General features: G+C 33.4%; 9 protein-coding genes, 1 non-coding gene and 3 pseudogenes across 13 annotated transcripts; 7 read left to right on the top strand and 6 right to left on the bottom strand.

The window, feature by feature from the left end:
- The first annotated feature begins 8,688 nt into the window (after nt 1-8,688).
- Nucleotides 8,689-12,605, top strand: LOC145634283 (desmethyl-deoxy-podophyllotoxin synthase-like). Its single transcript, XM_081685706.1, has 3 exons — nt 8,689-9,482; nt 11,343-11,673; nt 11,886-12,605. Exons 1-3 carry the CDS (start codon nt 8,917-8,919, stop codon nt 12,510-12,512), a joined length of 1,524 nt encoding a protein of 507 aa, XP_081541832.1. The 5' UTR covers nt 8,689-8,916; the 3' UTR covers nt 12,513-12,605.
- Nucleotides 12,606-26,844: 14,239 nt separating this feature from the next.
- Nucleotides 26,845-30,805, bottom strand: LOC145636518 (uncharacterized). Its single transcript, XM_081688104.1, has 3 exons — nt 30,230-30,805; nt 28,124-28,195; nt 26,845-27,069 (listed from the first exon to the last, which is right to left on the bottom strand). The coding sequence occupies exons 1-3, from the start codon at nt 30,803-30,805 to the stop codon at nt 27,067-27,069; spliced, it is 651 nt and encodes a 216-aa protein (XP_081544230.1). The 3' UTR covers nt 26,845-27,066.
- A 1,383-nt stretch (nt 30,806-32,188) lies between these two features.
- LOC145634282 (putative aspartic proteinase GIP2 pseudogene) lies at nt 32,189-33,911 on the top strand (annotated as a pseudogene).
- Nucleotides 33,912-35,815: 1,904 nt separating this feature from the next.
- On the top strand, nt 35,816-37,326 carry LOC145635581 (putative aspartic proteinase GIP2 pseudogene; annotated as a pseudogene).
- Nucleotides 37,327-46,434: 9,108 nt separating this feature from the next.
- On the top strand, nt 46,435-48,933 carry LOC145634281 (ras-related protein Rab5-like). Of its 3 annotated transcripts, none has more exons than XM_081685704.1 (8): nt 46,435-46,675; nt 47,095-47,172; nt 47,256-47,423; nt 47,575-47,623; nt 47,791-47,864; nt 48,219-48,312; nt 48,472-48,591; nt 48,786-48,933. In XM_081685704.1, the coding sequence occupies exons 1-7, from the start codon at nt 46,646-46,648 to the stop codon at nt 48,561-48,563; spliced, it is 585 nt and encodes a 194-aa protein (XP_081541830.1). In that variant the 5' UTR covers nt 46,435-46,645; the 3' UTR covers nt 48,564-48,591; nt 48,786-48,933. The 3 variants fall into 3 exon arrangements, with proteins under 3 accessions (XP_081541830.1, XP_081541829.1, XP_081541831.1); XM_081685703.1 differs by having other exon boundaries at nt 48,469-48,591; XM_081685705.1 differs by having other exon boundaries at nt 46,435-46,679; nt 48,469-48,591.
- Nucleotides 48,934-51,451: 2,518 nt separating this feature from the next.
- LOC145635580 (uncharacterized) lies at nt 51,452-56,017 on the bottom strand. The gene is made up of 6 exons (XM_081686888.1): nt 55,686-56,017; nt 55,425-55,557; nt 54,416-54,519; nt 53,645-53,789; nt 53,414-53,554; nt 51,452-53,238 (listed from the first exon to the last, which is right to left on the bottom strand). The coding sequence occupies exons 1-6, from the start codon at nt 55,727-55,729 to the stop codon at nt 51,880-51,882; spliced, it is 1,926 nt and encodes a 641-aa protein (XP_081543014.1). The 5' UTR covers nt 55,730-56,017; the 3' UTR covers nt 51,452-51,879.
- Nucleotides 56,018-58,285: 2,268 nt separating this feature from the next.
- LOC145634280 (uncharacterized) lies at nt 58,286-64,247 on the bottom strand. The gene is made up of 11 exons (XM_081685702.1): nt 63,917-64,247; nt 62,437-62,631; nt 62,240-62,324; nt 62,076-62,151; nt 61,711-61,887; nt 61,422-61,524; nt 60,933-61,042; nt 60,419-60,508; nt 60,210-60,290; nt 59,085-59,918; nt 58,286-58,898 (listed from the first exon to the last, which is right to left on the bottom strand). The coding sequence occupies exons 1-11, from the start codon at nt 64,170-64,172 to the stop codon at nt 58,806-58,808; spliced, it is 2,100 nt and encodes a 699-aa protein (XP_081541828.1). The 5' UTR covers nt 64,173-64,247; the 3' UTR covers nt 58,286-58,805.
- A 5,845-nt stretch (nt 64,248-70,092) lies between these two features.
- On the bottom strand, nt 70,093-74,030 carry LOC145634279 (uncharacterized). The gene is made up of 3 exons (XM_081685701.1): nt 73,537-74,030; nt 71,175-71,304; nt 70,093-70,677 (listed from the first exon to the last, which is right to left on the bottom strand). Exons 1-3 carry the CDS (start codon nt 73,966-73,968, stop codon nt 70,454-70,456), a joined length of 786 nt encoding a protein of 261 aa, XP_081541827.1. The 5' UTR covers nt 73,969-74,030; the 3' UTR covers nt 70,093-70,453.
- An 862-nt stretch (nt 74,031-74,892) lies between these two features.
- LOC145636427 (uncharacterized) lies at nt 74,893-76,985 on the bottom strand (annotated as a pseudogene). The gene is made up of 5 exons (XR_014114128.1): nt 76,951-76,985; nt 76,581-76,681; nt 75,902-75,966; nt 75,207-75,766; nt 74,893-75,125 (listed from the first exon to the last, which is right to left on the bottom strand). The product of XR_014114128.1 is annotated as an uncharacterized LOC145636427 (transcript).
- A 5,568-nt stretch (nt 76,986-82,553) lies between these two features.
- Nucleotides 82,554-82,634, bottom strand: TRNAL-AAG (transfer RNA leucine (anticodon AAG)). Its single transcript has one exon. It is a non-coding gene; the product is annotated as a tRNA-Leu (tRNA).
- A 1,661-nt stretch (nt 82,635-84,295) lies between these two features.
- On the top strand, nt 84,296-91,762 carry LOC145635579 (kinesin-like protein KIN-13B). Its single transcript, XM_081686887.1, has 12 exons — nt 84,296-84,628; nt 84,751-84,966; nt 85,779-85,916; nt 86,240-86,347; nt 87,714-87,791; nt 88,113-88,194; nt 88,867-89,026; nt 89,108-89,410; nt 89,907-90,125; nt 90,214-90,688; nt 90,771-90,836; nt 91,105-91,762. Exons 1-12 carry the CDS (start codon nt 84,503-84,505, stop codon nt 91,282-91,284), a joined length of 2,151 nt encoding a protein of 716 aa, XP_081543013.1. The 5' UTR covers nt 84,296-84,502; the 3' UTR covers nt 91,285-91,762.
- An 11,756-nt stretch (nt 91,763-103,518) lies between these two features.
- LOC145634278 (heat stress transcription factor C-1-like) lies at nt 103,519-105,933 on the top strand. The gene is made up of 2 exons (XM_081685700.1): nt 103,519-103,831; nt 105,047-105,933. The coding sequence occupies exons 1-2, from the start codon at nt 103,616-103,618 to the stop codon at nt 105,776-105,778; spliced, it is 948 nt and encodes a 315-aa protein (XP_081541826.1). The 5' UTR covers nt 103,519-103,615; the 3' UTR covers nt 105,779-105,933.
- Nucleotides 105,934-117,371: 11,438 nt separating this feature from the next.
- On the top strand, nt 117,372-121,877 carry LOC145634277 (indole-3-pyruvate monooxygenase YUCCA2-like). Its single transcript, XM_081685699.1, has 4 exons — nt 117,372-118,377; nt 120,210-120,458; nt 121,126-121,248; nt 121,471-121,877. The coding sequence occupies exons 1-4, from the start codon at nt 117,697-117,699 to the stop codon at nt 121,678-121,680; spliced, it is 1,263 nt and encodes a 420-aa protein (XP_081541825.1). The 5' UTR covers nt 117,372-117,696; the 3' UTR covers nt 121,681-121,877.
- Nucleotides 121,878-130,036: the final 8,159 nt, after the last annotated feature.

Genomic DNA, 130,036 nt, shown 5'->3' with positions numbered 1-130,036 from the left:
TCAATTATGTAAAAACAGTACAATCGACCATTAGCAAACTAATCAACATACTCCATTTAATTTTATTTTTTTTAAATATATAATTATGCAATGAGTTTTTGTTACATTCATCTTGATCTGCAATTTAGCAAATAATATTTAAATTGTTAATATTATGTAATGTAATTTCTAGGAAATGGGAAATTCCTTTATATTTAAGGGAGAAGTAAAATTCTATTGTACATAGTATTAAAAATTTAAAATGCAACAACTGATATTTCATTTTTCTATATGTACAAACTATGTATCAACTTTCTACTTCTACAATGTAAAGGATCGAGTTTGGAGTATTTTATGACTCCTGTTCATGATTGTCATTCTCCTGTTTTGTATTGTCAAGCAGACCATGAATAATGTATCCCTGATCCCTAGTTTAGGACTTGTGTTTGTACATATAGCTAAGAGAGCTAAACCCTCTACTTGTTCTATTTATAGTGTCGAGTTAGTTGGGAGCTAGCCTTCTTTTTAAAAGCTATTCGCTTAAAGAATGAGTTTGAGAGATTGAGAGCCTGTGGGCTGTGGCCCTCACTTGTCGCTTCCATAGCTGGAATCAAACACTAATATACAAGTCAAATTGCTTTATTTAAGTTGTGTTTTGTGGGCTTACATAGGAGAATAGGACGGGAGCTTGTATGATTGCTTGTAATTTGCAACTCATCTTGGAAAACATTATCCACTATTCAGCAGACTTGAGAAAGAGTGACAACCATAAAAGCACTACCATGATCCTATCTATGACACACATTTATGAATATATTTGTTTAAATAACACTACTTGAATATGAATTTAATCATTATACATGCCTTTTAAAAAATTCGATAATATTTAATTGGAAAATGATATGCATAGCACTTAAGGATACATATAAGCATTAAATTTACATTTGAAAATCATAAAAAGTTAGGAAATCATGAAAATATAAACACTAATTACACTGATTTACACGTGCTTTTGTCATGAATTCCTAATTTTATACAATTTTCAAGAGTATATTTAATGCTTATATAGCCCTTAGGGCTACATATAGCATTACCCTATTTTATTAACCATGAAGAAAAGAGTGGAGTACGTATTATCTATACATTTTATGATTGCTTAAATTTCAAATTTTGCGATTTTAAGATGATTAATTAAGGGCATGTTTACATTTACTGAACTGAGCTGAATTGAATTGAAATGAACTGATTGAAGCTGAACTAAACTGAATTGAATAGAACTAAAATGAATATTTTATGAGAGAAAGAAATTAGGAGTTAAATTGAACTGATTGGAGCTTAACTGAATTGAACTGAACTAGTTGGAGCTGAACTGAACTGAAATTAAGCTGAAATGAACGGGCCTAAAACATTAACTAGCTTACCCTATTTTATGGTTCGAATTAGATTATTATGGTTTGAGTGTGCATATGTATTAGCCTATGTAGATTTATACTTACTCTTAAAATTACATGAAGAAACGACTATACAACCTTAACTGGATCATTACTATATCAATAAAGTAATTATAGTACTTATTTAATACATTATTTTATCCGGATTCATATCTTCTTATTATCTTATATGATAGAAAATCAAAAAATAAAATAGTGTATATTTCCTCTGTTTTTTTTTTTTATATTTGCAATAATTTGCAACACTTCTCTTTTCATGTTGGATAATGCATTTATATATTTTTATCACCAATACATAAAAATCATGAACATATGATATTAATATAGTATACATCGAGACAAAACTAACGAATTCTCACACGACTATATTATTGCTTAGCTATAAGTCAACAAAGATAGTTAAAATACGGGGTATTTACATAGAATAGTGTAAAGGTAAAAAAAAAATACATCACGATCCTAAATTTCCAACTTTAGGATATCAATCAACGATTGGCTTGCTATGACGAGACAAAAAAAGGCAGTGCAACTATTCAAACATTACTAGGCCAAATATAAGACCTACATAAAATTATTCCCTTGTTGTCAATAAAAGGACAAAAAAATGGCATTACCATACTCCATAGTCCATACCATACCACACCCCCTTAAGAATTGGAAGCAAGCCCAGAACTTCCCAACCAACAACCAAACACTCAAACAGACATACTGTAAATATTTGGTTAGAGAATTATAACGTGGGGTTGTCATGGATTTGTTCGAACAAACGTCATTTTCCCTTTCTGCTCCAATCTTACCAGATTATTACCTTCGTCAATGCCTTTTTTTTTTTTTTTTTTTTTTTTTTTTTTTAATATCACATCCCTTATTTACTTTAAACAATTTTATTTACATATACTCCGTAAATCTTCTTTGTTTAAAAACTACTCCGTAATCAATAAAATGGATATCATAATCAAGCTATTATTTATTACTTCTAAATCTATGAATTTGTACTCCATATAACAGATAAATAGGTCAATATCGCATTAAAAATTACTCTTTCCAATTAACCTAAAATATAATTTACGAAGTAGTATTACTTTGACTTTGTTATTATTTATGTAGTAACTTACTTGATTTCATAATACCGAGTATCAACTTCATGGAATTTATACAAATAGAGCTATAACAATTTACATTTTACATTGATAAACGCGTTAATTAAATTGATTTGCAGATTTGAAAACAAAATAAAGAAGTGTGAAATGAACTTACAACTATTATGAATTGTGAGAGATTCTTCAACAAAGAAATTCCTTCTAGTTGAGAAAGAAAGTTAAGTACTCCAACTCATCCCATCCATAATAAAATAATATTCACAAGTAAAATATTTTTAGTTTATACGAGTCAATATATAATACTCACAAGACATCACAAATAGAATAAAATTCATCAACTATATGTCATATAAGAAATCTTGTTTTCTTTAACGTATTCAAATAGAATAATATTTAATTTAATAATTTAAATTCAAATAATTTACCTACTTTCCGATGAGCCTTTATTATTTTGTCACTCTACAATGGAGTACCTTCCTTACAGGTTATGTGTAACGATTTGACATAACCTGTAACGGAGGTAGTAAATACACCTTTTTTTTTATTTTTTAAGGGGGTCTAATATAGAAATGCAACAGTATGAACAAATTCAAAGAATTAAGAAAAGCATGAAAAATCACAAATTGAGGCTTAATGAAATTGTAAAAGTGTATATTATTATTGGAAATAGTTGGTTCAAAAAACACAAATTACAAGATCACGATGATCATGGGCCACACGAGTAACGCTCCTCCTAACAACAACACTAGTATTACTTTTACCATTACTATTACTTTTACTACCAGAAGATGAAGAAGACGAGGAGGAGTTACTACTACGATGAGTAATTAATTTGGTGGGAGCAGCAAAACGCATTGAGAAAGTTCGAGACAAGTTATCAGGTTCATCATTCCACATCAACCCTTGATCAAAATTCTGTGCATACGTGTCAGGATCATACCCGGGGAGGTGTACGTCAGAAGAGTACACCTTACAACAGTCGATTTTTGTCATCTTCCTTTTCTCTCTCATTAGCTTCCTCCATAGTGTTCTCCACGACGTTGATCTGTTGTTGTTGCTGCTGCGCCTTGTTAATGGACGGTCTAGATTTGTTGTGCGACCCAGTTGTATGACTTCTACGCTGCTTGTGGAACAGCAGATGTTTCTTATTTCCATTGATTGAATTGATGTAATTTACAAATTAATGGGGGAAATTAGAGGAGAGAGAATGTAGTGTAAATTTGGAAATGGAAGAAGGTGGAGAAGGAAAAGGGGGAATTAGAAGGCGACTATAATAGTGAGACTTGACTTATATAGGAAAATGGAGAGGCGTATATGTCAATATTCCGTAAATGATTTTATATAATTTTTTTAAAAAAATTACAATACATGTCAATTAATGACTTGAGTGAATAAATGCTTACATGAACTATAGAAAATTTCAATAATATGGAGTATTTCTCTAATTAAATAATGCTATATGTAGCCATAAGGGCTATATATAAGCATTAAATACACTCTTAAAAATTGTATAAAATTAGAAATTCATGACAAAAACACGCGTAAATCAGTGTAATTAGTGTTTATATTTTGATGATTTCTTAACTTTTTACGAGTTTCAATATTCAAATTCAAGCATAACATAATGTATAGCATTTTCCAATATTCAAATGCCAACCATTATGTTATGCTTGAATTTGAATATTATATTTGGAATCGGATCAAGCTGTATTGACTTATAATAATTCGATTGTTTGTCTATGTAAGAAAAAGGGAGTATATCTCTAATTAAATGCGAACCATTATGTTCTACTCGTACTAGAGTCTTATATTTGGACTCTAATCAATCTGTTTGTAATTTGATTGCTTGTCTAAATCCTTGTAAGAAAAAAAAGGAAGTATGTAATCAACGTAAAATAAATATGATGAATGATCAGATATGTTACCTAATGGATGGATATTGCATTGAATTAGGTTGGATACAAAATTAGTAAGTTTATTTTTAATTTGAATGGAGTATAATTATATATACATCTTGTCTTTAATGGATCGTTTGTATATAAACATTTATACTCCCTCCGTCCCAAAAAGAACGACTCATTTGGGTTGATTACGCGGGTATTAAGGAAGTTAAGTAAAAAGAAGTAAAAGTATATTGGAAAGATAAATTTACATGGGGTTTGTAAAAAAATAGAGAGAGAAAGTAATAAATTAACATGGAAAATGAAATTTTTATATGGGGAAGCTAATTTTGCACAAATATTGTTGTAAATTGGTGGTGTTTTAATGCAAATGGGTCATTCTTTTTGGGACAAAATTTTGGCCAAATGGGTCGTTCTTTTTGGGACGGAGGGAGTAGGAGATTATACATACCTAGGGGCATAAAGGGAATTTCAGGATGTCAATTGTTAAATAATGTATTCATCTTCTAATTTTTGTGATAAATTGTTTGTATACAAGTGTTTGATAAAGTAACTGACGGAGTAATTTTTTTTGAAAGTTAACAAAACCAATTTTTTAAGGTAATTTATAACAAAAGTAGATAATTTAGCTCAAAGCAAGCATCATTTTATGTTTATCCTAATGCTTATGCAATTAATATGTGTTGAATACTTAAATTCAACAACCACTTTGTTAATTGCCAACCATCTCTATTCTTTAACATGTACTCATAATCAACAACTAACAACTTTCTTAAGGGCCACATCTAATAATTACTAACGTACATCAACTATTTTTTTAGCATAAAAGTACTTTGACATGCATGGAAGATATGGTTATAGAATTCCAACTCGATTATTGCTAACTAACATCCAATGATCCAATCAAACATGACATTAAGCTATACATAATAAATGTTTTCTCCCTTTTTTATTTGTTTTATTCATAATTTGAAAATATATGCTACAAAGAAAAATAAGAGTAAATTAAACAATCTTAAATTAAATGATGTTAATTCACTTATGTACAAAGTATCTATTTTGATACAATAAACAAGGTTAAGTTCACAATTGAATATTCTATACAATATATTATGAGAAAAATAACCCATAAAATTATTCAAAGAATAGAGGATGTCAATTCTTAAAAGTGATATAAACTTGGATACATTCCTATAACTTTATTATTAAAATGGTTGATTCTCTTCTATCTTTCTATCTTGTAGGAAAGGCATGTCACCATCATATCATAAGAGACTCAACTACTAGACAATGTTTTCTAACCCCCCACTAGAGCACTTGACTCATGGGATGACTTGGAGTGTTGCTCCATCCATGTTACTGACATAATCAAATTATAACAGCATAAAATCAATTAAGATTCAGTTTTTATTAAATAATTAGACAGTTACTATACTAAATTAATTAACATAACCACTAACTCATTAATTAGAAGAAATTGGAACAATTTAGGTACTAGACTAGACTGCAACTAACCAATATAATGATTAAGAATATTGCGACCTTATAAATATATTCAAGCAACAACTAATATCACAAAAAATAAAACTTTAATTTAACTAAAGTGGTAGAGACAAAACTATTAAGGTGCATGAAATATTAGTTGACAATTTGTTAAAGAAGAATTTGCTATGTCATGTATCTATATCTCATAATTACGAGTATATTTGTATGGATTAATTTGCAATCCCTTTATATTTCATGACCATAATATCGATACTACTGGGTCCTTGAAATCCCGGCTCACCAAACAATAAGTCCACTGAATCAGGTTAAAACATTAAAGTATATATATGATTAAGTAATACTAATGTGAATAAAAATGGCAACCACAGACCACCATTATTAGGGCCAAAAGAATAAAAGATACAGGTATGGTCAGACGAAATGGCGCAATTTTTGGATCCTAAGCTAATACTAGTACGTATATTAAATCATAATCCACATGATTATTCACGTGACTTAGGGAATTGGGCACGTCAGATTAGGCAGAATTAGGATGTTTTTCAAAGGATTAGAGTTTGACAAAAGATATTAAGAAATGAAGATTAAAGTTGACAATAACTAACTTTTCTTGAGCTTGCTTTCTTTCCACACAAGCAGATTCCTTTGGCTAAACTCTAGGATTTTATTTTGGGTTAAAAAATCTTAGTGAATTGTGTCTCGAGAAAAAGGTTAGGAATAGCCGAATAGGGTATGAATGATTTTCAAGTTAGGACCTTTTTTTAGAATTGAGGATAAGAGAATCCAATGAACTTTTGCTACATTTGTTGAAGTTAAATACGATTCAGATTCTTATTTAAGTAAAATTCTTTTGACGAATTAAACTAATATGTACTATAGAGTACAAAGTATTATATATTCATAATATAATAATGCAAGTAAAATCAAATTATGGGATGAGATTTTCAATTTTTTAATCTCTAATTTGTATTATTGTTTTGGCAAAGTATTAATTTGTATTTTTGGACAAAAAAAAAAACATTAAATATGTATTACAATATACTTTTTAACAAAGTAATAATAAATACTTTTAAAAAGTAGAATATAAGACCGATTCGATCAGGGTGTTTGGACTGGTTTTACTAGCCCGGTCTCTTGCCCTTGAATTATAAATTTTTGTTCTTGAGCTGATTTCAAATTGAATCAGTGAGCAACACTAAATATGGGTAGAGTTTATATGTAGTGAGTTTCGGACCTGTAGGACCCTTAGTCTCTTTGAGTACCTACTGAAAAAAGAAAATATCCATCAAATCTAAGAACTTGGGATTATACTCATGTGCTAGCTAGATTAAAGGCACTGTAAGCAATATCTCTTTTTTCATGGATATTATGATTAATGATTAAATACTCCAATACTCCATAATCATTCACTGCTGAATGCTGATACCATATAGTACCACACAATAAATACATTTAAAAAAAATGATAAAGTGAAAAGAAAAGGTTGGTATCAGGCAGTCAGGCACAAATAAAGTGGTTGTTACTTGGGCTCAACAAGTGAAATTTGGGCTTCTTCTTTATAGATCGAACTACAACTTATAATGGGCTCCTCATAGAGATTGTAGACTACCTGTGCTACCAATTACCAACTTCTTCAATTATGAGTCGGTTATGAGCTATGACGCATATGAGTTTATGACACCCTTGGCATGTTAGCAATTTGGCACTATTATTCTCTTCTACGAAGTATAATTCTTAAGAAACTCGTGTCTCTTTCTCCCTTTTTTTCTACAGACAGAGACAGAAACATAGAACTGAATGACATCTTCACATGTACTCCTTCCGTTTTTAAATACTTGCTTCATTTTCATGCGTGGAGTTTTAGAAAAAATTGGAGAAAGTAATAAAACATGAAAGTAGTGGGGTAGTTAAGAAAATAAAAAATTGTAAAAAACAAAAGTAGTGGAAGAATAGGAGTAGAGAAAGTTTTATGTTAGGTCCACCAAATGTGAAAAATGAATTAAATATTATAAAGCTTTCCAAAAAGGGGAATGGAGCAAGTATTTAAAAACGGTCGGAAAAGAAAAGTGGAGCAAATATTTAAAAACGGAGGGAGTAGGAAGTAATATACTACTACCTTGTTTTTAAATATTTGCTTCATTTCTCCATTCACGGATTTTTAGAAGAAATTGGAGAAAGTAATAAAATATAGAGGTAGTGGGGTAGGTGGAAGAATAAAAAATTATAAAAAAAAACAAAAGTACGGTAGAGAATTGGAGAAGAGAAAATTTAAAATTAATAAAATATAATTTATGCTGGATCCACTAAATAAGAGAAATGAATTAAATATTGTGAAAACATTCCAAATAAGGAAATGGAGCAAATACTTAAAAATGGCCGATAAAGGAAAGTGGAGCAAGTATTTTAAAACGGAGGGAGTAATACATATATAGTAATTTATGCTAGATTTTTTAGTCGGTGAACATTTGGATCATTACGTAAGACAATGTAACAACTAATTTAAAATGAATACATTTCTTTATTAATTGGATTAAAAGTTAGGACAATGAAACAACTAATTTAAAGTTCTTAATTTTCTTCTCTAATAAAATATTCAGTTTAGTTCAGTTCAGTTTCAAATCCTCCAATAAGTTCAGTTAGCTTAGTTTAGCTCAGTTCAGTTACCTTAACTTTTATTGACTTAGCCTTATTTTGCATAGGAACCACATATACTGACATACTGTACAAACTTTGTATTATTGGAATTTGGAAAATGGAGGTGACTAGGTGAGCATTATTTAAATGTAGGTACTACTGTAGTTGTTTGACTTTGCTTGAAAAATGCAATGATAAGGATAATGATGTATTTATTTGACCACTAACCACTTTAGCATTTTTTTTTTTTTAGGGGAAACCACTTTAGCATCTAAACGTGCGATTTAATCCCAAACTACAAAAATTGAGATCAAATACATTTTTTCATTCGGTAGAACTACTAAAACTATGGAGATTTCATGGCTAATTTCACTCATATTTTTCCTTTCAATCCCCATTTTTCTCATCCTAAAATCATTAAAACCCTTAAATAATAAACCAAAATTACCACCAGGACCTCCAAAGCTACCCATCATAGGAAACATACACCAACTCGCATCATATAAAACCCCACCACACCACCTTCTACAAGACCTAGCTAGGGTGCACGGTCCTATCATGCACCTTCGACTAGGGGAAGTTTCCACCGTGATCATCTCCTCCGCTGACGTGGCAAAAGTGGTGATGCGAGCCCATGACGCCAACTTCGCTAACCGGCCTAAGCTTATTGTGGCTAAGGACGTGTACTATGATTACTCTGATATTGGACTTGCCCCGTACGATGAGTATTGGAGGCAAGTTCGTAAGCTTGCAACCCTCGAACTGTTTACGGTTCGAAGGGTGCAGTCGTTTCGAGCCATTAGAGAAGAGGAGGCTACCATGTTTGTGGAGTCTATTGCCGAGAGGGCAGCTCAAGGGTGCTCGGTTAATCTTAGTGAAAGGGTTTTTGGCCTTATTTTTGATATTACATCTAGGTATGTTGCTCACCTTTACCGTGTTAATAATTGTTCTTTTAGTTTTGTTCTTGGTTTGTACAAATAAAATGTGCATAATACAAATGATTATATTTTGATACATACATCTTGTAAAGTTTAGGTCCTAACAATAAAAAGTCAAAATTGATTCAATTATATGTGCACCATCTTGCTAAAGTAGTGTCATTGTTTGGTGTTGAACAAGCGTGGATCAATCATTGTCCTATGGAGTTTCTCTTTATGTACTCTTGAACTCTTTGTTCTTTAATTAATATTATGCCTTGGTGGCTTTTCTAAAAAAAAAAATAAAAATAATGAACTCTTTTAGATAATTAATGTTTTAAATAACTTTTTGATTGATTTTTGACCTGTCATGTGATAGTTATTCAAGTAGTTATTCTTAAATGAAAAAGCGGAGTAGTTCTACTACTCCGTAATTTTGGTAACATTACTTTACCCTTGTCCCTAAATAATCAATAATTACTTAATTAATTACCAACTTCTAAGAGCAACTCCAACGACAGCTAATTGTTGCCATGCCACATAAGCTTGTAAGTTAATTGTCATTTTAGCTCCAATGATTAGCTAATAGCTTACTATTTAAATAATGGACCACACCTCCTTAATTTAAGTTGATAAATTTCTTTTGGGAAATTCTCTTTGGTAGACCTCTAATAATAAACATTTTCAGTGGTAAAATGCAAAAAAAATTAATATCCTTGGTAAACTATATTTTAAAAAGTTAAGTCAATGGTAACCTTAATCAATGTAATTAGGTATTTCTTAACCATGGTTAACCATTCTAAGTAAAAAAAAGTTGTGATGCCTAAAATACCCCCATTCTAAAATTAATTAAAAAAATAAAAAATAAAAATCACCACCCTGCCACCACCTTCCCCACCATCCTGCCACCATTCCCTCTCCCCCTCCCCCTCCTCTGGTCGCAGCTCCCCTCCCCCAGCCCCTATTCCCTAACTTTCCCATTCCCGTCGGCAACCTTTATCCCCTACCCTGACACCCCAAGTACCCAACCCCGACACCCAACCTCGATTACCCAACCCCCACCCCGACACCCCAAGTACCCAACCCCTTCGACCACCCTTCCCCATCTTCTCTCCTTTCTCGCACCTCACCACCATTGAAAACGATGAAAAAAATCGAACTAAATTTGTGAGTTTCTGGTAATCGAAACCCTAATTTCTCACAATTGAATAAGAAATTATGTGAATTACGGGTAATTGAAATTAATTTGATGTTTGTTGAAGCAAAAGGTGTCGCCAGTGGGGATTTAGGGTTTCGAGAAAGGGTTTGGGTGGGGGCTGGTGGTGTCGAGGGTAGGGGAAAGGGGACGGGGGATGAAGTCGGCGGTAGGGGAGGAGGCTGTGCGCCGGTTGGTTAGGGGGAAAGGGACGCCGGCGGTTTTCAGGCGGTGGGGGAGGGGGGCTGCGTGCAGGGGAGGGATAGAGGTGGTGGTGGCGGGGTGGTGGGGAGGTGGTTCTTAACCATGGTTAACCATAGTTATGCTTAAAATGCTAATTATGTTGCTAAATGTTACCATTGACTTAACTTTTTAAAACATAGTTTACCAAGGATATTAACTTTTTTTGCATTTTACCACTGAGATTGTTTATTATTAGAGGTTTACCAAAGAGAATTTCCCATTTCTTTTTATTTATTCTAATTTGTTTTATTTTAGAAAGTTTTTTTTTCAAGCAAATTAGCTTTACTTGGCCAATTAAACTGTTTACATTTTCTAGTTTCAATGGTTAAGGTAGTAGGTAGGAATTATTTAATATTGCAAGCAAGTCCTAAGTTACAACTATGGGAGTTGCTCTTAGCTACTTAAAATTTGTTTGACAGGACGGCTTTCAACAAGAAAGGGAAAGATCAAGAAGCATTTAGAGCATTAATAACACTATTGTCAAAGCTTTTATCTGGTTTCTCAATTGCTGACCTTTACCCGTCCATCAAGTTGCTGCATTCAATTGGTGGGCTGAAGAAATCAGTGAAAAAGATAGTTGATGAATCAAATAGAATACTCGATCCCATAATTCAAGAACACAAGTCTAACATGATACAAGGCAAAGTTGATCAAGAGGATTTAGTAGATGTTCTTTTGAAGTTTCATAAAGAGGATCCTAACAATAACGATTTCTCCTTGACCAACAACAACATCAAAGGAATAATCTTGGTAAGTCATGTTAGAAATCTCAAGAATTACTTTTATGTAGCATGATTAATCACTTTTAAAAAATGTGACTAAAATAGTTATTTTACGTGTTCTAAATTGAACTTTGACTCTTAATTTTTGTTACACTATAGTTTTTCCGCAAGTCCTTTATTACTACCTTCTTGAAAAAAGTGATTATAATTATTTATGAAATAATGAATATTTTTGTTTAGGAAATTTTTGGTGCTGGCACTGAAACATCTTCAACAACAATAGAATGGATCATGTCCGAGTTGATAAAGAACCCAAAGGCAATGGAAAAAGCACAAAATGAAGTTAGGGAAGTTTACCAAGGGAAAGAAACAATTGATGAGACAAGCCTAGATGAACTGAAGTTTTTGAAGTCGGTAATAAAAGAAACATTAAGACTGCACCCTCCTGCACCTCTCTTAATCCCAAGAGAATCTATTGAGCATTGCCAAATTTGTAGCTATGATATACCTCCTAAAACTCGAGTCATGGTGAATGCACGAGCCATAGGGAGAGATCCGAAGTATTGGCAAGATGCCGATACATTTAAACCTGAAAGATTTGAGACGTCTCACATAGATTATAAAGGTAACAATTTTGAATTCATCCCATTTGGTGCAGGAAGGAGGATGTGCCCTGGTGTGACACTAGGTATCGCGAATATTGAGCTTCCTCTAGCTATGTTGCTCTACCATTTTGATTGGAAGTTACCTAATGGAATTAAGTCTGAAAATTTAGACATGAATGAATTGTTTGGAATTACTGTGAGAAGGAAAAATGATCTCCATGTAATTCCTATCCCTTATAAATATTCAGGTTTTAGACAGTAGTGTAGTTCCTATCTTTATTGGTGAATTAATTATGTGATATATTTTGTTGCTTATAAATAAAAATATACTAATGTGTTACTGATTTTTATGGCATTTGATGTGTACTGGTTTCATATTTTTTAGTATTTACCGACTAATCTTTGACTACATTCGGTTATGTATTTATGTATACGTACAGAAAGCATGAATATGTGACATCTTCAGTTAAATTAGTGGCAATATATTATATATATCCATGTTTATGATTTTAATTTAGCAAACATAGTTACAAAGAATTGGTCCGATTTAATTGTGATGTTCTAAGTTGGAACTGAGCAGTCTGAGCTAACTTTAGAACATTAAAAGGAGAAAGTTTAGCCCAGCCCACGAGAACATTTGAGGCCCAATTTCTTCACTACAAGAAATTACCTTTGCAGCTTTGCAATACTTCACCAGTTCACCTTGTATGGCCTCATTAAATAAACGCTGCATTCTTTTTTTTTTTTAGTGAAATGTAGGCAATATTTTCATATCTTATACTTCGTACATCATTAAACTAGACTTGTAAAAAAGTAAAAAACCAATTTGATATAATCTAACCCATAAACAACCCAATAGGATTTGAAGTGACCTAAACCCAAAACATTACACGGGCCAAATCCGTTACAATACAACATACCTAAAACAAACTCAATGTCTTTTAAAAAAAAAAAACAAACTCAACCCACACTCAATTTGATAGCTCAAGGTCTTTAAGTAAAACTAATGCAAATTTTTATGTCAAATTGATTTATAATGACATTATTAATGCACATTTACAACCTTTAAACCCCAATTTTTTCCCCCCTAAATTCTATCATATTCCCAAATAAATCGATATAATTACACAAGATTTGATACTATTCGCTAATAGCATATCAGCTGTCAGTCCTGGTTGGATGACACCAATATAACGTTCGCTAATTCGCTTACTAGTCGTTGGAAAAACGTGGGCTTTCCAATTGACAGTTACTTCCTAGCGACTACTCTTCCAATTTGCAAAGTTATAACTATAATCCAATCAATTTTGGAATTGAACATACTGTATTCTAGAAATGCTGATCATATACCAACTACGACGAGTGTGATGTGTGAAAGCGAATATAATCACTATGAAATTGTCGATTTTACTATTAACTAGCATTTTGGCCCGCGTAACACACAAGTTGTAAATAGTAAATTTGGTTAAAATTAAAAAAAAAAAAAAAAAAAAAAAAAAGGTATGGTATGTTCTACTACCACTTATAACAAATGCCAAATGGAATTCATGAAAAAACAGAAACTGTAATTTTATTTATTTACTAGTACTCCGTACCATAATAAAGAATACAAAAAACACTACAATTTTTTCTTCACCCTTGGATATCCTGGGAGAAAAATAAAAAAGTAGCTAAAGAATTGATCAAACTATATATATATATATATATATATATATATATATATATATATATATATATATCAAATTAATTAATCAAAATTCTAATATTATCACCTATAATTCCTCATAATAAAGTCCTAAATCACCCTTAATAAATTAGTGAAAGAGGTAAGTAACAGCCAGCGCAACCGCCAATAGAACATATGCAATCCCTTGATCAATAGTAGCACCTGCACAAAAAGATATATCCCCCAATAAATAAAAATAACACCAACAAACTCGAAAACTTAATTCCAATAATAGGGCCGGCTACATAAACCAAAATTTTATCTTTAGCACTCGTCATCTAAAATTAATTAAAATAAAATAAAATAAAGCACCACCCAATTAGACCGGGTTGAGTTCGGATTCGAGTCGAATTGAAAAGAGAGAGAAGGGACTTACTGTCGTTGGCAGGAGGAGGAGCGGTAGCAGGGGAAGGAGCCATCATCTGGCCTTGAGTAACCTTAAAAAAGGCCATCATCAAAAACCCAAAAATAGGCAATGCGTAAAACTTCATTGATGATCCGTTAGAATACATATTGATATATTCCAAAGTTTTAATTTTTGTATGAAAATGTAATAGTATGATTTGGGAAGAATAAAATTCTTTGTTTGGTGCAAAAGAATGAATGAAAATAAATTATGAAGCGTTTATGATGGTAAGGTGTATATATATAAGTTTTTTAGGGAGCAGTAAATTGAATCTGGAATTTCCTTTTTATGAGAGGAGAGTAGGGTAGAAGGAACGCGTTGAATATTTTTGTGTTTATAAATTTTTTAGACGATCTATTTATTTATATTTATAGTTTTTATTATATTTACCTCTTTTTATTTTAATTATTTAATTAAGGTTATTTATTTATGTTTTCTAGTAGTGTAAGATATTTGACTGGTGGCTCGAAGGAATTGTATTAGTAGGCGGCTAGTTGACTTGGACCGGAATGTCTTGTATATGTGGCAGCTCTGAATTATTTGGGTTTACAGTTTACTATTGAACCTACGTTATTAATTTCTTGTTTCACATTTTATACTCGTTTTTTTAATTTGGGTGTACAATGTTTTTCTAGAAGCTTTTTTTTTTTTTTTTATTTGGATTAGGATTTAGGAGTGTTAAAGTAAGTATTACCTCCGTTACATCTTATGTGTAACGATTGGACATTTTTCCTCTCTATTTTATGTCAAATCGTTGTAAATAATAATATGTAAAGGAGGTAGTACTTTGAACTTTTGAAGGAAGTTAGGGGAAAATTGTTGCTTTTCATAAATTGTACGAAATATTTAATTAATGATGGTGTTAATTTTTACTAGAAAAAATTAAAGAAGAAAAGAAAGAGATGACGGGACAACTACAACATGATTGCGTTTTCTTCACCATCACTATTCACTATGTAAATCCTTAATCATGAGTTCTTCATTGAACATACAATACAGTGATTCTAATGAATAATGATGTTAAGACTTTTAATCAAATTTGATTTCTAATAGTATTTTAGTTGAGCTTCTTTTTTTTTTAAATCTTCCGTGTAGAGGGTTATATTATAATTAGGACTTTACCAAATAAGTTAGTTGACATCTATACTACGGCGTACACATCTAACAAGTAATGTATGGAGTATAATTCAATGCAACTTTATCAAATTCTTTTTCATATGTATATGAGTTTTTGTGAATGAAATAAATTAAGGCAATTATGCAAGATTTATAAGTTCAATTTATTACCAATTGACTGTTGACGTAGTGGTGATTGGGACTACACTTGATAGGGGGGGACCGTGTTTGATCCTCCACAACAATAATTAGGAGGGAACTGGAACAATGAAACCTAACCACTCAAAACTGATCCCTGAATCTGGATTACTTCAATTTATTGACCCATTTGTTTTGCTTCCCTATGCTATTGACAGAAAGTATATAAAATATCATATTTTATTTCAATTTTAATTTCTAGTCCATATGTTACTATACAATACAAGTATTTATTTATAAGCCATAAAAGCATATATAAAAATGAATTTTAGCACCTAGCTTGATTTTTTCATATATAGATAATAGGACTTGAGCACTTGACCACAAAAAGACTTGAAAACAAGAGGGAATTTTTTTAAAATATAAAATGAAAGGGGACCAAAGTTATCCTGCACCATGTGTAGATTGCTGTTTTGTACATAATCAACTACTGTATACAAGCAGGAAATCTTGGAATACAATCCCAAGTTTATCTTTTATTATTACGAGAGGAGAGGAGTCTTACACTGTTACATTTATCTGAACTGATTGGAGCTGAAATGAACTGAAATAAACCGATTGGAGTTGAACTGAACTGAAATTAAGTAAATGCAAATAAGCCCTTAGTTGATCTGATCTAATGTAAATATTTATGTTTTTTTTTTCTATAAAAAAAACTATATAAATTACACCAAATAAGCTTCAATAATCACGTAATCTTATTTAATTCGTCTTAATATATATATATATATATATATATATATATATATATATATATATATATATATATATGTATATATTTGGGTGACATTATATATGAGCCTTCCTACGTTATTACTCATAACAAACCATTATATGTCAACGGACGTTGGTCGTTACATTATTAGATTATCATGTGCGTAAGCAACCATTCATTTGCTAAGCTTAATTACGTTAGAAGATGTGACTTATACCAATTGAAGAACATATACAAGTATTATATAAACATGGATGGATTACAACCAAAAAAAAATTGTGGTCAAGAATTGAATAATTGTAGATCAATCAACCAAAGCAATTTAGTACTTTAATATAGGATTTAAAATTCTTGCACATGACGAGTTGATGGTTACCAAATATTAGTACTAATTTATGTAATTATTGTCAATTGTTAATGATGAGACTTCCTTGCTGTAGTTGCTTTAGGGTTTAGGCTAATGTATGTACTTTGTAATATTGTATGGGATATAACATTCAAAACGAATTATCATCGTATTATTTTTAATAAATATATTTGCCTAATTGCCATTTCTAATAGAAATACTTTGTTGTCTAACTGTCTAAGGAATGGTTCTAAATTAGTTAGCAAAGGTGTAATGATCATTATATACCAACTTTATCAAATACGGAGTACTAACTATTTTTTTTTTTTTCTAAGTTATAAAACTTTTAAAATTTGCCAATGTAAAAAATAAAATATAATGATATATACCAAAGATTTATAATGATATGAATATAATAATAAAACCCCGCATGATTGAATACTATGAGAAAATTAAAATTTTTTAATTTTTTTGTCATACATCAAAAAAATTTGTGTCATAGTGCCAAATGTTTAAGTTAAAATTTTTGAGAAACAGAGACAACAATTATAAATTTATAATAAGATGTACAGAGTAAATTTATTTATATCGACTTTATAAAGTTTGATAAAAAAAAAAAAAAAAAAAAAAAAAAAAAAAAAAAAAAAAAAAAAAAAAAACTATTCTAACTCTTTTTGTATGTTCAACCTTTATGTGTTCTAATGTTCTATTCATTGACTCAAAGTTAAAAAATCCTTGACCGAGGATATTAATTTATAGTTTATACATAGTACATAGTAGTATAGTACATAGTTACATACGATAAGCACATTAATTATCACATGAAATTTTTTAGATTAGTTTTGAATATTTTTCCTTTTTTTTTTTTTTTTTTGAAAAACTTAGAGAAACAGAGAGAGTAGCCGAGAACCAGAACAATTTTTTAGCACAAGATTATAACCTAATTTATGAGCAATCAATATACGTAAATAAGATCAAAGCCAACTTGTCTCTCCTCTATCTTTTTTATGTGCATGCCATCGCAATTACTCTGGCAAAGACAACTAAGATCCTAACTAGAAATATATTCTGCTGTTCCATTTATTTTAATCAAACAAAACAACCATTATTCTCTGTTGTATTATTGATGCAATCATACAATTTAGATTTCCTAAGCCAGCCATTTGGCCTGGATATTTGTATAATCATATGATTATATTGTTGTATTATTAAGCAATGATCGTCTAGCTATGATTCTACATTATTGCCGTATATTACTCCCTTCATCTACGCATCAAATATAATAAAAATGAATTTAATACTTTTGATTTGAGTAATAATTTTTTTTTTCATTAAGGTCGTGTCATATTTAAATGTTCATTCCAACTGAATTTTCGACTTTTTGTGTTTATTTATACACTAAAATACTGAATTAAAAATAATTTCAATAGTAGTTGGCATGAAGTATGTAATTCATTAGTAATGGTTGTAAATAGAGATTCTAGAATTTGTTTAATACACCCGGCTTGGTGGTCCTTTGCCTCAAGAATTTTACTCAGATTGGACATTACAATTTCACATTAGCACACGTACTGCACACTCTTAGAAAATGCAAGACGACCAATTTACTCGCTTAACCAAACATCCATCACTTTACTTTCTAGGTGTACGCGGTAACCTACTTTTATCAACAAGTTCAAAGATGCAAAACTTTAGAACATATTCTTGATTTATTTACTTTCTAGGTGTACTTGATATGTAAACTTTAATACCAATTTACATATCAAGTACATACATTATTCTAGCTTAGCGAGTGAGGAGTTGTAGCTCAATGGTGGACTAGTAGAACACTTCATCAACACTAGATCGATCATGTGGTCATCATAGCCTCATATGAGTCATATAAGTTCAAAACTCAGGGGGGGACTGAAGAGTTTGTTAATGAGTTCCACTAGTTTGCATATATATGCTTGGTGCATGTAAGGGTGTGTTCTATTCTATTAGTAAATGTATGAGTAATTTTAAGTTCATTGTTCGCATTGTGTCAAAAAAAAAAAAATAAAAAAAAAAAATAAAAAAAATAAAAAAATTGTTTGCTACATATAACTAGAGCTGTCAATGCGGGTAAACGGAGCGGATTGTGTTTGGGTCGAGTAAGAGTGGATCAAATCAAAACGGATCGGGTCAATTTAGATTAATTCCATAACCTATGCGGGTCGGGTTTGGGTTGGGTCATGCTTGAGTCGAGTCACGTCGGGTCATACTTCTTATCGGGTTTGGGTCGGGTTTAGGTCGGTTTAATAACAGGTCGGGTGAGCAATAGGTCGGGTTTAATTCGGATTTTTACGGGTTAAAACGGGTTAGGATAATTCTCGGGTTCGAGTCGGGTTTTTTTCAAGTCAATAATTTGCGGGTTAGAATCAGGTCGGTTCATTCTCGGGTTTGAGTCGGGTTCGGTTCAAGTCAATATTTTGCGGATTATAATCAGGTCGGGTCATTTTCAAGTTGGGTCATTCTCGGGTTCAAGTCGGGTTCGGTTCAAGACAATAATTTGCGGGTTATAATCAGGTTGAGTAATTTCCAAGTCGGGTCATTCTCGGATTCAAGCCGGGTTATGTTCAAGTCAATAATTTGCAGGTTACAATCAGGTCGGGTCATGTCCAAGTCAAGTCATATTCGGGTTCAACTAACTATAAATAGATAATTATCATTTTTATCAAACTAATTATTTCCTTTGACTATAATATATATGGCAATATACTAGGGAACTATAGTATATATTTTAGGAAGATAATTATCTCCTTTGACCATACAACAAATATATACTATATTTAACTCTTAAATTCAAGGATGATGCACCTTTCTTTTGCTGGCCTGGGCCGACTTGGTCTCCCAAGACAAAATGCTTTGACCAATAAAAATAAGGTGGTCTAAATTGCATTTAAGGTGATTTAAATCGGGTCAGGAACAATTTAGGCTGAATTTAGGTCGAGTCAATAACAAGTCGTGTTAATTTCGAGTCGGGTTAATTAGTAACATATCGGGTTGAATTTTTGGGTTGGGTATGTAATAGGTATGATAAAATTAGGGTCGGGTCAATAACAAGTCGGGTTGAATTCAGGTCAGATCAATAACAAGTAGGGTTTGTAACAGGTTAGGTTAAATACGGGTCGGGTTAGGAACAGGTCAGGTTGAATTCAGGTAAGGTTAGTAACAAGTCGGGTTAAATTCGGGTTTTGACGGGTTAAAACGGGTTTGAGTCCATTTCGGTTCCAGTCGGGTTCGGTGCAAGTTAATTAAATTAGTCGTTGTAAACTGGTAAATTGGTCGTTTAAAAGAAAATTGAATGGTTCCACACACCCAATTGGACTCCTAGAGGGTATTAGGGACCATGGTAAACATTTCGGCAATTTTTAATTTTGGGCGAAAAAAAGTAAAAAAATTCCAAAATTGAAGGCTAATATCCACGCTTTTTGAGAAATTTTAAAGGTTTCAGGGCCCGGTGTTGAAAAGTCTTGAAATTCTATGGGATACATCTCGGAGTCATATAATGACGTTTGGATCCATATATGATCATAATTTGTTGTCACAAATGTTCGTGGTAGGCTTGACTTAATCGGTGCAAGTTGTAAACCGGTAAATTGGTCGTTTAAAGGTAAATTGGATGGTTCCACTTACCCAAATGGACTCCCGGAGAGAATTAGGGACCATGGTAAACATTTCGGAAATTTTATATTTCCGGGCGAAAATAAGTAAAAAAATTCCAAAATTGAAGGCTAATATCCACACTTTTTGAGTAATTTTGGAGGTTTCGGGGCCCGGTGTCGAAAAGCCTTAAGAATTAGGGGATACATCTCGGGATCATATAATGCCATTTGGAACCGTATATGATCATTATATGTTGTCATAAATATTCATGGTAGGCTTGAGTTAATGATCTGTGCAAGTTGTAAACCGGTAAATTGGTCGTTTGAGGGCAAATTGGATGGTTTCACCCATCCAATTGGCCTCCCGAAAGGTATTAGGGACCATGGTAAACATTTCGCCAATTTTTATTTCACGGCAAAAAAAAGGTCAAAAAATTCCAAAATTAAAGTCTAAGATCCATGCTTGTTGACAAATTTCGGAGATCTTAAGGCCCAGTGTCGAAAAGCCTTGAAATTTTAGGATTACATCTCGGGGTCATATAATGCCGTTTGGAACCGTATATGATCATTATACGTTGTCATAAATGTTCGGGGGGTAAGCTTGAGTTAATGAAATCGGTGCAAGTTGTAAACCAGTAAATAGGTCGTTTAAAGGAAAATTGGATGGTTCCACCCACATAATTGGACTCCCGGAGGGTATTAGGGACCATGGTAAACATTTTGACAATTTTTGTTTACGGGCTAAAAAAAGTCAAAAAAATTAAAAAATTGAAGGCTTATCCACGCTTTTTGAGAAATTTTGGAGTCTTCGGGTTTTGGTGTCTAAAAGTCTCGAAATTTTAGGGAATACATCTAGGGGTCATATAATGTCGTTTGGAACCATATATGATCGTTATTTGTTGTCATAATGTTCGTTGTAGGCTTGAGTTAATGAAATCGGTGCAAGTTGTAAACCGGTAAATTGGTCCTTTAAAGGCAAATTGGATGGTTCCACCCACCCAATTATACCCCTAGAGGGTATTAGGGACCATAGTAAACATTTTGGCAATTTTTATTTCCGGGAAAAAAAGTCAAAAAATTCCTAAATTGAAGGCTAATATCCACGCTTTTTGAGAAATTTCGAAAGTTTCGGGCCAGGTGTCGGAAAGAAATAAGATTTTATTAGATACATCTCGGGGTCATATAATGACGTTTAAAACCATAAATGACCATTATATGTAGTCATAAATGTTCGTGGTAGGCTTGAATTAATGAAATAAGTGCAAGTTGTAAACCGGTAAATTGGCCGTTTAAACGCAAATTGGATGGTTCCACTCACCAAATTTGACTACTAGAGGGTATTAGGAACCATGTTAAATATTTCGGCAATTTTTATTTTCGGGTGAAAAAAGTCAAAAAATTCCAAAATTGAAGGCTAATATCCACGCTTTTTGAGAAATTTTTGAGGTTTCAGGGTCCGGTGTCGAAAAACTTTGAGATTTTAGGGGATACATTTTAGGGTCATATAATACTGTTTTAAACCATTAATGATCATTATATGATGTCATAAATGTTCGTGGTAGGCTTGAGTTGATGAAATTGGTGCAAGTTGTAAACCTGTAAATTCACCATTTAAAGGCATATTGGATGGTTCAACCTACCTAATTAGACTCCCAGAGGGTATTAGGGACCATGGTAAACATTTCGGAAATTTTTATTTACAGGCGAAAAAAAAGTAAAGAAATTCCAAAATTTAAGGCTAATATCCACGCTTTTTGAGAAATTTAGAGGTTTCATTTGAGGCCTAGTGTCGAAAATCCTTGAGATTATAGGGGATGCATCGTCTATGGGTCATATAATGCCATTTGGAACCATATATGATCATTATATGTTGTCATAAATGTTCGTGGTAGGCTTAAATCGGTGCAATTTGTAAACTGGTAAATTGGCCGTTTAAAGACAAATTGAATGGTTCCACCCATCCAATTTGACTCCTGAAGGATATTAGGGACCATGGTAAACATTTCGACAATTTTTATTTACGCGCGAAAAAAAAAAGTCAAAAAATTCCAAAATTGAAGGCTAATATCCACGTTTTTTGAGAAATTTTGGAGGTTTTGGGACTCGGTGTCAAAAAGACTTGAGATTTTAGGGGATAAATCTTTGGGTCATATAATGCCGTTTGGAAACATATGATCATTATATATTGTCATAAATGTTCGTGGTTGGCTTGAGTTAATGAAATCTGTGCAAGTTGTAAACCGGTAAATTGGTCGTTTAAGAGCAAATTGGATGGTTCCACCCATCCAATTGGCCTCCCGAAGGGAATTAGGGACCATGGTAAACATTTCGGAAATTTTTATTTATTTACAGGCGAAAAAAAAGTAAAAAAATTCCAAAATTTAAGGCTAATATCCACGCTTTTTGAGAAATTTGGAGGTTTCATTTGAGGCCTAGTGTCGAAAATCCTTGAGATTATAGGGGATGCATCGATCTCTGGGTCATATAATGCCATTTGGAACCATATATGATCATTATATGTTGTCATAAATGTTCGTGGTAGGCTTGAATTAATGAAATCGGTGCAATTTGTAAACTGGTAAATTGGTCGTTTAAAGATAAATTGAATGGTTCCACCCATCGAATTGGACTCCCGGAGGATATTAGGGACCATGGTAATAAACATTTCGGCAATTTTTATTTACGGCGAAAAAAAGTTAAAAAATTCCAAAATTGAAGGCTAATATCCAGGTTTTTTAGGAAGTTTTTGAGGTTTCGTAACCCGATATCGAAAATCCTTGAGATTTTAGGGGATATATCTCGGGGTCATATAATGCCCTTTGGAACCATATATGATCATTATATGTTGTCATAAATGTTCGTGGTAGGCTTGAGTTAATGAAATCGGTGCAACTTGTAAACCGGTAAATTGGTCGTTTAAAGGCAAATTGGATGGTTTCACGGATATAACTTTTATAATTCTGAATAAAAAAATGGACAGCTAATAGTGATCTCAAATGACTAAATGAGCCTTTACAATACTAACTTTTAGCTAGTTTAGAATTGAAAATGAGAATTATGTAAATTAGTTCATATCTCTAACAGTTTTTAATTTATATTCCTGCAATTTGTATCTAATAGTGCAGGTGATTGAGAGTGAGGGATAGCTTAAGTGGTTAGAGCTCTCCTTCTGGTTCCAATAGATCTAGGGATAGATCGATTGTCATGACTTCTTGTGGCTATCTAAACACCAAAAAAAATAATGCGGGTGATTGTACTTTTTTGCTAGGCAAGGTATCCTTGCTTATATAAACACATGTAATTACATCTTGAAAAGTTCAACAATATTCTCTCTAACACACACACGGCATAGACTAAATAGTTAAGATATTTGATTTGATTAGGAACGTGGAAATCATAATTTAAAAAAGGAAAATTTGTTAGAAACAACCTTTTAAAGTGTTCACTTTATTTAAAACAACCTTTTAAATATTTTTTTACAAATTCAGACCACATTATAATTTTTTTTTATCAAAGACAACCTAATGCTAATTTTCGGCGTTGACTCTATTTTTCCGATGTTGACAACGAGTGTATGAGACATGTGACCTCATATATTGCTAATTACACCCCTTTCCCTCCAATTCACTCGTACTAAATCCCCTCCTCTCTCAAAGTAATTTGTCACTTTGAAGGGTTTTAATAGGAGTTAATTGGAGGGGAAAGGGGTATAATTAGAAATATATGAAGTCACGTGCCTCACACACTCGTGGTCAACATCGGAAAAATAGAGTCAACGCCGAAAACTAGCATTAGGTTGTCTTTGGTAAAAAAATTTTATAATGTGGTCTGAAGTTGCAAAAAAAAATTTAAAAGGTTGTTTTTAATAAAATAGACACTTTAAAAGGTTGTTTTTGACAAATTTTCCTTTAAAAAATTTGAGAAAAATATTCTAATTTTCATGTCTTAATTAAGGTCACTTAGTGTTTAAGGAAAGAAAATAAATTTAAAGGATACAACTTTGACATAGGGCGTGTTCGGCGTTAGCTTTTGAGTAGCTTTTAGGTAGCTTTTAGTAAGAACCTGATAAATGCTATGCCCACTACTTCTGAAACAGTTTTAATTTATTGTGAGTTGCGAGTAAAGAGATTCTAGCACTCTAAAAGTTAAGGAAATTTAGCTAAAATTCTAATGAAAAGTAAACCTTTTAGTCATAATAATATTTATCGTCTGAAAAGCTTTCAAAAAGATGAAACAATTATCTGCATGGAAGGTTATATATTATAGAAATCGTCTAACTTTTTTAGCTAAATCTTATTTGAAATATAAAGTTTGATCTTATTTGAAAGTATAATACTTAACGCTGGAATCAAACTATTACATGTGTTTGGGAGTATTATAGCTTGTGATGTCTTTTAAATAGTTAACACGTGTTGCAATCACTTGAAATGAAACTTGATTTTAACCAACAATCTAAGATCTTATTGGTTACGTTCAAGGACTACATGTTGTATAATGTAGCACAAACATTTAACAAATTTTCACTATCATTCACAACCTATTTAAAGGCGGTACTTTGAAGTAATGAAATTTTATGAGCAAAATCACATATGAAATTATTAGGGAAGAGTTTTATTGACAAAATTATCAAAATTATTTACAGATTCATTACCATTCTCATAATTTATAACCGCTTATCAAATGTGTCAAAAGAGAACCAACTCCATAACGATACCTATAATTGCCGTTATAGATCCCTCGAGAGAGTCAAGAGTAAAGCCCAAACCAAAAGTTCGGATAAAATTTAACAAACGATTGAGGGGGCTTGTTTTATCTTTACTAGGCGCTCTAATAAGTGTAGTGAATGACAAGATTCTCAGTCATCCTCTCAAATGTACGCACGAGAACAATCAAGAGAAAATGTACACATCATGGAAGCATAAAGTAACCCGGCCCCTATTATAAAGCAATCCTTTTCTTCCTAGAATCAATTTTAAGCCCCACTTTCTTCCTTTTTATACCCAACTTTTCCTTAACCCACTCTACTTTCTTACCTTAGGAGTTAGGAGTGCGTTATATACATACCAAACACCAAAGAGAACATATTCCCTTGCAAATAAAGAAATTCTACAACTCACAAAACATACAAAGTAGAAGATCAAGAACAAGAAGTTTTATCATGTGCCAAAAAGCAGGGTTCCCTTTCCACAGCCTTGAGGGGCTGGCGACGATGAGGATTACTCGAAGGTACCTCTTCCGTGCACCGCCCCTGGTGGAGGAACCTGCTGTAAATGATCCACAGCAAGGAGAGGGAGCTGCTGCGGCGGGTGGTGGAGGTGGGGAAAGAAAGGTTTGTCTGTGCTCACCAACAAGCCACCCAGGTTCTTTTCGTTGTCGGTATCATCATGCAGATTATGTGTGGTGTAGCATGAAGCTTAGTCCTAGATTTCAGTATTAAGGAAGCTAAAGCTTAGTCCTAAGATGACTTGTGCAATTGTATGTACTGTTCTTTGTGATCAGAATAAAGTGTGTTTATTTTGATTGCAACAAAAGCTTTGAAATCACACTTCTGTTACAAACTTGGTTCTTATAAGAGCTAATCTAGGCTTTAATTGATCCAAGCTGCCGCCAACAGCGGTCCATTCTGACCAGAAAGTGGCGGCACAATCTCGGCTCGAATTGGGCAAGCCAAGGCCATACGCCATACTTAATCAGCTCTATGATTGTATGTGCATGAAGATAGCAACTATCAAAGAATGTACAACGTCACAAGGAAACAAAATAAATTAGTCATAGTATAGTATTATGTAGTCATTCTAATTTGCATGCTTGTAAATTGTAATTAATAATTGGTAAAGAAACACATGTACACAACTACCTAGTTTCTGCAAACATTTCAGTGTGGATAACTATAACCTGGCCGACATTAATAGACCTGCTAAAATATCCATTTGCTTGAGTTCGGCAGAATTGTAAAGAAATGGCTGTTAGGTAAAAGAAAAATTTGATCTCAGCCTCTAACAGAGTGCCCTTTTAATTGAAGATTTTGGCATAAGAAGAAAGTAATACTTCCCGTCCCTAAATTAAAAGCCTCATTCTCTTTTTCTTTATATTATGTGAATAATAAATGCTAGAAAGAGGCTTTGTATTAAGGGAGAGAGGGAATAATTTAGTAGAGTGAGTTTAAATGCCTACGGCAGCGGTTAAGTGACCGATTATTGGATACAATCGGAAAATGTGTAAAGTAAAAAGGGATGGAAGGAGTAATTGAATGACCCCCTTTTATCCCTCTTTTGCTCTCTCCCACTTCTTCAAACAAGCATTGACGTTGTGATTAAAAGAGAACAAAAAGGAGTTTATTGATTATGACATTCCAAATCCAAGCATTGCAGTCAAGCAAACAGAGGTGCATACTGCTGAGAACTGTGGTGATACAATCAAGCGTCGTATACTCATAAACAGAACATGTAGATTTCTCAATGTGATTGATAGTGTAAGATGATATTAGAATAATATTGACTTTGAAATAATGTACATAACCCCTGTACAATAATAATTATTATAATGTACATAAATTTCCACACGATATGCAGATCCTGCGAAACTCACATAGATACCTTTTGAAATTTACACCTCAAGACTATCGAGCGAGAAGCATCTCCACTACTGATTGAATAATAGCAGCTTCTTGTATAACACCTAAGTCACTGAAAATGTAATAAACCGTTAAGGGAGGAACATTTTTTGTGTGTTGTGTAAATTAAGAGCACATAAAGAACACAACAGTAGAAACACTTCTGTGGCTCTGTTGTCTGTCTCTATCTTCTAGATCTAATTTCAAAACTACTGAAAGTCTGAAACTCAACCCCAAAAGAACCACAGCTTGGAGAGAGGATAAAAGAGCAATGTTATAGTACTTCTATCAGTCTATGTATCCAAATTCCTATAGAAATTTCACCAGATTTTAACAACTGAAAGATGTTCATAAAAAACTTACATGACTACAATTATAATATGTTATATACAATATTACACTTTACAATTACAAAGGCAAAACCAGCCTTAGTAAGCAACTAACAGAACCACAAATATCAATAATTACACTTTTCAAAGTAGAACTCCATTTTTTTTACATATACTTCGTGTGAGCCAGCTCAATTACTTAATGAACATAATAACCAAAGTCTACATTCTTCTAATAGAGATTAACAACAAATCAGCAAATCCTACAGAAGCTAGGAGAAGGAAGAAAGAATAAAATATGATGTACAGGTAGAGCAATCATGTAACCATAACCCCCAATTCAAGAAGACTTCTCAAGTTCTTATATCAACTATATCAAGAGGCTCTGGGCCTTCCTAACTTTGGAGAATATACCTTCTACCATACCATTCCATCAACCGAACCGGTAAATTCACTACTCAATGATTCCAATATCAGCAGATTACCTTAATGGTAATTAGAAAAGATTACACCTCAAATCATACCATCATAGAATATAAAAACCAAAAAGATCATCATCTACACAAAACAGAAATGTATAACTCATATGTACTGCTAAAGACTGATACACCTCATGGAAGATTATACACCAGTCCACACTCATATCCACTGATAACTAGGCATCTACTGAGCTAAGTCACACCAATAACAAAAAGCGGAATTGAATTAAGAAAAAAGTGACAAAGTTTCAAAAATAGCTCACAAAAGACGTCGTGCACTGAAACAATAACTATAAACACAAGTGGCTCAGTAACTTACCTCAGGATAGCAATTTTGATGAACGATTGTCTGGTCTTTTGGATTTACATCTACCTCACATGAAACTTTAGTCTGAAATGAAATTACCAAATATCACAGCATAATCACAGCCAAAGGAAAAATGAAACTGAATACAGCACAACAATGACAAAACTAAAAAAGATAAAGGAGAATCAACTCAGGAAACACCATTATCTTAAGATGGGTTGTAGAAGTCTTGGTATGGTAACTTCCGTGGCTCATATCAAATAAAAAATTGCAATGGCTCTATGCAATTTTGTGAAATATATAAGACAAAAGGCTTAAAAAAGGTAACCCCTACTACTTTGCTAATCTAGTGGGGTTCTTGCCTATTAAAATGTGCCTTGGAGTTAGATTAGTTTTGAAACAGAGAGCACTCATGTATTATTTGATGGCTTTATGGTTAACCTCAAAAGTACCTAAATGCAACATGCTATATCTCAAGTACCTAGACTCCTAGAGACATGATTCAATGACTGAGAGCCTAAGAGACAAAACCCCTAATCCATCATTTTTGCTTCTATGGGGAGCCAATGGGTGAACAAATTGCAAACTAAACTATTCCCATGCACGCTTTCACTTACAAGAGTAATTCAATTCCACGTGAAATGTATCATAGTATATTTGACGGTTAGGATGACTAGGAAAACTTGAAAAGCATATGTTTTTCGTGTGTCCACAGGCTTAAGGATCCTGATCCTCTGTCAAATTAGGGGGTAGCAACAGTCACTGCTTAGAAGACCAAATCATGACAATTAATAGCTTCAAGTAATGGTCTCTAGACCCTCTATTCTATAGGTGCCGATGTGGGTTATACATTTCTACCTAGCATAATTAGGGATGAATCTTTTCCCAGCTCCCAATCTTCCTATTCTAGGAAAAATCGCATGATGTAAAAAATTCAAGGATAGCTAATAAACAATTGTATAGATAAACAGGAGCAACAGCTGAAACAACATAGAAGTGAACTTTACAGTACTCATTTATACAATGACAATCCGTGAAGGTGCACCATGCATGATGACTTGTGAGTTGTGAGAGAAACAACAATACAGCCTGCAGTCCTGCACTACTCATGCAACTCTAAATGAAATCTAATACTCAGAACCCACACTTGTGATCCAAAAATTGAAGATAAACTAAACCTAGAAAAAAGCGAACAACCACCCTTGGATCAATACGTATCTTTTCCACGATTTCTATCAGGTTCGGCAGGAAAATCAACAACTTTTATAGGATTTTCCGCTTCCTAAAAGGCAATGGCACCAGTTTATTATGGATCCAGAGCATTTGTATCTCCACTCAGTAATGTCTTACTCTCCCCACAGCCCACAGCACAAGCTTAAAAACCATATAAGTGGTACAAAAAATGCATCAAACATGACCAGGTATGCAAACAACAATAGAAACAGAAGCAAAAGTCACAAATGGTCATTGGTCTTCTCCAAAAATCGCACCGGCAACCATAAGTCGTAAATTTAGCCTCCACATAAATGATTTTCTATCTTGCAAAAATGCTCAACATTTAGCAAAGCAAACGAGTAATTAGCATAACACTCTAATCTAAGTACTCACAATCCACAAATCTACCACAATTCCACACTCCCTTAACTCAAAATCATAATTGGGAAATATCCATCCCTCTAAATTTCTAATGATCAACACTGAAAACAATAATCACCAGAGCCCTATATAAAAATATCACTAAGTGGAAATTTGCAATTGCAACTTTTGTCACATTGTTAAAAGCTCAGTTCAAATTCATCATTAAGCATTACACGACATGAACAACACCAATCCAACGCGTAATTTTGTCCTGAATTCCGATATCCACCAAATTTCACTATCATTCTAGACAGAAATTGAATGTTCAGAAAAACAACCACCACCACTAACTCCAAAATTCCAATTTTTTTCAGTCAATATAAACAAAAATCAACTATTGCAATCACAATTTTGTCTGATTAAAAGAAAATCCAGCTCAATTCGACAAAAACATAACATCAAATTAGCTTCAATTCATCAAATTCCACTTACATATAAACACTAACCTCAACCAATCAAATGCAAAAAATAAAAAATTACCTGGATTGGAATCTTGAGAAAAAAGAGCCCAAATCTCCCATTGATCGTAGAAACAGTATCAAATGGAACTTTACCAGCAGCAACATCTTCAATCAAATAAAACAAATCATGAAAAACCTCAAAACCATCAACCAAAAGCGTGGCATCAACATACGACGATCCTCTTGCTTTAATCCTCCCACCATGAGAATTCACAAACCCTAATTCCCTCCCACGATACGAAATCGACACATTCAAAGCGTCGTAATTGACAGAGAAGAAATCGGGGTTGCGAACTTTGAGAGTAAGAGAGAGAGAAAGGTCGAGAGAGAGGTGGTGATCGGAGTTGACTCGGATGTGGTTGAGTTTGAGACGGACGAGTCGGAGTTCGGGGTCGGAAGGGAAGAGGAGGAAGACGGCGAGGATGAGGAGGAGGAGGAGAGAGAAAGAGAGGAGGTTGCGCCGGAGGTGGCGGAGGAAACGGTGGCGCGTGGGATAGTAGATGGGTAAAACGACGTAGTTTTGGACGGTAGTTGGTTGGGAATTTGGGTTGGATGGTAGAGAAGAGTAGAGGATGGGTTCGGGTTTGGAGGTCATGGTTTGTTTATTGGTGGGTGGGGTTTGTTGTTTCGTATTTTAACTGCTGGTGTTTACTGCCGCGCACGGCCGTGTTGATTATTATTTTGGGTGTGAACGACCGTGTTCATTTGCTTCAATACCACGTCGGATTTTAACCCAAACTAAGGGCCAACCAAATAAGTGTCATTTTGGCCCATATGTTATATGTACCTCTTTATTAGTCCAACTTAATCACAATCCAATTATCCTTGAATATTGAACCCAGCCCAACTATCCATATTTTCAAGGGATACCTTATTTTTTTAACACAAATTTTTATATGTGGCTGGTCAAATCATGTGGCCGGGGTTACTTGTTCAAATGCTAATTGATCGGTCATGAGTTATCAGTTATCCTGTCAGGGGTTACTCGGCCAGTCATGAGTTAATCTCACACAGAAAATGCACTAACCGACTGAATAACCCCAAAATAAGTAACCTTCGAGTGAGTAACCCATGAATAAGTAAACTCGGCGAAAACGCATTAACTGACTGAGTAAATTAAACCTAGAATAAGTAATCCTTGACTGACTGAGTAACCACATAATAAGTAACCTCGACGAAAACGTGTTAACCAACCGAGTAACCCTAGAATAAGTAACACGTACTTATTGAGTTACCTCAGAATAAGTAACCTCGACGAAATTGCGATAGCTGACTGAGTGACTCTAGTATAAGTAACACTTGGCTGATTGAGTAACCCCTAAATAAATAACCCCTGAAAAAGTAACCCAACCCACACGGTGTGACCAGTCACACAGAAAACATCATTTTTTAAACTTTTTTTTTTTTCTAATTACTCGTCCTTTCTTTTCAAGTCCTTATTGGCGATCTTCACCACCTTTAGCAGTCTCGCAACTTTGTTAAATTTTGCTCTCAAGAGTCCATGACTTTGTTATCATGTGGTTTATTATTTTCTTAAAGAAAAATTAAATTAATAATTATTAGCTTGTATTTTGTATAGCTGATCAGTGATCACACTGTATAACTGTTTATAAAAAAAAAAAAAAAATTAATCTTATAACATTTACAAAGTAATCCTATTATACCCGTAAATAACAAAATAACCTTTATAAGACTAACATCATAACCCCTATATTACTATGTAACCCCATATTCCTAACAAAATATCTTCTATAAAACTAACCCAATGGTCCATGGTGAATGGCCACACATATAAAAATTAGTGATCAAATAATTAGAATCTCAAAATTAAGTATTGTAAGTATTTCATACTATTTATATTCTATCAACCGGATAGGAATAGTGATGATAATAGTCCATATAATCAATGACCTCAGTAGATCAATTGATCTACAAACTACAAATTCTTTTTTTTTTTTTTTTTTTTTGACGGGCTCACAGCTCTTGCTTGCACGCAAGTGCCTAGTTACTTCGGTTTGCATGCATGTTTGATGTTTATGTTTCCTAGAATACAATTAATAAAGTCAACTTGGATTAGATGCCTCTGAAGTCTGAACTAGCAGTAGTAATATGTATTCTATAATAGATTTTTGATCCACTATTCAAGTATTTATCTTAAACAAAAACGTACACTTTAAATTGTGACACTTTCGTTTTCAATAGTATGTAATATACACCCTTTCTAACTAACATGGCTTCCTTGCTCAATAATTACCATTTCTGTACTTCTTTGTATCTTCTTCTCATATACTTTATCACCACCACCATAACAACCACCTCGGCCTCGGCCTCCGCCTCATTCCGCCCCAAAGCTCTACTCCTAAGAGTCTCAAAAGACAACTCCACTAACCAATACACCACCAAACTCATCCAAAGAACCCCCTCAATATCACTAACTTTAACACTAGACCTCGGCACTCAATTCTTATGGCTCAACTGTGGCAAACGCTACGTCTCCTCCACGTACCGCCCCGTCTACTGCGGCTCCCCTCAATGCACCCTAGCCAACACCAAAACCAAAACATGTAGAACATGTCCTGCTGCCCCTAAGCCAGGGTGCAACAAAAACACGTGTAGAACCCTCTCAATCCACAACCCCATCACAAACAAATCACCACCCTTGGGCAGTGAGCTCGCTACCGATGTTATCCGTGTCAACTCCACTAACGGGGCAACACCCGGCCAGCTCATGACCATCCCAAATTTCCTCTTTGTTTGCGCGCCCAAGTCCTTGTTACATGGCCTCGCGAAAGGAGTGTCCGGTGTTGCTGGTTTTGGGAGGACTAGTAAAGTTTCACTCCCTACACAATTCTCTTCATCTTTCCATTTTCCTAACATATTCGCGCTTTGTTTACCTCCAAATCCGTTGTATTACGGAGATGGTGTTATTTTTCTTGGGGACGGACCTTACATTTTTGCCCCAGGAGGTACCGGTACTACGGTAGACCTAAGAAGCAAACTTTCCTACACTCCTCTAATAGTCAACCCTTTTCGAACATCTGAATACTTCATAGGAGTAAAAGGAATCAAGATTAGCGGAAAAGACGTACCAATAAACAAGTCATTACTTTCTATAGATAACAAAGGATATGGTGGTACGACTATAAGTCTGTTACACCCTTACACTATAATGGAAACATCTATATTTAAGGCGGTCACTACTGCCTTCGATAATCAACTAAGGGACGGAAGTTTTCCTACTAAAAGAGTTGCTCCTGTTGCACCATTCGAGGTGTGTTACGAAGCTGGTTCGATCCCCTCTACAAGGATCGGGCCAGTAGTGCCACACATTGGTCTAGTTTTACAAAGTGAGGACGTGTTATGGACGTTAGCCGCGCCAAACTTGGTGGTTCGGACGAATATGAATAAGGCGGATTGTCTTGGTATTGTGGATGGTGGAAAGAAGCCAAAGTCGTCGATTATTATAGGAGGGTTTCAAATTGAGGATAATTTACTGCAATTTGATCTAGTTAAGTCTAGGCTTGGGTTTAGTTCTGCCTTGATTTATGATCGAATAGGGTGCTCTTACTTTAACGTTCCTTGAATTAGCTTCTAAATGAATGTGCTAATTAATAAAGTCAAAATGCATCTAATGTTACTACATGTTTACGTACTAGTCACATGATGTGTCAGAATGTTTGATTATTCTATGCAAGATCGAGTACGACAAAAGATAGGATTGAATTCCACGAAATACTTAAGGCCTGTTCTGATTTAATAGACCTAAGAAGCAAACTCAGCCACTTATTCTTTGGCTTATGTTTCGGAATCAGCAAATGCATTCAATGCATGAAATTATTGATTGTACACAATCAATCTAACAAATAATTTGAATTTTTTAGACCTAATTGATACTACCTACAAAATATAAAACATAGTTGGATCTGATCTAAATATATAATATTAATAAAATTAATTTGTTTTAGCCTAATAGCCTTTACCTAAGAGAGAAAATATTGTCATTTATAATTTATTTATTTATTATTTCTATGACTAAGAAGATCGAGAATACTAAAACTGGCCATACAATATAGTTATATACGGAGTAGACAAAGTAAGAAATTTTTAAACAAGACAACTTTACAAGTACATATATCCATTATATAAGTTGAATGATCTCTCTCTATTTAGCATTTATGATCTGATTACGAGTCGTTGAAAACTATAGGTGCTTCTAGGACATACGTTTTTTTTTTGTTGGCAAGTGAAAAATTTTACTCTGACCCACTTCATCAAGCTAAGGTCTTCAATCAATCCACCTCGTTTTCTTAGCTTGCTCTTCCCTTTCTTATACAAGTACAAGTTTTTTAATAAACTTTGTTCACCAAGAAACGGAGGGTGAATAGTTTGGGAAAAGTGTTAAAGGATATTTGTGGAGCCTCTTAATAAGGTATAAAACTAAAAATTACAGAGTAACATCCAGCATTAAAAAAAATGCATGAAGCAACTTAAAGATTATACAGAGTAGTTTTTTGGAAAAAGCTATATGCAACTCAAAGGGATTTTTTAGACAGTTAAAAAATAATTTTGGTGTAAAATATGAGACGGATTTTTTGAACAACATTGAAATCATTAAAAAAGGAAAATGGAAACAGTTATTGTTTGGCCTGGTCGTAAATGGAGGCCACGAGTAGAACTTAATTTACTTGAGCATTTCAGAAGTTTTACATCCATGAAAAGTTAGTGAAACCTTGCTTCTTAGCTAACATATCTTAGCATTTCTTACAAATTTAACATCTTTATATTGGGATTATTAATTTATCAAAAGTATGTTTTATTTTTTATTTTTTTCTTTTCGATACAAGCATACGATTAATTTAATTAACTAAGTTGGTTTCCTCTTTTTCTAATGGTTGTGTATATTAATACGAAATATTTATGATTCAAATAGAAGTTTCAATTCACATTGACGTTTTCACTATTCATCAAGCTTAATTCCATCATTTTTTCATAATATATAAATTATTTAGTTTTTATTGATTGTCGTTATAATGTACTGTAATTATTGTCAAAGATATGCCTTCACTGAAAATATAGGCCACCCATTTGAAATCAGATCTAGAAAGTATGACATATACAGTGTTAAATTATTAAAAATTACTCCTAGCAGTTTCTATATAATTATAATTTTGGTTATAGGGAAGGAATAATTGATTAATTGCTTGAAATATAAACAATGTCCTTGAATTCAATGATCTACAATGTCCAAAGTCCAAACAATAGAAACTAATCTTAAGTGTCGGTGCTTCTCATCAGTCATCACATTGCTTGTTTGCAAGTGCCAACTTACTTCCATTTTCACAAGTTTCTGTTTCCTAGAAATATAATATAATGAGCTGGAGGTCCCTCTTATATAGTTACGTAAATATCTTTAATCATGCCTCTAAAATTGCAATTATAAATGTACAAATGAATAATAAAAAAAAAAAATCACAGCACCAATGAATTGACTTTCAACCACCATCAAACCAATAATCCATCTTATCTTTAATCTCCTTTAAAAGTCAGACTTTGCCTTTTTACGACTCATACTAAATCTTATATCCATCCACCTTCTCTAGCTAACATGGCTTCTTTCTTTAATCACTATCTCATTCCTTTGTATCTCCTCTTCACATACTTCGCCACCACCACCATCTCCACGGCTTCGGCCATCGTCTCGCCTCGCCCCAAATCTCTACTCCTGACCATCTCAAAGGACACCTCCACCTCCCAATACACAACCAAAATCCTCCAAAGAACTCCCCCAGTATTTGTCCCTTTAACACTAGACCTCGGTACACAATACCTATGGCTCAACTGCGGTCGACGCTATGTATCCTCAACATACAAACCCGTCCCATGCGGTTCCCCACTTTGTGCTCTTGCAAATGCCAAGATATGTAGGTCATGTCCTTCAGGCCCTAAGCCGGGGTGTAACAACAACACATGTAGAGCCATCATCAGCAACCCCATCACTAACACATCCACGAAAAAAGGAAGCGAGCTCGCAACCGATGTAATAAAACTCAACTCCTCTAATGGTGCCACTACTGGCGACCTCGTTAGCATCCCCAACTTCCTCTTTGTTTGCGCGCCCACCTCCTTGTTAGGTGGCCTCGCGAAAGGGGTGTCCGGAGTTGCTGGCTTCGGTAGGACTAAAGTTTCATTCCCTACACAAGCGTCCTCAGCTTTCCGCTTGGCTCAAACATTTGCTTTGTGTTTGCCTCCATTTTCGGAAAATGGTTTCGCTTTCCTTGGTGATGGACCTTACAACATCACCCCAGGAGGCACCGGTCTTAACGTAGACCTAAGAAGCATGCTTACTTACACTCCTCTGGTCACTAACCCGGTTCGCACATCCGAGTATTTCATAGGCGTACAAGGTATTAGAGTCGGAGGAGAAGACGTATCGATCAACAAGTCCTTACTTTCTATAGATAGCAAGGGATATGGTGGAACAACCATAAGTTTGATACAACCTTACACTAGTATGGAATCTTCTATATACAAGGCTGTCACTACTGCTTTCGACAGACAAATACTAAACACTTCCTTCCCGACTAAGAGAGTTGCTCCGGTTGCACCATTCAAGTATTGCTACGATACTCTCCCGTCCACGAGGGTCGGACCCTCGGTGTCAAACATCGACTTGGTGCTGCAGGGCAAGAATGCAGTATGGACCATAGCCCCGTTGAACTCTTTGGTGAGTACCAATGTTGGGTATTGTATTGCTTTTGTGGATGGTGGAAAAAACCCAAGATCATCAATTGTTATAGGAGGGTATCAGATTGAGGATAATTTGGTTCAATTTGACCGGGCTAAGAACAGGATTGGAATTAGTTCTTCTCTCGTTTATGATCGGATTAGATGTTCTTTCTTTAACTTCACTACTACAGTGTAATAAGTCAAATGATTAACTTACTACTGTGGTTAGTGAACGATTATTAGATATAATCGGAAAATGTGTAAAATAAACAGGGATCGAAGAAATGATCCTCTTTTTCTCTCTTTCGCTCTTTTCTCTCTTTAAAACAAGCATCAACAACGTTGTAATTAATAGAGAATGAAAATGAGTATTGTTTATGATATTCCAAATCCATGCATTGCAGTCGAGCTAGCAGAGGTGCATACTGAGATACTATGGTGATGCAATCAAGTCATATACAGAGCATGTAGATTTCTCATTGTAATGATAGAGTGAAATGTTATAACGAATAATAATGACTTCGAAAAAATGTACATAACCCCTATAGAATAGTTTTAATATAATTTAACGTACATAAAACGCAGCCCTAATATGATTTGCAGATCTTGCAAAACTCACATACACTAACCTTCTTAAAAGTACACCTCCAGACTATTGAGCAAGAAGCATCTCCATTACTGATTGAATAATTGCAGCTTCTTGTATACCCACCTAAGTCACTGAAAATGTAATAAAATGTTAGTGGAGGAATATTTCTTGTATGTATGTAAAATTGAGAGCATTTAACAAACAACGCAACAGAAAAACAATTATATGTGGCTCAAATGTCTCTCTATTTTGTAGTTCTAAACTACTGAAAGATGTTCATAAACTCGGAAAGAATCACAGCTTAGTGATCAGATGGGAAATGACTGAAAGAGCTATTTGCATCCAAATTCCTAGAGAAATTTTGGTAAATTTCAAACTATTGAAATATGTTCATCAGCAATTACTACTGGATCTCAATGATTTCTACTACTTGTATATGTTGGTGTACTCTATTATTCCGTACATTTACAAAGGTAGACCATCCCTTAGTATGCAGCTAACAGAATCACAAATTTTTAATTCAAAAGAGCCAGCTAAGTTACTTAAAATGAACATAATAACCAGTGTATATTCCTATAATATCGTATACCAGCAAATCAGCATATCCTTAACAAGTTAGAAGAAGAAAGAGTACAATATTATTTACAAATTAATCATGTAACAGGTCCTAACCTTTCAATTCAGTAAGCTAAGACTTCTTAAGTTATTATATCCACTGTAAAGAGGCTCTGGATCTTCCCAGTTTTGAAGAATATAAATTCAACCATATCATGCTATAAACTGATGGGAAAACTCGCTAGTTAATGATTCCAATCTCAACAAGTTGCCTTGATGAGTTGATGATAAGCATATATTTTGAAGAGGTCCACGAGTTTAAGGTTCCTCCACCACATTAGGATTAGCAAAAGTCACTGCTTAGATAGATGACCTACTCATGGCCCTCAATTGATAGCTTCAAGTAATGGTATCTACTGCATAAGTGCTGTCTGTGGATTAAACACTTGTACGTCTTACAAATTTAGGGATGAATCTTATTCAAAGAGCTCCCTATCTTGCTATGCTTGAAAATTTAAATAACGAAATAGCTAATAAACACATGTATAAAACTGATAGAAGTAGAAACAGGAACAATAGCACTAATCAATGACAATCCATGAAGGTGCGCCAGGCATGACAATTTGAGGGAGAAAATCATCAGTACAACCTAGCATTACTCATGCAACTGTAACCAAATCCAATACTCAAAACCTAAACCCCAATGATCCAGAACTCGAAGATAAACCTAAAATAGAAAACAGCAGCAGTTGTATATACTTGGACCAACATCTTTATTTTGTATTTCTTACAATAAGCTTAGGCAGCAAAAATTGCATCTTTTACAATTAACGCAGCAACACCAGTTTATCAGGGATCCAGAACATTAAAACTTCACTTCCCCACAGCCCACAGCATAAGCTTAAAACCGTATACGAACTACGAAGTACATAGTATAAATTATGCATCAAACAGGGCCAAGTACACAAAAACAATGGATACAGATGATATGGTTGCAAATTGTCACTGATCTTATCCTAGAATCACCAGCCAAATACAAATCGCCTTAGCCTTCTATGAGTAGCAATGCTAGAATATAAGTAGCATATCACTTTAATCAAAGTATTCAATTTACTCACCACAACTTCAAAGACCCCTTAACTCATAAACATAATTGAGAAATACTGATTCCTAATTCTAGTTACTTACTTCGTATTATTTTCAACAACAATTCTTGCTTCTATGATATAGAGTAAATTTAGGAAATTTCTGATGATCAACGCCAAAAAAATCAGAATATTCAGTGTTATAGATTTTTTTTAAAAAAAAAGCTCATTAAATATTTTTGCAACTAAAAAATTCAGCTCAATTTAGCATTACATGAACAAGAACAACATTACAACACCGTAATTTTTCCAGAATTCTGATACCCACCAAATTTCAATAGTCAATTTTAATTCATTCCAGACAGAATTCAGAAAAACAACCACCAAAATTAATTCCAATTTTTTCTAGTCAATATAAACTTTAAAGAAAATAACAATTGCAGTCACAAATTTGTCTCATTGTAAAATTAAAATTAAAAACGAACATACTGAGGAAAAAGTGGGCAAAATTGCCTTTCATAGTAGAAACATGATAGAAAGGAACATTACCAGCAGCAATATCTTCAATCAAATAAATTAAATCATGAAAAACCTCAAATCCATCGACTAAAAGCGTGGCATCAAGATACGACGACCCTCGCGATTTAATCTTCGCACATTTTGAATTGACAAACCCTAATTCCCTACCACAATATGTAATCGACACATTCAAAGCGTCGTAATTGACAGAGAAGAAATCAGCGTTGCGAACCTTGAGAGTAAGAGAGAGAGGAAGGTGTTACGGAATGTTGTGTATTATTAGGGTGTAATCAGCAATATTAGTGTGTCATTAGTTGTTTCTGTAAAGTTTATTTTGGAGTGACCGAGTGATGAGTGTAAATGTGTAATTACGGAATAATAGTACTCGGATGTGATTTTTAAAGTGGGGAGTGTTGGAAGAGCGAGGGTTAGATCAAGTGATTAGAGCTTTTATTCTGACAAGTTAAGAGATACACGCTGCGCGCCTACGCGTGTACAATATAAGAAATTAGATAAAAAAAAAAATAATAAAGTGGTTTTATATTTTATGGGGAGTGAAAACAGTTAATATGTAAATTTATGTGGAAGAAAGGGAGCGGTTATTATTGTGTAGTTATGATAGGATTTTTTTTTTTTTTGGTAATTTTGCAACTTGAGAAGAGTAATTTGGGGATAGTGAAATTTATCATCCAAAAGGCCCTTTCACTTTATATATAGGATTTAGTGATTACAGAGGAACACAATCATGTAATTGACTTAAACTACCAAAACAAGTTCGGTTGGCTCAAAAAATGTTGAGTTTGGACCTATTTAAATAACAATTTGATTCAAAATAGAGAGTTTTGGCCCGAACTTGGGCTCAACCAATATCAACAGCTTAGCTCGACTCATGACCACCTCTATTGTAAGGTGAAAATAATTCATCGAATCATAATATGTTTTAAAAAAAAAAAGAAAAAAAAAACCTCCTACTCTAATGCTTGAGAGTTGAAGGGGTAAGGGATATTCATTAACGTAGATGATACGGTTCGTACTCATAACTTCTGAGGAAAATTGTGCATAAAAAGATTGGAAACTTGGAATAGGCCAATGAGAGTTTAATGCTTGAACTCTTTTCTTATCTGTATTAAGACTTTTGTTACACATAATATAAAACAGTCTGTATTAAGACTTTTGTCTTTTCTTAAAGTCGTAAAAAAATCTTGTCTAATAGCCTATATTAACACTTTTGTTACGCATCATATAAAACGGAGGCATTAGTTTTAAGGAGGCAAGAAAAAGGATTCTTATCATGTTTGTGGGCGGCATCCCATCCCATGCATGGACCCCCACTATTTGGGGTAAAAAGATCGAATAACACATTAACAAAGTCAATGAGCTAAAGCAATAACTCAAACCTCAATTTCCACAACCTCAGTTGTCTCAAAATCAGCTTATGTATAAGAATGAGCTAGATGGAGTTAAGGGTCTATTCTCATTAACTGAAATAAGCTTATTAGAGCTGAATTAAACTGAACTGAGATAAAATAAATATTTTATGAGAGAAGGAAATTAGGAGCTGAACTGAACTGAACTTATTAGAGCTGAACTGAACTAAAAATAATCTGATGAGAACATAGCCTTAGTCCTAATATATGGAGTCAATACTCTATAATATTTGGATATGTAAAATTATACACACTACTATTGCTGATTTACTGTAAGAAATATACAGTACCATACTTAATTAAGCTTACATATACTTTTTGAAATAAAACTCATATAGTAGTGAGTATAAATCATTCAATTATTTCTTATTAATTTGTTGTATATTACATAATGGTACATATACTACGTTAGAAAAAGTGATAGTACAACCAAATATATAACTTCTTACAACATGATACACCAATAAAGGCTACAACATTGCTATGAATTAATTTAAGGTAAGTATTCATTGACGACCAATTCAATCCCTAAGAGTAGACAACATAAATTATTTTTCTTGTAAAATACCTCTTGGATGGAGTGGATCATTTTATCTACTCTTGGAGATTGATTTATGATTACTCTTATGAATCGCGTGGTTGAGAGTCTGTGCACTTAGGAGATAGAGAAGAAATACTCGGATGAATATGATCACTAGTAGTAAAAGTAGTAGTAGTAGTAGTACTATTACTCTTTGCAGACCTAGTTATAGGCATGGAGTTGGACCTCTTCATCATCCAAGTAGATGCTTTTGATCGATGAAATCGACATCGAAACGAGCCTTGATGTGTTGTAGGAGAGCATAAGCATTGACCCCCTTTGTGGTTGATGGTTGTAACACTTTCTCCATCAACGCTCTTAGGAGAAGTTATAGGCATTTTATTTTTGAGAAATAATTGAAGGATATGTTATTTTGGTATGTGATACTCTCTTGTGTTGAACAAAATGGGCTTTTTGAAGTATGAAATATATGGCGTGGTAAAGGAGGTGGGGCTTATAGAAGGGGAGGCTTTATCTACGTGCAGATTCTAAGGTCATTATAGGTATTTCACATTCTAACCCTTAACTTGTATTTGCCACCACCAAATCTTTAGATATTGCCAAATTAATTAAAGCGATTTATTCCACAATAAACATGGAGTATATTTTTTAACAATAATTGGATTTAAAATATTTTCCGTATGTTACTGAATAAATATACATATCAATTGGTTGTTGGTGTAGTGGTGATTGGGATTACACTTGACAAGAAGGATCTGTATTCGATCTCCCACAATAACAATAGGGAGGGGATTGGAATCTAACCACACAGAATAGAACCCCAAATTCGAATTAGCCCAAAAATATAAACCGGATGAAACACCAACAAAAATAAAATAAAATAAATACTATGTATAAATTAATAGTATATTTTCTCCCTTTTCCTAACATTGAAACTTAAAAGTGAATGTAGCATCTAAGCTTAAACTCTAGGTTTTTATTTTTTTTCTTTCTTTTTTTGATAGGATTTAAACTCTTGGTAATATTTTATGTACAATAGTAATTTTTTATAGGGTTTTGGTGCGTGGTAGATGTCTTTTTGAAAATATTTACAATTAGATATTTTGAAGAATGAAATTTGATTGTAAGTATGTAACTGTTGTATGACGTAATTTTAAAAGTAAAAAAAATTCTCTTGTAGGAATTAAAATTAAGTATTTTGATCTTTAATTTCTCAGGGTAACAATACTAGCAACAATGATGTGTGTTATCATTAAAATTTATGTGTCATCACTACTACTCAATTATACCTTATGAGTCTTATAATATTTAAATTGTTACGAGGTCATTGTCGTTAAGACGTTAACCCATAAAGAAGAAATTATAGAGCAAAAAGCATAATTTATTCAATTATTATTCAAGTATAGATCAATAATAGCCTTAGTAAAGCTAACAAATTAAATCTTATTAACAAACATGAATTGGAATTATCCTTCTAATTATTCATGTATGTGCATATGACATGTTCCGACACTATCGTGTGGGTATCAATTAGCATTTTGTTGTTAGATTTGATCGAAGAATATTCTTCTGAACATTAATCAGAGGTCTTAATTTTAATCCTTTTTTATTTTCATTCATTTTAATACATACATTATTACATATTTCACAAATTTAGCTTGTTTTCTTGTACCAAATTTTTGTAACAAGATAATAGAATAAATTTAGAAAGCATATACGTAATTGTATAATTGAGAAAAAAGCCAAAAAGAATATAAGAGAGTGACAAAACGACGTGAGTGGTAAGAAGAAGAGATTAGATGAGGCTTTCATGTGAGAACCATATTATCATGTGTTTTTTTCGTTAATTTGATTCTTCAATTTATGTGAATAATATAATTTAGTAAGTAAATTCCAATATTATTCCAAAAAATAGGAGCCCTTCGATTCCACCATGTTTAATCCACGTTATTATGATTGTAAGTTTCCTTAAGTTTAGTATTTTAGTATCGAAATGACCAAGACATTATGTAAAAGGAATATGAAAAAAAAAAAAAAATGAGCATCTTTGTCATTTTAGATGTCTACATTTTCCACGTGAAGTATCAAGTCAGTCACTGATTCATCTTGTTTGGTGGAGCTACTTTGCCTAATGTTTGATAATAACTTTGTAGGCTATGTTCTCCGCAACTTATTCAAATAAGTCTCATAAATTAAAATGAGTCTCATAAATTAAGATTTATTGATTTAAGGCATAAATAAACTTCTATTTTAAAGTTTAAAAATTACGTTTATTTAGTAAACACAAGTTAAACTCAACAAAAACAACTTGATTAAGATAGTAAAAAATGAGGTTGCATTAAGATCTTATTTTACTCACCTTATTTTTATTTATTTTAGTTCAAATACATAAGATCTTCTAAAGGTTACTCAATCTCAAATTACAACCAAATAATGCTATCCAAGTCAACAGTTGACTATATATGCAAAGCAAGTTTATGCGTATCAGCGTATGTTATACCATTTTATCAGGAGTACAAGTAGCTATTTATTTAGGATCTTAAATTGGAATCCATCATATATGTAAATGATTGATCATTAATCTTCACAAAATTAAATAAATGAAAATTCTAATGTAGCCTTTTGACTTTTGACTACTATAATTTTTTAAAATAGACGGAAAAATTTCGAAAATATTTTAAAAAATAATTTATGAAAGTTAAAAATATATTTAAAATAATTATAAAAAAAAAAAAACTATTTTCCATTAAAATAAAAAACAAATCAAAAAACAGTTGATCTCAATTGTCCATTTTAAAAAATTCTGATAGTCAAAAATCATAAGAATACATTAAAATCAAATCCGGTCCTGCCGTTAGACCCAACTCCCAAGAAATGGTGAGAATTCAAATGCATCATGCATGGCAGGGAAGCATGGGGGCTTACGACTTATCTTCAGTGCAGCAGCCATTCAAGCAACTGCTACTACGGAGTAGTGTACAATTTTATGGCAAACTGCCACTTTAAAGACGTTCACCATCAAATTCTTTTCAGTTAGTCGGTTATTGCATGTTACTAATCGATATGTATCCACCAATCTTATTGCACTCATTTCAAGCCCCTTACTACTCATTACAAGATGGTAAAGCTTGTTTGTTAATTTGGTATGAATGCGGTCCAACAAATATACGGTGTATATTCTTCAATGATTGTTCACATTACTAACAATATTTGCCTACTCTTCTATCTATCAAATTGATGGTTCGATATTTAACTTAAAATATCAATTTAGGGTTCGTTTGACATCGTTGTGGTGGTTTTTTGTGTTTCCAAATTCTATGATATACTTCGTATGTAATATAATGAATCTAAAATTAATCAAATTTATTATGATCATGATAATTTTGAAAACTTGCAACAGAAAAGTGAAAACACTTTGTTCTTATTTTCTGTTTTTGGTTTTAACAAAACTGAAAATTGAAAATAAAAAACGGTGTCAAATTAAACAAGCCCTTAAATAATGGCTATCATATTTTAATTGTGAAATTAAATTAATAATAGAAATACCGCACGCCTAATAGAAACAATTCCATGCAGAAACTGGTTATAAGGGTAATGTTATACGTAGCCCTAAGGGCTATATATAAGCATTAAATATACTCTTGAAAACTGTATAAAATTAGGAATTCATGACAAAAACACGCGTAAATCAGTGTTATTAGTGTCTATATTTTAATGATTTCTTAACTTTTTATGATTTTCAAGTGTAAATTTAATGCTTATATGTAGCCCTAAGGGCTATGTATAACATTTTCCTTTATTTATTTTTCTAGTAAAATGAGAAATAAAATCAAAAATAGGATTTTTTACAACAAAAATTTCTAATGATGCAATAGGAAATTTATTTATTTTTGGTTGTGTTTGAATTGAATTTGATGGCAGAATGTGAGGTATCCTCTTCACTCCATGACTGTAAATTTGTATTGGATTGAGCTATGAAGATAGGGCCCTTTATTTCCTTTTAAATGAGATTATAATAAAAGCCCATGGGCCCAAATGCCCAATCAAAAGTCATATTCATAATCCACACAGAAATTGTGTATTTGAGTAACAACATGAATTATTTCTTGGGATTTTGTTTCAAGTGTTTATATATGGTGTAATTAGGGTCTGTTCTCTTCAACTTATTTTTAGTACAGTTCAGTTGCAATTTTCTTCTCTCATAAAATATTTAGTTTAGTTTAGTTCAGTTCAGTTCAGCTCAGTTTAGTAAATCAAAACAGTTCTTTAGCCAGTTAGCTAGATTCTTATTATTTGTTTAGATAAAATGATTGCTTACTTATTACATACGGAGTATAAAAGAATTAAATATAGTTTTGATCTAATATGGAGTATAATTTTTTTTGAAGTCGTAACTAAGATTTATATTATGTTTATTTTAGATGTCCTCATGTCCACTATACATTCATACGCACCAATGCACCATACATATAACATATATAACCACAATGATTTATCATTCATCTACCTCCGTTAACTATTATTTGCAACAAAGGAGTATTATTTATAAGATATAAATATTTCTTTGTTGCAAATAATAGTTAACGGAGGTAATATTTGTTTCAAATTATTTTAAAAATAAGTGTTGGAAGTATGCCATGTACAATAAGCCGGGTGTACAAGAAAATTGTCATTTTTTGTGAATAATCCAAAAGCAATACTATTGATTTATTGAATAACAACTTTAATCCTTAAGGAAGAAGAATGGGTGGAGTGTCATCAAAGAGAGAAGTATAACACGGGAACCAAATTGCCATTAATACTTGAAAAAGAAATACCAACAAAATTATCTAACAAAAAGTGCTAATACTGACCAAACTACTAGTCAAACCTAAGAGTCTTAATTTCTCCTCTGTTCTTCCTTATTACCTTTTTAATATTATCATTTTAATAATTGTATCTAACAAAGTTTTTTCGTTTCTTCAATTTTCTAAAATATTTGGACTTGATCAACATGGCAACTAAGAACGTTCAAGCCAAGCTGGTAGGTATGTCTTCCCTTATGTTAAATTTAAAAATTCACCATAACACAATAAATTCATATATATTTTTTTTAATTGAGTTCTTTAATTTGCTAAAATAATGATAAGTTTATTATAATCCATCATTTAGAACATAACATAGTCTTGCATTAGTTTTTCTCCCCACTATTATTACAAGATTTCAAGTTTACATTATTCGTTACATTCAGGTCGTCAAGATTAAAATCGATTTTCATTAATCGTATGAAGTTATCGATTATTACAATTATAGTTTTAAACTTGTTGTATTTGTAACAAAATGAACATGGCCTAAGTTACCCATGTTTTGCTATTGTTTGTATATTGTTGCATCTTCTAATAATGTCACATGAAGTTTGTTTCTTAGGAAAATACTCAATTTTGTTGGTTATCTTGTATGTAGGTGCTTCTTGGGGATATGGGAACAGGGAAAACAAGCTTAGTTTTGAGATTTGTAAAGGGCCAATTCTTCGATTGTCAGGTTACCATCTTTTAACAACTTCATACACTAGATATCGAAAAGTAATCTTTTTTGTATTATTTGTCTGATTGCATAACCTGCAGGAATCAACAATTGGAGCAGCATTTTTCACTGAGGTGTTGTCCTTAGATGAGGCAATTGTAAAGCTTGATATATGGGATACTGCAGGACAAGAACGATACCAAAGCTTAGCTCCTATGTACTACCGTGGTGCAGCTGCAGCTGTCGTGCTCTATGACATTACTAGCATGGTAACTGTATGACATAGTAGGAGGATAGTGGATAACTCCATCCTTCACACCTAACACAACCTTAAAGAATGACAATTTCATTTACTTAAACTTTGGTGATTATATCAGTTAAGAACAAATCTGACGGTATGAAACCTGGATGTTGATGCAGGAATCATTTGAGAAAGCGAAAAGATGGATTGAGGAATTGCAGAGACAAGGTAACAGCTATGTCATTATTGCATTCCCCCTTGTTTTAATATAGCATGAATAAGATTACAAAAATTGCATCAAAAGTTCAAACATCATCCCACTCCCTCAGAAGCTTGAAACTGATACTGTATTAGGTTTTTATGCTAACAATCAATTCGCTTTTCCTCTTAACCAGCAAGTCCTCGCATGTTCACTGCATTGGTTGGCAATAAGGCAGACCTTGATGAGAAGAGGGAGGTAGACAACGAGGTATGCTGAAATTAATCATCAGTTGCCTTATCTACTGGATTGATTTATCATCATTACTCAATAATACTCTTATCAAGTTATCATAGAACCAACTCTAGGTCAAATAGCCTCAGTGAAATTAATGCAATTGTTTGGAATAATATGTTCTGTTAATCAGTTGCAACAATGCCTGGATTGCTAGTATTAAATCAGTGGTTCTTTTCTTGAGCCTCGTGCAAGACGAGTCATAGTTATGTATTGCTTACATGTCTCTTAAGAGGACTGTACTGCAGTTGCAGTAAGATTAAGACATCACCAAATACGGAGTACATCTCTATTGCAGGAAAATGTTAATGAGACTGATAAATGTTGCAGGTAGCTGAGGAATATGCAAAACAAAATGGGTTGCATTTCTTTGAAACTTCTGCTAAAACTGCACAGAATGTCAATGAGCTCTTTTATGAAATAGGTTCATTTCTTCTTCCTTTCCTATCCTTTCAAATCATTATTTATAAGACACAAATAGCTATGAGAACAGCGAGTAAAAAAAGAGCACCAAAAGAACGACGATCTAAGAGCTTCATTATCTTATATGTTTATGAAGAGATAAATTCTGGTTTTACAGCAGCGACATTGGCAAGAACTTGTCCCTCACGTTCAAGTGGAATGAAAATACAAATCAGACAAAGTCGACGAGGAATGTATTGTTGCTTCAGTTAATACAATGCTGATGTACCTGATGTTCACTGTATGTACTGAGTCCCCTAATAAATTTTCTGTTTATCATCAAATATTTTGATGTCACAGTCACAGTATGACCTTAAATACACATTATGGCTAGTTGTATATCCTTGATTCCTTGAACATGAAAAAAGAAATTCTTATTACTCCCATTACATATCTGAAAATAGTAACTAATAAAATCTTGATTTTTTTTTTAAGGTTATTATCAAAAGACAGAAGCTGAAACAGGGAAGTCAATGTAGAAACCTGGTGTGAAGAACAGAGCACTACCTTAACAGATATTTGTATTATGTGCATTGTGTGTTCTGAAGTCTTGTTCTCTTGCAAGCTAAATTTGTCTATTAACTTTCCCAAGTTATTCTATGATAGCAACTCCAATCCTAGAGTAACCAAAAATTTAGATCTTTAACTAAATCCATTTCTAAATCACTATTGTTGTCACATTATTCGAAAGTACATATACTAGTATATATATTTGTCATGCCAAAATTGAAATTATCAACAACGGCTAGATAAAAATAAAGCAAGCACGACTTAAAGTTCCCATCAGCTCGGTAATTTTTGTACAAACTAGTGGGGTGTAAACTATTCAACCAAAAAATTACCGTTTGCATTTACTTAACAATTACTCCACAGTCCATACTAGAAGTACTACCTCCGTTAACTATTATTTGCAACAAAGGGGTATTATTTGTGAGATATAAAATATACCTTTGTTGCAAATAATAGTTAACAGCGGTAGTATTATACAATTATCTACACATAATGCTAAATTTTGTGGCTAAGAGAATCTGAAACTTCTTTCTTGGGCTCAATGCATTATGTTTGTCCATGTCCAATATATACAAAAATACAAAATGCATTGTCATGCAGCTCTTATGCTTCCATGCCCTAGGAATCACCATACAATTAGCAACCCCATAAAAAAATCAAAGATAATTTTTTATTTTTGTCATACTCTTTTCTTTAATTTATTTTTTTAATGTGAATTTTCCAAAGAACCACTTGCTCCTCACGTGCAAGCTTCACAATCCCAAAACAAAATAAGCCAAAAATAAATTAAAAATGGAAAAAGAAGAGAACTTGTTTCTTAGTGATAGAATCTTTAAGCAGAGATAAAATTCTCTTTCAAAAAACATAAAGACAAGTAAAAAAGAATGTATACATACAAAAACAAACATACTGTATAGATATAGTATGTTTCTGCTAAGACTTACATAAAATAATTAAATCTATTTAACAAAACTATTTTCCTAAACAACAAAAGACCTTAAGACAGATAAAATAGGGCAAAAGAGCTAAAGTTAGGTGAAAGGGAGGCATGGGTTCACGTGCATTTTACCACGCCTATTGCCATAAAAAGCACAACTTCTACCACAAATTTACTGCCATAAATTTATGGCATTACAGTACTAGTCTAATAGTCTAATACTAACATCAACCAAGAAAAGGTAAATAAAAAGGGGAAGAAAATTCACCCCTAAACTAGAGGAACAATTAGTCAATTACTAGGAAATTTCATTTTTTTTTCACCTTAAAACATGAAATATTCTAATAGAATAATCTTGCAACCTCTAACTTTTACCTAATTTGGGATGAAAACATTAAAATTTACCAAGAAGGTGAAGTGCGAGGTGAATCTGAAGAAGAAGATGAACGACCAATATGACTGTTTGATTCACTAGCAGAAGGACCCAAAGACCTTGCATCCCTTAAAGAAACAGAGGCAGCTTTAGCAGGAAGCTCCTTCATTGGACTCAATGGCAATGAAGATGGACTTGATGAAGTTCCAAGATTTTCATCATCCCTCTCTTCCTCGTCATCCCCGGACGACCCGCTTCGGTCCAACTGAGACGGGGAGCTGTCCGGGGTCTCAAATGGGGTTGCCACTCGGCTCGGCCGGGCAACCTCATTGTCATAGATAGGATTTGAAATGTACATGAAATTCTTTTCCTTCCCATCTTCAGGTACAATTTCAGGGTTTTCATCAGACTGTTGGTGAGGTGTTATAACTGGGATGAAAGAAGGTGAGGGTGAATGTGATAATGTAGAAGCAAGGCCAATTTGTTGAGGGGATTGAACTCTAAGAAACTGATGAAGTTTCCCATGTTTTGGCCTCTCAATATCATCACTTTCAGCTCGGTTTTCTCTCTTACTAGGGAGTTTGGGAAAGAGGAAGCTTCTAGGAGCATCTAGAACTCCTTGAGCATAGAAGCTACTAAGAGGAGAAGGGACTAACTGCTCCTGTGGCTGTTGAGGCTGAGAGGCGGGGTTTTCGGGGTTCGAATCGGGTTTTCCGGCTTTAATCTTTCGTCGCCGGAGAAAAAGAGAGCAATAAAGCTCAGCTAGGAGTATCAACACTAAGAGTAGCACAATGGCAAGGACAATTACAATTGCCATTGTTGCTCCCATTATCACTTTGGAAGACCCTTTCATCTCTCTCACTTTCTAGAGTACCGTTGTAAAAATGACTGAATGATAGAAAAAAGATTAGTAGAAAGAAAGAGTAATAAAAGGAGGGTTTTCATGAGATACCTTGTTTTTTTGGCGGGAAAGAGTACTAAGCATATGGCAGGTAAAAGGACTGTGACTTTGGAAGACGAGTCATATAGAAGGACTCATAGGCCATTATTGTAGGCCTAAATGGCCTAGAGACAATGGAGGGTATAATGGTCATTTACTATCTGCAAGATGCTTCGGTAAACCTTTGTTCTGAAACTAAACAAAACATACCTTAATTTGACCAAACTGAACACAGCTGTAGTATAAGTGTCGCGATGTAACACTGATCTACATGTGAGTATAGAGTAATTAGCAAAGTAAAAACGAACAAGTGCACACTAATACAAACTAAAACTGCAAAGTACAGAGTAATTAGCTACTTTATTAAACTAAATTACATACAGTATAATGATGTGAACTAATGTAATTGGATAGTATAATCTTAATCTGGGTAATTAGAGTTTTTTTTTTTTTTTTTTTCAATATAATTGCGTGCAAAATTGCAAATGATAATATCAATTTTACAGGCTAAATAGTATAGTGATCGTGTAGTCAACAATGTCTTACTCTTGAATGCTCTCTATCATACAATGAATCAATGATACCGCAAATCTCAGGAAACCAAATGCACCATGATTCTCCATCCAATTTCTTTGCACAGTTCTTGACCTCGATTATTCAACATAGACATCCTAAAATCTCTCGTAGCAGGAATGCTTAGTGAATGCAAGAAGCAGGTAGTATAGTAGTCAAGAGATGATTTGAGACTGTTACCAAAATCTTTAAGCTGTCAGCCTTTACATGCTCTCAAGGCAGCAAATCTTGCAGCTAAGTCATCGTAATCAGGAAGGTTTGGGTGCACATGCTTTGCCGGGATCTCTGGTTGAAAGGAAGCAGCACGAGAAAACACCTTCTGTTGCTCAGGCTGGGGTGCTTGGCGAGGAGGAAAAGACATTGACCTAGATGTCCCTCTCTTTGGTGTTAAATCCTCCTCATCCAAGTTACTACCAACTTCGGCTCTATGAGCTGGAGGCTTTTTCACATCACTTGTTCGTTTTTTAGTCTCCCTCCTTGGCTTTCCAGGATCACTGGAAGAAGGTTTCTTGCTGTAGTGTAGCAACAGCTGGTCAATCATTCTCTCCTCATCATCCTTTTGGTAATTGTCATCATCAAACACTATCTGGAGACCTTTTCTTGATTCATGTTTTCTCCTACTGGTGGACACTCTCCGGAGAACCCTTTCTTCCTTTTCCCCCTCACCATTCACTTTACCATCTTGGGAAGACCCAGAACGAGAATGTTTCTTCCGATGTCTTCGTCTAGGAGTCGATTCAACACCGCTGCTTTCATCTTTGTAATAAACTTCCGTGACACGTCCCATTCCATCCAAATTTTCTTGGGCATCAGGAATATCAGGTTTGGTGGGGGGCTTTTCTGGCCTGCCAGTTGGATAAAAGGTTAAAGTGTCATTCTCTTCTGGATCAACTTTGTGCTTGCTCTTTCTTGGTTTAACATATGGAGGAGGAACTCCACCCCTGAATTTCAAAGGCAACCCATCTGTTACACCCTCTTCTTTCTTTCTTGTGGATCTTACATGATTCTTTTCAGTTGGTTCATCATTAATGGAAGATGGGGAGCTTATTCCATTATTGGCTGGCCGTTGATCAGGTTTTTGTTGCGACAAGACTTTTAAAAGATCTTCTTCTGGCTCATCATCCTGCCTACGTCTATCCAGCTTGTGGCTATGAACAGTTTCCAATCTTTTTCCATGAGATGAGTTACCGACCTGAATGGCTTCTTTAACACTATTATCCTCATATACATGTCTATCAGCCTTCTGTCCTTTTCTTTGAAGATAAGTGTCATGATCCTCGCTTTTCTGGATAATGCCGTCCCTATTAGAAGGTGGCTTGTACCTGTTGTTAATGAGTTCCGGTGCTTTAGAAACATTATACTTCAACTCATCTTTTCTTTCTGGTATAAGATCTCTCCTGGCTTCCATTTGATGTCTGCCCTCAGTTTGTCTTTCTTTAACAGGATGACTGGCTTCACTCTTTTTCTTCGTTAGAACTTCTTCTTTGACAGTCCTATGGGCAGCTTCTACTTTGACCTGAGCAGCCTGGATAGTCTCAGGAATTTTTTGGTGCTTCTGCAGATAATAAAATCACATAGAAACGGTTAAGAAATAAAAAGAAAGGTGTTGCTTTTTAAGCAGCCAATTTTCTTGAAGTTCTAATTGTCCTAACAACCTCATAGAAAATTTCAAAAGGAAAAGAGAAACAGATATCTCAGTTGAAATGAACCTTGAGAAGACAAAGAATTACCTGCTCAGTAATGGAAGAACTAGCCATCCTTGCTTCAAAGCCCTTACTGTCCCACCTCAATGAAAATTCAGATGCTATTTCTCCCAATAATTTGATGTTTTTCTCCATAGAAGGCGGTTTCGGAGTTATATTCTCAACAAGCTGCAGCATGTAAACATAATTATTAGCTGCAAAATCTAAGAAAGAAATCTGCACACCTTCTGATTCAATCTGATTCGTGAATATATATACCTTTTGGTTTACATAATACTCCACAGAGTTTCCATATCTTCCCTGGAACAAGTCTCTAAGTTCACGAAGCTCAGGTAAATCCGAAAATCTGGCAGCAGCAAACATCAAGGATGCTACAGCCTCTCTACAATCTTCAGGGCAGTCCCTGTTATAGGCAAAGATTTTGCAACAATAAGTGTACTGAAATGGTCTATAGTGTAAAAGAAATTCTGCAAATAGATATTGTATCACAAAGAAGAGAGCCTAGGCTACATTGATTCTTATTGTCTATGATTGAACAAAGGGAAGAATTTTATCGAGGTACTTTCACCTAGTTCTGAGTGCACCGATCAGTTGTATCCTTTAGCATTAGAACAATATAAATATTCTCCATTATAAATATCCAAATAACAAGCCTAAACACCTAGCACAGTGATTTTAAACACCCAGCTCAGTGATTTTAAAACAATTACTGACTTGGCGTGTTGTAAATTCTACAATATCATTCTTCATTCAAGAATGCATGCATTGTTTAATTATTTTGCTTAGTGAGGAAATGAAAGAGCTCAAAGTTTCTGTTATGATTTTATGCTGTGACCAAACATTACCAAACAATAAATAGGAAGTTCATCACCACAGCAGCTAAGATAAAAAAGATGTATATCAGTTTGCGCAACCAACCGAGCTACATACAGATACAGCATAGCAAGCGAAGACCAAAGTGGAGAAATTTAAGTTCCAACACATTATATTTCTGATAAGGCATAACAGTAAGGAGAGCTCAATATGTACCTTAGTTTTTGCAGAACTGGAAGGTGCTTCAAAATAATTTCACAAACATGATCAATAAATTCATAACATGAAATAAGAATCAGCTCCGAAATCAAACCATCTGCCTGTTATCATAAGAAATAAAATACAAGATGTCAAATTCATACAACTATACACACATACATATTAGATAAAAGCCAGACCTCTTGAATAACAGGAACAGCCAATGATATGCGCCACATTAATGAATCAAGGTGATAGTAATACTATAATGCAGTGCACGGTCAAGGTGAAACTGCAGTGATCTTTACTAAAATGTCGAACATTTTTAAACTATTTGGAGCTAATAAAACATCATATTTCCGCACATTAAAAACGCAAACAACTTCCAGATATGCCAAGTGCAACATCAAGTACCTAGAATAATAATCTATGTTACACAAAACGTCAAAATTACACAACCAGTGAGTCCAAGACCAGAATAATACATTTCATAGAATTATTCCTACATTTAGATTAATTTGTATTATTCAATAAGTCATGTCATATGCTATTTTCAGAGTGTCAAATAATTAACTATTGTTGGAACGAAGAGACAGAACAAGACATTTTTCATCAAAATTTATTTCTACCTCCATTATTCAACCAAAGTATAATTATATGAATATGTAGAGCAAAAATTCCTCATTAGAAGATAAGATTAATTTTAGACCTAAGTTACACCTCAAAATAGTGACAATAAAATTCTAATTCCAATGGATAAATTAATACCCAAATTCTTGCTAAAATCAAACAAATATGCTTTTCGGTCAAAATTAATCGACAAAATACATATATAAACAATAGAATATAAACAATATTCTGATGCACCGACATTTCTCATCATCAAAATAGGCAAATACTATGTACAACGGAAAAATTCAAATAAACATTATAAAAATTCAACAATCATCAAAAAAAACGACAAGACAAAAATAGAAATAAAAAATGAAATCGTTGAGCTAAAAAACCAGAGGAAAAACAAACTCACTCTTCCATAAGCGTTCTTTTCGAGGCCATTAGCAAGCAGATCAGCAATGTCTTTCCTCAAAAACTTCTGCGTCGCAATTCGTTTTCGTCGCACAACTTCGATTCGAGTTCTCGTCTGCTTAATCAACGATTTACTGCAAATTCAATCCAAAAAAACTAATAATCAGTGAAATGAATCAAAATCCAGCAAAAACGAGTTAAATTAGGTTGAAAAAGAGAAAGATCTAGGTGAGAAAGAGATTGAACAACAAATCTAACAAACCATTTGGAGTAGAATCCACTTTTTCCGAGCAATCCGTCTAACATCGTTTTTCAGCTGGTTTCGATCGTTTTCTGGAAATGGAGAGAGAAAAGAGGAGAGAGAAATGGAAATGATGGGAGTTAAAGAGAGAGAAGTGAATGAAGTTCGAAAATGGAAGCAATCCTACCAGCATCCACCACTGCTATAGAGAGAATACTCTTTTACTTTCTCTCTCTTCACTCACACTTTCTCTCTCTTGTTTTGTTTGGGTGGAAGACAATGGACTAATTACGCTTTTGAATTAATAGAAATTGTGTTTTACTGATTCGTGAGCTTATATTCATTTTGTGAGGTTTCCATAATTACCCTTGATGTTTATTCTTATGCATGCATCTGTCCTCTGTTGTTTGATGTTTTTTTAATCTTTGACAGAAAATGTATGGTCTATTGGAGTCAATTTTAATCCATAATAGACTTTTTCAATAAAAAACAGCTCGAGTTTGGGTCATTATAAAAAGTGTATTGTTTTTTATCTGAATAATAAGTTGGTTTTGAAGAACTTATTATAAGTACTTCGTATATGAACAAATTATTTATATGAAATTATGAATAGCTCATAGCATGTTTAATAAATGAAATTAGCTTGTTCACCATAATTAAATACAATATATCATTTGGTTTGGGGATAGTAACCTTTCAAGAATTTAACTCTTACAGATTAAGGACAACAAATATGTTTGAGCTAGTCTTGTTAGTTCAAAAGCCGGGGACTATAAGTCGGCAAAGTAGTTATGATGGAATTTTGAAAAGTTTATGACATGAATTTAGCACAAATAGTTGTATCACTATGTTGGAAAAGAAGTTTCGATGTGATATATTGTTTTGTAAAGAGAGCGGTTCAAAGGATAAATGATTAGTTTAATCATCTAAAGTTAGTTGATAGTCGATATGGTGTATACTTCATTGATCATTTTGTTACAACATTAACATGTGCACTCATTAAGACAATTACAATTATAAGCAAAATGAAATTAATGGAGAGAAAACCAATAAATCACATGGGTAGGGCAAAGTCAATGAGGGCAAAGTTGTCTATTCGTAATCTAAAACACAAAAATAAACCAATAAGGAAAATATAACGCTTTAAAAAGAGCAAAGTACGAAAAAAAAATGTTGTTATTCCAAAAATCAAATTTTTAATGTGTTTTTATTGTTTTTCTTTTCTTTGTATTGTTCCTTGTATTTTAAAATATATTATGCACTTTCATCTTATATTAACTTAGTTAATTTATAGCTTAAAAATTGATGCTCAAGACATGAAACCAAATTAATTAGTTGGAAAACAAAACATTGGCACAACCAAGTTCAAGGTATCCCTTGCTAGGACCAAATCACTAGTCACTAATTCACTATGCATGTAGGTAGGTTTATACAAGGGTTTAGGAACACATTTTGTGAAACTATTATTTGAAATCTTCAACTAACACAATAATATTCAATTGGTTATATTTTCCTTAATGTTAGTTTCACTTGCACCCAACCCATTTCAAATTATTAGTGTTACAAATTAAGTGCTTAGTTAACTTACTCCACGAGTGGATATAGTTATAGCTATAGCTAGGGTATTCTCAATTAGACTTATTTTACTAACATATATAACATTTTAAATTTATAATCATATAATATCCCATGAAACTAGATAAGAAAAAATATTAATCACATCGAATGAACAAAATATGACCATATATAGAAAACTGAACAATACATATTTCTTGAGGAATATTTATCGATATAAAGTTGTACTTAGTAAGTATGATGGGGTCTTTCAAAAAAAAAAAAAAAAATAGTAAGGATGATGGGGCACAATGTGACATTGACACATAATTTAAAGGGGCAAAAAAGGGCAAAGTTCATTGAATAAATTAGAGAAAAACTAGAAAGCTAGAAAAGGGTAGATTAGGAAAAAGAAAAAAGACGAGGCATGATGCGTTGTGTAAGGAGAAATATAATGCGGTGGATAAGATGATGGCCGTTGGATTAGGGAGCATAATTAAGATTAGTGGTTTGGGGAATAAAGCAATGGAGCGGGTGATGATGCATTTTGATGAGCCTTTGAAGAGAACCACAAAAGTGGATGTGTAATGTTTTTTGAGTTGGTCCGCAACAAATTAATATTGGTGGAGCTAATTTCTTGCTTTTTTATACGAGCCGTTATTTTGTCAGTAAAGCAGTTGGATCTATACTTTCCCATAATAATACTTGCTTTAACGGTATTCAACTGCCTCTACTTGGTCACTTGTGACTATGGTCACTGGTGAGGATTCACTTCTCTTTCCGTTTATTATAGATCGCCCCATTTTCAAACCGTCTTGTAAATATTTTGTCCAACACTATTCTTGTTAACGTGTTACTCCTTACTTTATCTACAACCCTACCTGAAAAAAAGAGTGTCTAGTGTTACCCATATAACAAAACTTTTTATAAAGTGAGACAAACTTTATAGGAGGAAGTAGCAACAGAATAACGAGTAAAAAAAAAGAATAGAAGAAAAACTTGTGTCCAACTTATGAACAATAGTTTAGATAATCACATATACTCCGTACTATATACTACGAGTATGAAAAGAACATTAATAATATAAACGAGTTTGACAGATTACAGACTACGGTTAGGTACATTGACAAAAGAGTTGCAACAAATGTAAACAGCATTAACAGCTTGATAATGACAACGTTGACTAAGGTATCATTATCCTTTACATTGCCTTACCATTTAATCTTTTGCTGTGATGAGACAAAACAAGAATCATAATCCTTGCAAATCTTTGAAATGTTATCAAATCAAAACTATAAAATCCAAGCACATGTTAACACATTTTAGTAGCTTGTAATAGAATCGATCTAATTGCTTTGACTGAAGTCGAATCACAAGCTCTGGCTTGGAATTCTCGGCTGATTTGATTGGTTTAACTGAAGCATGAGCAGTTGTTGCCAATTTCAGGAACAATTCCAAAGGCATTTTCTGTTTCAGCGAAGATACTCCAAGGAGCAAATTATGTCATTATATCGACACAATTACTCCATTACGAAGGTAGCACTGAGCTGATCAATAACTTTTTCTCATAAAATGAACATGTTCAATTTACATGAATGAATTATGTCCTCCATCAAGCGGCACTCTAGGCTTGAACAGTGCAGATATGATCAAAGACGGACAATGATTGAAACCAATGCTCTGAGAAAAGAATTGAACCATGTTAGCGATCAAATCTGGAAAATAAATGAAGACAACATCCCGTAGGACTATATGTAAGCCTATATAATGATGACTAACATCAAATTGTGGACATCAATAAAAAAATAATAAAAATAAAAAAAGCTCCAATTGGGATATTAATCCAAAAAAAAAATATCAACTCACTGGAATGCTTAGCAGGAAGCCCTCTGTACTGATTATGACAGGTAAGCCTCTTCGAGCAGCAACGGGAATAGATTTCAAATTTCTTAGTGCTTGTTGAGCTGATGACCTTGCTTGATTGGAATATAAGTTGGTCTTGTCAAGTACTTGATCCATTTCATTATTAACAATGGACTTCTGCTGTTTGAATTTGCAGGAATCTTGAGTGTTTGGGTTTGCCAACTTTGCAAGAAACAGCCAGTCTTCATCAATCATGTGACGGACATAAGCTAACACATCACCAGCCATGCACAAACTACAATTTTGATGGCTTATTTGATCACCATCTTCCAAGGAACTATAACACGAGTACATTTCATCATTTGACATCCAAGTCAGAAAGAACCTGCTCATAAAGTAACAGCTCTGTCCTGTTCGAAATGGTTCTTTTGTAGGTACCATATCTACTTCATTCTTTGGCTCACTACTAGATATAACTTCTGATTTAGACTTGAACAGTTGTGTTTCTTTCATCTGTAACTGTAAAATGGACTCATAGGTGGACTCGCTAAGAATATTGAGTCTTTTTGCTTCAGCCAGAACAGAGCTTGAAGACACAGGATCAAAAAAATGAATTTGTGAAGCATCCGGGGTTGATTGCTTCAACAAATATTTTTGATCTATGACTATTTGTCCCACATCATATGAAGAAGATTGCTTCTGCTCCTGGCCAGGATATGTGGAATATAACTCAGTTTTTGCGGGAAGAACAGAGTGGACGGAGCAACAGACAAGGACCTTGGTTCCTTTGGTGCCAGGAGCTGCACAGAGATAACAGCCAGCTGCTGTGAGAGAGGTCTGCAAAATTAGCAAGAGCCAAGACCATATTAATGTTAGTAGATATACATTATCAATATATGGTTAGTGACTTAGGTCTGTCATGAGAAAAAATCCAGTGAAAATGTTTCGATTTCATCAAGGAAAGCAACAGACTTAGGAGTTGTTTTCTATATTAAGCATAGAGGACAAGAAGAGGAAGCAGTGCAACATATATAAACTTGCCTCTATGATGGCTAAAGGAAGCTGTCAAAACATACAAAAAAATGGCAAATTCTAGCTGGAAGTAGAAGCTATTGAAAACATATGTACCTTGCAAGGAAAAGTTCGAATATAGTCTAGCAGCAGCCTTGAAGCACTTCCACGTACTGGTCTATGCCTCTGCGAGATGAACTGGCATAGCAGGGGTAAAACATATGCTTTTATTAGTATCAAATTTCGCTAATGCAATCAATTCAAAAGACATCTGCACAAAAATAAGAAAGGAACGTGTTAATTTTGCAACTTTACAAACTTAATACCTGCAAAACCAGTGCCAGAAATCTAGACAGACAGACATCCTCTCTTTTGGATGGGTTTAAACTGCGTAGGTCAATAACAGCATAACCATGCTGCAACCACCAATATAAAGATAATTAACCAGTAGCACAATGCTACCAAAAACAAATTAAAAACATCTTCGAAAAAAGCAAGCAAGTAAGCTGGAGCCTGGAGGAGACCTTCAAAAGATCACAACAGAAAGTGCCAAAAAAAAAAAAAAAAAAAAAAAAAAAAGGTTTCTTTAAGGGGAATAAGGGTTCTATTCTTATAGATATAGTAACAGTCATCCACAATAATCTATGTATCTGAAAGTGGATCACAACATTCTTTATTTTGCAGATTTAGATGATAGATTCCCATATCCATGTGACAGCAAGTATTAGCCAAATTGAAATCACATTTATAGGGAACATGTATCAACTATTTTTTACTGTCACCATAGCGATATATGAGGGGAACATGATGAAATTTTTTTGGGTAAAATATATTGCTTACAGGCATTATGGTCACAGCCTGATCCAACAGAACCTGACACATGTAATCAACATACAACCGTGTTCGCCTGCAAATGGAAATTAATCCTTGTAGTTCAGACCTGAATTCACCTGCAAAACCATTCTAGTCATTACCTTCTACAACCTGCGAATCTGCGATGGAGGTTGATATACATAAACCAATCCAACAGAAATATTGTAAATAACATATAGAAGAATCCAACTGATTTTCTGCAGAATCAGAGACAAGGAAAGGGAAGAAGTATGTGGATTAACAGTGAAAGAAATTAGAGATGTGACTCCCAGAAGAAAAATCCAACTTTGATGCAAATGCAGAAATGGTAAAGAGATATAAGATCAAGTAGTGAGGAGATAAGATCATGTCCATCAAACAGACATTGACCACATAACAAACTATATTTGATGGTATGTATGTCAAATAAATTAACAACAACAAAATCAGCTTTTCATTCAGACATCCACAGCTTACAGGTTTTCATATCTTGTAATGCCATGCGGATCCTATTTCGAGCAAACAGTGAACTTCGATTTGAAGGATCTTCCACCCAGTTAAGATTGCTGGTATTACAAATCTGCAGTATAAGTACATACCTTATCCCTGAGAATTACTGAGACAGTAGGGAGGTGAAGACTAAGGTGAACCAGCAAACAAAATGTAAAATTTGCAACAAACTAATGGTCAAACTAAGCCAAAGTGCATAAAGCATAAGGAATCATATCTTGCACCCAAATATACAAGTTGTCATCTTGTTACTAACCTTGTATAGATCTTCTTTGGTAAATTCCATGAAGGGCCGTACCAATAGAATGCCTTGATTGTCAGGTATTTCACCAATAACACATGGGAATTTAGGGAATAATTGAGATGTAAATGCCATTCCTGCAAGTCCAAGCACTCCACTATTGCGAGATAGCCTCAAGATAAACAACTCAGCCTACAAAATTCCTTACTAGGTGGATTAAACATTTAAACATGTATTTAACTTTTGAAATATAGGGTTATAGCATTTGTGATATGAATAGATGCATCTGATCAGAAAAATCCTAAGTTGACAGTAAGGTGCTTATATGATTCCAGATCGAACAACATGGACTTTCATTTTTTACAAACAGGAGTTTGCACCTGATCATCTGCATGATGGGCAGTAAGTAGTACACCAATCTGGTTCTGGAAGCAAACATCTTGAAATATTTTATACCTACACATACAAAACAGAGCTAACCACTGAATTCGGAAAAATCCACTGCAAAAGCTGAAATTAATAAACTTAGAGAAACTATAACTACCTCATATCACGAGCCACTTCTTCCAAGTGCCCTACCTTTGGGAGACCATCAGGCCAATCACAATGCACAATCTCACATCTGATTCCTATAAATAGTCCACATGAGAAAGCAATGTGCCAAAGCATTTCAAACTCGAAACATCATAAACCCATGAAATTCCAGTAATATATCCCTTAAGAGGGAAGACTGATTAATACCCATATCAGAAACCCAACGAGAAACAGTCTTCGCCTCTTCTTTACTCTCGGACCTCAGTCCATGGTCAACAATAATAGCAAGTAAGCCATCGACAAAGCCAGAACTGTCAAGACAATCACCATTTGCACAAGTCTTCCAATTTGCCATCAGAGCACATAGAGCCATACTATCAGCACCACCAGAGACCCCCATAGCTTCATAAAGAGTATCAAAAAGGAATAAAATGTGAGCAGAAATGACAATAAACAATTGATTATCAACAAGAGCATTTCCTCTCCAGTTTGTCTCTAATTCTTTCATACAGATTAGGAAAGTTCACCTGAAGGGTAGAAGATTTCAGAAACAAACGTTTACATTACATTCTTGTAAGTTGTAAGTAAAGATAAGAGAAAAGTAACATGAAGGTTAAGAGAATAGACTCTAAATACCCAAATAGAAGCAGAAGCAACTCTTTGAAGGTCTTTAGATACTGCTCCAGTGCTCAATACTCTACTACTTGTTAAACTTCCCAATCTATCAACCACCCTTTTTGTATAACTTCTAAAGCTGACTTACATCTATAACTTCCTAAACCCGGCCAAAATGAGGATTTTTCATTGTTGTCTACTAAAACTATTTTGGTGTTGCAATAGCTAATTGGTCATAAATTGGAAATTGTTCTTAGCTACAAGGTCTTACGAATAGGTAATACTGCTCACGAGGTACTACGATAACACAGAAAAAACTTCGTTCTTGACTAAAAGGGCATACAAATGGGTAACATCACTAATGTGATGCTACAACAACATCGAATATGACTGGGTGAGAGTGTAAGACTGCGCGTGTGGTACTAGTGTACTACAAGAACATAGAAAATTTCCAATGTCTTAAGGTAATGAAATAAGAGGTCATGTAACACTCCAAACTTTTTTTTTACATGATTCAAGTCCACATTGTAAACAAAACAACACATGCATTACTTCTTACCATCTCCATTCAAATACTGAAAATAAACGCTTTTCCCTTTATTTTTAGTGATTAAACTACTTCAATTAGTAAGTCAGGGTAAAACAAGTGAGAAATTCAATCTCTCACTTTTTAAAACACTTCAATTTTTACCATATTTGTAAACATAATACAATCATATAAAATGGATTTCGTCAATGAAAGGGCAAATTAATCCCTAACTTAATTATACAACTAGTAGAAGAGTATCTAAAATCTTCCACTAAAATAAACAATCAACCGAAATTCGTAAAACCCACAAAAATTAAGTAAGAAATTTAACACAAGCATAAAATTTTAGTAACCCAACTAAAAATTAATGAAAAACTCGATAAAGTTGAAGATGGGTGTAAACTCGATAAAATAAACAATCAGCCAAAATTCGTAAAACCCACAAAAATTAAGTATGAAATTTAACACAAAGCATACAATTTGAGTAACCCAAATAAAAATTAATGAAAAACTCAATAAAATTGAAGATGGGTGTAAACTAACCAATGCGATGGTGGGGTTTAAGGGCAGCCATTTGCATCCTTCTTGAGAAAGTTTCAGTGTATTCTAATGGGAGTTGAGAGTTTATACTTTGGGAACATTTGCAGAAGAGTCTAGAAGAAGTGCGGCGGAAGAAGAAAGAAACGACGCCGTTTCTTATCTTATTTGGGTATAGTGTTGAAATTGAGGTTGCATTGACGGCGGAAGTAGCAGTGGTTCTGGTTTGAGGAGAGAGAAAAGGAATTATTCCTCGCGCCATTTTTGCTGTATTTCTGTTTCAGTGTTTTTGCGAGGGAGAAGAATAGAAGATGATGTTTCTCGTATATGGGTTAGAGCTTTGAAGCGATGTCGTTTTATCACATTCTATTTTTTGTAGATTGCTTCTCTTGGCTTTATATATTGTGATTTGCAATTCTAGAGGAAAAACCTAGTCACCTAAGCTATTCCTAGGGGTGCTTATGACACGAGACTACTCGCGAGCTATTCGAGTTTGATTCGGTTAAAACTCGACTCGAGTGAGCTCGACTTGAACTCGAGATTGACTTGAAATGTTAACGAGTCGAGTAATAGTTACTCATTACTCGACTCGAAAGCTTGTAAGAAGCTCGAAATCCTTCATATAATATAATATTTACAAAAAAAAAAAGTGAAAATATTTTGATAAAAAACTTAATTTTAGATTATTAATTAATAAATAAACATTATATATGTACTCTTATCATCATATATATACTTCTCAAATGAAAAAATTAAAGACAATAAAGAGATGTTATAGTAAATAGGGAGTTTTACTAAAGACAGATTAAATTGCAAGCTACTCGAGATTAACTCGATTCGGTCAAAACTCGACTCGGTCAAAACTCGACTCAATATGTTAACGAGCCGAGTCGAGCTACCCCAAACTCGAATTCGACTCGCATCATAAACACCCCTAGCTATCCCTTACTTTCACGAGTACAGTAAAATATATATATATATAGTGTGACACATATCGATGCTAAAAACTCTCGTATTTAGTCTAGAGATTTGTTCAAACGCTCACAATTTTTACGATTTGAGTTATGGTATGCTTTGCTTGACTTGATCAGGTTTTGCTAGAATTTGAAACTGAATGGAATTTTGAATAGTTTTAAATCTAATTTGAAATTGAATGGAGTTTTAGTTAAGTTTTCGCTATGTTGCAAGCAATATAGTATTCACATTTTTAGATAGTTGAAATATTGATTATGTGTGTTGAGGGAGTATATATTTCATAAATAATTAATAAAAACCATTAAATGGATTTTAAATAATGAATTGTCAAAGTGCACAAAATGATATGCGATAGATCTCCAATAATTGTACAGAGGTTATAAGTATGAATTTTAGAATTGTCTCGAAAAAGTCATGCTTAAATTACATATTACAATCAATTAATTTTTTATAGCCATTGATTGAAAAGCTATATTGAAAGGTTTTTGAAACCCATATCGAATTTTACCAACTGTGCAAAAAAAAACACGCTATCACCTTCAGCTTACAATAGACAAATCTTATATTAGTTACCTATGTTTTTAATGGTCCTATTTGAAGTTCCTATGGAAATAGACAATGCATTTACAAAAAAAATTGCATCACCACATTTGTTACTCAACAAATTACATAATTAGCTACAAAACTTCTATTATAAATTGAGATTCATTCCATCCTCTTTTATTTCATAACAACATTTGCATGCAAAAAAAACTACTACTTTTTATTACAAAAAAAATCCTACATACATAAAATTAGAAAAATGGGCATTTCAAGAAATAGCTTAATGGGCATCATCATAGGAATGGTGTTGGTTTCTTGCATAATTAGTGAAGTTGAAGGAGTTGATATAGGATATGGTGCAATTAGAAAAGGAGACAACAATCCTAGAAAGGCTAAAGTTGGTGCCCCTGCTAATCCTTATGCACGTGGATGCGAGAAAGCCGCAGGATGTGGAAAAAATCCAGGGAATAAAGATCCAGCGATTAAGAATTAAGATTAATCTTAATATTGATCATTTCACATATTTGTTTTTCTACTATTAATTAATTTTTGTTATTAGTTCATTACCAAAATAAATAATTTAGAGGCTGTATAGAGTTAGTTATTACTTATTAGGGATACAAATACAATAGTATTAACCTATGTATCTCTATGTGAATTATACCATTGAAATATAAAGATTTATTTCCCTATTGATCTAGATTAATGTGTTTATCGTCTCATTTTAACTATGTCGTCTTTCATCAATGAATGAAGGATACATATATTATTTTAATATTCATTTTGAAGTTGATACTATCCTACAATTAAAATGTGCGCACTTGCATGCAATACATACCTATACATAGCTATTATAGCTAGCTAGGTGGCTAGGTGCAATGCAGTCATGCAGACCTCATATATATGCATATATAAAAAGTTTTTCTACTCAATGGCACCCCAAGAATGGTCATAGGCTAATATAAAGGTCATAAAAATGTTCAACAACTTTATATATACTCCAAACATTCAGTACATAACCCATCTAATAATTTAATGCATCTCAGAGTCATATGTCACGTGAACTATAGATTCACTTAGTTAATTGTTAAAATTCAACTTTCTAATAAACATGTGATTAATTATCAAGTACATGCATCATAATCAACACTTGCTGCACGGGTGATAGATCCATTTAACCAATTTTAAAATTCCCTTTTACTAGAAGAATGCCCTTCTAGTAAAAGGGTACAAAGTACAACTTGGGCTTGTAAATTTAGTGGAAATTAAGAAAGTAGGAAATTATATATGGAAACTTGGAAATTTGTATTTTTAACTAGTTTAGGACTTCATGAGTAATTTTTTTCCCTTTTCCTATTTCCTCTTTAATATAAATACAACTATCCACGTACTTGTATTAGTTGTATATCAATAATATCATAAAAACCCTCCCAAAACCCTCTTTCACACAAATTAAAAGAACACGGGAAAATACAATGGCGCAAAACCTAGGATCAACACAAAAAAACATTTACATCCACCGAAACCACAACTTACACAAAATACAATCAAGATTCAACAACAATTTTCATGCCTATGTATCATTGTTAGATTATGGAAATAATCTTTTGTAATTATCTTGCATATATTTAGTGTATATCTTTCCTAGTTTAGCTTAGCTTAACCTAGAAGCCTAATCTTGTATATATACTAATCTTTGATGAATGAGAAGCCTACGGCAAATATTCACATATTCTCTCATGGTATCACGAGTCTAGGTTCCTTTCCTGAAAACCCTAATTCTCTTCTTCTTCTTCCGCACTTCTTTTTCCTTCCTCCATGGTCGAATCAAGCAAGATTCATCCTGCTACTCTTGTGAACAACATCAAGTCTTGTATCCCCATTACTCTAGATTATGAGGGCAAGCAATTCAACACTTGGTCGACTCTTTTCCAACTTCACTGCCGTGCGAACTTGGTGATCGAGCACATCATTCCACCTAAGGTGGATCCTTCGGCCAAGAAAATCGATCCCACACCTGCTGAAATTTCCTTCACCCAACGTCTTGACGACATCGTTCGATAATGGATTTATAACTCTATCTCTACTGACCTTATGAATTCAATTATCGACCCAGATGACACGGCGTTAGATGCGTGGAAACGGTTGGAGGAATTCTTTCTCAACAACAAATCTGCCAGAGCTTTGCAACTTGATGCTCAATTTACAAATACTCGCTTGGAGCAATTTGATGGCGTCAAGGCATATTGCACTCATCTTAAGTCTCTCGCGGATAGCTTGAAAAATGTCGGGGATAAGGTCTCCGATAATCGTATGGCTCTTCAACTTTTGAAAGGTTTAACGGAGGAATACAAGCCATTTCGCACCTCTGTTCGCCATATGAATCCTCTGCCCTCCTTTGATACGCTCCGATCCATGCTCGAGCTTGAGGAGCAAGGTAATGCTACTGAGACAACCCTTGACACCAACGAGGAGGCTCATCTTTCTCACGCCAATTCCGCGGGTCAGCAGGGTCATGGAGACACCTCACAGAATTCTGGATCTAAGGGGCAATCTCGTACAGGTGGCCGGAAAACCAAAGGCAAGGGCGGCGGTAAAGGGAAGGGTGGTGGCGCACCAGCCACTGCAAACCGGAGCAACCAGCAGCAGCCGCAGAACCAGTAGCAGCGCTGGTCAGGTGCGTCCCAGCAGTAGGGCACGCCACAGCAGCAGGCTCCCTGGATGTTACCCTCACCTTGGGCCTATTGGAACCAAGGGTCATGGGCCACTCCTCCCTGTCCCTACCCATCTCAGGGTCCAACCCAGCCACAGTGGTCAGCACGGCCAAATCAGCCCGGAGTTCTTGGCCCTCGTCCACAACAGGCTTACTACGTGACCACTCCTCCTTCATCAACGGGTTATGTGCCTACCAATATTGAGCAAGCTATGCATACATTGTCCATTCCCGATCCGAATTACTACATGGACACGGGTGCTACGTCTCACATGACCAATGCTCAAGGTAATTTATCTCCATACTTTAATTTGCGTAAAAAATGAGTAATGCAATTATTGTTGGTGATGGTAGCAAAATTCCAATTAAAGGTTATGGTCACGAATCTCTTCACCAAAACACACTTCAACTCAAAAATGTCTTACACGTTCCTAAATTGATCAAAAATCTTATTTTTGTTCGAAAATTCACTACTGATAATCGAGTTTCTATAGAATTTGATCCTTTTGGGTTTTCTGTGAAGGATTTGCAGACGGGGAGCAAAATAGTGAGATGTAATAGCGGTGGCGATCTTTATCCCTTCTTCACAGATCGTCAAGTCTTGTCCTCTTCTATTCCGTCGGCTTTTGCAGTTGTTTCTCCTAGTGTGTGGCATTCCCGTTTAGGTCATCCGGGAAATGCAATTCTTAGTTCTTTGCGTAGTAGTAATTCAGTTCAATGTAATAAGGCTAAATTTGATGTATGCCACTCTTGTCCTTTGGGAAAATTAATAAAATTGTCTTTTTACGATTCCAAGTCTCATACTACTATGTCTTTCGATATCATTCATAGTGATTTATGGACATCTCCTGTTTCTAGTTCTCAAGGTCACAAATATTATGTTCTATTTCTTGATAATTTTACAAATTTTTTGTGGACTTATCCTATGCCGTGAGTTTCATAACGACCCTTTCACAAAATTCGGCTTTATATTCTTCACCTCAAAATGGTAAAGCCGAAAGAAAAATAAAAACGATCAATAATATTGTTCGTACTATCATGTGTCGTGCCTCAATGCCTCCCTCTTTTTGGCATCATGCCCTTGATATGGCCACCTATCTTCACAACATCTTGCCTACAAAGCTACTTGACTATAATTCTCCAACTCAAATTCTTTATCAAAAACTTCCCGAGTATTCTCACCTTCGAGTGTTTGGTTGCTTGTGTTTTCCTCTATTTTCTTCATCCACTATCAATAAACTACAAGCACGTTCCACTCCTTGTGTCTTTCTTGGTTATCCATCCAATCATCGGGGTTACAAGTGTTACGATATGTGGAGTCGGAAAATTTTCATAGCTAGGCATGTGTTGTTTGATGAGTCTAGTTTTCCCTTCTCAAAGGTTCACACCCCTCAACCACATACTTATGATTTTCTAGGTGGCTACTCCAATCCTCTAATTAATCCGTTGTTGGCACTCTTTAGTGGACTCGAGTCACCCCCCTTCTTCTCCTAGGAAGCCCACGCCACTGCCTATTCATCCCTCTCCTAGGCAGAACACACCGCAGCCTGGCTGCGGCACAACAGCCCAATCCGCGGGTGAGCCGCGGAGTAGTCTGCCGCAGCAGCAGCTACTGCCGATTCGAACCCACTGACAGCTTTCAAATGGAAAATATTACTCAATCAGGCCCAACCAAAACGGTCCAGTGTATTAAAGAATTAAGCTGGAGAAAGTATTAACATACTCCTCCATAAGAATCAAATACTTCAAGTATTTTCATCTATCCATGCCAATATATATGAAAGTTTATCACATTGTCCAGTAGCTTGGAACTCAAAAAAAGATGAAAAGCCAATATTGGCCTGAAAATTTAATAGGTTAGTTGATAATTCATCAATCCAAGCTTTTTTTTTTTTTTTTTTTTTTTTTTTTTTTTTTTACAGAGATTTATTATGCATATTAGATTCAGATATTACAGAAACCATGCATAATATTATTCAGATATAATTGTACATATGAAAGATAATCTTCAAGCAGGAATCCTAACTCGACCAAAATCTGAGAAATTGCCATGATTTGTAGCCTAAAAACTGACCAAAGTGAAAAGTCTATTACAACTCAAACCTTCTATCATCCTATGTGCCCCAATTTGAGGAAATAAAAACCACCATATGCCATTGTTAAGGGTCATATAGGCATGATGTGGGACAAAAAAATCCTTACCAAGATCATAGGTTACGGGTTCCAGTGTTCCACCACATAAACCAATACTGATGCAAAAAATCACATCTTGAAGCTTCACATTTCTTGTATTTGATAACACGCATCAATTTCTACTTGGCGGCTTTCTTTAGTTCAGAAACTCTAGCACCCATTATCTTAACAATTGGCTCATCTTTTGACTGAAGCAGCTTAAGTGCTGGATGAACATTAAGGTCCCCCATTACCATCTTTTCACCAGCATCCATCTCGCTTAAATCCACATCAATATACGGAGGAATTATGTCGGCAGGACAAAGATATTTAACACTCTTTTTAATGATATTCAGATATGACCCTGCATGATTGATGAGCAATAACGTTTATATGACACAAGGAAAGAAAAATTCACAACATAAATAGTGGAAAGTAGGCCAACAATATGATCAATAAATTTGCAAAATTATCCAAAAGATATCTATTCTAAATAATGCAATTTCACGTTTAACACAAACAGTTAAGCAGGTTTGAAGCAGATAGGAAATTTAATACACCTTCCATTCCAACATAATAGACTGAAACAAACAACCGGAGACAAATTCTTGCGTGATAATACACCTTGCATTCCAAATGATAGACTGAATTTGATCTTATTTATTTCATAAACTTCAACCATGAAAATTATTCTTGTCATCTTGTGTACTGATACAGAGATTATCTTATGGAAGGACAAAACTACCAAGAATGTAATTCATATTAGGACTAGCACAAATTTCAAACAAATCAATATTTAATCTTACAAGAAATCAAATATGGCCTATTAGTTCAAAATGGAGGTAGTATTTGATTAGATACCTTTTCTTAATCCAGGCGATACATCTTCTCCTCTAAATACAAGGGGAACCTCAACCTTTAGTAAGGCATCAGGAGGAGCTCTAATAAAAGTAACATTAAGAAAAGCTTCAGTGGCTGCATGCATGTGGAGCTGTTCAGCACAGAGGAAAACATTTCAGAAATATAAGGCCTCCAACTAGAACATCTATGGTACACAAAACTATTACTACGTAGAAGAATGAACCAAGAAAGTGACTTATTCACGATAAATTAAAATAAGTTTATATATCTCAGCAACAAATTTAGATTAACAAAATGATTCAAGCCTCAAACTCTTCTGCAATACACTACCCATATATCTTCACTCCGGGGGAGGAGAAAACAAAAAAATTTCCAAAATCAGCATTACTTTTAATTGACGATCTGATTATGTACAAAGTTACCACGAACATTTAAGACATGTCATCTGGTTAGGGTCCTCCTTACCATTAAAAAAAATGAAGACATGTCCTTTAACTAGAATTACTAATACATAGCCTGCAATGTTACAAACTTCACTCTGACATTCCACTAATACACACCAGAAAATAAAGTAGAAGTGATCTTGGCTAGGTATTAAAGGCCAATCTATGTATGTTCTCTTCTTGTATCTTTGCCACAACATAAATCCTGAATTAAAACTTACAAACCACCCTTACCCAACAGCCCAGCAATTAATCAATACTACATGTACAATAGAGCTAATCAGGCAGTCACACAACCTTCTCTCAGCAGAACAACACCTCAGCTAGTCAGCTTAATACACTAAGTTTCAATAGAAAGGTTTAAAGTCCGTAGGGAACTCCATCTGTCCAGGCCAATTCCCTATCAAGATATACTTTCAAAATCCAAATTATCTCTTTTCATCCTAAAAAAAAAAAACGGCATTCCATTAGGGTAACATAGAAGTCAGATTTCTGCTTTCTAGTTTCTAGAACGTGTCTCAAACAATTCAAGACAATGTCATTCAAAAGTTTACACGGATATTTCAAAACTTACTATCTCTAGCATCCAAATGTCTCATAAGCCTTCTATGGAAAACTTGATCATACATATAGCATCTAATCAAACTTTTGTAGTCACTAGTCATCACTGGAGTTCACAATTAGGTACAGACTCCAAACAGCCACTTTTCCAGCCTTTGTAATAGACACAAAGTACATAAAAGAATTACTACAGTAAAATGTATACGTCGATAAACCTTCTTCTAGGTTACCATGTACACATCCTTATCCTAGTACAGGAGAGACACAAGACCGTGGAATCTGGACGACTATCATAACGTTTAGCTTCTCAAACTCTTCACTCCATACCAAATTAATATACCAAACCAACACAAAGTACAGTATCAATGCAAACCACAGAATCTTAGATGATAATCATCTATGCTTCTCAGAATCTTCACACCATGTCCAGTAATTTAACCAGAAGGACGTTTGAAAACATCAAATTCATATATGTTCAGCCACTTTGATGCTGATTCCTTGACTTAACCTACTCTAAATAAACAAACACAAGCATGAACTTCATTTCACCATGTAGCTCACTGGCTCACACATCATCCTCAATCTTTAGTTTGCGTTTAAGCTGCCTTTCAAATTTTCAATGTCCATATCATCCTCAATCTTTAGTTCACATTTATTGTATAACATTCTCCTTAACCACAATATAATCCTACAAGTCCTAGGTAAACCGGGCTTAATTACCTCTAAAACGAGTACGGGACTATCTTAGAATAAAAACACAACCTGATCATGCGATAAATTAGCTTAAGTCCGCCTCATTCAAGACTTCACGCATTTGTCTTCATATACAATTTTTCCTAGCATTAATCCCTTGTCTTTCTCGCTAACATCCTACAAGCAACTTTCAACCAAAAAATACTCCAACGAGTCTCAGGTGAAGCGAAGTTACAATGTTAGAACTTACAACTACATTTACAATCAGTTTGAAACTATTATCATACAAAATGTTATTTTAAGACCGTCTCATACAAGATTTCAGTACTTTAAAGTCTTCTAATTAGTTTTCTCCAAGCACCAATTTTCATTAAGCACACATGCTTTCCCTCATTTGAAACGCACCCTGATCATACAATAGATTAGCTTAATTACGCCTCACACTAGAATTTACTTACAATCAATATGAAACTACTATCATGCACAATTTTATTGTAAGTCCGTCTCATAAGAGATTTCGCACTATAATGTCTCAAAGCATCAATTTTTATAATGAACATATGCCTTCATTTGAAAAAGGGACAAATAATTGTTTTATATATAAACCAATAATCAATAACCAAAAACCCCAAATTACAAAATATAAACAAAATTAAGAAATGCACCTTCCTGGGAAGAACACGAACATGCTCAACAACATCATCAGAATCAAAATCAGACTTAACTTGAAGATCAAAAAGTCTAGACAAAAAGAAAGATCGACCCATTTGAGTAACAAGTTTTTTGATCTGTTTAGTTTGAACAGAAATCAACCTCTTATTACCACCATGTTGCCCATCTTTCTGCTCAAACACAATACTTGGAATCCGACCCGATTTCCTTTCATGGGCACAGATTTTCTTCCCGGATTCGGACCTTGGGATGCCGATGATGGTCTCAGACGGGTCGGGTTTGGGGAACCCGGGAAGGTAAGAGAGGGTGGTTTCCGGGTCGTAAGGGAGGACTAAGGCGGCGGAAAAGTGGCTGAAGTGGCGGAGATGGTGGTGGAGGTTGAGGAGGAGGTGGGTTTTGCCGAGGAGTGGGCGGTGGAGAAGCATTTTTTTGAGGAGAGAGAAAGTGTGTTTGTGTGAGAGTGAGTTTGAGAGGTTTTTTTGAGGGTTTTGGGTTTTGGTGTGTTTGGAAATGGTGGAGATTGTTTTTGGTTTTGGGCTGTATGTGCTGCCCAAAAGTGGAAGGAAGGTTAGGTTACTTGGACAAATTGGCCATTTGGTTCGGGCACGTACTTCACGCCTTTTCTCTCCAGCTTAATTTTAGTTTATTTCAGTTCGGTTTGGATCCAATTAGTTCAGTTCGATTCCTAATTTCCTTCTCTCATAAAAAATCATTTCAGTTCATTTCAATTCAGCTCCAATCAGTTCAGTTCGGTTCAGTTCAGCTGAGTTCAGTAAATCAGAACAGGTCATTCGTCCGATTCTTTATAGTTGCGACACATTTTTGTTGGCACGATGATTGAGGAAGCGAATAGAGAATGTAAATGGGTGGATTACTCTTATACTTAAAAAATAAACCGTGGCGACTTTATGCTTTTTTGCTTATTGATAAATTTATTTTAATTAATTTTGTTTGATTGCCTAATCTAATGTCTTTCTTAAACAGTATACTGTCAACTTCATCTACAAATATAATTGTTGGGGAAACTTTAGATGCAAGGCTGAACAGTACAGTCCCCTAACATTCTTTTCGTCTTCACCAAACCATTTAGATGTGATGGTTGACATAGACACATTAATAAAACTTGCTCCAGCCTCTTTGGCTATAGCCAGCATCGCCTTGCCAATACCAGGAAGCCCAAAAGGCAAAATTCCTCGACAGGGTTTCAGAAGTCCTCCCATGAACAAGTCTGGTCTACGATGAAATGGACCACATTAACACGTCCTCTAATTTGGAAGGAGAAATATTTAATGATTGAACATCGAAGTTGGCAACAAAAAGAAAATCAGCACAAACTTGAAGCACTAATTTGCTCTTTATTGAAGCAATAGAAAATGCTTTGAATTTATCAATCACATGAACAACATTACTAAGATCACCACAGTTGATCAACTGTACTTACAGGGACCTTTGGACTTGCAGCCTCATTATCTGGTGTATCCTTTGACATTAGCACAGATGCTTCTTCTCCAACTTTGTTTTTCGGAGCTGCACCTTCAGCTTTAGTTTCTGGCTTAATATATCCACGTGCTCCGACTGCTCCCTACAATTGCAGCATGATGAAGTGTTGGACTAGATGGCTCCTCAACTTTTACATATTACTCTACTCTAATAGCAAACTTACCTTTGAAGGTCTGGCACGTGATTCTGGCTTTGATGTATCCTTGGCAGATTTGAAGGTAGGACAAATATGTTGAAAGTAGACCTCTCGAATGAAATCAGGAGTTTCACATTCCTATATTCATGCTTATTATTCATCAAATGATAAGAAATTGTTGATACAACGATCTCTTCAATGTATCTGCTGAGAACAAAGGTATCTTCCACATTAATGGAGCCAAGATCATCACATTCGATATCGTTTGCAGCTAGCACTTGAATAATGTGGTTTATGTTGTCCTGACCCTGAATCATCTTCAGGTCCACCTCTAATTGAGACTTGTTGCTAACAAGACGTGTTTCATCTTCAGGTGGCTTAATCTCGATATTATAAGGAAATACATCAATGATCATATCATCGATGTCATCTTCATTGCTGTCAGAATGTGTTATTCGTACTGGTCCTGAAAGTTTCTGTAACATTTTTTGAAACAGTCTGTATAGCTTCTGAGATCTAAACAAGAGCATGTCAACATCTCTTAGATACAAAATGATTGGATATGTCCTAGATATAGAGACCATAACCTGTCCACAGAATACGGAAAACAAAAAAAGGTTATACGTCTTATACCCATGCCAAACTTGACAAATCACAAATATTCAGGCATATAGAGATGCACGGCTGGCAACCTAGCCATTAAGGATAAATAAGCACATCACCTTGTATAGTGATTGAATGAGTAGCTTTTCATCGATGGACCAGCTGCTTGTTCGCTTAAGGGGAGCTGAAGAACAGAAGTAAACATAAGCACAGGAAAAGAGAAAGACAATCAGCCATTATATGCACTGTCAGGGATTTTGGCCATTTTGCAAAGCCTTAGTATAATTAACAGAAGAATAAACTTGAGCTACTCCAAGTATAATGGACTTAACGGTGAGATTAGTGAATTAGCATGGCCACTTTCAATTACTCCCTAAACCATTCTGGAAACTCCCGAAACCAATAGATAAACAAACTGCGGTCCTTGAGAGAATTCGTAGAAATATAAATGAGTAAATTATAAGTATGTCCAGGAACTCTTAATAGTATACAACACTTTCATCATTAGAAGAGAACTGCATCAGATGTAAATCACCAATCTTCTAATAAGATATCAACTTTGTAAAGCTCCCAAGACTGATGTTAAGATGTGAACCCTCTAGTTCCAAAACAGCAGAATCAACACTGAAAATAGAAGGTCACCAAGACTAAAGTCTAAAGATATTAACCATACAGCTGAGCACTACCTCGGTAACTCACAACATCAATGGCAAACTAAAATTTGGAAAATCACTACCGAACCACACAAACTGATAGGACTGTTAAGAATAATTTGATTGATTAAGACAAAGCTAAGACCTGTATTTGTAGGAGCGGCTTGCAAAACCAAATCATGTATACTGGCAGAGGCAGAAGCGTTCCTGCAAAGCTTAGGAAAACTAGAAGAGCCTTCTATATTCCTGTGCACGGAAACAGATGGTGTTAGTGGCACATAAACTTTAGTAGATATTGGATTGGGTTTAGTAGAATTAATAGCTAACAAATAATTATCCTTTTGGTTATTGGGCGCATGATATCTTGTTATTCGATATGATTTTAGGGTGATTTTTGAACCTTGTTTACTTGATATATTGGCATTTTGGTTAACTTCTACTCTTTTGGTTAATATTCATTTTGAAGTTGATACTATCTTACAATTAAAATGTATGCACTTACATGCAATACATACCCATTAGAGCTAGCTAGGTGCAATGCAGACCTCATATGCATATAAAAAGTTTTTCTTAATAGCACCTTAAACAAGTAATTAGGGATCAAGAATGTATTTATCGATTTCTACTCAATAGCACCCCAAGTATGGTCAATAGCCTCATAGGCTAATCTGAAGGTCATAAAAATGTTCAACCATTCTATATATACTCCAAACATTCAGTATATAACCCATCTAATAATTTAATGCGTGTCAAAGTCATATGTCACGTGGTCGTGGACTATAGATTCACTTAGTTAATTGTTAAAATTTAACCTTTATAATAAACACATATGATTAATCATCAAGTGCATCATAATCAGCACTCGTCGCACGGGTGATAGATCCATTTAACAATTTTAAAATTCATTAGCATTACACTTTATGTACATATAAGGTCACTCATAGAAATGGGACTATGTTGCTCATTATTTAACATTATTGAAACCACATCGATCCCCCTTGGCATTTGATTTTGAAGGATCTACCTTGGCATGCACTTCATTGCTAAGTAAAAGGTCCCACTAAAATATTCTTTTATGTAACTATGCCATTGGAGATCAAGAACAAGAAAACTTTCAAAATCAATTCATTTTACTTATAAAGTAGTTAGTGCTTATTAAGCAAAGTATTCTACCAAAAGAAGTGGCATAAGTAGAGCTTGCCTTTGTGACGCCATTCTTTGATTAAGGGCTTATTCTGATTGACTGAAATGGGCTGAACTGAACTGAATTGAAAATAATTTGAAGAGAACAAGCCATAAAAGTAATTTACAAAGTTTTCACCGCCGCTCTCCAAGAGTCCAAATAACAACCAAGAACCAAGATCGAACCACCAACAATATATAATCTTAATTATTCAATATAAAAAAAAAAGTAAAAATAAAAATAAAAAGTTTGATTAGGAAATTAAAGGTTGTATTATTAGAATAATTAGAGGCTAATAGAACCTTAAGACGTACAATAATAGTCAAAACATGTTTTCTTGCCTCTTCAATTTATTAAGGAGTCAGGTCAATTTTACAATAAACCTTATTATGTCATTAGCTTCACGTTTTAGCTCTATGATGTATTTTCTTAATTTGCTGATCAAAGGCTTACATTACTATGATTATTTCAATGTTTAATATCCTATCATTGTCTTTGAATGTTCATGAATATGACCTATAGTATCACTTGATTATGTAAGTATACTAGTATTAAACACTTATTTGATTGATCTTGTACTAATATTTATCTATTTTCATTGTAATTTTAATATGTTTTCTTAGATGATAAGCAGAGCTTTTGAAGATTCTCTTTATTTCAAAGTACGTACTCGTATGTAGTTATTAGTGACCGAGAGTGCACCGATCTATCAATGAATTGTGCTTTACTGATAGGAGTAACCGGGTAAGATCACTGACTTTGCTATATGAAATATTATGAATTTATGGACGGTTGAAGTCCAAACTTAATACGGAGTACTATTCCAACTCTTCTAGCATTGCAAACATAATGGTACAAGACTACAAGACCGGTCCATCTATTAATACATTATTAACATTATACATTATACACCATATTTCTATATTCTGAAGTCTGAACGGTTGATGTAATGGTCGCCATTATTTCCCAGTAACGAATCGTACCTACGCTATGATGACTAGCAATAAGTCAATAACCTGTTTATCCCATCTTTGTATTTACTCCATATTTTATACTCCCTTCGTCCCTAAATTATTATATTCCTATTTTTGCATTTATTCCTCACATAATAGAGAGAAGTAGGAATGTAATTTAGGGACGGAGGGAGTACTGTACTATCTACTTTACCCCTCCAATCGTAAATTAATTAAAGAAGCAAATACAGAGACATATTTACTCAAACTTGCAAGAAGCTGTTTCACTCATTGCATCATCAATAAAAATAAAATACGTGCTAAGCAGTATAATACAGTAATGATCAGGGCAAAACAAAAACAACATACCCTTTTCATCAAAATAGATATATTTACCGCTAAATAACATTTAATTAACCTACAAAAAACACTTTAAAAAATTAGTGATAAACAGGAAGAAAAAATTATCTTGATGAAGTAGCAAATCATGCTGTACCATCCTTTCCAACGCGGCGTTTTGTGGCAACAGATCACTGTAATACAGCAAGGTGGTGATCATGGCTGTTGGTTGATCCACTAGTGATCTCAACATCCTTGTCATTTGTCTCAATAATAATGGCCTAAAAGACTGCCCAACCAAAAAAAAAAAAAAAAAAAAAAGTAATCAATGAGTGAAAACAAAATTAAATCACGAGTTTCACGTGACCAGAGTCTGATCACGTTCAAGTTTATAACTGTAATACGCGTACATAGCATGATAATTAAATTAAAGTAAACAATTTTAACACGTAGATTGATTAATTAATGTACTTACCATAGCTCGAACGACTAGAGAAACAAAGGAAATGAATGAATTTCTTTATTTTACCGCGATTATGAACTTTCGAGGTTGGAGGGAGGAGGAGAAAGATCAAGAGGGAGACTGGTTAACTAGAATAAGGGTATATATAACAAAGAATATAAGGATTTTGGTTTTGACTTGGAGAAGGGGTATGTAATAAGGTCGGAAATAAGGAAATTTAAATTTATTTGAAGAGACAAGAAATAATTAGAGGGTTTTGACTTAAATTGTAACTTTGGGGCCAAGAAAATAATCTAAAGTAATAACTACTCTATCTATCTTAGGGGATTAGGAATTTAGGATTAGGGAAGATAGCGGTTGACATGATACTATATAATGCCCACCAAAATTGTGCGGTCCAAATCAAATAAAAGAGGCATCGACATAAATTAAGCTTAAGAAAATACTTGTATTGTTATATCCCATATAATATAAAGGTTGCTTTCATCATCAAAGTTGTCCCTTGGAATCTTACCTAAATCACAATATTGTATGTAATCTTCCTATTAATAGTAGAATTCATAGCTAACAAATAATTATCCTTTTGGTTATTGGGCGCATCCTCCTTTTTAAATCTTGATAAAATAAATAAATTGCGGTTTAAGGTCCGCTCTTAGTTATGTTTATTCTGTATTTAATTTAGCTTATTTTGTCTGAACTTAATTTATCTCAAATTATTCTATCTTATATTATTGTATACTCGTATTTATATATAAGTTGTTTGAAAAATAAATACTACGTATATACTTCCTCCGTTCTTTATTACTTGACTCGCTTTGACTTTTACACTATTCACCACCCCTCTTTTGACCGTCTTTTGTGAATAATATGTACGAAAAAATATATTCATGTATGATCTTTTTGGATTCGTCTCAATAAGTGCTACCATAATATATAACTTTTATAATTTTTAATTATGGAGAATTTAAGTTATTAATTGTTAAAGTTTTGCATTGACAAGCGTGATAAAAGAAACAAGACAAGTAAAAAAGAACAGGGGAAGTATATATATTGTGTAAGAACTGTTCCAACAATTTACCATCGTCTTTTTTATTATCTCTCTATAAAAAAAACAGAAGGCAAAAAAGTAAATTGCTATCCACTACAAGTGACTAAGTGAGTGTACTATGCGATAAAAGTAAAACTTAAATGGATGACAATAAGAAAGTTTGGGCATGTAGTTTTTGGCTAGGTAGGTCGGAAAGATTCCACTAAAACCCAAAAAAAAAAATTGTAGAAAAGCATACAAGTCGAATAGGATAACACAAGGACGGCACTAGGTTTTCTTCAATCGGTCATTCCTCAACAAAACGTGAACAAAAGCAGTACTCATTATGTCACTCCAATTTATATACCATTTGTCCATTTCAATATGTCACTTTGCCACATCTTACTTGACAATGATCTATTATTTATATAGTCCTTTGTATAAAAATATATATATATATTGAATGTGCATAGATGTAACAGTTGATGTTATTTTTGTATGTCTAACATTAAATTCATCTTACAAATAATTAATTAAGTGTAAAATAGTTGTGTTTTAGATTTTGAACAAGATAAAATAATTACTCCTATGATAACCAAAAAAATTGCATACCAGTCATGGTTAATTGGTTATATTGAATAGAGTAGTACGACGGCTCACCTCAATACAAGAGCATTCGCAATATACACAAATACTCTCGATGTTACTCTTAGTAATACTACATATATAGTATTATTATTTTCTTGTCAAATATTTATATATAATTATAAGGTTGTTAAATTCTTAGAAGAATAAAATGCTAATATATGAGTGATATATTAATAAATGGTGGAATTTGGAGCGTAGATGTGTACACTATAAGATCCACACTCACTTTATCGATCATTATTCATTTTAAATATCCGCTTTTATTAATAGAATCATACAAATTAGAGTACAATATTTTTTTTATTTTTTTTTGAGGAATTAGAGTACATATTTAGGGTTTTATTTAATATGTTTTTTTTTTTTTTTTTTAATGAAATCGAATTTTAAAAGGCATAAATTGTCATAACCATCATTGTATTTTGACTTGTGCATATCATATTTGAATCCTAATAGGTACTCTTTTTTAACAACCAAAATTAGGTAAACATTTTACTTGAAGTTTGACTACTTGTGCATACCATATTTGAATGACAATAGTTACTTTTTTTTTTTTTACAATAAAATAAAAATTAGGTAAACCTTTTCACTTAATTGTTTAATTAACTTCATTTTGATGTGATTAGACCTCTAATTTTAGGCCCATGAAAGTGATCCATGGATGTCTTGTGTCCACATGAAAATATAAATAAGATGGTCATCATTAAGCATTTAATTAAGATTACTTGCACCATAAGATGGGCTACTACTTAGGAAGACCGAGCATTATTTTTTCTTTTAATCTGATCAATGAGTTAAAAGGGACACTACATATAATGATATAATTAACAAACTAAACAAAGGATAATCTAATGACCTAATATTTACTAGCTCGTAGTTTTTTTAATATTCCATAAGACGATTAAAAATATTTAAAATTTAATTAGGATTATTTTCAAAGCATTTACTTTGGGTCTAAATAATCCACAATCACATTAAACGTTACAATTGAGAGATGGGTTGGATGATGACGATTTAAAACGATGATCTATATTGTCAATAATAATAATAATAATAATAATAATAATGATTTAATGTACAACAACCACCTTTGATTTTAAATATATTATAAGTTGATTAGTTACAATAGCATGTACATGTATTGAAATGAGTGTAACAATCATGGTTGATTTGCAATCATCAAATATTAATACAACTTGCAAGCAAATTTGAAAGTGCCGAACTCATATTATGACTTTAAAATCACAAGTTCAAGCTCCACCGTACCAAATGTTTTTGAACCTACATAGCATGTATACTCTCATTGTCTCATAGCATGTATACTCGTATTATAGAAGATAGATTTATGGATATAGAATGCCTTTATTTCAGGTCATACATTAACATTTTTTTTTTTTTACCAGTGCTTGAGTAAAAAATACGAAGTATAGTTTTGACTTTTATATGAATCTTGATTACAGCCGTCGAAGAGTTTGGTTTGCAAAATGTTTTAGAAAAACAAATAATAATGTTGAGAGTGGGATTTGAACCCACGCCCTTTCGGACCAGAACCTTAATCTGGCGCCTTAGACCAACTCGGCCATCTCAACTTATTGGTTGAAATAGCGCCTGTTTAATATTTACTATATATTATATTGTATGTCATCGATTAATTATAATCATTGCTCTTAAATTTCTTGTACTATACTAGAACAACTCAGTATCATGCTAAAAAGATGTGATTTTATTATTGGAAGTCATGGCAAAGAAAAATAAAGGAGGGGACAAAGAAAGTGATTAAGGGTCTGTTTCAACTTACTGAAAAAAAACTGAACTAAACTAAAGTAATTTGGACTAAACTAAAATTGTTTATGAGAGAAGATAATTAGAAATTAGACTTAAACTAAATTGAATTGATTGGAGCTGAACTGAAATTAATTTAAGCTGAACAGAAGAGGCCCTAAATTAAAAGGTAATCAAGACACAAATCATAACATGCACTAAGTCAATCATAAATGCTAATAAACAATATAAAAGGTAATCACGACACAAATATTAGATTGTTTTACTTTTTTTTAGTAACATTTAAATTAATACACACAAACAAAACAATGCTCAGGGCCGGTTCTCTTTAGCTTAATTTCAGTTCAGTTCAACTCTAATTAGTTCAGTTCAACTCCTAATTTCCTTCTCTCATAAAATATCCATTTCAACTCTATTCAGTTTAGTTCAGTGGATTAGAACATGCCCTAGGGATAATCATGGCACTTTGTAACTGCTACAAGTCAAACATATCAAAGGCATTTACTTTCTATACTTTTCCAACTCATCCATTTGGAGTTTTGGACTAAATAAGTATTCTTAAACTATTCAAAATGAATGCACAATATGTTAGAGACCACAATAACTAGATTCAACCTAGTTCATTTTAAAAATTTATGTACATGATGAAATATTTATGTGAATGGCCTATTCTGTTCAACTTGATTTTTCTTCACTTTATCTCAATTCCTAGTTTCCTTCTCTCATAAACAATTCATTTCAGTAAATCAGAACATGTCCTAAGTCAATCATATTAATCTTTAAAACCATTTATGTACACTAAATATGCAGTAATTATCTTTTAATGTCATGTACGAGTATATAGGGATTCCTTAGTTACCTTTATTCGTTAAATAAATTTTGTAAAGAGAGCAACCTAATTAATAAAGAAACATGTAACTTTTGATTACTTTTAGGATAAATTTACTAAACAACCTTATGTAAGTGCAACATTATCGTGTACTCATAATGAGCATTAACCATTATGATTACATTATGTTCTGTAGAATTATTCGGGTTACATTAATTTCTTCTAATTAAAGGTCGGGACTCATAGATCAACCGATATGAGTGGGAGGAGAGTATACCATCGAAACAATCCTCAATCATAAAAACTTTAAAACTCAACCCAACGTGATGAGCAGCAACTCTGACCCATTCGAACTTCTAAAATATCTCCAATATTAATAATATTAGATTATCATTTACTTAAATTAATTAAAAAATGTTTGATTAATTAAACACTAATTTGAATTCCTAAAAATAAGCGCGCGTGAAGAGGTGGCAAGTCATTGTTCTTTTTCTCTCTCCTCAACTCAGTATCTGTCAATCATTTCACTTTCCTTACTTTTTCCACCACCTTACTTTCTTAGCGCGTCTAATTTACGCTCCTATTTTCAATTTGAATCTCTCTTTCATTCAACAATTTTCAAACATCAATCAAATTTAGATTAATCGAGAACATTTCTCTATTTTCTCTCTCCTCCCTTTTTCTTCTTCTTCAAATTTCTGATTTTTCTTTACTTTTTGTTGTTGTTGTTGTTTAATCGTTTCAATTTTCTGGAAAATTAATTTGAATTTCTGGGGAGGTTGCTGAAACCCTAATTTTGAATTTATGTGAAAGAGGGAAAAAAATATTTAAAATTACGAATTAAAGATGAATGTGATTGGACGACAAATGCAGAGGTCTGGTGCTAATACGCGTCAGTATTCTGATAATGACGATAGTAGCAATTTCATTGAAGTTCCTTCTAAATGGCTTCAATCTGCTAATCTTCCTCAGGTTTAATTTTTAATCTTTTGAAATTTATTTAAATTAAATTAATATGTATTTTGATGAATTTAGTTTTTGTGATTAATGCTGAATGATTGAAATTTTGATTGAATTTAATGGTGAAATGATAGGATTATGGTTTTTATGGAGGAGAAGGAGGTTCAAAATGGAATAGGAATTTGCAGAGGGGTAATTCTGGGCTTGAGTTTCCATTGGACCCACCTTCACCATTGAATTCCTCTCGATCATCGAGTTTAAGGAAAACCGGCGACGACGGCGGTTTGTTGAATGAAATTAGCCCAGGATTGCTTGATATTCATTCATTTGATACCGAGCTCATTCCTGAGGTATAAATTCCCTGTCTTCCTTTTAATTTGGTGTATTTTGTTGTTATTTTTGCTGTTTATGTTATAGCATTATTATGATATTTGGACAATTGTTTTGTTGGAAATGAAAATGTTAGAATTGGGCCAATTAGATTATCAGGAGATAATGTGTCAAGATTGAGAATTTCGACTTGGATGAGTTTTCGAACAAGATGAATAATGATCAATTAGGACATTTATTTGGGATGTGCATTGTGCTATTTAACATATACAATGAAAGTTGACCAAAGCTCTTACTTAAGTTATATCATACTTGAGAAGGTGGACTGACAATGGGGAGGTGATGAACTTTTCGTGTCTATAAACGAGCGTTTATTTTGATGTTGTGCGTTGCAGTTACCTTATTGATTCGGGGAGTGTTTCATTGTGAAGCTTTGCTTTTTACAAACAAGTCAACAGTCAACTTTATCAAAGGCAGGCTAGGTCCACGTTCTTTCGTTCAGAAGCTTTCCCCAAGAATCCTTAGCTTTATATTGTAAAGCAAATAAAACTGAAGCATCTTCTGTAATTGAGAATCCCTTATGGCAATGAGTCTCGTGACTCACAGCAAGATTCCAATGGTGATATGAATCCTGTTTTCCTATGATTTAGTTGACTTTGAGTAACATGTGTATAAAGCTACAGAGCAGCTATATCAATGTTCCTGGGGTGATACCTGTTAAATACCTGTTCTGCACTTGTCTGTATTTCAACTCTTAAGTTAATTAATGCTGATAATTTTAATTTCTTTATTGCATTGTGTTGATTTTTTTTCAACTTTGAATTGTTGCTAGATTCCAGCTCGCAACCTATACGATGTATCTTCGCTTAATCAACCTGCCCGGGGTAAGGGCCTTGAAGAATCAGATGTATATCTTGCTGCAAATAAGAATACAAATAAGGCAAATTCTGTTGCAAAAATTAAAGTAGTGGTATGGCTTTCCTCTCTCTATTTTTTTAAAATCTTATTCCTGGATTTAATGGCTCTTCATAATCATATTTAGACTTGGTAAGACTTAAGAGTGCAGTGGGTGACAGTAAATTGGTTACTGTTAATTTGCAGCCAAAAGTTTTGTAAGTAGGATGGTCTCAGCCGATAATTTAAAAGAACTGAAAAACTAATAAAATGGTGCCTCATTTGTAAAGTACATATTTTGATTGTGACTAGCAGGATGGATTTTGTATTTTTGTTAAGAATGTAAAGAACATACCTTATTTTAGTACCTCTCTTATAATGGTTACATTTTTGATGCAGGTGCGGAAGAGGCCATTGAACAAAAGGGAGATAGCGAAGAATGAGGATGACATTATAACCATTGAGCCAAATTCTAATGCTTTGACTGTCCATGAAACAAAACTCAAAGTGAGTACCCTTGATTGCTTGGTATTGTAAAATCAAGCTAATAGCTATTGACCTATTGCAGATGCAAGTATATGATGGTGAGGATCTTGTTGGATCATCATTGTCATTTTCTGTTGAAATTATTCATCATAAGATCGTCTGATTATAAGTCGGCTCAACTGCTATATAGTATTCTTCGCTTTGTTAAATGTGATGCATCTATATTTTTCCTATTTCATGTCATAATATCCTTACAGTAAAGACCATTTGATTATGAAATTGGTTTCTATGTTACAAACTTACATGTAGTGTTTCATAAATTCATACTGTACTTTCTCACAGTTAATGTTATTTGTTTATGCAGTTAATGTTTGGGGATAATTTTGACAGCATTATGCTTTTATTGAGTTTGTTGGATATTCTGCATTATTTGGGAATTGGGAAGCGTATGTTTATATTTTTGGTGGGTTATGTGATCATTTTCTGATAAATCTTAAGGGTGGGGATTATTTAATATAATTGAGTAGGCCATAGTGCCATACACCTATTGTTGTCTCAACTCTCAAATGTACCTTGGAGATGGAATTGAAGCTCACACAATTGCACACTTTTGCTGGAAGTTGTGTTATTGTGCTAGCCTTTTTAGATTGTCCGCTCTTTTGTCTATCATAGTGCACTTCTATTGACGTCATTAATCTGAACTAGACTCTGGATAGTCTGGAATTATCAGCTCACTTGTCCAAGCCTCTAGATAAATCAGAGCACTGGTTTCTGCTGCATTATTTTAATTCCTGTTTGATGTAGAGCCCTAGGAGATATGAGCAGAGACACGTAGTGCTTTTAAGAGTCCATTTTGTTTCTCTTTTTTCACATTAATCTTTACTTGATTTTATTAATACTTAATCCTTCAACTTCAATCTTTCAAAAAATAAAAATCCTTTTAACTTCAAAAAAGTTTTAGTAGATTCTGAATGCAATTGTGCTTTTAATTTATCACAAGCCATCCTATTTAATCTGTATATTGGAAGGAATGCAAGAGTAAAGGTGGATTAGGTGCAGCATATTTTTTAATCTTATTTTACTGTGCTTACTTCAAACAGTGAATTTTGATCATTTGATGCAGCCATCACCATAGGGAACACTAATATCCATCTTTAGTTTTATTTTGATGTTGATATGAGATTCATTTAGTTGGGGACTTCCAAAATGTAATATCTTGTGTATAATGTCTTCCATTTTATTGAGATTAAGGGATCAATTGTTTCCAAAATGCTTTCAATACTATCTGCAGTCTAGCTTGATGTCCTCTGCATCCTTTGGTAAATTGCTTTTTATGTGTTTGTGATTTGCCTAGTTTACTTCATAATCTATTTGTTGATGTTTCCAGGTTGATCTAACTGAATATGTGGAAAGACATGGATTTGTGTTTGATGCGGTGCTTCATGAAAATGTCTCAAATGATGCGGTAACTATCTTATACTTATTTCTTCTTTAGTTCACATGATTATTACCAATGCATTTATTCAAGCGCTAATATTTTTTATTACCAAAATTTTAAAATGTAAAACTTGTTTTTTTTTTATTTATTTATAAAATATACAAAAAGATGAATCCAACAAGGACCCACTGCCTTTTTCTTATAGATCACAAGTGAACAGTGTCTATAGTGAAAACGTGTCAACTGTAAGGAATGCTAGAATGGAGGGAGCATTAAAAAAAAATACTACTCATTAATGTTAGCTTTATTCTTCTCATTCAGAATGCTTCACTCTTCTGATTCCCGCAGGTGTATGCTGAAACAGTGGAGCCTGTTGTCCCACTGATATTTCAAAAGACAAAAGCAACGTGTTTTGCATATGGTCAAACAGGCAAGTGGATTTTAAATGACATATGCTGCTCCTCTTGGATGACTAGAAAATCTGTGTTTAACAATCGAGCAAGTGAAAGTCACTAAGTTCAATTTCTGACCTATTGTCCAATGAAAACGTTGTTGTTGTCGGGTTGGGTGTCCCCCCCCCCCCCCCCCCCCCCTTCTTAAGTTTATGGCATACATTATGTTGAGAGTGGTAACTTGGAAATTTGCAGTCTTGTTTTAGGTTGCAGTTATACTTGTCTTCTTATGATTTTATTTTTAATTTGTCTTAAATATATGTTTTTCAGTTGTATTGAAGCTGTAATGTTCAACTTATGTCATCTGTCAAACAACTTTAGCAGCTAAGAGCCCTGGCCATGTAGTTTCCTTCATTGTGTCGTTTTAATTTACTGATTTATGGTATTGATGGCTCAAAGTTTGCATGATACTTGCTTGTCTCCTCCTTTGTAGTTTTTAGGATGAGATTGCTATTAGCCAGTAGTCCAGTACCCACCTCCCTCACCCCAGCTCCTAGTTTTTTTTTTTTTTTTTTTTGGGGGTGGGGGGTCAAAATATTATGGTTGTAAGCTTGATGTTGTAAGATACCCCGTTCTTGTAAGCATACTTTTATAGTCTTAATTTTTCTTTAAATCATCTCAATTATTAAGCTAGTCTAGATTTTTTGTAGGGAGTGGAAAGACTTACACTATGCAGCCACTACCCCTGAGAGCATCCCAAGACATCTTGAGATTAATACACAATACTTATAGAAACCAAGGGTTTCAATTGTTTGTCAGTTTCTTTGAGATATATGGAGGGAAACTTTATGATCTTCTGAATGATCGCAAGTAAGTTTTTCTCCTGCTGTACTAGAGGTTGTCTCAGAGGATTTTCAGACCTTGTGCTGAGTGTAAAATCTCTTTTTATAGGAGCCTCTGTATGAGAGAGGATGGCAAAAAGCAGGTTTGCATTGTTGGCTTGCAAGAATACAAAGTATACGACGCTGAAACAATAAGAGATCTAATTGAGAAAGGAAATGCCACAAGAAGCACTGGTACAACTGGCGCAAATGAGGAGTCGTCAAGATCACATGCTATACTTCAGCTTGTCATTAAGAGATCAGCTGATGGTAGTGAATCGAAGGCTCCTCGAATTGTCGGTAAACTTTCTTTCATAGACCTTGCTGGAAGTGAACGTGGTGCAGATACTACAGATAACGATAAGCAAACAAGGTGATCAATATATGGCTTTTTTTTTGTGGTAATTTTGAATGTTTTTATATGCTGGTCCCATTGTCTTGAGGCAGGGAAAGTTTTATGAAAATTTGTTGATATTTAATTCTGACTTTCACGAGTCACTCTTATGTGAATTAGTAAAGTCTCCTACTGATGTCCATGATGATGCTTGCAGTCTTGCTCACCCCAGATTTGTTTCCCTTCATTTTATTATTATTACTTTTTTTTTTTTTGCCATTACCATTTTTTTTTTATGTACGTAAGAGGTGGTTGAGTGGTAATGAAAATATATGATGAAAAACATGTGTTGAGACTTTGAGATAGAGTTTTGTTACCATGGACGACTTCCCAATTATACTTCGTATAAATTTACATTGCATCCAGTCCAGCACTCCAGCTAGCCTTTAGGTTCACAGGCTCTGTGTGTGTTATACTTGTATTGGTATTAGACAAACATATGTAATTAAGTACTTATCTTTAATTTTTATTGCAGAATGGAAGGTGCCGAAATCAACAAGAGCCTCCTTGCTTTGAAAGAATGTATAAGAGCTCTTGACAATGACCAAAATCATATTCCTTTTCGGGGGAGTAAGCTTACTGAACTCTTGCGGGATTCTTTTGTTGGCAACTCACGGACAATTATGATTTCTTGCATTTCTCCAAATTCTGGTTCCTGTGAACATACCCTTAACACACTAAGATATGCTGACAGGTATTTTCTGCTTAAAAGTATAAAAGATTTTGAACCTTGGTTTTTTTGAAGGTCGTGCTTGACAATGTATATCACATATGCATTCCAGAGTCAAAAGTCTATCTAAAGGAAACAACTCAAAAAGGGATCTGCCATCATCAACGGCTTCTAAAGACTCAAATTCACAACTCTCAAGTTCTGGTTCAGCTCAGATATTAAATCTTGAAGACACCACAGCTAATGGTCTGAGTGGAAGTGGTAGGTTTGGATGGTCCAGAGAATTTGAAAGAGAATCCCCTCCCTCTCCCAAAATAGAACGTGTTCCCAGTGGAAGGGCAGATAACACATCTGCTTCTGGGTATTCAGATTATTACAGAGGACAAAAGGGTGGTCTAGTTGACATGTCAGTGGATGATTATGATAACTCTGAAGACATTTTTGAGCAAGAGAAGCCGTATCGGATGAAGAATAAGAAGACAGAAACTTATCATGTGCCTGCTGCTGAGAACAGAACGAGGAAAAACCTCACTGACTTTAGTTCTAATAACATGAGTTCAGATGATGATCTTAATGTATTACTGAAGGTAAGGAATGCATATTCTATACTCTTGTACTGATCTGTTAAATGTATAATTCTTAGTATTCTCTTGTTTTATTTGGTGGTAGGAAGAGGAGGACCTGGTTGCTGCTCACAGAGGATTCATTGAAGAGACAATGGAACTTGTCAGAGAGGTCTGTCATCTAATATTAGATCAATACTCCCTTTGTCCCAAAACTCCCAATATATTAGACCAGGGTGAAAGTTTGTTAAATTTGATCATTGATTTCTCAATAAATGTGTTAATTCTCAACACAAACTTGCTCATGCCTGATTCATCCCATTTATTATTTGTACACCTTGGAAAAAAGTGTTTCATATACTAATTGTGGGATAGGAAGGTTGTCTAATTGAGTATTACTTGACTCTTAACTTCAAGTTATATCTTTCCGTTCTCTGCAGGAGATGAATTTGTTGATTGAAGCTGAACAACCTGGAAACCATGTGGATGATTATATTTCCAAGTTGAACTCCATTCTTTCACAAAAGGCTGCTGGGATCCTAAAACTGCAAAGCCAGCTATCTAACTTCAAGCAACGGCTCAATGAGCAAAATGTCTTAGTTTCTGCTGCTAGATATTGATATTATCAGGACACTTCTTAAAGAAGACAGTGATGATAATACAAAATGGTGTGGACTAGATCGAGATGGTTTGTTAGCATTTCTGATTGGTAAGTTTGCTGCATTAGGGCTATGTAGGGCACTAAGAGCCTCTACTACTAGTGCCATGGACTTGGAAAGATCCAGGCGCCTCTGTTGTGATTTGATTCTGGCCTATCTTTCAGGGTGGCGGTTTTACCCTTATTGTAGGACAGTTATATTCATTTGTACTAGGCTTTGTATCTCAGGAGTTGCATTCCTAGCTACTCCCTCAAAGTCGACTCCCCAACCCGAAAAAAGGGAAAAAAAAACAAAAACAAAAACAAAAAAAAAAAAAGCCACTCCTACAGTTAGGGAGTGAGATATAGAATTGTACTGTAATACACAGAAAGTTACTGCTGATTAGCAATATTTTTAAAAGCATTGAAGCAGTTAAATGTATGTTCATTCCTGGTGAAAATAGCACTTTTTGATTGGTGCACTAATTTGATTAAGAACTGCGTTCTTTTCTACTATTTGTTTCTTGCTCCGTATTGTTTGTCCTAAACTTCTAATTGAATTATTTCAATATTTCTTCCAAACAATATCATACGATTCAAATTGCAACACTTGTATTGTTGTTAGGTGCAGTTTTCTTAGTTTAGATTATCATATACTTCGTATTAAAGATTAAAAGAGCACCTAAGTTGTTACTAAAACCAACTCCTAGAACATCTTAAACTGTTGCTGCTTGCATTGACGTAACCAGTTAATACAATTAATACGGCTGCACCAACTCGACAAGTATTTGATGTATCGACTCATAGCCTTGGAAAACAAATCCAACTCGAACAATTCGACTTAAACCTAAACTACCTCGAATGAATTAATTACGAGTACAGATTTTGATTTCGATTCGAAACAACTTGTTACAGTTAGATTATAAACTAATAGACGATAAATTCTAATATAAGTCGTACCAAACTTAATCCAAACCCAATCCGAACAAGAACAGGTAACAACCCATATGCCACATGTACTCGAATTTACCGCTTTTGCATTGGAGATAATCCACGTATGCAATCCATCGCTGCTCAAAAGGACGAAAACGTGGCTGAAAATGTAAAGCCAATCTCCAAACTGCTGCCACGCCGAATATCGAGTTTATGGCACACGTTTTTTGACAATAGCCCATCCACCAAATCTTTTACACAACCCATGTTACACTGTAGGTCTAATTGGACCTATTCTTACATGTCTTCTTGTAATAAGCTATACCCCAAAATTATTAAGTCAATTAAATTAACGGATTTTTCACCAAATACCACTGAGTTTAAGCTTAATTCATCGTATACCACCAAAAACTTTGTAATACACCATATAACCTTCAGTTTTATACTTCTATGGAAATGTCACAACATGTCATTAATGACTAACGGAGGTTAACACCGTTAGTCATTAAGGTTAATAATACCACGTGGCAGCTTGTGATTTGTTCCCTTCTAAATAATTTAATTTTAAAAATATTATTTAATTAATTATTAAAAAAATAAAAAAAAGGAAAAAAAAACCTACCACCACTAACGTTCCCCCAGCGAGCCACCACCAACGACACCCCCTGTCAGCCACCACCAACGAACCCCCTCGCCGGTGCGGAATCCGACCAGGACCTCCGCCGGCGCTCCTCCTCTTCCCCTGAATTGTTGTGCCTCCCTCGAAAACCCCATTGAATCACCTCAAAAACCCCCTACCTCACTCGAAAAACCGTCCCCTAAACACCGGCCGGCGTCGAAACCCCCCTCCCCCGCGTCGGCGAATGAATTCGCCTTATCCCGATGCCATCTCCACCCCATTGAACCACCACGTATGCCGAAACCCTAAAACCAAAATCTAGGGTTTCGATTTTGGTGTTTTGGGGTTTCGTGGTGGTGGTTTTCGGCAAGTTTCGTGGTGAAGGTTAGAGGGGTTAATCGGGGATAGGATGGAGGTTTTCGGCCGTTTTGCGAAGGTTAGAGGGGTTAATCGAGGCCGGGATGGAGGTTTTCGGTGATTTGTGAAGGTTAGAGGGGTTTTTCGAGGCTGGCTGGTGTTTTAAGGGTGGTGGTTATGGTGGTTTCGGGGGTAGGATTTGGGTCAAGGGGTGATTTCGAAGTTGGACTTAGATCGGCGGGGTGGTTGTTTGTATTGGGGGGTTCCGGCCGGCCGATTTCGAGGGTTTAGGGTGGCGGCCGGCCAGTTTTAGGTGGGCCTAGGGTAAGGGTTAGGGTTTCGCGGTGGCTTGGGTGGTGGGTGGTGGGTGGTGGGTTTTTTTCATTTTTTTTTTTTTACATATTTTTGTTTTTGTTTTAACTTTTTTTATTTGGACCAATTATTGAGTGCCACGTGGCATTATTAACCTTAATGACTAACGGTGTTAACCTCCGTTGGTCATTAATGGCATGTTGTGACATTTCCATAAAACTGAAGGTTATATGGTGTATTAGAAAGTTTTTTGTGGTATACGATGAATTAAGTTTAAACTCAGTGGTATTTGGTGAAAAATCCGTTAAATTAACTACGTAGTATAAACATTAATAAGATGTAACAAATGAATTATTCGGATCAATATATTACCATCGTCTACAACTCTACATAGGTTAATCATATGGTTCTAATCATGTTCAACTGGACTGTTAGCTAGCATATTATGCTAACAAATCAATATTAACCAAAATCCCTTCAAAAGCTATCAATTTGAATTTAAATTACATAAAATATTAGACCCTCAATTCGAGCCTCAGTTTGCTAATTCGGTTTAGATGATCATCTAAGTTAAAAATTGGTTTTGGAAAATACTACTAGCTTAACTAGAAATGAAGATTTTAAATTGGACCCTTTTTTTTTAGTTCTTTACAGTCTTACAACAAATACTACCTTCGGTCCAAATTACTCGCAACTTTGGGGTATTATTTGTGATTTTGTGATATATAAAATATTTCAAAGTTGCGAGTAATTTAAACCGAAGGTATTGTGGGGTATTATTTGTGAGATATAAAAATTTCTAAGTTGCGAGTAATTTCAACCAAAGGTAGTATATTGTTTCCTCAAGCATGGTCGGATCATGATTGAAAAGAGAGTCAAATGACCCACATCTCTAAAGCTTTTATCCCGGATATTACTTCTATAGCATGATGACATTTTCCCTTTTTGTTGATGTGATATTTGTGAATGTATTTATTGGACAAATGTTCGATGTATAATTACTAAGCATTTGCTACACTTATTTTCATTGCATTTGAGCTCCAATCTTATAATTTTGGTTTTATGAATTTAGCACAATTTGTATGCTTTAATACTTTCAGTCAAGAATTTGATTGATGGAAAGGAATACTCTTTGATTTCAAATGTGTGAAATTTACCTTTTTCTATGGTTGGTTTCAATAGTAATTTTTAAATTTGTTAATTTTGTAAGGAAAGTAATCATGCATTTTATTAACTTATGAATATTATTTTGACACTAAGGGTTTGTTCTCATACGTTTATTTTCAATTCAGTTCCTAATTTTCTTCTCTTATAAAATATTCATTTAGTTCAGTTCAGCTTAGTTCAGCTCAGTTCAGTCTATGAGAACAGATCCTAAGTAGTCAGTCAGTCTAGAGGTAAATATTGTATTTCACAGCTTTAAGGTTGTAAAAATTAATAGTTACTAGAGAGTCGTATATTATGAAAGTGCTGAAGTGGAAATTTCTAACTTCCCCCCCCCCCAATGAGTCTTTTCCGTTGATTTGAGCTGGAATTGAAAATTGACTTCCAAAGAAATTGCATTTCTTAGTGTTTACGAAAATAGTGTTGTACATTTGTATTAGTGTTTCCTATAAAACTCCACCTCGAAATAGCAAGACTAGAAACATCTAAAAGTTTCTAATTAATAAAAAAATACATTATTATCTTATTAATTTTTAGTATCAAATAAATCACAACATATATAAATTATATTAATCCTATAAAGTCAATTCACCTTAAAAATTAAGTACAAGTATAGCATGATCGAATTCTACAAATGATTACTGACCATTTGATCTAGAAATGAGGAAAACTTGAATTGCATCCAAAAGTACAACATGAATCATAACATAACACTTATACCTCAGTAAAATTAAATTAGAAATTGGTGTAGTGTAGATCTAGTGATCCATACTTTTTAGTAACAATCAAATTGGATGCATATATGGTATGGGTGTCTAGGTGGCACGTGAAATAGATAAAAGAAGTTGTCTCAAAGATCACCAACATATTCATTGGTGCCACACAAACTCACACACTTGTCAAACATCACTCTTTCTTTCTAAATTCTTAGTTTGCATCATTTCGGATGTCAATTGAAAGTTTGGTAAAAAAAAAAAATATATCCCAAGTCTTTACCATTATAATTAGATATTTTTGTTCCAAATAAGATGTCAATATATATGACATCAAATTAAACCGACTTGTAACTATCGTTTTCTTAAAACTTTATTTGCACCAAATCTTACTAATTAAATTCAGGAGCATCTTGAATGGTGCTTCCTTACTATATGTAAAAACATAAGTATTAATTTATGTGCTTCGTTTAGTGGCATAATGAAAGAAAAAGGGATTAGGAGCTATATTATTGTACCCTTTATTATTGGAACGAAAGGAGGAGTCTTTCGATCTCAGTGACTTAACATATCACTTATTCAATTCTTTCATGACATCTAATAATCGAGTTTATTTTGGAAGCAAGTAATCAAGTTTATTACCTCTTTTTTTAAACATGATAAGATACGGGGGATACTACTCCTATCACAAGAGGGGTGAGGTGAGGATGGACTCAGGTCACTCCGGGGAAGATGGAGGGACAAACCCTGAAACCCGTCCCTCCACTCCATGATGCTCTATAGGTAATTGTTTTTTACCTTTTGGCACTAAGCAATTGTTGGTTTCTCTACCATTCCACTCATCAACATGATAGCATAAAAAGCAAAGATTTTAGAGTAAAATTTTGCACACTAAAGTATACATTTACCTTAATGACTCAACAAAATAACTATTTAAAAAGCACCCTTTTTGACAAAATAAGGAGTTCCTATTCCCTTCACAAGTTTCTCAAGTTTATTCAAGACACTTTTACTTATGAACCCCATTAAAAGTACCTTCAAATTCTTCCAAACACAATATTAAAAAAAAAAAAAAAAAGGTGGGGAAAAAGTACCAAATAATAGATCAAAAGGGCCAAAGTTTTTCCCCTTCACAAATTAACGATCTTGAAATTAGTCACTATCAATTTCTACATTGATTTATTTATGATGATAAGCTCCCATTCACAATTGGCCACTAGACATTGTCCAATTCAATCTCAACGATTACTTTTGGAATCTTGCTAAATAGCATTCCCTTTTTTATGTGGCACACGATGCCTACTAGAGAGCTCAAAAAAAAAAAAAACAAAAAAAGATTTCTATGTCATTAATTATGAGGGGTAAATTTGGGAGTTCGGGACAAAACTCAAGAAGTTGCCACATGATAAAATAAAATTATGTCCAACAAATGGGAAATAGACGTTTTTGAAATGCTTTTGCAAATTATGCACTTGGATGATTGTGGTTTGTCTTTCGTATTTAGCTCAATTTATGTCTAAACTCATTAGGGTCCACGTTTCTCTAAATTAGATAATGAATTCAACTCTTCTATCACTATTTTTGTGTACCATAAAAGACTCTATTTTCTTTGTAATTTATACGAAGTATATGGATATATAATCACAATTTACGAAAAATACATACAGACTTTTTGCACTAGTATCTTTCGTCCACATAATTTAACTTGGCTATATTCTACTCCTTAATATTTATATTTAGCAACCAAGATATAATTCGATTTTAAAAAAGGACGCCATGGTATAATGCTGTTTAGCTAGTAGTAAGCCTATCAATGAAGCCATTAGAAAAGCAGCATAATAAAACAACAATCCAAATACAAATTACACTACGGACTACGGAGTGGCTAATCTAGACCCAATAATACTTGGTCAAATGACATCAATAAACACCTTAAAATTAGAAATTGATTTAAATACCAGTCATTTTTCATTTACTGAAAAATCTCTCGCGGCTAATTGACTAGTAACTAGAATACCACCAACTATTAAGGGCTTGTTCTCATTGATTGAACTCAGCTGAACTGAACTGAAGTGAAATGAATATTTTATAAGAGAAGGAAATTAGGAGCTGAACTGAACTGAACTGAAAATAAACGTATGAGAACAGGTCCTTAGCTATATAAAATTAGCCTCAATACCCTAAAGTATAACTTGGGTGCAATCAACAATTCGAACTAAAGGTGGGCATGGGTCGTGCCGGCATGCGGGCGGCACGAGCCCGGCACGACCCGACACAGCATGGCCACCGGCACGGCGGCCCACTTGTGGGCCGTCCGTGAACACAAATTTTGAAAAGTGGCATGGCACGGCACGGGCACGATCGTCGGCATGCCAGCATGTTATTTTTATAATATATGTATATATCGATTTTGTATAATATATATATTTTTAAAAATAAAAATAATTAAAAAACCGTGGTGGCCCACGGCACGGCCCGCCAAGCACGTGGGCCGTGCCGTGCCGTGGGCTAGGGTGTGCCAAAACTTGGCACGGCATGGTCCGACCCGCCACCAAGCCGGCACGACGCGAGCCCCACCCTAACACGGCCCGCGACGGCACGACACGATGCCCATCTTTACTTCGAACTTTGACTGGTAGCTAGAACACCACCAACTATTGATAGGGTGTAATGTGACGCGCATGTCATCAATTACCCTTTTATTATTAGAAATGCCTCTGTTTGAGTGTGCAAAATACTAATTAATGGCATGCGATGCACCCAAATCAATAGTTGGTGGCGTGTTAGCTACGTACCACTCAAAGTTCGAGGTATTGGGTGCACCCAAACCATAATTTAGGATGTTGAAGTCAATTTTACCTAAATTAAATACTTTCCTATTATAATAATGTTGCAACAATAAGTTAATATAATAAATGAAAAAATATGTACTATTAAAAAGAAAGAAAAAACTCATGCAATGAAAAAAGAGATAAAATTAGACGATAAGATAACACTACATCTACAGTAGTTATTATATGTCTGATTAAGAAAAAAGTTAACCAAAATGACCAAAAAATACTTATAACAGTCCAACGCGACAAACAGTGATTGTAGTGTGAAACTATGAATAGAGCACAAACAATTAAGCTTCCCACCCCCCCACCCCCTCTCTTTTTTTGTTGGTACTCATCAAAGTATAATAACGAACAAGATTTGATGATGCAACTATAATAAATGCAATTAGGTTACACTAACGCATTGCCTCAACTCCATGTAACAAAATAGTCCTTGTAATGGCGGTGTATTTCTTATGAGCCTACCTCTTCCAGATTATGTTGAACTTAGTAATTTTACCATTAATTTTCGAGATTATACCTTGTCACATCCAAAATCAAGTTTAGTAAAAGGTTGAAATATAATTTGTGTAATGTCTAATCCAAAATCATGTCAAGGTTTGTTTAATTATAGGAGTCAAGGTTTTTTAATTTACTTCATTTAATTAATTGTATTGTAGTTAGCTTTTCTTTCTTCTCCTTTACTTGTTCTAGTTGTTCATCAAACTTAGACTTGTAATAATGAATTAATAAACTAAAATTTAACAATTATTAATTAGTCATCGAGTTAACTAATCAGATCTAGAGAATTAACCCAAACCTAAAAGTGTATGTGCTACTTAGGCTTATTGAGCTTTAATTAATTTTTTAATAAACTACGAGTATTTTTTAAAAAAAATTTGTTTAATTATTTGTTTTGGTATTTTAGTTGTTGTACTCTGTTTATGATTTTTATTGATCTAGCTAATCGTCTGAAAATATGTACAAAGATTATTTTTTATATTCCGGTCCAAAGGTAATACGATTGTGCTAGCTTGTGGCACACTTGTGCAGATATATTTCATGTCTAATATGAGAGCTAGAAGCGATGCCTCTCACTTTCTCCACAATTTCAAGAGCATCATATTCAAGTAAAGAGGTCTATATTTATGTTAGAATCTCAATCTCTATGTTATCTACAGTAATATCATATAAGCACTTTTAAGAGTAACACATTATGCTTTTGTTCTCAATATAAAAAAAATTGAATAAATAATATTGTAATAATAATAATAAAATGTGAATATAATAAGAAAAAGAATCACGCAATATAAGTTGGTCAAGATTTGAATCCCGTGGGAAATATCTGAATAAATTAGAAAGACAAAAATAGCAGGTAAGGTGGTTATAAATTTATAATTCAACGCATCCCAGATTTATTCTTTTATTGGCAATTTACATTTAATATTTATTGTACTTTTTATATCATGACAGTCATATGATTTACAATTATTTAGTTCAGACAACATTACTGAATTGGGTAAAACAGGATCTAACTTTACTTAAAGAGGAAACTACTTGTAGTATAATATTATTAATATACGAAGTATCTTTTTATATATCTATGGTATAAATAAAAAAGGACACGCATCTTTATGAATTATGACTCCAAATAGCAAGCTCAAGTTCGTCATGTGATAGTTTTGTTAGTTGTAAATAAAAGTATGCTTTAAATAATTAGGCAGATTTTCATAATGGGTGTTAATTCTTTATAACAACAATTCTTTTTTATTTTGAGTTATGTCTCACATTATGAAAATTTCAATCTCTATGTCTCACATTAGTACAAAGGAAAATAATTAGATGACTCGTAATGTTATGCTTAGCTTGTTTTTACATATTCTTTAGTTGGAAATTAGTGATATGTATTGATAGAAGTCTTTTTTTTTTTTGAACGGGTATATCGATAGAGGTCTTAATACCTATCCGTGATAGAATGATAAGCGATACCAAACAAGCACATTTTTGTAGAAAAATGAAATATTTTGTTACCAAATTCTTTTGTACTAGAATATTTGATTTTGGTATAAAGGTGTGTTTATATGGTAATGTGCTATATTTATAAATCTCTCACATTTAGGCATGGCTCCTCGCCTTACTCCATATGAATACGTGTATACATTCAATATTTGTTCAATTGAAAAAAAAAATAATAATAATAAAAAAAACAGTACTTTGCATGTATTCCATAATTATTACAAGAAAACTAATGTTAGGTGAATCCAAATGATACGGTAAAATTCTTTATACTCTATTGCAATTAGTATATTGAAAAGGAGAAAAAGAATAGTAATAAAAATAAGAAAATAAATAAATCTTAAAAACAAATTCACAATTATATTAAAATGGATTGAATAGGAAGCTAAATATTTTACTAATGCTTAATTTCATGGGCCATAGACACCGCAACAAAACCAATAGAATAAGCCAAGCTTGATACGTGGCAAAATTAAGAATTGACACTTGTAAGTCTATGCCTATTATTTAATTTGCGCCAATTAGGAACAAGAAAGGCCAAAATAAGATTTGGATTTCCAGCAACCAAATCTGGGTCACTGTTTCTCTTCATTATTTCATTATTTTTATTTGTTATTAAACATTTACACACAAAATACCCTTAAAAATAATTATATATTTAAGGCCACCCCAAGTCTCAATCGCATAAAGTGCGTGGGCCTTACTTGTTTATAAATTATAATTCCTTGTTTTGTACAGCCATAATTCTTTAAGAACGTTTTTTTTTTGGATGTCTATATGTTCAATATGAGTTATTTTTATGGTGTATAGTTTTAATATATTAACTTTCATAATCTATAAAACAATGATACATAGTATAAGAATAATACATACAAAAAACATACTCCATACGTGTTAAACTTAAACTTTATGAACAAGTCAAAATGAAACAAAAACTAAGAAATGGAAGAGTAATTTCCTCCAAAAAAAAAAAAAAAAAAAAAAAAAGAAATTGAAGAGTAAGAAGCATCCACAGTAATTGAATTAATTACTTTTTTGCATCAATTGATTCATTGGTTTTAATTTTTTTTACCATAATGTGAGGTTGTGAGCCAAAACGAGTATAAAGATGTTTTTAATTAGATAGATTTTGATTAATAATTCAACCTAGAAACTTTTCATCAATATAGAAACGAAGTAATTAGAAATATTGGCCGCAATACTTGTACATTGACTAATGTTTTAATCAAACTTATACATTTATTTTCACAATTATATTTAGAAAATTATGCTTATTAGCATTTGTATTGACATCAATAAATATTGATTTGAAAAATCATTACCCTAAAACATCAAATGTATTGATTCTCTTACATAATGGATAAGAAATCTTGACAAGTCAATACTTGAGAAACTAGCCTACTTGTTTTCTTTCTTTCTTTTTTTTTTTTTTTATTTTTTTTATTTTTTATTTTTTTTTATTTTTTATGATGGAACTAGTCTACTTGTAAATCATAAACTTATTTATTTATTGCAAAGACTAAATTTACTACGTAGTAAGATACAAACTACTTGTAATATATTACCTAATGTAGATACACACAAGTGACACAAACATGATGAATGAGTTGCTCATAGAGAAATTTTTTATGGAATCAATCTCCCTTGAAGTTTGGATTAGAAAGTGTAAATATTTAATGAAATTTTGTACCTGTGCATTTGTTTTTTTATTTTTATTTTTTTATGTAACATATGCTTCTTATTAGATTTGATTTCTTTTTGCTATTTGTTAAACTATATATGTTATCTTTTAGTTGCAAATGGTGGAGACGTATGCACAATGTTCATTGTGCATCATTGAACATCAAGATTAAAATCAAAGAACATGAATACTAGGGTCTGTTCTGATTCACTGAATTGAGCTGAACTGAATTGTTTATGAGAGAAGGAAGTTAGCAACTGAACTGAAATTAAACTGAAGAAAACAAGCTTTAACTCCAATAAAATAAGAGGTATAACTAAGATGATTTTAGACTTGATATCTTGTATATTCAATGTATGCACAATAAGTGCCTCCACCATTCAATTATCTATAGTTTCCCACTTTTTCCTTATGAGTGATTTTTTCAATAACGGAAATCTCTAAGTCCCATAAAATTTGATCTCTCTACACTACATGAATTCAACGAGAAAAACAATGTCACTACTCCACCATATCACTTCAACCTTGGTTTGTTTAATTGGTTCGCACGGAGAGTATCGTACACATAATAATTTGACCTCGATCCACACAACCTCGCGACATATAATAGTAGTGACATACCAAAATCCGGGGCATCCATACCCTTGGGTGTTTTTGGCTCTTGAGCACAATTGGGAGATCAATTTATTTATTTTTCCTACAAGTATAAAACTATAAACTATCAAAGGAGATAGTACAGTTGAGTCTGTTATCACTTGGCACGCGACAAAGAGGGGAGCGTGTGTTGTAACCCAAAATATCTAAGCACTGCACACTGTGGACCAAATACGTGTAACAAAAAAGGGATCAAAAGCACAGGTTAGCCTTTTCTTGCTATTTTAAAAATATCATTTAAATGGCATTTACGACTGCCACGATATTATGCGTTACTGTTTACACATCGGTGTACTCCCCCTTTTGCTTTATAATCAATTAGGCAATTAGCTAATCAAAATTATATGGAGTACGTAATATTATACTCTATCTGTTTCATAATAATCGCAATACATTGACCGACATATATGTTACTCCGTTATGTACAGTTTTGATCATAAATAATTATGATTAGTTGTTGTAAAGAATTATAAAAGCTCGATCTAATGAAATATAAGTAAAGATTAATCCAAAAATATAGTCAAAATAAACATATAAATAGTGCAAAAACCAAAGGTTCGATTATTACGGAGTAATTTTAGACCCGTTCTTTAACTATCGCTGTAAAATACTGTGTAAGGACACAAGGTCGAATTTGCATTGTTTTACTCGGTTGACTACTTGTTCTTGTTATAATTAGACCAGATCAGATAGATATATTCTACTTAAGGACTTATATTTTCATTTTATTCAAATTATTATTACATCAAATCACACTTCGAAAATACCTTATTTTCAAGTGAAGAGAACAAATATTAATAATATAATTGTTGCAATAATTAAAGAACGAATAGAGTACTTATTATTAAAATAAGTAAATAAATATATAAATCATATGATGTAAGTTATATTGTTGTCCTCTTTATTCTATATATAACAGATAGATACCCACCACCACCTCTAAGCTAAGCACCTCACATTTGTCTCCTTTTTTTCCATACCCCCTTACTTATTTCTTCCTCCCACAAAAAAAAAAAAAAACAGAGGAGTGATCGTATGTGAAAGGGTACATGGTAAAGATGGAGCAAAATGGGAATATGATAGCGCCTTTCGTGATGAAAACGTATCAGATGGTCAGCGATCCATCAACGGATCATCTTATCAGTTGGGGAAGAGCTAATAATAGTTTTATTGTTGTTGAACCTTTAGAATTTTCGCAACGAATTCTTCCTTCATTTTTCAAGCATAACAATTTCTCTAGCTTTGTTCGACAACTTAATACCTATGTAAGTTTTCCAATCTTATTATTATTATTATTATTATTATTATTATTATTATTATTATTATTATTATTATTATTATTATTATTATTATTATTATTATTATTATTATATATATATATATATTTTTTTTTTTTTTTTTTTTTGGAATTAGAGTGTAAAGTATAAATATGGGTTCAATTCTAATTTAACAAAATTTCATGTATTATTTTGAAATTATTTCTAGGGGAATTAAACAAACATTTGTGTTCTTTGTTTAAAAGGGTTACCTATACTACCAACTTTAATGTAAACTTTCACAAGGTAGATAGGAATATTTACTCCATTTGTTTCGGTTAATAAAGCGTACACTCCACGTATTATATTTTCACAAAACATACACTCTAATAGTAAGTAGGGTTTACTCCATCTGTCCGAAATTAGTTTTATATCGGTAGTTTACATTGAAGTGATTCGATTCTATGATTGGTTATGTATATATTTTGAACAGAGAGAATATATGTAAATTTCATACTAATTTTTTGAATGAAATTTATGTGAAAAGAGGGATGGGTACTAAGGTTTAATCCATGTCGAAGCAAGAGGTCAAATGGGACCATTACCAACTTGTATAGGGTCCCTTTGTATTTATATATAGATATGTTGTTTATATTATCGATATACGATATTAAAAATAAATTTGAGGTATATAAATACAAAATACCTTCATATTTTTATTTTTATTTTTTTACAAAAAAATACCTTCATATTAAAAATTATGGAGTACAATTATATATATTAATATGAGTTATGTTTTTCTTTTGAATTTACACTAGACTAATAAGATATTTGTCATTGTATGATTTGTATCGATATCTGACTTTTGTATATAGAACGTTTTCTTTATTTAAAAATCATTTTCGCTTTTTATGTAATATATACTTTAGCAAGAACAGTTGGTGAGAGGTGACGATCCCACAAATGGTTGTACAATATTATTATCTATAACCTTTCAAGAAAATAAAATCACTTGTAAAAATAATAAATTTTTGTTTTTAAAGGTTGAGATTGTATGTTTTGTTCATATTTTGTACCTTTCTAATTGTAACAAATCACTACGAGTAAGAAATGTTAGCATGGAAATTTGATATATATTACAAGTACGGTTAATTTATGGGGCAAGTAAAATAAGGCGTGATTGTGAAAGATTATTGAATAATTGTGTTGTGATGTGGGTTTCAGGGATTTAGAAAGGTAGACCCAGACAGGTGGGAATTTGCGAACGAGTGGTTCTTGCGAGGGCAAAAGCAGTTGCTAAGGAATATAGCACGCAAGAAGCATACCAACCGGCCCCATCCCCACCTTCAAGATGCTGATGATCACGAGTTATTAGTCGAAATCGAACGGCTTAGGGAGGAGCAAAAGACGTTAGATGATGAGCTTAAGGGGATGAATCGACGGTTAGAAGCGACCGAGAGACGTCCTCAACAAATGATGGCCTTCCTATGCAAAGTTGTTGAGGATCCCGAGATTTTGCCACGTGTCATGATGGAGCGAGATCGAGCTAAACATCTATGTAGTGGTGGTGCTGCCAGCCCCGAGAAACGGAGGCGACTCTTGATGATGTCATCCTCTACATCATCCTCCGGCATGGCCCACTCTTATAGTGAGGAGGATGAGGGTACGAATGGAGGGGCAATTTCGTCATCTCATATTAATTTCGACCCACACTCTCCCTCGTCACCCAATACATGTAATAGTCCTATGTATTCAAATAGGTTACAATATAGTAAAGGACAGTATAATTGTATTAGCGTTAGTTCTGAACCATTACCTTCGGATTTGGTTCCAAATTATGACCATTTTCAAAGGGATTTGGACAATAGTATATATTTAGGCCATAATCCTAATTATATGCCCTTGAAGGAGGAAAATCCATCATATCCATTTTCACTTTTAGATGGGAGCTTTTAGGATTTTTGTGAATTGGTTCTATTGTACTAAATTTGGTTTTTCATATGACCCTTTTTATTTTTGTTTTCTCTTCTTTACCTTTTCTTTGTAAACAATAGAAAATTATTAGTGTGAACTTATGTACTATGTATAATACACGTGTAAGTTTGTTATTAGTCAAGTTTAACATCTATTTGATAAAGTAGGGTCATTAATTCATTATGTATAAGTTGATCATAATGTATATAGAATTAGTGTATATAGTGATTGACACTGATTTTATATATGTATTCTTATATTTGATTGGTGAGATTGAATGTGGTTTGTGAGTTGTGACTTTGTGTGAAGACAAGGAGGATTTGTTTGAGATAGGACCTTAAACCAATGGATGTCCTCGATCTATTCTAGTCATCAATTTTATATGAAGCTTTTTTTTTTAAGTGTAATTACTCTTGAAACCTCTATCGTATAAAGAAACAGATTTTATTTAATCTCTAAGTCAACATTGTTAGTTTATTTTAATCTTTAAATCACTCTTAAACAATAACTTGATTTCATGAAAAGCTGTTGAAAAATTATCTCAAACAGTCAAAAATGTGTATTCAATTCAACTCCAATAATTAAGCCAGTTCATTGACATGTGAATTTTGATGTATTGAATCTATTAAGAATTGAATGGAGTATTATGTAGGCTCTTACTCAAGAGTTTAACCTACTTAACCAAGAGCAAAAATACATCTAAATTTGAAGGGGGGGGGGGGGGGGGGAGGGGGTTTAAGAGCACGTTAATTGTTTGACGTATGTGTATAATTATTCTCAAAACCCCCTCCAAAAAAAAAATATTCAACTCAAGTATTCAGTTATAATTGTTTTGTCCGACACGTTTACATATCAGATTTATGTAATGTATTTTAAGTCTATAAAAAATTGTTCTTGAAAAATGTATCTAAACATTTTACATTTTTTATATATATATATAAAAAAAGAACATTTTACATATATAGGTACATGAAAATATTTATTTTATATTGTCATCCTTACTAAGACCCAGTTTGATATAGTGTTGCAACGAGTGTTTTCATTTAACCAAAAAAAGAGCATTTGCCAAGGTAATGATTTAGGTAGCGTTTTCAAAACATAGAGTGTATTAAGATTTCAGATATAGTATATATATAGTGATTTACGTTTGTCAATCGTATAATTACTATAACAGTCGTATATGTCTTTTATTATTGTAGTTTAATGTTTCAACTATTATTTTTAATTTGCTGAAAAATAATAATACCAACAGATACTTTGTGTATTCTATATTTCTATTCATTTGAAAACTTTCCTTACTTATTTGAAATATAAAACCCTTACATAAACTCGTTTTAATTTATTTATCTTAAAATAAAGTAAAAATAAAGTGAGCCAATATGAGCTAATACTTAATATTTACTCTTCCATTTTAAAACATGGAGGAGTTCACCTCTTTAAGACTAGTATACTAAATATAGGTTACTTTGTATATTTTTATTGAAATGAGATATTACTTTGTATGGAGTGGAAATTATGGATAAATTTATGGATGTAAAGTTGTAAGCATGTAATTATCGAACTTGTAAATGCGAATAGATTTCTTAGTAGTTAGTAAAGTATGTGTACCTCTAGGCCCCCCACCATACAATACAACAAGAGTGTCAATTTTAGGAAAATGACAAAATATTTTATAATTAAAATGTAATTATAATTATACGAATAAATAAAATAACATTATACTACAACCAATGGCAACGAGCCACCGGTCCACCACTGATCATATAGCATATTGTAAAAAGATTCTAAGAGTTTGTAATTGGTTACTTGCTAATTAACTTCCTCAAATACGACAAAGCTTTGAAATATTGCCGACCTAAGCATTATTATTAGCATATTAAAACGATGTTTTGGATGTTAATTGATGATTAGTGTCAAATTTAGAAAATTAAGCCACATTAAATAATAGACAACTCATGTGTGTCTCTTCGTGAGGAATTTTAGGATACACTCCAATAATGTGGTTTGCTAAACATGAATACTTAACACTTAAGCTATTTCATTTCTAGCAAAAGTCTTAAAAAAGCTATCAACTTATAAATTACCAATTATGTTTTACAAACCCTTTTTTTCATTTACTTTACAATTCAAGAAAATTTTGCACAGATACTAATTTTTATTTTATTTTATTTTTTTTGTCAAAAGGACATGTGATGACAATCGATTCCAAGATTTTTCAAAACTGGACATTTTCTAACCAATTAGTTCTATCAAGTTGATTAAGAATTATGAAGCATAAGTTACAAGGATAGATGAAACAATATTTAAAGTACGAGCACAGAAGAATTGAAGAAGCTAGGGCAATAAAACACAATACTCCCACTTTGTAATAAAAAAGAAGTGGTAATTAATCGGATAAATTAAGCTCCATTAACTAAGATCTATATCCTCAATTGATAAAAACTACTCCCTCTTTTTATCAAATACAACCATTTTTATCCAGACAAAGTTTTATGCGGTTAAGGGTCTGTTCACATTTATTTAATTTCAGTTCAGTTCAGTTTAGTTGAGCTCCAATCAGTTCAATTCAGTTCAGCTCCTAATTTTCCTCTCTCATAAAATATTCATTTCAGCTCAATCAGTTTAGTTCAGTTTCATTCAGTTCAGTTCAGCTCCAATCAGTTCAATTCAGTTCAGTTCAGCTCCAATCAATTCAGTTAGCTCAGTTCAATAAATGTGAAGATGCCCTAATTTATTGTAACATTTTTACATTTTTATGCAATAAATGACAAATCTATAACTCATAGAGTTTAGTATTTGACGTCAATATCTTGATGCAAATTAACAAAAGACTAACCAATCTTTCCAATTATGCATCTTTCAACTATGACTATAAATGCTTAAATGGTAGGCCATGCACCCACGAAAACTCGTTGCAACTTTGCAAGCATGCGAGGGTTACAATGTTTGTCTTCTACTTCAACAATCTAGTTTAAAAATCTCTGAGACTGAATAATTTTCAACTCAAATCTACTTTAGATGTTACACCTGAAAATCTATAACCTACACGAGAAGTTTGCACAAGGAACCTAATGGAGCATTCTAACACTTTAAGTTAAGACACACGTCTATTAAGTAAACTCTTTCGATACCTTCATACTCCGTTTTAACGATAGAATCAAAACACTATTATTACTTCATGATATTCCGTTGTTATTTTCGAGATACTATTATTTGTAAATTTAAATTTAATGAAGTAATACTTGTAATAAGTTTTATATATAATGGGTATAGTTCATTTTTCTTAAAAATTGTGCTATTTCTTAAATATCAAATGTTTTCCTCGAGGACGTGCAATAATTGGTCACAGGTTGGTTTATAATCGAGTAGAAAGTATAATAAAATTTAACATAATAAACATGAATATATGAAGAGATTGAAAAGAAAGACGAGAGATAGTTTAATTAATGAATAGATAGGTCATGAAGAAGATGATAAAATTCATATATGGAGCATGTTGTGGCACACTCAAGTGTGGAAGGAGGGTCACTAACTTTATTGTCTGTAATTTATTTTCACCTGAAGATGAAAAGGAAAATTAATTTGCAATCATTGTGGTTTTCCTTGAAAATATATATTTTTTTAGAAATCATTTTTCATTAAAAGTGATCGGAGTTATGTCCAATCAAATAAAGCCCGAACTAAAATCTTAATGATAACACTTGAATTTATTGGTAATGTATTTAGGCATGTATGAGAAGAAGGTGAGTGCTATCAATATATAAAGCCATGTTGTCAGTTTTCTTAATAACCATGATTTCAATAACTTATGTTTTAGACTCTAGATATGATTATACTTTCTCTGTTTTTTTAGTTGTAAAACTTCTCTTTTCACGCTTGCTGATTGTTTTTGCAATAAAATTCCGAAATTTGAGTTGTGGGAGAGCCTGCTCCTCTAGTCAAACCGAGTCTTGCAAAACAAAGAAAATCAATTACCTCAGGGGGTGTTCCCGAGAAAGCCCCTCCAACGGTTAAGTCAGCCAACAATGTTTATGTGAGAGGATTAACTGCCTTGATTAGGGATTCTGTCCATTCTGGGCTGTATTAGGTATTGTTGTGCCATATTAGGGTTACTCGGGATGCTTGGAATATTCCTGTTCTAGGGCTTAAGTGAGGGTATTTTGGTAATTTTCGTATTTATTGAATGTAGCCCCATAGGAAGTCCAAACATTGTTTGATAATATCTTTAATTACCAATATGTAAATTATAAACATTTGATATTAAAATAGTATAAATCGAAATGAATCTAACATGACCCCACATGACTATAGCTTTGATTAAGTTATCGTCAAAGTCCGTCAATGTGAAAAAAAATGAATAATGTAAAAGCCAAATTGACCCCACATGACTATATCTTTACTTTAGTTATATGACTTTTTTTTAAAAAAAAAAAAAAAAAAAAAAAAAAAAAATAAAATAAAATTACAGTGATACCGAATGGATCTTGATGATGAAAACTCTATGTTAATTCGAATTCTAAAGTTTAGAGCAGGCTTATAAAATTAGAATTGACAATGCTAAACCTTGATATTCTTAAGCAAGGCCCATTTATACCAGACAATCTGAAATCCTAAAGCAAGGCCCAATTAGTACTATTCACTGTATTTGGGCCTTATATCATGGCTTTTTAAATCCAAAAAAGCAGCTAAATAGTCCAATAGATTTTAAGGTGGCCTGATCTAAAATGACCGCGAAACTAAGATTGGATGCTTCAATTATTGATCCTAACATTCTTAGTTGCAAAATTCAATGCGTTGACTCATACATCTTAGGATCATACTACTTAGCAATAAGCCACCAAAGCCTTAGGATTAATAAGAACCATAAAGTGTTTTCATTCCAATTTTAACCCATAAAACAGAGAATATTAAGCACAACAAAAACAAAAAACCATTACAATGTAAGAAATGCAAAAGGTTATATTCCTCTCAAAAAAGGATTTCTTGTTGAAATCATAAAAAAAAAAAAAAAAAATATTCATCTTATAATATATTTAAAATTTGTGGACATTGAGGGTCAATGGAAATGAATGTATGATGGATCATAAATTTAAATTAAAAAAAAAAAATTAAACTAATCATCTTATACTGTATTTAAAATTTGAGGACATTGAGGGTCAATGGAAATGAATGTATGATAGATCATAAATTTAAATTGTCATTACGGTCAGCCAATCATCTTATTTAAAATCTAAGATATTATATAAAGGCGAAATTGGCCTCAACAACATGAACTTTTAACAAGGTGTAAGCACTAAGCAGCAGCATGAACTTTGACTAGTAGCTATAACAACACAAACTTCTTTATTAGGTGCACAAAATATCATAAATAACTTGATACCAAAAATTTTGCCGAAGACATGGTATCTAATATTATATTATTATAAGAAATCGTCTGGTATTACGTGCCTTAAATTTTATGCAGGGAGGAAAAAAAATAAATTATCAAACGAGGTTTTGGAGGTCAATTTAGTTAGACTTGAGATCAAATTTAGCAAAAAAATTACAAAAAAACGACCTGCGTGCTATAAAAATATCTCGGGAAAGGTCATGGGTCAATTTGGACCTTGAAGAATAAAAATGATATCAAAATTTGCAAAAAGTTGATAAAATATTAATATTCGATAAAATTTCCGATCCTCTGTTCCTTTCATTTATGATATTTTGCGCACCCGATGAAGAAGTTGGGGCTGTTACGGCTACTAATCAAAGTTCATGATGTTATATGCATGTTATTAAAAGTTCATGTTATTAAGGCTAATTTTGCCCATTATAAATAAAAGGTGATAACAACAAATTAAAAAATTGCTTGTCATAAAGGGAAAAATCTACACAAAAGGAGACTTTTATAGGGAAGAACCCACTAACATTCAAAAGTGATTTTGCTTTCAACATTTATTAGAGTACACATTTGAGCTTATGAGTACATAACAAATAAACAATGTCAATACCCTTTAGTTGTATGAACTACGTACAAAGGTGGTGTAGATTCACTGGTGGATGTGAAAGTTTAGTGAAATAGTGTTTTAATTAACTAGTACTCCAAACACCTAAAAAAAAAAAACTAATACTCAGTAAAAAGTTGATCTATAAACCCAAATTTATTGCATGAGTTTCTATAATGCTATAAAATGATGAGGTTTTCATTTCAAGTTAAAAGTATATATCACCTAGCCCTAAAACTCTTCTTGCTAAAAGCCTAAAACTATTAACTTCCGTGGAATCTTTGTCGTATAGAATCTTTGACCTTTATACTCCGTATTAGTAAGTGGTAAGTAAGAAAAACCTTGCCAAGTGCATTTAAATTGATTCCTGGAGCAAAAAACATTTGTTGAAAGTATAGAAAGAAGCTTATATACATGAAATGTTCCTTTCATCAAGTACCAAAAAATCACATTTTTCCTAGAAAGTTGAAAGCTCATAATTACTATAACTGTTAGATTCTTGGAATCTTCTCATAATTTATATATTGGGCTGTCAAAAGTCCTTAATTTATCCCCAAAGAAGTGCTGATATAGTCGGCGTTTAAAGATTATGAGTCTTAGATTGAGATGGTAGGAGATGCATCCCGAAGTCATACAATATTGTTTGAAACCATATATGATCACTAGCCAGTCACGTAAATATCCTTTAGTGGTTTTGATTTTATTGTAGGAGCTAAGTCTTGTACATAAATGTCTAAAATTTTGAATTAGAGGCAAACTAGATGGTTCCAACCACCCAAATGACCTAAAATGTTTTTCATGTTTCTACTTTTAAGTAGTATGTAAAAACTATTATACCTTAATTTTTTTATTAACTTTGTTCATTGTATTTCCTAAATTACCCTTGAATTTTCCACTTACTTCAATTTTGGAATTTTTTAACTTTTTTTTTCGCCCGAAAAAAAATTGCTGAAATTTTTACCATGGTCCCCTAATACCCTCCGAGAGTACAATTAGGTGGGTGGAACCATCCAATTTTCAGGTAAACGACCAATTTACCAATTTACAACTTGCACCGATCTCATTAACTCAAGCCTATCACGAACATTTATGACAGCATATAATGATCATATATGGTTCCAAACGGCATTATATGATCCGAGATGTATCCTCTAAAATCTTAAGGCTTTTCGGCACCAGGCCCAAAACCTCAAAAATTACTCAAAAAGCGTGGATATTAGCCTTCAATTTAGGAATTTTTTGACTTATTTTCGCCCGGAAAAAAAAATATTCGAAATTTTTACCATAGTCCATAATACCCTCCGGGCGTCCAATTGGGTGAGTGTAACTATCCAATTTGCCTTTAAACGACCAATTTACCGGTTTACAACTTGCAACGATTTCATTAACTCAAGCCTACCATGAACATTTATGACAACAAATAAGGATCATATATGGTACCAAACGACATTATATGACCTTGAAATGTATACCCTAGAATCTCAAGGCTTTCCGATATCGGGCCTTGAAACCTCTAAAATTTCTAAAAAAGCGTGGATATTAGCCTTCAATTTTGTAGTTTTTGACTTTTTTCGCCCGGAAATAAATTAAAAATCGTCAAAATGTTTACCATGATACCTAATACCGCCCGGGAGTCCCATTGGGTGGGTGGAACCATCCAATTTTCCTGTAAACGACCAATTTACCGGTTTATAACTTGCACCGATTTCATAAATTCAAGCCTACCGCGAACATTTATGACAACAAATAATAATCATATATGGTTCCAAACGGCATTTTATGACCCCGATATGTATTCCCTAGAATTTTAAGAGTTTTTATTTCGACACCCGGCCCCGAAATTTAAAAATTCTCAAAAAGCGTGGATATTAGTCTTCGATTTTGGAATTTTTTTACTTTTTAACGCTCGAAAATAAAATTTTCCGAAATGTTTACCATGGTCCTTAATATCTTCCGGTAGTCCAATTGGGTTGGCGGAAACATCCAATTTTCCTTTAAACGACCAATGTACTTGTTTACAACTTGCACGGATTTCATTAACTCAAGCACACTACGAACATTTATGACAACATATAATGATCATATATGGTCTCAAACGGAATTATATGACCCCGAGATGTATTCGGTATTCCTTAGAATGTCAAGACTTTTCTACACTGGGCCCAAAAACCTCCAATTTTTTTCAAAAAAATGGATATTAGCCTTCAATTTTGGAATTTTTTGACTTTGTTTGGCCAGGAAATAAAACTTGCCGAAATGTTTACTATGGTCCTTAGTATCCTCCGGGAGTCCAATTGGGTGGGTGGAACTATCCAATTTGCCTTTAAACGACCAATTTACCGGTTTACAACTTGCACCGATAGATTTCATTAATTCAAGCCTACCATGAACATTTACTTCAACAAATGATGATCACATATGGTTCCAAATGGCATTATATGACCCGTAGAAGTATCCCATAGAATCTAAACACTTTTCGACACCGGGGCCCTGAAACTTCTAAAATTTCTTTGGAATTTTTTGACTTTTTTTGTCCGAAAATAAAAATTAATGAAATTTTTAACATGGTCCTTATTACCCTACAGGATTCCAATTGGGTGTGTGAAATCATCCAATTTGCTATTAAACAACCAATTTACCGGTTTACAACTTGCACCGATTTATCAATTTACAACGGCCAATTTAATTAACTTGCACTGAACGCGACTTGAATCGAAATTGACCCTAACCCGTTTTAACCCGTTAAAACCCGAATTTTTACTAACTTGACCTGAATTCAGCCGGACCATTTCCTAACCCGACTCGAATTTAACTCAACCTGTTACAAACTCGACCCGAAATCAACCCGACTTGTTATTGACCTGACCCAAATTCACTCGACTTGTTATTGACCCGACCCGAATTTTACTAGACCTATTACTTACCCGACCCAAAAATTCAACCCGATCTTTTACTAACCCGACATGAAATTAACACGACTTGTTATTGACCCGACCTAAATTCTATCCAAATTGTTTTCGACCCGATTTCAAATCACCTTAATTGCAATTTAGACCACCTTATTATTGTTGATCAAAGCATTTTGTCAAGGGAGACCAAGTCGGTACAGGCCAGCAAATAAAAGGAGCATCATCCTCAAATTTTAGAGTTAAATATAGTTTATATTTGTTGTATGGTCAAAGGAGATAATTATCTTCCTAAATTATGGACTATAGTTCCCTAGTATATTGTCATATATATTATAGTCAAAGGAAATAATTAGCTTGATAAAAATGGTAATTATTTATTTATAGTTAGTTGAACCTGAATATGACCTGACTTGGAAATGATTTGACCTGATTGTAACCTGCAAATTATTGACTTGAACATAACCCGACTTGAATCCGAGAATGACCCGACTTGGAAATGACCCAACCTGATTATAACCCACAAATTATTGACTTGAACTGAACCCGAATTGAACCAGAGAATGATCCACTTGAAAATGACCCGACGTGATTATAATCCGCAAATTATTGACTTGAACCGAACCCGACTCAAACCCGAGAATGACCCGACCTGATTCTAATCCGCAAATTATTGACTTGAACCGAACCCAACTCGAACCCGAAAATTACCCTAACCCGTTTTAACCCGTGAAAACCTGAATTAAACTCGACATATTGTTCACCCGACCCGAATGTAACCCGACCCAAACCCAATAAGAAGTATGACCCGACTCAAGCATGACCCAACCCAAACCCGACCCACATAGGTTATGAAATTAATTCGAATTGACCCGACTCGAGTTGACCCGATCCAAACCCATCCCGTTTACCCGAATTGGCAGCTATTAGATGTGACTCTTGCTCATTGCTATATTGGTTAATTGCTATGATTTACTTTTATTTTCAATGCTATACCTGGGTTCAAAACACTTTATAGCGTTAAAAGTTTATAACCTAGCTATATAGGGTTGTATAATGAAAAAATATAATAAAGCATACACTATATGAGTCAACTTTCTAAATTAAGACGAATATTCCCAAGTTCGAATGTGTCAACGACTCAACAAGGAGTCAAATCCTATTTCCTAAGTCTTGTATGTAAAAGTGAGAACATAAAATGCAACCATGCATGCCTTAGTTTCTAAGGATCATACAGCATATATGGCAGACACCAAGTGACAAATTTGCCATAATATTCTCCTACTTCCATGGAATTTGGGATTGATTGAGAACTATATATAGCTTTCCACAACCTATACTACCACCTTTCGCAACTTAATTGGTGAATATTTTCATGCATAAATTACAAATTTTAAAAATATAAAAAAGGAAAGAACGCTTGATAGTAATTTTATTTGTACGTAAAATTTCTCAAATATACATGTTGAAGTATATAAACTTTTTAAACAATACATGCAAGTTTTTCACATTGAAAAAAGAAAATAGAAGAGAAGAGAGCCACATATAGTACTATACTAGAGAATTACATATGTAACCCTGAAAGCATTCATTTACAAAGAAGTGTGAAAGATAAATGTATAATGTGATAAATTCTTATATATTTTTTTTTGAGAAAATGATAAATTCTTATATGACTATAAGTCTTTAGATTATTTTTTTTTAAAAAATCTTTAGAGTATTTTAAAATTATTAGGGAAATTGAATATTTAAATACTATATTATTATACTACATATGCTCATAAAAACAGCTGTAAAATTTTCTAAGCATTAAATTTGATTGTTTTTTCCAGATATAATTATAAAATCAATTATTATTTTTGACGGATATGTAATACTTAAGCTTAAGTTTTTATTTGTTAAGTATATAGCGAAAGAAGTCGTATTAAAATAATAGATAAATTTATTCAAATAACAAATGGGAATATTCTAGACATAACCTAAATACTCTCATTAGGTAATCTTCTAATCAACGGGTTATGATCCTCAGTTATTTCTTGTCATTATAATATAAATTGTTTGATTAACACACACACACACAAAAACAAAAACAAAAAAAAAAAAAAAAAAAAAAAAAAGAAAGAAAGAAAGAAAGAAAAAAGAAGAAGAAATTATATCATACGTCTTAGAGCAGGTGTATACGTAGTACATACTTCCTCCGTTCTTTTATACTTAATTGACTTGTTTCATTTATCATGTTTGCCATTTGCTAATACATATATTTAACTTAATAACTTTAATTCTCCTTAGTAAAAAATTACTAAAGTTATATAATACTTCGTATGATACTTGTAGTACTTATTGAGATTATTCTATCAAGATCTCACATGAATTTATTTTTCCTTACATTTAATTTACAAAAGACGGTGAAATGAGAAGTGATAAATAGTAAAATAGTATAAAAATCAAATCGAGTAAAGTAAAAAAGAAACGGATGAAATACATAATACGGTTACTAAACCAATTAGTTACTAAAGTATTGTAGGAGCCTGTTACATGTCCCACAAAACTAGAAAACTTATACTTCGTAGTTCTTTTGACCCCTTCACCACCATATAAATTGACACTTCGTTCAACCTTCTCCTTGATAATTATTTCTCTCGTCAAATACCTTCGTATATTACATTTTAATTAATTGGGTTTTAAGGCCGGGTTTCCAAGCTCCTATATTTTCTCTTCTTTCAAATTCTTTTTTCAACAATATTTTGGATAGGATTAAGAGCTTAATTAACACCCTCTTCCTTATAATTATCCTCATTTTTGGATAAGAATACAAATATCATCATCATACCCTCTTAATCTTATACTAATATCTCATTTCTCTTCTAAAATTATTATCCCTTTTGATTTACACTAGTAAAGAGCTAGTATATTCATATTTGTTTTTAATTCTAATATTTATCAAATTCAACATGGGAGAAGCCTAATCAGTAGTACTATAATTATTACTACTGTTGAGTATTATCATCATATGGACCCTTTAAAGGAAATGGCAGCCAAGCTAGCACAAGACCCTCACCCGCAATCGCCATCGACGAGGCGGGTGTGGGTACCCGGCCCGGTGATAGTAGGGGCGGGCCCATCGGGCCTGGCGGTGGCAGCATGTTTAAAGGAGAGGGGGATCCCTAGGTTAATCCTAGAGCGGGCCCAGTGTCTGGGCTCGCTCTGGAAACTCCACACCTACGACCGCCTTCGGCTCCACCTCCCGAAGCAGTTTTGTCAGCTGCCACACTACCCATTCCCACAGAGCTTCCCTACATACCCCACAAAAGAGCAGTTCATAACCTACCTTGACTCCTACGCCACACACTTCAACCTCCGGCCCATGTTCGGGCGATCCGTGGTAAAGGCCCAGTACGATACCCTCCACGGGCTGTGGCGGGTACTCGTGTCCGGGCCGAAGAAAGAAGTGGTGGAATATGTATGTCAATGGTTGGTAGTGGCAACTGGTGAAAATGCGGAACCATATATGGCAGATATAGTAGGAAGAGAGGAATATAAAGGAGTAATAATACATTCAAGTGAATATAAGAGTGGAGAAGAGTATAGTGATAAGAAGGTAATGGTAGTCGGGTGTGGTAATTCGGGTATGGAGCTTTGCTTGGATCTTTGCAATCATAATGCTTATCCTTCCTTGGTTGTTAGGGATTCTGTAAGCATTTCTTTCTATCTCTCTTTTTTTTTTCATTCATGATTTATTGCTATTTTATTTTTTATTTTTTTTGCACAAATTTCAATGAGGATTTAACTACCATCACGGAATTCAATATTGATTGTTTAACTACCATGATTGATTGATTGATGTTAGAGTGTTTAACTAGCTTAGGTTAGAGGATTAATTAGTTTGTGATATAAGGTAATAATTTAAAGATTTTTGAAAAAAATGTAGATAATTACTATTCTCTCAGGTTCGTGAAGTAAGGCGTGTAATAAAAATGAGATTTTTTAGAATATTAACAGAGTGAAATATGAAGTATGTTACATACCGAATGAACTTTCAAATTTAAATTTAGTGTCTGGATTGATAGTACACTTCCTTCTTTCTAGTTGTTTTTTTTACCTTCAAAATAATTATGCTTTAAAGGAATGATATGAATTACGTCAAACAAGTGTGACATGCATCATGAGTATGACAAAGTAGATGAATGATCCAAGTAACATAAATTTGGAGTATTACTTCAAATTTGGCTATGATGTGCATTTTAGCTGCCACGAATTGGTTTGGTTAGGAAATGACGATATTAAAATTTTAAGTTTGTTTAGAAATGATGATTAGTGTTAGTATCAAGCATTATTTTGTTTCTTTCTAATCTGTCCTTCACATCGGTGTTATTGATTGGATATCTTTATCATTCGATAGGACCGTCATTTTTATTTTAATTCTTTCTGAGCTTAAGATGGACTTTTACATAACGAAAAAGAAACAGGGACCAATACATTTATTTTCATATATTGTTTATTGGAAATGGTTTTTATATACTTTCAATGTGCTAGCATGTTGATTCTAGATAAGAATATGCACAAAAACTTTACCTAGTTAGGAATAACTTTAAGTCCAAACATACCAATTACCGAAAGATTCAATGACGAGTTTCCATGTGTTAGTCGAATAATTTCCCATTAGGGTCATCTTTTTTTTTTGATAATCATTAGGGTCATCTTAATCTACTAATTTCAGCATTAACAATAACTCATAACCTTTTTTGTTTCGAATTCTATCTTTTTTAGGATGGGATGACGACCATGTACACCATATTTTGTCCTTTCAAAAAGAAGACCTAATTAACAGTTTCATTATTTTATTTTTTAGATTGCTAAATATAATGTTATTATAATAAATTTAATGGTAGAACTTTTGCAGTCTTCTTTTATCCTAGTAAACTTCACTTTCTTGGAGGTTGTTTGCATGCTTATACATCTTCTTATTAGTCGAATCTGCCTTATTCTTTTTTACTGACAAATTTTGGCATTCTCTAAATTAATCTACATGCATGTTACATTTGAAATTAATAAATAAATAATTTCAAGAGTATATGACTATTCTATGTGGTGTGTATCATGTGATAGACATTGCTTTTAACTCTAACAAATAAATTTCTACACATTTGATTTTATACTATATCCTTAATTTTAAGACATATAAAATATCCCTTTGTTGCGAGGAGAGTATATATCTCGAACACAGGTTAAATCTACTAGCTAGTGTACATAAACAACACACTTGTACGTACTAATCAAGAGGAAAAGTGCAAATATTGTATTGTATAGGTTCATATATCCCATGAGAAGTAAGTGATGCACTACTTCACCGAACATCACCTCAATTTGTGGCCAATCATTGTTTATACTTATTATATATTAGTATTAATAATATTATGTATAGACAAATTAAAAATCTTTAGATCCGCAAGTGACTCTTTATGTACATGTAAGTCTACTTTATTGTCATTAATTGCCTCTTTTCTCTGATTTTTTTCCATTTAGGTACATATACTTCCACAACAAATGCTAGGAACTTCAACTTTTGGATTGTCAATGTGCTTATTAAAGTGGTTTCCACTGAAGTTAGTGGATCAATTTTTGCTACTAATCTCTCGATTAATGCTTGGTGATACTGCCCAATTTGGCATAAATAGGCCGGCAATTGGCCCCCTTGAATATAAGAGCGTCTCAGGAAAGACTCCAGTGTTAGATATTGGGACACTTTCTAAAGTCAAAGATGGAACTGTTAAGGTTTGCTCTATACTTTTATCGTTTAGTTTAATAAGATTGGATTAATGAGATAGGAGACTAAAACAGTTGGTACGGTTACATTTCTTACTACCAGGTGTAAAGTCATAGGTCGAATCTCACCAACTATTTTAAAAGGGAATTTCCCAAAAGTCCTTCCTCCTAGATAACGAGTGGACTACTTTGACACTTTTCATACAATACGTGTTAAATATCATTTACCGATAGCGATTGACTTAAATTTAACTTTATTTTCTAATCAAAGCTTATCTACACTAAATCTTATTATATTAGGTGAATTAACCATTAAATGATTATCTATATGACCATATCCCTTTTTAGGTTACATTTACTTATTTTTTATATAAAAAAAAAGGTTTTGAACTTATATATTTTGCTCACAATTGATATCAAGAGATAAATAGTGAAGTGCTATAATGAGATGATCAAAATTCTTTGCATTAGAAAAATGGTACTTCATATGAACATTTAATAAAAGAAGGCATTCATGTGACAAATTATAGTACAAGATTTATTGTAGAACGGAGGGAGTAATGTCTCTAATGAAAAGACATATATATTTGTTAAAGATCACAATTTCTAATCAATATTAATTAATATAATGGTCCAATTAAGCTAGCTCTAACTTTACTAAATCTTGTACACACAGGTTTTTCCGGCGATTAAAAGATTAACACGTCAAGGGGCAGAATTTGTTGATGGAAGAATGGAAAATTTTGATGCTATAATTTTTGCTACGGGTTTTAAAAGCAACGTACCATCTTGGTTAAAGGTTAATATTTTATGTAACCTTCAATCTAAATTTTGCTCCAATTGATCAAATGTTTTTCAAATACTTGTACAAAATTAATAGTTACAATTTTTCATATACAAACAGATCGAGTACTTTAAAATACTACTCCGTAAAACATATGTGATTGTTATATTTGAACGAATAATCGACACACGTATAATGATATTAATGCAAAAATTTTATAACTTTTGTACCTTATAGGATACCACTATGTTCTCTGAAAAGGATGGATATCCGGTGAAACCATTTCCGGAAGGATGGAAAGGCGAGAATGGATTATATGCCGTAGGTTTCACCAAACGGGGCTTGCTTGGTGCATCTCATGACGCGATAATGATAGCAGAAGACATCGATAGAGATTGGAAAACTAAAGCAAAACAATTGATGCAACAAAGATCAATCTTAGAGTAAGTAAAGAGCTCTACATAATGGCAAACTATGGAGTAACAAATTTATTGTTAGGTAATGTACTAGGGCATCAATTTTGTGGTTTCTTGGTAATGAAGCATATCATGATTCCATGTAAATATTTTTTTGTATATAGTTCTAGAAATGCCCTAGGTATAGTAGGACAAAATAGAGAGAATTTGGAGGATTGAATATCAAAGTGGATATTCTTCTTGTTATCTTAGACTTAGACTAGTGCAAATATGTTTTAAGACAATTGTGGTATTTGCGTATATATGAACTATAAATATAGTATATGTTGCCATTGAAATTTTGAATTTAATTGTTCAATTTAACCTCAAGTAATTTAGATTATGTACCATCAAAAGTATATATATATATATATATATATATATATATATATATCGAGGCAAACCAACAAAAAATACAAGAGAAAGAATATGTCAAATGTCTCACCCCCATTTGTAATTTTATTGCCTTTGTGATTTGTGTATAAAAGGTCACAACTTGTACGAAGTATATTTCTCACCCTCATTTATACTCCGTATTTTGTACTCTGTATAACCTATGTGGCTCATACGGACGGAAAAGAAAAGGAAAAAAAAAAAAAAAAAGTTCAATGCCAAAAAAAAAAGGAAAAAAAAAAAGTCGGCAGTGGAATAAAAGAGGTGGGGGCAGAAGGATTTGATAAAGAGAGGGAATTTATGTAGGAAGAAGGGCCAATTATTTGTTGGGCCCATGAAGCTGGACCTCTCAGCCTCTATCATATTTTTAATATTTTTTGATTGAATATGAAGAAAAGACTTTTGAAAGTAACATTTTGATGTTGACCTTAATTTTTTGTACAATCTAATCTATCATTCATTTATTCCCTTCTTGCATATATCTCCTAACCCTAATCTTCGATTTTCTGTACTTTGTAGTATTCCTTAAGATAATTGATAGTTTTATGCAGATTTACTTCATGTATTCAAGTGGACGTAAATATATAATTGCAGATTTTTCATTATCAATTTCTAAGTTTTTAACCTTGTTTGTTGATGTATTTAAAATTTTACATTGTATATCAAATGCGCTCGAGTTATATGCCTTTAAAAAAATAAATAAATAAATTATGCTTCAATATAAATATATATATTAGTAATAACAAATTTTTTTGTATACATCCGATATACAAAAATATTATTGTATATTAAAGTAATTTTTTTTGAATTTAGGGTTTATTGAATTTAGGGTTTATTGAATTTAGGGTATTTTTAGACTTTTTGAGTAAGTTTTATCAATAGAGCATAAATAACTTTTATTTGACTAGCTTTTTAATTTTTGAATTATAAATAAAATAAAATGGCTGAAATGTGATTTTAAAACTCGTACTTGTATATTGTATAATATTAAGACGAGCTGCTTATATTGTGACACAAGAGTTTCATTTTGGAAATTAATAAGAACATAGACTTTTGAATATAAATATGACTTACCAATAAAATGGATCTTGAACTTGAGAGCTAGAATTGAATAAGATCAATCCATTATGCAAGATCTAAATTACGAATACATAATTTTGTGGTGATGAAAAAGCTACTAAGGGCCTGTTCACATAAACTGAACTGAATTGAAATGATTGGAGCTGAACTAAACTGAACTGAACTGGGCTGAAATGAATATTTTATGAGAGATGAAAATTAATTAAGAGCTGAACTGAACTGATTGGAGCTAACTGAACAGGCACTAACTCCGTTTCGTACTTGATTTTTTTGCAACTTTGAAATATTTTATATCTCACAAATAATACTCCAAAGTTGCAAAAAATATGAAATGCAGGGAGTAATTAAAATTGCATTTTGCATCTGTTTTTGAAAACTAAATCCGTCTTTGTAGTTTAAAATTTGGACACATTTGTCATTATTTGGCTCATAATAAGCTTATAAGTATCCTTGTTGCTATCCAAAATCAACATACCTAAGTCATGATCTTATGTGTGGCTTTTTCCAGTGTTGTTACTATCATAGTTAGGCACATATATATTACATAAATTATAACGAAAAGAAAGTAATAGTATGACAATGGAATTTCACACATGAATTAAGCATAAGTTTCATAATTTGATTAAGTATTAACATATATCATAATAATCAATCAAGTTGTTTTGACAAAGAGCACAAATTGGAGACTAACAAGAATAGTAATATTAATTGTGGTCCGCATTATTGAAGAATGAAGATGAACATTAAACAGCTAGCTATTGACCTAGTGAATCAGTGATAAGGCTGCAAACAAGGACTAATATGAAGAGAAAAGGACTCTCCCTACATTATGTGACCACTTGTATATTGTAATGTAGACTGAGTTATGATTATCTAGACGTAAGAATTCGTTAAATCAACAATATAATTAACCATCAAAATAGCATCTCCAATGTACCAAGTACTACTGTACTAGTGTACTACTATGAATAAAGTACTTATTTTTAAACGGGAAAAATTAGTAAATGAATTGTTAACAACTCGTATAATATTATCTCAATTTCAAGAACGAAAACAAAGTTGTTCTACTTGTGTATCTAACACGTGATTTTAATTTAAATTTCTCAGGAAACTTATATTATGTGATTTTAAGTTTATTATCAATTACAATCATAGTAGTACCTAAGGACTAAGGTCCTTTTAAGGAATTTCTGTTGTAATAAAAGATAGGGGTAGATGAGGGACTTGATGAGGCCTTGAGGGTGACTAAGACTTAGGTCAAATTGACACACATTACTGTATAATAGATATCTATGAAATTGGAAACAAATAGGAATTTTTTAGACAGAAAAAACAAAGGTTAAGAAATTGAACATGATTGGAATTGGACCATAAAATAAAAGTGGTAGATATCTATCTCTCTCCCTAAGTTGTCATAATTTGTAAGATATATCAAATCCAGGGATTATGCAAGAGAGGTATGGTTCATCTTTAGTTCTTCCTATTAGAAGAAGATTGTCTTATAAAAATGTTTAAACGAAAAAAAAAAAAAAAATTACTCTTCTTGTTTCCTAATTTAATGATGTTATGGAATGAGATTATGAGATGATTGATTGATGAGGCCGGGTTTTAACTTTTTGGGAACAACTAGATATTTTTACTACTACCTCCGGTTCAAATTACTCGCAACTTTGGGGTATTATTTGTAAGATATAAAATATTCCAAAGTTGCGAGTAATTTGGACCGAAGGTAGTATATAATTTTCATCATTTACTCCGTAATTTTAGAGTAGTTTTATATCAAATTATCAACTAGGATTGATGGAGTGCAACACAAACAAATCTTGAAGCAATTTCAGAGATAAACAGTAGAGTGCGTGCATGCATAGGGCCGGGCTATGCATGATTGTTAACTACTTAATTAGGCCTGTTCAGTTCAACTTAATTTCAGTTCGGTTCCTAATTTCCTTCTCTCATAAACAATTCATTTCAGTTCTTTTCAATTCAGTTCAGTTCAATTCGGCCCTAATTAATCAGTTCAGTTCAATTGTTTTCAGTAAATCGGAACAGACCCTTAGTATTTATGTAATGGCATCATTCTAGCACAAATGCTAGCTCGGAACTTCAAAAGAATATTTTTAAAAATCACATCATCATAAATACTCAATATAATAACCGGTTAAATTAATTTACATCAACATAATTATACAGTGTGCATATGTGAATGCTAAACCTAAAATCATAGTAGCAATTAATGCAAAACAAACATACTTATAGTAGAGAATTTGGTGATGGTAGTACATACAATTAGATTACGATGGACAAAGGAAAGGGGGGTCCAATTGCACGTGATTTCCACAAGGGTTATACGGTTATACCAAGTGTTAAATGTTAAACTTGGTATGTAGTAGTAGTAGTAGTGAGTTTCATCACACTTTCATGTATGAACATACAACTTTAAATTACTTGGCAAAAATGTGACCCGAAAACTAATTCTCACCCACCCACCCGTAGAAAAGTTAGATGGTAGCTAAGACTAAGGACCATAAAATTCAATACTATAGCATGGTTCGTCATGTGCCGTTGGTACCCGTACGTTTAAGTTTTAACCACCGTGGTCCATATGAAGAAAATTCTTTCACTATATATGATTGACTCACTTTCATAATTTCTAGCGATTAGGTCCCCCACTTGCTAATTTGAACGATTAATCCGAGGTTTGGGATAATCTATTCTACTTATATATATACAACAATAAGACGTATAATTTGACTGATTCAATTATTTAACATCGAAAGTCTTAGTTAATGACAAATGCCTCTCTTCAATCTTTCTTTTGTTATTAAAAGTAATGACCTTTCTTTATAATTAACACCCTAATTATCTCAAACTTTTTAAAAGGTAGGGAATACTGTCCGAGTTTACTAAGGACAAGGAACAAACCCACTCATCAATTCGAAATAATAGACAATAGTTGTTACAATATTAATTAGCTTAGGTTCCAAGTAGATCATAATGCATCGTGTTACGAACTTGTTAAACTCTTGAAAATTCTATCATTCGGAGTAATAGTCGATGATCTTATTTATAAAAGAACATTCTTGATCATTTAAATCTTACTTGTATATATGGATTAATATAGGCAAACGTATTTTGAATAACTAAGGAGAAATTAAAGCTATAATAACCACATGTAATTAGAAAAAGAAACAAGAACATTAGTTCTCGAAATTAACTCAAACAAACTCTCATTTCTTAAATAATAAACACGATGGAGCTCTATACTAGTTTCCTAAACACATAAGTTAGTCATGGCATATAAAAGGTCCAATGGAGCACTAGTTTCCTAAACACATAACTTAGTCGTGGCATATAAAAAGGTTCATGAACTAAAAAGGGCGAATGCCATCCTTTTTTTTTTTTCAAAAATCTAAATTCTCAAATTAAAAAGACGAATTTGAATAAAATGTGATCGATCATTCAAGACAAAAAAGGTATTATGCCGTATAAGAGGCATAGAGAGACTCATAGTTCAAGGGGCCAAGCATATTCCCTAACCACCACTTTTGTATGCAACTAGCTTTCCTAAACTTCCCATATAGTAGCTCTTTGGATTGTATAGTAACAATCACTTTGATAACATTCAAAACGTGGCATATCTAATAACCCATCAAATGATATTTTAAAAAAACAAATTGTATTCCATTGAAAAAGGGACCAATGCAAATCAAGGTATTTGGCTTGAGAAATCTATCACTTTTATCACCAAATTTGGTACAAAGTTAAAGGGGTCCATCCCTACCAATTAGGCTATTATCCCCCAAAATGAAGGGCAGTGAACGAATGAATTAAAGGGCGTGGGAGAAAACGTGGGGATCGTATCATTAACCCTTTATTGCGTCGGATGAAAGGGCCATTTCATGCAGGTCTTTAACCAATAATCCCTTCGTATTTTTGTTTAAGGGAAGCAACGGTAAAGAAGAAGACGTACAATTTTCAAAATTCAACTAAGAAAAGTAGTGATGATCAAATTTAGAGAAATAGCTAGCTAACCCCTTCCTTATAATGGAATTGGATCTAAATCATTGTTATAGTGCATGCAAGTACAAAATACTCATGGTGCCGAGGCTAGGCCTGTTTAAAAACGACAACTTTAAGAAAATAAAACAAAATCTCTTTTAAAATTAAGTATTTTACCAAGTATATTGCAGTATTAAGGTGATTTCCTTACCCACTCCTTTACTCTCAAGCATTGACCTGTATAGTTGGGCTGACTAACCAATAAGAGGTGATGGTTCAGTTGGATCCTTTGTCTCAACCACAAAAAAAAAAAAAAAAAAAAAAAAAAAAAAAAAATAAAAAAAAGCTCATTCTTATCATTAGGACCTATGTTAATTATGTTATCCTAAGAATAAAACGAGTGTACGGTGAACAATGTGCACTCGAACATATAAAAACCTAATTATTAATTGCCTATTTTAGATAACTAGCTAACCTCTAGGCTCTAGCTTTCAATATATGGAATTAGCTTAAATCTTACCAAAAATAAAGCAACCGGACCAGTTATTAATTCAACAAATGCAACGACTAATTTTGTAAATTATTTGTCTTGTAAAATGTCATTCATTATACCAATCATTTTTATCACTAGATAACATCTGTCTCTTGGGCACTCATCATTCCACATGTTATGGACGCTTTAACTCCGAGGTTTTTGCCTTGCCCTAGATTTTATGTTGCACTCATCATTATATCAATCATTTTTGTTCCAAGTTTATGAAAAACTTAACTACGGGATTCAGAAAAGACTCAATACAATATGGTCCAAAAGAGTGACTCGTTCCATTTGCCAATTAAATAAAGTATGTTTATCATAATAATCCACTTATCAATTACCACAATGAGATTATTGTATAGTTTATAGTAATAATCTGATTAAAAATGAACATTAATATACGGAGTACTTTACTTTGAAAGACTAGTCACTCAAATTCGATCTATACTGAATTAAACCAAACTATTGGAATAGGTTGTCAATTCAGGTAAACGGGTCGGGTTTGGGTCGGGTAAGAGTGGATCGGGTCAATTCAGATTAATTCTATAACCTATGTGGGTCGGGTTTGGGTTGGGTCATGCTTGAGTCGGGTCATACTTCTTATCGGGTTTGGGTCAGGTTAGGTCGGTTTAATAACAAGTCGGGTTACATTCGGGTCGGGTGAATAATAGGTCCGGTTTAATTCGGGTTAAAACAGGCTAGGGTAATTCTCGGGTTCGGTTCAAGTCAATAATTTGCGGGTTAGAATCATGTCGGGTCATTCTCGGGTTTGAGTCGGGTTCGGTTCAAGTCAATAATTTGCGGATTATAATCACGTCGGGTCATTCTCGGGTTCAAGTCGGGTTCGGTTCAAGTCAATAATTTGCGGATTATAATCAAATTGGGTAATTTCCAAGTCGGGTCATTCTCGGATTCAAGTCGGGTTATGTTCAAGTCAATAATTTGCAGGTTACAATCAGGTCAGGTCATTTCCAAGCCAGGTCATATTCGGGTTCAACTAACTATAAATAGATAATTATCATTTTTATCAAGCTAATTATTTCCTTTGACTATAATATATATGGCAATATACTAGGGAACTATAGTCTATAATTTAGGAAGATAATTATCTCATTTGACCATACAACAAATATATACTATCACTAGTAGAAAAATGGTAATTGGCACCGAGTTTTGGCCACCGGTTTTTAAAAATCGGTGGGAAAAAAAAGGGGGGAAATGGGCGGGATTTTAAGAGAAGAGTATTGCCACCGGTTCAAACCGAACCGGTGGGGAAAATATTAATCCCACCGGTGGCAAAAGTTAAAATGAAAAAAAAACAAAAAAAAAAAACCTCCTTCATTCCTCTAATCTCCCTCTCTCCCCTCTCCCTTCTCTCATCTGATCTTCTTCTCTCTTCGATCTCCAAGCCTCTCTCTGTCTTCGATCTCCTCTCTCCTTCGGTCTTCTTTCATCTCCCCTTCAATCTTCTTTCTTCTCCGCAACAACAACACCACCACTGCCGCAAAGCCGCCACCACCAAAGCAACATCACCACCACAAAGTTCGACCACCGAAGAAAAGCCCAGCGACATCAAAAACAACACCCATTTCTGGGAACAATTATTCGAGGTTAGGGTTTAATTTATGGGGTGTCGAAAAGCGTTGAGATTTTAAGGGATACATCTCGAGATCATATAATGTCGTTTGGAACCATATACGATCATTATTTGTTGTCATACGTATTCGTGGTAGGCTTGAGTTAATAAAATCGGTGCAAGTTGTAAACCGGTAAATTGGTCGTTTAAAGGCTAATTGGATGGTTCAACCTACCCAATTGGACTCCCGGAGGTTAATAGGGACCATGGTAAACAATTCGGCAATTTTTATTTCAGGGCGAAAAAAGTCAAAAAATTCAAAAATTGAAGGCTATTATCCACGCTTTTTGAGAAATTTTGGAGTCTTCGGGGCCCGGTGTCTAGAAGTATTGAAATTCTAGGGAATACATCTCGGGGGTCATATATTGACGTTTGGAACCATATATGATCATTATTTGTTGTCATACATGTTCGTGGTAGGCTTGAGTTAATATAATCGGTGCAAGTTGTAAACCGAAAAATTGGTCGTTTAAAGGCTAATTGGATGGTTTCACCCAGCCAATTGGACTCTCGGAGGGTATTATGGACCATGGTAAACATTTTGGCAATTTTTATTTCCAGGCGAAATAAAAAGTGAAAAAATTCAAAAATTGAATGCTAATATCCACGCTTTTTGAGAAATTTTGGAGGTTTCGGGGCACGTTGTCGAAAAGGTTTACATTTTAAGGGATACATCTCGGGATCATTTAATGTCGTTTTGAAATA

The sequence above is a fragment of the Chenopodium album genome, chromosome 6, assembly GCF_948465745.1.
Source record: "Chenopodium album chromosome 6, dcCheAlbu1.1, whole genome shotgun sequence".
NCBI lineage: Eukaryota > Viridiplantae > Streptophyta > Magnoliopsida > Caryophyllales > Amaranthaceae > Chenopodium > Chenopodium album.
The sequence above is the reverse complement of the archived record's forward strand: the minus strand, read 5'-3'. Positions and strand labels throughout refer to the sequence as shown.

Excerpts from the sequence above, each read along its gene's own strand:
- LOC145634283 (XM_081685706.1), top strand. The coding sequence starts at position 8,917 with ATGGAGATTTCATGGCTAATTTCACTCATATTTTTCCTTTCAATCCCC. Across the intron at positions 9,483-11,342 it reads ATTTTTGATATTACATCTAG|GACGGCTTTCAACAAGAAAG; the intron begins GTATGTTGCTCA and ends TTTGTTTGACAG. Across the intron at positions 11,674-11,885 it reads ACATCAAAGGAATAATCTTG|GAAATTTTTGGTGCTGGCAC; the intron begins GTAAGTCATGTT and ends ATTTTTGTTTAG.
- LOC145636518 (XM_081688104.1), bottom strand. The coding sequence starts at position 30,805 with ATGACCTCCAAACCCGAACCCATCCTCTACTCTTCTCTACCATCCAAC. Across the intron at positions 28,196-30,229 it reads TTCTCAAGATTCCAATCCAG|ACTAAAGTTTCATGTGAGGT; the intron begins GTAATTTTTTAT and ends ATTTCATTTCAG.
- LOC145634281 (XM_081685703.1), top strand. The coding sequence starts at position 46,646 with ATGGCAACTAAGAACGTTCAAGCCAAGCTG. Across the intron at positions 47,173-47,255 it reads GCCAATTCTTCGATTGTCAG|GAATCAACAATTGGAGCAGC; the intron begins GTTACCATCTTT and ends CATAACCTGCAG. Across the intron at positions 47,624-47,790 it reads TGAGGAATTGCAGAGACAAG|CAAGTCCTCGCATGTTCACT; the intron begins GTAACAGCTATG and ends CCTCTTAACCAG.
- LOC145635580 (XM_081686888.1), bottom strand. The coding sequence starts at position 55,729 with ATGTTAGACGGATTGCTCGGAAAAAGTGGATTCTACTCCAAATG. Across the intron at positions 53,790-54,415 it reads CCAGTTCTGCAAAAACTAAG|GGACTGCCCTGAAGATTGTA; the intron begins GTACATATTGAG and ends TGCCTATAACAG. Across the intron at positions 53,239-53,413 it reads GTTCTTCCATTACTGAGCAG|AAGCACCAAAAAATTCCTGA; the intron begins GTAATTCTTTGT and ends TATTATCTGCAG.
- LOC145634280 (XM_081685702.1), bottom strand. The coding sequence starts at position 64,172 with ATGGCGCGAGGAATAATTCCTTTTCTCTCTCCTCAAACCAGAACCACT. Across the intron at positions 62,152-62,239 it reads GAAGTGGCTCGTGATATGAG|GTATAAAATATTTCAAGATG; the intron begins GTAGTTATAGTT and ends TTGTATGTGTAG. Across the intron at positions 60,291-60,418 it reads TTCTGGCACTGGTTTTGCAG|TTCATCTCGCAGAGGCATAG; the intron begins GTATTAAGTTTG and ends CTGCTATGCCAG.
- LOC145634279 (XM_081685701.1), bottom strand. The coding sequence starts at position 73,968 with ATGCTTCTCCACCGCCCACTCCTCGGCAAAACCCACCTCCTCCTCAAC. Across the intron at positions 71,305-73,536 it reads TTCGTGTTCTTCCCAGGAAG|CTCCACATGCATGCAGCCAC; the intron begins GTGCATTTCTTA and ends TGTGCTGAACAG. Across the intron at positions 70,678-71,174 it reads ATCGCCTGGATTAAGAAAAG|GGTCATATCTGAATATCATT; the intron begins GTATCTAATCAA and ends TCAATCATGCAG.
- LOC145635579 (XM_081686887.1), top strand. The coding sequence starts at position 84,503 with ATGAATGTGATTGGACGACAAATGCAGAGGTCTGGTGCTAATACGCGT. Across the intron at positions 87,792-88,112 it reads AAAATGTCTCAAATGATGCG|GTGTATGCTGAAACAGTGGA; the intron begins GTAACTATCTTA and ends TGATTCCCGCAG. Across the intron at positions 89,027-89,107 it reads GATCTTCTGAATGATCGCAA|GAGCCTCTGTATGAGAGAGG; the intron begins GTAAGTTTTTCT and ends CTCTTTTTATAG.
- LOC145634278 (XM_081685700.1), top strand. The coding sequence starts at position 103,616 with ATGGTAAAGATGGAGCAAAATGGGAATATGATAGCGCCTTTCGTGATG. Across the intron at positions 103,832-105,046 it reads TTCGACAACTTAATACCTAT|GGATTTAGAAAGGTAGACCC; the intron begins GTAAGTTTTCCA and ends TGTGGGTTTCAG.
- LOC145634277 (XM_081685699.1), top strand. The coding sequence starts at position 117,697 with ATGGACCCTTTAAAGGAAATGGCAGCCAAGCTAGCACAAGACCCTCAC. Across the intron at positions 118,378-120,209 it reads CCTTGGTTGTTAGGGATTCT|GTACATATACTTCCACAACA; the intron begins GTAAGCATTTCT and ends TTTTCCATTTAG. Across the intron at positions 121,249-121,470 it reads ACGTACCATCTTGGTTAAAG|GATACCACTATGTTCTCTGA; the intron begins GTTAATATTTTA and ends TGTACCTTATAG.